This window comes from Drosophila teissieri, chromosome 2L (assembly GCF_016746235.2).
Source record: "Drosophila teissieri strain GT53w chromosome 2L, Prin_Dtei_1.1, whole genome shotgun sequence".
NCBI lineage: Eukaryota > Metazoa > Arthropoda > Insecta > Diptera > Drosophilidae > Drosophila > Drosophila teissieri.
In genome coordinates this window covers 13,584,573-13,723,364 of record NC_053029.1, presented here as the reverse complement: position 1 = coordinate 13,723,364, position 138,792 = coordinate 13,584,573, and the positions used below count along the sequence as shown (strand labels likewise).

Sequence of the window (138,792 nt, the reverse complement as noted above, 5' to 3'; positions counted from 1 at the left end):
CACATACGGACCATTTTTTATTCACAAAGCGGTTGCTGTCAACACATTTAGGGCGTAATTAATAGTGAAACTTGCATAAATAAGTTATCAAATTTAATTACCAGAATTTAAGTGGCTTTTAAGCAACTTATCAGATGTATTATTATTTTGTATTCTTAAATAATTTCGAATTAAAGTAATAATAGTAATTGCACTTACTCTGTTTGAAGTAAGCATTTAAAGCTGCTACAAAATCTGTTGGCTTCGTCCATTGTGCCTATTCGAATTGCTTGGCAAGCTTAGCGCGGACATGCCCCGACACCCGGCAAATCCTGCAGGGTATCCGCCACGTTGACAGCGGCAAAAGCCCCTCTGACAAGGACACGGCATCAAGCAGGCAGCCTATGGACTCGGTCTTGCCGCCCTGCAACTTGCATGTGGCACGCCAAAAACCGAAAAAAAACAACACAGGATAGGAAACGGTAAGGTAGGCAAAAGAAGAAAAAATGAAAAATAGAGAAGGAAGGCGGTGGTAAAACCACGACAAAACAGGACTGGCTGGTCTGGCCGGAGCTGGCACCTCAACTGACTGAAGACTGAAGACGGAAGACTGAAGTGTGTGTCACAAACATGACAAGCAATGTCGACGTCAAGCTGCCAACTGCCAACTGCCAACTGCTGCCAGCAGCTGCCAGTTTCCATTGCCAGGTTCCACTGGCCCGACCGACCACCTGCTCCTCCATCCTCCATCCTCCATCGTCCTTGCTGCGATCCCCCGCCTGATCATCCACATCTCCAGCCTGGCCCAGTTGCAGCAGCAGACCCACTAAGTGAATCATTGGGCCAACCGATGCGTAAGAAGGCGGTTCTTAATTTTCCGTTTCATACACTGGCGCAGCCTGTTTCCATTTTGGCATGTGTTGGCCACTTCCGCTGTCAACTGGAATTTGCCTGGTTGTTACACTTTTCTACGAGCTGCAAAAATTCAAAAAGTCTCTTATTTAATTATCTCTTCAAAATTGAAATTAATATCTAAGTATAGCGACTGCAAAACTCGACTTTTACAAATATACATATATTGGCATTTTAATTTGTACAAAAAAAATGATTAAATAGTGGCAAAATGAATCAAGATTTTATTTAAAAAAATAAATATTCAAAAATAAACTGCAGCCAAAATACATAAATTGGAGTTTCAAGAGTTTTTTTACAAAATCACATATAAATTGCTAGTCACTTTAAAAAAGTTGATAAGCCATTAAGGGTTATGTAGTAATAAAAAAGAGTTTCCTTGGATCTGTATCTGAAACTTTAAAATATCCACTGTTGCTTTGAACTTCTCCAATACGTAATGGAATTTGTGTGAATCCACATGTTCAAATCTGTGATATGTAACTTTAATGGCCGATTAACTCTGGGATATTAAATCATAGCCCCGTAACTGCCCGGGGCCTTGGAGCTCCCTTAAGTTGCCCTTCCTCAGTCAGTGTTTCAGTTTTCTTTCCTTTTTCACCCCCGGTCAGGATAACTAATTAAATTAGGCAATCCCTTCGCCGGCAAAGGTGACTCCGAGGCGAGGAAAGGGCTGCTGGATGGCTGCTGGGGATGCGATGGGGTCAGAAAACATAAATAAGCCGCGCCAAGTCAATGGCCCCCGTCCCGTGTTTTGACTTCCGCTTTCGTGCCGGAAACCATTTTGGCGTGAACTCACACCCGCCCCGCCCCCTGCCACGCCATGCAGCCTCCTCCTTTCTCATTTGCAACGCCTTTCGTTTGAATTTTGCATTAGCCCCACGCCGCCACCCCCCCGACTCCCCTGCAGCGGAGCGCTAAGTGCAGGCTCGTTTGAAATAAATATGCCGCAAAAGCAAACAAACAATCCGGAGGAGCAGCAGGAGCCGCAGGAACAGGAGGTGCCGGCGACGCAGCGGCAATCGCAGTCGGAATCCGAATCCGAATCAGAATCAGAGCCGGAGTCGCAGAGTCGCAGAGGCGGAGGAGTCGGAGGATCCGGCGCGGAGGAACCGCAGAGCAAACAACGCGTTAGGCGAACCGCAGGCCAAACAGAGCCCGCTCTACAGTGAGAAAAAGTTGTCTAACCTTAAATTAAAAAAAAAATGAGAATATGTAGGTGCTTAAAGTATTCTAATTAAATAAGATATTAATGTCTGACCAAAAAAACTATAAAAATTAAGAACAAGATACATTTGCACTTTTACTCTAAAAATATGATCATAATATTTTTTAAATTCGTGATTTTAAAGGGAAAATAATTATTAAAAATTAGAAGGAATGGATTTTATTCAATTGTAAACTTTTTAAACAATTAGTATTAGTATTATACGAAATGCTCTAGCTACTTTCGGTTTATTATACGAAAGAAGATGTTCAGTAATGATTTTTTCTTCATTTGAAACAAGAAATAAACATTTCTTGCAAACGTGGTTCCCATTTGTTGCAGTGTGTGCATCAGGATTCATCGCTCGCCTCCAGTAAGCCATTCAATGGTTGCCTCTGATGGCCTCGCTTCCGCCCTCGTTCCAGCCCCGCCCACCCCTTCTCCCACGGCTCCCCCTCCTCCTCATTGTCGTCCGCCAACATTTGCAATTCAATTGGTAGAGCGCCACCTTTCGGCCTGCGCCGGAAATCGCTTACTATGCCGTCAAGAGCAAGAAAGGTTTGCCAATACCATAAACCCCATCAAACCGCTTTCGGCCCCTTTCCCCCCACTCTTTCCCCTTTCACCACTTTTGCTCACAATGTCGCGAACTCCTCGTGATTGCACAATAAAATGGCAACATTGTGGCCAAGCGACGAGAACTAATATCGCACATAAATATATATATGTATGTATTTATACATTCTAAGTGGATAGCGGGCCACGGGAGGGGGGCGCGGAGGGGGATTATGCACTTAGCGGACATCATCAGGCTGCCAATAGAGATGACCTCGGTGCGATAGTCCTCTGGCAAAAGTGTGGAAAAACTGCAACACCATCCTTAGAGGTCCCCTTGATTCCCTGGCTTTCAAATATTTTCGAAATTTAAAAAGCCTATTTAAAAAAAATATATTTATTAAGTTTTGTGTAATAATAAACTATAAGAAATTTTGATACATTTGTGGAAATTAAATGTAAATGTAATGTAAAGTTTGTCATACATAAGATATAAATAGATGTAGAGTTTTCATAACAAAGAGTCATTAATTAATTTTTTCAAAGAAAAAACTTTTGTTGGTTTCGCCAATTCCAATAATAATATTATTATGAACTTAATAGCTCGAAATTAATTCCCTGAAAAAACAAATCAGTGTTGTTTGCACTTGAAAGGCTCACGCACTCATCGCAAGTGGGCCGCCATTACGGGAATCAGCTGCTGGGCAGAAATGCAAGTCAATTAAGTATCAAATTGTTCGGCTTGGGGCACTCAGGAGGCCATCAGTGCAAACAATCGCAGCGGAAAAGCATTTCGAGTATCTTCTGCATAAATCGAGAGCAAATTGAGCCAATTTCTGTATAAATACTACGCACTAACGAGATGAAAGATGAGCACGGACCAACAAAAAATGGAGTGTGTGGCTGGGGAGGGGAGGGGGCATCCTTTTGGCCGCGACAAGAGGCGGCGCATCAGCGGCAAAAGTGCCATAAAAATGTGTATTAAAATGAGTAAAAACATTTATTTGCATAAAGTCAACCAGGCGGAGTCGGAATGAGACAGCTATTGACTGTGAGCGCGTTGAAAGTGGGTTGCGGAAAACTATTTTCAAGTGGCAAAAGTTTTAGCTGCGTACACTTTTAGACCGGCTCTGAGCCCTCGAGTATGCACTTGAGTCACGCATAAGTTGCAAGCGAGGAGGAGGTCGAAGAAAGTGGGGTTTACACAGCCAGGATCCGAGCTGAACTGAGCTGAGTAAATTGCAAGCTGAGCCATAAGGACATAAGGACACGCACACACGCAAACACAAATACGCACTCGTCTGCTTACACAACACAAACACCAGTGCAGCATGTCAGGGATCCAGGACGAGAGATTTTTAATCAATTGACATTAATACGATAAGGTTGGATTGAAACTGCATCGACTCTCAAGAGGATCCTCAAATGTAATCGGAATTTTACTAAAAAAAAGACATTTAGTAGCATTTATTAAAAATAACTTCCCAGCTCTGGCACCAGTTTAAATATAATATATATATTCTAAGTAGGACTTTACATTCAACATATAGATTCTCAATTATATTTATTAAAATTTACCTATTTAATTAGTTATCTAAATAACCCATCAACTAACCAATAGTAATAACACAAAATATTAGTAACCACAAAGCACACAAAAAGCGACACTTAAGCAGATCGAACTAAATCAATTTATAAATATCTGTGGCCTTGTAGCCCTGGTTAATGTTTGTGAACGAACTGCATACTTCAAATGTTTCATATCGTAGTTAAGCAGAGTCGAGGACCAAGTAAAATCAAGTGCCAACTCGAAGCCGGGCAAACTATTCATCTGGCAAGCCGAAAATGAAATGGCACTGCGTCAATGCCCGCAAAATGAAAATACTCGCAATCAATTCTGTTTACGCCTGCAGCCCTCAAAATACGTGTGTGTCCCGAGATGTATGTGGGAGATCAAGTTTTGGTCTATAAGACACTAGTTTCAATATTCCATAAACCGTAAAAAAAGGTTAACTTAGGTAAGGAGTTTATGGTCGAAAATCAAGGCTAACATGGCAGTTTTTAGGTCGCTTGTTTGATTTGTTAGATTTTTATTGACTTGTCAGCCTAAATATTAAGTTTGACAATCTAGTTTTGATTTCTGAACATAACTATTATATAACTAACTATTATATATAACCGCGTTGTTTTCAGTGTATTCTTGCTCCAGTCGGAGTGGTCGATGAGGTGGTTTTCGAAGGCCAACGGCGATTAACTCAAGTCAAACAGTGAGTGATTGTTTTGCAGGGCCAAGTCTGGTCCTGATTACGCCACTGCATTTGTTATCACAGACACGCAGACTGATGGAAGCGGAGGTTCAAGTCCTGGAGCCAAGGAATCGGGGGGGGAGGAATGTGTGGGATGAGGTACTGGGATCTGGGATAAAAATCCTTCGATGCGGTGGCAGCAGCAGCAGAAACAGCAACAGAAGCAGAAGCAGCATCAGCAGCAGCAGCTACCCACGCAGAAACGCGTCAACATCGTTGAAAGGATTTCCGCGGCATTCGTACGGATAAAAATAAATTCAGAAATTGCTACCGTTTCGCTACCATCGACAAGGACAACTTTCCCTCAAGTGTCGATGCTGAAGGATGTTTCCATCTGCCCACCCAACCCACTTAATGCCAACTCGTTGGCTTGCTCGACGATTCGATTTGCGTCGCTTTAACTTTACTCTCGATTGAGATTCCGCCTTTTATTTTTAGTCACGCCAAAGCCGAGGCAACCAAATTGCTTTTGAAAAGCATTTTCCTAGCTAATCCCGGCCGTGGAAAGGCTTTAAGCCGGTACTTACAGCATCTGAAGGAAGATAGCTTTCCTCTTTTGTAAACGGCAACCATCCATCAAGGCATCATCCTGGAGCAAAACTAAAAACGAATAATTAACATCAATTAGTTGCCATGCGAAACGTTGTGTGTCAATCAAGCGAAAATCCAGTGCTCGTCTAATGACTTAATTTGCACCACGACAGAAGCCATAACTGCGTATCTGGATTGTAGTAAGCCATAGATACCCTCACAGGTGATCCTCAAATGAGGTAATCAATAGCTTTTATGCTAGGAAAAGGTATCTACAAATTATGCATAGCTTTCAATGGGGCAAAAAATGTTTATTTTATTTTTAAAGAGGCATAGTTGCTTTGAGACAGTCTAGTAACCTCACAATGCCCTTTTCCAGAAGCGTGAAACAAATGAAAATTTCGTGGACCATCTATTAGCGCCTGGACCAGTGTAATTATGACCCATGTTACGTGTGTTCCGCTGACAAAGTCAAAGTTTGCCAAAGAGCTAAGAGCCTGCCCCCGCAAATTGCCACTCAGAACTAACCGAAGATGTGTCTATGATAAATCGACTGCGCCATAATGAGGGGTCGCGTTTCGCATTTCGGATTTCGAGTGTACCTTTTACATTAATCATAGCTTACTTATGAGCGTCAAGTGTAATTGAAAGCCATTGCAAAACTTGCTCCATCCGGGCTTTTTCTGTACTCTGCTCCCGCTAATGGCCAAACATTTTTGTTATGGATTTATGACACTTCCCTTGGACGCCCCCAGGAATTTTCATTTGTTGCTCTATTGGTTTTGCGGCAAGTGTTCGATTGCTGGGGCGTGAGAAGTGGCAGATGAAGAAAACATAATTAAGATGCCAACTGGTGGCAACTATACCGCGAAATATATATATGCAAGGGAATAGGTATATAAATACGGGCGAAATGCTTTGTGGTTTCATAATTAATGCCCGTTTGCGGAGTTATGTAACTAGTGCCAAGACATGGTTCAATGGAATTTAACAGTAGTTAATTGGCACACAAAAAATTATAATCTAATTTGAATTGGAATATTAATGGTATTTTGCACACTTTGTGGCTATTTATTAAGTTAATTTATGCAAATCAATTAATAGTATAAATTAATGGTGTAAATATAGAATTAATTTAAATACGTTTTCCATGCGTGGCATTCCTTACGCCCATTATCAGTCTCATTATCGCCCAACCTTATTTGGCGCCCACCAATTAGCAGGGAAGGAAGTTGCCCCACTTGGCATGCTCAATCAACTCGCTTGCGATGAATTTTGCACACGTCAAAGCCAAAATCTGACTCATTAGACACCTAAACCCTCTAATATTTACCAAACGAAAACAGCGGCGAACGGGAGGAGGGAGCATGCAGGATATTTACGTTTCAGTTTCGGATTTTAGGCCTTTTAGGCTCACCTTTGATCATTTCTAGTTGGGCAAATTAAAATAAAAACCGCATTTCCATTAAATTGGCCCCGTGCAACTGTAATCGTGTGTGTGTGCGTGTGTGTGTGTTGGTGTAGATGTGTGGGTGTGGTGGTGCGGCTTCTGTGGCCAGGACCCTTGATTGACAGGCACAAGTGGCATAAATGTGTGCTCTATGCCATATTTACAGGATTCTTGGCGGTTGCCTCTTTAAAACGGACGTTAAGTCCGCCGATTCGCCGGGGGCACATTGCATACTTTGAGGCGCTTTAAAAGCTGCAGCCCAAGTGGGTGGAATGAAAACTTTCTCAAATTGCAAAATACGCACACAGTTAATAAAAGTTTATGCGTAGAATTCGTCCATAAACCTGCCCTCAACTTCAGATATAATGAAATTTTTCCGCTATCGCCTATTAAGTAACAGTGAAGCCTCGTCTAAAAGGACAATTGGCAGTGCAATCTTTCTGAAACATCCCAATAATAAGTAACATCACTTATATCACTATAACTAACCATTCCATAGTTAAAATTACCTTGTTACTTTTCTTTAGTTTTAATAAAATTCCTATGAAATATAATCATTATAGAAGTTAGCATAGCAACGAAATTTAAATGAGCTCGATTCAAATTTTTGATTTGAGGTGGAAAATAAGGAAACAACAACTTTTTGAAAACCAACTTCGGGTATTTTAGCGAAACTGGACTGTGGCATCATTTTCATGTATACATATATATCTAAATACATATATTTATGTGCCATTGCCAGCATAATTTGCTAAAGCTTGTGCTTCTTTTCTTCTGCTATTTTCCAGTTTTTCCTTCTTTTCTTTGTGTTTGCGGCTCCTGCGAAGCCGTCTACTGTTTAGCATAAGGGACAAAAGGCAACAACAAAGGGAGCGGCAAACTGTGAACAAGTCTAATATCTTTTTAAATCATAAGTTGGCTTATATACTCAAATCCAGACTCGGCGGGGCGGGTCGTGTAGGTGGTTGAACTTCTTCCGTCTTTCGTCTTTCGTTTTTGGCGTTTGAATAATTGTTTGACATTTTGAATAATTTAATTCGGCGACTGTTTTTAAGTGTTGCTCGAGTGGAAATGAAATTGAAAACGAGATTTAGTTAAAAACCATCCAGAGCCAACTGAAAGTTGTCCCCCGCCCACTCGCCGCCAACTTCCCCGAAGGGTAGCAAGTTCAAGATTATAGCTCTGGGAATTCCGGGGGCAAGTTGATGACTCCAGAGACAGGAACAGAGACGGACGATGACGCGCTTTTCATTTGTGCTGTGTGCAGCTGGAGCAGCAGGAAAAGCTGGTTGAGCAGCAAAAGGAGGCAAAGGAGGAAACGAAGGAAAAGCGATGACAAGCAGCACTATGGATGGCGACGGATGGAAAATGGGGGCGTCGCCTCGCCGTTCGTGTGGGCGTGGCATGACTGGGCCAAACAAAATGCTCGCTAATCGAGCAATTAAACACGTTTCGTAATTGGCACTTAGGCGCCCAAATGCGCTGCAGGAAACAGGTGCGTATTCAGGGCAGGACATGAAGGATGAAAGCATTTGTCAAGAGCTCAAAATTTCAAATAGGAAAGAGCACAGTCATCCAGCTACATTGAAAGTGGTAATTAAAACTTGTTCCATATCCACAGCCATGAAAATACACCACGAAAACTCAGGAGCATAAAGTGCAATTAGGCTATTCTGAAAATGTTAACATGTGTATGTATTTGTAATTAATTTCCAAACGATACATATTACTAAGAAATGTCGAAAATACTTTAATACTTAATTAAGTCAGACAGAAACCATTAGAGTACAAACAATTTTAACAAAAAACTCAACTAAAACGCAATCAAAGACAAGTTGGTATTCATGTCGGTTGTTAGTCATGTCTTTTGATGTATTTTTTTAACTATTCCTCTACCTAATCCAAATACAATCCCATTATTTTGGTCGAATTCATTGGTGAGGCACAACAATTACAGTAATTATTCGAAGCTACTTCTATTACTACACAATTTTCTTAGGACACAGATAAATATTTAGGTCATTACGCATGGTATTGAGTTTGAAAAAATGAAGAAGGAGTAAAAGGGCTGTATATGCTAGCTAGTTTAATGAACTTGGCATCAGGAACACTAACTTTGCATGAGCGATATTTAACTTTAAGATGTGATAATCTACATTATTCCAAAAAAACACATAATAAACTCTTTAAAAAATGTAAAAGTTTTGTTACTGTTTTCAGTATCCCTTTAAATTGGCAGAAACTCGCGAGCTAAGAACTCTATAACCAAATGGCTTCTGCACCTCCAGCAATTCGTGTATAAGCACATTAGTCTGGGCCAAGCCAACGCCCCCCAATTAGCCATTGGGGCCACTGCCACCTGCAACTGGATTGCGACAAAGGAAAACACTGGAGGAAAAACTAAACTAAAACAGTTTAAGTGTCACTTTAATGGCATTGGCGGCCAGGCTGAAGCGAACTGTGATAATTGCCGGCTTAAAGGGCGGGCAGAGCCAATCTAGACGGGCTTACAGTTCGGTACTAATATAAACAAAACAGCCGGGGCTCACAGTCAAATGCTAACCAATTAAGCAACTAAGGCTAAGGTGCTTATTAATTCGATGCTATTTTCAGCATTTTAATTTCTCAATTTGTCAGCCACCTTGAGCGCCAACAAAGCAAAACAGAAGCCAAGAAAACAACATATTTAGCCCGGCGCTTTCTTGTTCCTGGCCAATTGTGTGTGTGTGTGTCTGTATGTGTGTGTGTGTGTGTGTCTGTGTGAGCCCTAAATGAATGTCCTGCCTCGCTGAGTTCTCCCTGCTCGGCTTCAAATGCTTCTGGCTTCGCCATTTTCCAACTGTCGCACATTTGACTAATGCACAACAAAAGTGGAGTGTTACAGGATATGCATAATACATCGGCTACACTTGTAAGTGAGACAATAATAGAAAAGAAGGAGAGCTTCCTCTCTCTCTCTCTCTCTCTCTGTCTCACAAAGGAAATGGAGCCAGCTAGGCAGGCTGAGAGCTAAAAAAAAAACGTGGAAACGTGGAAAAGCACAGAAGGAAAGCTGCAAAAAGGATGACAATACAAACTGGCGCCACTTGCCTTGCAAGCAGCCGCTAGGCCAGCAATTTTTTAGAGAAGGACGAGCAGGACGACCAGGACGACACTGACAGTATGCCGCACGTCTCCTTGCTCAGATACTGTGGAATAGGCAGTTGGGAATGCCGTACACACGAAAAATTCATGGATTGTGCACTCATACTTTAGACATACAATAATCCGTTTGGTTGTAAAGAGTTTATGTTACTATATAAATAGAAATATTATATATTATATGTAACGTTCAAAACTCAGTCTTATCACCGCCAATCGTTTGAGTGCACTGAAATCCGACCACGTCGAGTACGGATAACAAAGACGGAATCGTGGCTGCTTTAAACCCGGCCAGGCCTGACCTGACTTGGCCCAGTCATCATAATTTCCAACTCCTCATGGCACGCACATCATTTTTTATGCAAAAGTCGCAAGGGAAGTGAGCCCGAGAGAGAGAGAGATGGCGATAACGAGCCAGACAGAGATAGCCAGCGAGGCGGATGAGCGGTGACCCATATCCGCAGGATGCACTCTTAACAAGCGGGCTGCACTTTGACCTTAGCCAGGATGCAAAACTAATTAAACCGCATTTGCCCGTTTGTTGGTGTAGATATACATAATTTCAGTTTTCTATTAAATCTAGATCTAATAATAACAGCAAAGTGTCAAAAAACGTTGTTTAAATATCACTGTTAAAATAAATCATACAATAATCGCATGAATCCATAATTAAGACAAATTTCAAAGATGTGTGAGATGATAATTATCCCGTTGACCCCATTTAACCAGATCTGAAAATAAACTTCTCGTGACAACCAACTGTATGCGACAATGACTTTAATGGCTTTCAAATACAGATTTCCAACTAATTTATGTATCCGAAGCCAACTTTATGGACATGCCAATTTGCATCTGCGGGAATATAAATTGGCAAATAACGAGGTAGAACATTTTTTCATTCGAATGCCCCTCAGATTTATTCAATTCATCTTTCTTCATTATTGCCAATTGCTTGTTAATGGCAGGGAAAATGCATTACTCTATCAGCGATATAATGTGCAATGACTGTTTTTTTTTTGTTTTGTGTTTTGTGCATCGAAATGCATTTTGCACTTCTGTTGAAAGTGCAGAGCTCTCTGAGAAAATTGTTTTGAAATTTCTTTAATTGCCTGTGACAGGAAAGTTGATGTGCAGATTAGTGCGGGCAAATATAGGACTTCAATTCAATTTGCGAGGCAACAAATTCCTTCTTTGACGCTAACTCGATTATGGTTATGTGTAAAGGTTGAACTTTAAATCCGATTTGGCTCGAATTATTTGACCAGACAGGTAGTTATTCTATGTGCTTTACCATTGAGCTTTAAGGGGATGGACAATGAAAATCTATTGGTTAAAGTCCTCAATGCAACAAATATAAATCCGCTAAGGCAATTCAAAGTTTGATATACTTTAAAACTATACTTAAAACTAAGTTAAAGTTAAAGGTATCCTCGTTTTCGAAGACAAAGGGTTCATTTGCTCACTAAAACAAGGAAAAATCTTGCAATTTGTATCATAGATCTAATTTGTGCCAAATAATACTTCAATTGTGGCTCCTTAAAATTGGCATAGAAAGCGCTTTCATCGTAATATCAACGGCAGCCGATCACATTAAGGAGTGTGGAAAGGGCACGTAATTCGATCGAAGGAATAAAGTACAATGAAGCGCAGTCAAACGCGATTTCCGTAGACGCTCCTTTTATTTGTACCTCAATCACAATACCCGTTTAGTTGTGCGTTTGAGCCTTTCAAGTCCTAAGCCCCAAAAGCGAAGCCTGGCAAGGTAAATGTCTCTTGTCAAGGGGAAGCAATGCAAAAGGTACGCCAAAGTTATGTGACTATAGCTACCCATTTCAGTACCACCACCCTTTCCTCGAAATCCTCCATGCTCCTGAGCTGCGTTCACTTGTCAGGCAGGTAGACCCTGCAAAAATGCAAATATTTGTAAAATATATGCGTGTAAAAATTGTTGTGCTCCATTATCCTTTTAACTGGATATGTAGGGGACTGCACAAAAACACTTACACATGGCCGGGCATTACTAGACCACGATGTACCCAGTACTCACCATTTCACTCAGTACAAAAGTGAAGGAAAAATATTGAAACTTATGAATAACTACAAATTACTATATTATAACTAGTTTCTGTAAGCTTTTTTATTATGTTATATATGCTTACCACTTAACATTGTACTGGAATTTATTTCAACACCCCATTGTAAATGTAATGTAAACAACTGCGATTTTTATAATAAAATGAATACTTTTTATTTAATGCAGGAACTTTTGAACTTCGCTCATATCCTTTTCCTGCTGTAGATGATAAAGCACCTCTTTTACCAAATTCCTAGGGTATAAATACACACAAATGGCAGGCAAATACCAAGAGCCATATAGCAGCAATAGCTAAGCAAGCAGATAACAACTTGAAGGGGCTTCCCACTCCCAACCCCCAACCAACCCCCCATAAAACCCCCAACTCCCAACCCCTTTGCTTGTTTGGTTTTTTGTGTTGTCAATGCGTGTGCAATTTGCTTGTCGAAAGGGGAAAAGCTGGCTGGGGGGTGGTGGTGTAGGAGGAGCACAGGTTTGTTGGCTCCATCTAGTTAAAGTGGCTTGTCAGAGCAAACATCACAACAACGAATAATAATAAAACGAAAACGGCAGCGAGGAGCGAGGAAAGGCAGTCGAATTATGGCCCCTCAACCCGTTGAAGGCACTTTAAGCGCCCCACTGATGGCAACCACCCACTTTGCTCTGATTTAAGTGGGTATTTTAATGCATTTCCGCACTGCCCGATCGGCTGGACACTTGATTAATCCCGCACGCGTAATCAATTGGAGTTATTGCATAATTTCGCCATTGATGGAGTACGAAAGTCATTTCGACTTGATTCAATACACACCCGCAAACGCACTGACAAATCGACGGACGGATGGAAAGACAGTTATACGCCTGGTCGCATAATGTGTCACATTTCATTTGTTACGCTCTGCCGACTGTGATCCCAAACACGACAATGCACCTTGTCTCCAAGTCGGTGGGAAATTACAATATACAAGATTTCATTTAGATAAGAACAGCCAGAATTATTAATAATGCAGATAATAGGATTTCGTTGAGAGCCTTTTTGAATTGATTGGTCCGAATTCGATTTTAGGAAGGAAACTAAGGCTACCAATTATTAATTTCATACCAAGCCAACACAGTTTGTCACACTGTTTTCATGCCACTGTGCATATGAATGGCGCAACATTTCCATCGAGCTTTCGACGTGAGGAATTTCAACCATACCAATCCGAACTCATCCAAGCCAGGCCAAAATCCCAGCGATTGCAGCAGAGACCTAGGACTCTCGCTTACAAGTGCACGCGATACAATATATACAGATATACATATATACTCGTATATATATATAAATATAAATAGATAGACAGGGGAGAAATTCGAGCAGTACATCATCATCATCATATGGCGTATTGTATTTTGTACGAACTACATGCAGCATAACAGCACATCGAAACAAACACATGTAGACGTTTGTGTGAGCAAGGATGTATTTGCCCCATTGGAGGAACAGCATCGGTGTAGGTTTTTCATAGCCTCTCCTGTTTGCGGGGGCTGCCCCGATGATTCCGTTCGCCCATCCGTTTGACAGTAGTCAATCAGATGCTGCGATTGCCAGTCGTCGTCATAGTCGACATCGATGTCGCGAATGATTTATGAGTCGCTTGCTCCGCTCCACCTCGCACCTCGCACTCCCCACTCCCCGTTGCCATTGTTATGGCTAAAATGGAACTGTCACACACTTGGCCCCATTGTCACGCGGCAATCCTGGTAATTTCTTTGACTGTCTCGACTTCAGATCCACGCCGAGATCAGCAATAAATGTACATTTCAGGCTGCTCTTTTCCAGAGGCATTTGTAGCTTCCTAACTTTAATTTATTCCTAAAAGGGGAAGAATTAATTCAGTTAAAGAACACTAAGTTTTCAACTGATTTGTGAAGAAGAATCAATGTGCGTATAAGGACTTCTCTATAATATCTACTGCCCACCACCAATTCAACTCATATCTTGGCTACAAAATATGTTTCTTAAGTTATTGACAGAAGCTACAGTTTCCGATGTTACATTTTCATGCTATTAAATCCCCTATTACAGATTTATTTAATTTAAAATGGCATTGATTTATAACAAATAGTTCTGGAAGTGCACTGAAGGTTAAATTCTAAACAAGAAATGAAAACTGCAAGTTTTCCAATTAATTGTATGTGTTATATTGAATTCAGTGCCCCATACTTTGTATTCCCACGATTGCCCGATAATTTCCACCTACATCCACCACATTTTTTGTAACTTTTGCTGACCCGTTCTACACGTATAGGTAACCGGTAACTTTCATTTCGGACAGAGGAAGCGCGTGCAGTCGTCATATTAGCCATTCACTGAGTGCGTTTATAGGGGCTTTTGTGCGTTTCCTCTACGCACACACACACACACATACAAGCACATACACAAGCACAAGCACAAAGGACACTCACACACACATGGGGAAAGGGAAAAAGAACTTTTGCATTCAAAGGAAAAGGTCCTTTGGCAGATTTACTGATTGATAGCTATTAATTTATTTGTCGAGTAGCGTTGGCCAATGAAAGCCAGAAAAATTGTGGGATCGCAGTGTTTGGGGCAGAAACTTACCACAAAATAGTCGAATTAATAAAGATTTAGATATTGTGAGCCTGAATTCATTGTTGCCACACCCACAGCCGCCATTTCCATTGAATTCACTCACAATAGCCCGATGTGAAACAGCAGAGATCTGCTATGGCATATCATAAGGAATAAACATAATTGATGCGGAGCATACTGTGCGGAAATATTTAATATTTCCTGTCCTCAGCACTGTCCGATTGATTGCCTTATTACTGAAGATGTACTCGAATTGATTTGCTTCTGTGAAAACTATGAAGCCTGGGAAGCCTTACATATTATTAAATATCTTTCGTTTAATGCCTTACATCTGCACAGAACAAAACATCTAGTTATCTAGTTCTTTCTCTGACTTCAGGTGATGATGACTCCATTTCCATTAGAGAATGTACGATTGGGTGTACGGTGGGCAAGCTTACTCATTTTCTCGAGATCAACTGCAAAATATTTAAATAAACTAATAGCCTGGTAAGCCTTTTATTTCACTATAACAATTTAAGAAATGGTTGCTAAAGTTGAGAATCTACTAAAGCATTTACATTTTCAATTACGTTCTAAGGTAACATCCAATTAAAAGCTTTTTAAACATAAATACATTTTAGCCAAATGGTTGCTTGTTATAAATGAATACCAAAAATCAACTAATCAAATTTACCACTTTAATCAGAACACGCTCGCTCCATTGATTTTCCATCGGAGTTTAAGTATCGCTCGAATGGCTTAAAGCAACACCTTTAATGCCCCACCATCAATGCCACACCATCAACATGATGAGTTGGCTAATTACAGCTTGGCATGTGGCTTATGACATTAAAATCTATGGATACACGTCTGAGTGGGCGTGGCCACAGCGCCCACACGCGCACAATCCTTTCGATGCTCTAAATGGGAAGATTAAATGAATTCGAGTGAAATTAAAAATCAAGTCAAACCTGCCAGGCAGATTTGAACTTTTCTGCGTAATGAACCAGGAAAATGAAAGAAAACTCATGCATTTCCCACTGATCAGGGAAATCAATTTAAGGTGGGCGTTCGCTTCCACAAATGCCACAACCAGGAGGAGGATAAAGGAGCACCGAACCCAAAGTGACTTGCTGTGAGGCGTGTTTCCCACGCTATTTGGGTTAATCCCCCTCATATTCCCCCATCCAAAAAGTATATACATATAACATACATAACCGGGTGGGTGTGGGCCACTATGTATGTGTGCAGTCATAGATAATCAAATTTGGCACTAATTCACAGCAGACACGCAAAGCATAAATAAACTTGCTATAGTCTGTCTCCATCATCGCTTTTGTCGATTTTCCTGTTAGTTTTTTAAGTTGTTTTTCAACCGCAAACCATCATTGGCACAAAAACTAGTTGCGACACTTCCTCACAACCTGACATTTGAATACTCTAGTTGAATATGGCCTCAGGTATTTATTTTGCTTATGCACATGCACATATGTAGGTGCCCAAACAAATACCTGCGATAAATCAGTACTTACATTATCTAATTAAACAGCTTTGGGCTTTTATAAATGATAAAATGAGTTTTAGATTTATTAAAGGCAATTAGTTACCTGAGCTGAATTAGGCGTTGACTTAACAAATAAGTTAAACAGTCATAAGCCATTTTATACAGAAATATTATTGCAACACGATAAAATAATACGATTTCGCGGATTACATTACTATTTATAAAGCACTAAAAACACAAGAATATATTTTTAGATGATTCAAAATGTAAACTACTAAGTACATTATTTTTAAAAACTTACTTGTAATTTTAAAAGCATATAAGAAGGAAATTGGGATATGCCATTTACTTTACGTCTCTTATTGGCTTATTTAGCCCGTATACGACAGTACGAAAATGAAGTCCTTTACATTATTTTAGCACTCCTTTCATGAAAAAAAATTTTTTTTAGCCCCCTTAACGTGTTTCCCGAATTTTCCACCCGCATCACAACAGACAGCCATGGCGGGCAACCTCTGTGTCCTTCTGCTCACTTTTGCCCAAATTCAAATAAAGAAGTTGGGTCGCACAAAAAAAAGAAGAGAAATGGCGGAAAACCCGGCGACAGCTAACTTCAACAGCACACCATCAACGAACCGAGCCAAAACAAATTGAAAATGGGTGAACAAAGCCACGCAAATATGAGTACGAAGGGGGCGAATAAAAATTGGTGCCATGTCTATGGCTATGGCTCATTTAAAAGTGCATGCTAAAGTGTAAAGCCAAAGTTGCCACAAGACCGGCAACGTGGCGTATGAGTAACATACTCCAAATAGAGAACGGAAGACTGCAGAATTATGCGCAAAAGCCAAAAGCATAACAATAATTTGCTGACAGGGCAAAAAAGAACATAGCTGCAGTGCAAAAACCCCACCTTTTTTTTAACCCCTCTTTGGGCCAGTCTGTCATTTTGGTTTATTGACTTTGGCGAATAGTTGTCGGCTCAGGTAATAACATCAATGCAGTTGCCATTTTTTTAGCCCCCGCCCACTTAACGGCCCGCCCTCTTCACTGTTTCAACCGCAGAAATTTATAATCCTTTGCCAACTTTTTTCTACGACATCGACATCGCTGCCCTGTCGATGGGCATTGCATTTTATTAGCAACTATTACACGTCCCCAAAGGAAACCTTCTGGGTGGAAAAACCAGCGACAGTCCACAGCGGACCACATAAAGCTGAGAATTATTATAATGTGATTATTATTATGATTATGCGATCGTTATCGTAAACAATTTTCAATGCTTCGCATGTGCTTGGACTACAATTTCCCTCCATCCTTCGCCATTTCCGCCTGCTTATGGAAATCCGCTTTGGCTTTTCCTCCTCCTTAGCCTTTTCCACGCTTTTCTTTCTTTCGGTTTGCGAAGGGACCTCGTTTATGACAAAAACATGAAAATGTAACTATCGGCCAGCGAAATTATCACATACTAAGTCAGCTACTTAGAGCATTTTGCTCTATGCAGCAGTTCATAAAGCAAAATGCAAAGTGAACAAAAGGAAAGTCCTCATCATTTTGGCCCCAACGCATAAGAAGTACGGGAAAGGTATACGTACGTATATAAAGATGATGGCCGGCAAAAAACAAAGTTTGCAAATGCAAATTAGATGAGAACGAGACGAAGAAATGCGGTTGAATAAGACGAAAATGTATCTATCCGGTTGGCAGACATTTATGGAGTAATAGAAAGTTTCGAGCTTGGAATTGACACCCTCAAGATTTTCTTAGAATACCTTTCATTTAATCATATTAAAGTGAAATGCAAATGAATCATCTTTAATCATTTATTACCTATTAGTTAAATAATACCATGGCACCACATTATTAAGAGTTACCATAAAATACAAATTAGAAACGATTATTATGAGCAATTTTATAAAGAAGTGAAATTACAAATTTCACGTAAATCGCTGCTAATAAAACAGCGTTTAACTTAATTTACTCTAATTGCTTATGATTAATAAATTGGAATTTTCATGCAGGATGAGTTGTTTTCCAAAATGACCATCGGAACAAATGTTATAATGATTTATCTGAATTCTGACTCCAATTCGAGCTGAGCTCAAATGATATTTTAGTTTTTGACCTAATTAGTGGGCGGCACTGACAACTGAAATGAACTGCTAATTACGGCTAATAACGTAATAAGCGAGTTATCAGCCACTAGATTCATTACCGTTCGCATTTAGTTATAGTTCACAGTTGCGGAAGTCATTATTCAAGCTATTGCGAATCTATTAGAACGGTTTAATTGAACATCAAACGCAATGCAGGTGTTATAAGTGTGATTACTTAGACAGGCAGTCTCCAAATTATTAAAGTGGTTTGTGTGCTTTTCTTAGCATTTGTTTAGCTTACCAACAATCTCCGATATTAAATATCAATAAAATGGTAAGCTACTGTAGTGGAACTCTTAAATTTAAAGTAAGGAGACTACAAAAACTAAATGAACGATTTCTTTGCTATGATTAATAAGAAAATCTCCGCCTGCCTGCTTGGTGGCCATGTAAAGCGATTATTTCGCCTTAACTTCAAGTTGCCCAGGAGCATGGCACTCGTTTCAGCTTCACATGAGGCGTTATATTAGCCAAGACACATTCGAAGTGAAATAAGAGTAAATAGAGAAACTAAAGGGGAACTAAAGGGGAACCGGGATCGGGACTCAAAGGACCGAAGTAAGCAGACAGGACGAAGCAGCGAGGCAGCATCAACTAATCGCCTAATGGTCACTTTGCAGATAATTACCAAGGCTTATAGTTGCTTGTAGGATTAGTGGCGCGCTAGAATGGAGAATGAAGTCCGGCGAATGGGGATGAACACGGAACTGTCCTGGCAGGACAACTCAAAATGCGGACAGGACAACTGAAGTCGGCCAGTGGGCGGGGCAGGTCGTGGGCGGGATGAACAGCTCTTGGCATTCGCGCGAATGCAACAAGCAGCCCTTGGACACCAGCACACAACTCAAAGGGTCATAACCATGAATGGGAGGAAGGACAAATACACTAAAAAACAAGGACTTCTCTTCTCCTTGAACTCTACTACTTCTATTAATTGGAATAAGTACTTTTGATAAACCATGTAGCTTTTACTATTAACATACATTTTCCGACCAAGTTTTAAAGCAGAGTTTTTCTTACCTACAGAAAAACTATGTACCTCACTTTTTTGCCCATGTGTAAGCGAATTGCTTAAAGAAAATCAGAGAAAATGAGGAAGGCAAAAACTCAACGCAGGACATAAAACCCAACCAGAAAGAATGTCCGAAATGAGTGTAAATGAGGATGAAGGAGCCCTCGAAGTGCGATGGAAGTGTTTAGGCCTGCTCCTCCCACTTCATTCCTATCCATACAATTCCATTCACTCCCTCTCCATTGGCAGCTGCCAATCCGTAGCGAACTAAACCCAATTAGGTCACATTAGGATTTGCGTGGTTTAATTAACTCAAATTGGTTGCACGGACTGCAAATACCCGGGACAGAGTGCCTTATCTTCGCCTTTGACCAAATCCATTTCCACGGCGCAAAAGGACCGCCAGGAAAATCGGGTTATCTTACGGCGGCTTGGTTGCAAATAGCTACGTAATATTGGCTAAGTAAGAGCCCTGTCAAGTAGTCAAAGTCGGCTTAAATGCAGTGATCATAAAAAGATTCTTTTAGAGTCTGAATTATTCTTCTATTAGAAATAGAAGACAGAGCAAATGTTCTATTTACCACTGAACAAACTATTATTTGGGTTTTCCTATTTAAAACTCAAAAGCTGAAAACAAATATGCATTTAAATTGTACAATTTTATTGGCCTATAAAGCGTTAAGCTACAACATTGTTCCCCCACTGAAGGCCAATTTCTTGAACCTCTCCCCTTAAATTATATATGTTCCAGCCATCGACTTTCGTTTACCGCTTTGGCCTATAATAAAAGGAGTTCTGCACGTGGCCAAAAGTTGGGTTGGGGCCTTGGTAACAACGGCAACAAAGGAGCCACCGAAAAACTACTCGAGAAACAACTGGGCAAAGTGGACTTGAAAAAGTTCGAGCACTCGAGCGTCGTCAGCATGTGTAATAAAGGTTATTTATGTATATTTTATCGCCACCCCCAATGCACCTGAAGACGCCAAGTAGCCAGCGAACAACCTTGCCACCCCCAACCACCACGCACTCGAGAGCCTGGAGATTGGTTGGTTGGCCAACTTGTTCGAGTGGTTTTAGGCAAGGTCCAAGATTTATTTCGGCCATCCAGCTTAGCAATTAGACGAATGAAAAGTTGCTCATATAAATGCTAATTCCCCGGCTCGCTCGAAATAGCAATTGCAATGGCTTGGCAATGGCAATGGCTATGGCAATTGCAGCTCATTAAGCGAGTGGAGGGAAATAAATTAAAATTCAAAAGGTGACACGGCATTAAGCTGAAGGAGCCAAGCACCTTGTGCCAAAGTGTCGAAACGGAAGTAATAAGTGATAAAACGGAAACACAAAGACAAGGAGCAGGCACCGGATGCGCATGCAGTGCCAGAACTATTGCCAAAGCTAATCGCAAAAAGGGCAGGGAAAACTAGGAGGGTGTGGGTGTGGATGTGGGCATAGGGATCCGGATGGAAAACTTTGGAGGGCGAGTTGAAGAGGTGGCAAATTGACATGCAGCAATCGACCTTTATTAAAAAGTTTTTTTTTCGCCAACCGCCAAACGAAGCGGAGCAAAAAAGAGCTAGTGGCCCCCAAGACGCAATATATATGGGAAAACTTCCACTCACTTCTGCCACACCCTCCTCCCGAAAATCCATCTGAGGGTGACCCTCGGGGCTCCGCTGGCAAACCAATAGAAAAATGTTTGTTTGTGGCAGCATCAGGAGCCGGAGCAGCAGTTGCCGATGTTGTCCTCCTCGCAAAAAGCCGGGAAGCCGGGAAGCCGGAACCCCAAGCGATGACAAAAGCTTATTGACAGATTATTCAACTGTTGGCACATATTGCCGCCATAGTTTGGCACCATCGGGCACAACAACATGGCCAACAAATCAACCAGCGGCGTCCAACAAATCGGCAAGCGTTTCAAGCAAATAATTAAAAAAGTTGCCATTATTAAAACTGAGCCAGGGCATCAGGCAGCTGCGGGAAAAGTACGAAGAGTAGAAGGCACGTGGCTGTGGGATATGAATGCTTTCCAAATATTTTCCTAATAAGTCTAATAAATTTGGGAAATTCCAACGGGTTAGCAACTTAAAGAAATTGTTTATTAAAGGAGTAAGGTACTTAGATCTTTTTATAATTATTTTAGACCAAAAAATGGCCATAAATATTTGTTGAATCGACTTAAAGTATTCCCGAGTCGAATAGAAATTCCCAAAAAAAGAGCTAAGAATCTAAAAAAGAATTTATTTTGCTACTCCTTGTTCGTTTTCTTGCTATAATCGGTCAAATTCATTGGTCTCAGTCATCAACTGTCGGTTGTTCAGCTGGCCCGAGGGAAAGTGTCTGCTTATTGAACCTTGTCTTAGCCAGGACTCGAGATACTGGTAGCAATCGTTAAGCCCACATTCCACATCCATTCCACCAAGGACCACCACATACCACATACACTCCAGGGCGCTGCATTCAACTGCTTTATTGCTTCGCAGAGCAAAAGTTTTTCTATAAAGCACAATATATATCTGCACATATAAGCAACTCATTTTTATATGAGGTATCCCCGTTTTTTGACATTATAGTCTCTTTTGTAATACTCTTATTTTGTGTTACCTATTCTTGCAAACTAATATGCAAAAGATTTAACAGCGCGTATGAAATTATCACAATTAGTCAATACCTGTATAAATCATCATTGCACATATTTGTAAAGTTGTTTATATTATTAATAAATATCATTTTTTGTAATTACTTATATATACAATACATATAACTCGATTGAGTTATGAGGGTATACCAGCATCATCAAGTCTCAGTTGTCATAAAATTTCACCAAGCGTTGTGGAAACTTATTTGTGTATGTGGGTGTGATGTACATTGTCGATTGTTTTGGCATACTGTGAGATATTGGGCGAGGCAACGTTGATGCAGCTGCTGCCGGTGAGTGCTTCATCTTTCCGACCACTTGGCGTATACTTAATATGCAGCTGCAAGTGCAACTGCAAGTCAAACACACATACACAATCGAAGGCGCCCAGATGCTCCAAGTGTAAGCTTACAGAAGGCTCCTTGCATTTCCATTTCTATTTCCACTCCCGACGCTCGCTTTGCAATTGGGTTGATTCATGAGCCAAATCTAATAAGCATTAGACAAGAGTAAATTTCCAGGTTTTTTCTTTTCATCTTGGTTTTGCATTTCCATGGACCGCAAAAGCCCAAAGAGCAAATGCACAAAACCAAAAACCAATGGACGCCAGCAACAACATGGGAAAATACGAAGCGAAAACCCAAAATGAATGAACGAAATTCAAACAGTTTTCCGAGAGTTGCCAAAAACCGTTTTCTTCTGACCAGCACACACACTCACAAAAAAAAATAAAGAAAATTGGTAAGAAGGGGTGGTGAGAGAAGTGAAGAAGTGAAAGAGAGTGGAGCGAAACGAACCGAGTGAACCAGTGAAAAACAAATCAAGTTGAAGTTTTCTCATTTCCATAACTAATGCAAAAATCCAATTTCTTATGCAAACATAAAATTTTCCACTCGCTATGGGCTGGTCGAATGAGGGGCTGGGGGGGTTTTGGGGGGCCATGCATGCATACTATAAAATTCAGGTCAAGCAAACCATAAAATCATTCATCATTTTCGTGTAAGTGTTGGGCCACACGTACAAACAAAACTCACACTCGCACACTTACACACACACACAATCGAGCTTAGAATCCTTGCCAGTCCCGTGTGGTGGTGTGTGCCTGTGGTGGCTTTAAAAAAAACGGCCGACGTTCGCATTTCCACAATAAAAATCAAGAAGCGAGAATGCCCCCAAAAAGCCCTACCCACATGCTAGATACACAAATATAAAACAAAATAAAAATAATAAAAATAATAACAATAATGAACAAACCCCGAGACTGTGCAAGCGAGACAGGTGACAAGGGGCCTAGATACACTCACACACGCGAATATTTGAATGCACTCAACGAAAAATGTGTCTAAATTTCAAGACAAAACAAGATTTCATTTAAATCTAAAACAGTTGGACAAAAGAAGTTTTATCTGTATGGCGTCAAGTTTCTTACCATATATTTAATAAAAAAGCTCTATTAATATGTTTTTGAATATATTTTAGATAGTGCAACAACTGAATAAGATGCTAAAATGCATTCTATTTTATTTGAAGTGTAGAACTGCTGAGTCGAAGGGAGACAAGGGATAAGTGTCAAAAGAATTTGGCAATGCCTCTACGGTATGCCCATTTTTTATGCATCGTGAGTTCTTGTTGTCTTGTGGGTGTGGGGGTGTGTGTGTATAGGTTTTAATGGTAAATAGGGTGCACCCCGGCCTTTAAATTTCCGCATCCCCTCCGTGCTTTTTGGTCTGTGCCTGCGTAGGCAATTTAAGCATTGCTGACTCGACCGCCAAGAAAATGGTCTCATCTCCGTCGCTCTCGGTTTATTTTTTATTTCCAAACCGAACCCACGCATTTATTTCTTAGAATTTATTGTTGGCTACCTAGGAGCGCAGATAAAATGGAAGAGAGCAAAAAGAAGGGCATAATAAAAGTTCAATTTAAATTCGTTTGGATGCTTTTTGTACATTTTTGCTATCTTAATTGCCGTCGATATTGCCCACAAATCAAATAAATTGTACTGGCACTGAGAAATCGTTTTCCTTACAAGCAAATTAAAATGTCAAAAGCGAATGTTATTCTGCATTGATGCTTTAATTTTGATCTCAGTTTTGTAAATTATACTTTTGCATTTTTTCACCAACTAGAAATCTAGAATTTCAAAATTCAAATGAAAGTTTGTAAAGCAAAAAATGTATATGACTGCTCCAGCCTGAAAAACTCCTGCCACTCACTTATCGATATCGAATTTTATACTCATAATAACGAAAAGCTCCAACTAATTACGAAATGAAAGACAAATAATTCGATAAATGGCTAAATTGCAGCCCAGCTTGTGTCGCACCACCCACAACACCACCCAGTTGCCATGAACTCTCGTTGGCTTTCAGCATAATTGTGTAACACAATGAACCAATTTGTGTTCGAGTCTTCTATATCTTTTTACACACACGCCAAAAGTTGATAACTTAATTTTTTAGCATCAACACTAGAGAGAAAGCGATGAATAATTTTTTCCGAACTCCATCTATAGTAGCATAGTAGTAGTATGGTGTGGCCACCAATTTGGTCGATTGGACCACCCACTCACTGAATGGCGCATTCAGGAAGACGCCCTGGCAAGTAATTTATTTTATTTCGGAATGGAGCTGCTGATGCCCATGCTAATCAAGGGCAAAAATGTCGTAGAATAATTTATTATAGTTTTGCTAACCGCTAACCACCGAACAAGACAACACACAACAATGTGCCCCAGTCGTCCCACAAGCAACCGAAAATACCCCCCGACTCCCACCCACCCAACAACGTTGTGTGTAGGGGCAAAAATTAATTGAATTTTTGTACCACAAATTCTTGAGCATTTTCTCTCGCCGGCATTTTCTGTTTAATTGCTACCATCAGCGTGGCGGTTAAATTTTAGAACCGAGAGGGCGCCAAGGACCTTTGTTGGTCCTTGTCCCTGCAGCGCACTGGCAAGTCCCGTCCACCACGTCTCATATTTAAAACGCATTTCTGCTATCACTCCACCATCCGCCCGAGCTTTTATCCTTATCATAGTTGTGGTTTCTGCTCGAGGGGGTGGCTCCTTCGGTGGGGGGGAGAGGGGTGGTGCTGGGGCGATCGGTGGAGCAGCTGCCTTGACTGCTCGCCTTGCGGTTAGTGCCGCCGGCAATCAAAGCAATTGCTTCTGCTTAGGCCCCTTTTTCTCTAATAAAATAATTGAATTGCGGCCATGTGGTAATATCTCCCCACTTCAAAGCCAATGAGCCAAATGCAATTAACCAACGGGATCGAATAGAATGAATCAACTAAGTTGCTTTAAACTCAATTTGCGAAGGAACTCGGGCAGCTAGTTCAAAGGAATGTTTATTAGATATTCATAACGGAAATGCGAAAGACATTCATGTTGTTCATTAGATTGTGAACCACTCTTCTGAGCAATACAATAAGACTTAAAGTGGTATTGATTATATATTCTAATCTTCCATCTATCTATCTACTATCTACAGCTTAAACATACTCATTGATCTGATTTTATCATGTGTGAATATTTTGTATGATTATAAACGGTAATGTTCTACAAATAATTGGTCTTTTAGCCAAGCCAATTGAATCGCAAACAAAGTATTCTATTAAAGTGATCAAGTACTCCTAACGAATACCTCACAGTCTCGGCATTTCCCCTTTTAATCGCTCCCTTTGAAGTTGCTTCGCCAAAATGCCTGCAATTACCCCAAACTCCATTGGCTGACTAACTACCAACGAACAAGGCAATCTTATGAGCTCCCTTTGAGCACTACAAATTGGTATAAGGAGTTTTGCAGCGGCGGTGAAAAAAAGAAAGAAATCCTGCCAGGTCCTGGCTGCAACAAAGTGTTTGCTGTCGTCATAGTCGCTGATGCTCCACTTTACGCATATGCAAAATATTTAAGTGCAGCCGGCAAAGAGCAAAGCAAAGCCTCAAAACACACTCGGCTGGAATCCAGGCAGGCCCGGCCCGCCCACAATTTCGCCCAACTGCCAGTGCCACCCACCCACCAAGCCACCCAGCAAGCAACCCGTCGTTTTCCGCATTTTCCGGCCCACATCAAACCATCTGAGGCAGCCCCAATTGCAACCACGCACTCAAAAATGTTAACCGTCTTATTTTTGCCACGTTGGTGTTGGTGCTGGTGATGGTGATGGCGACGTTTCCTGCCCAAAAACACCACCGCCTCCGAAAACTCCCACCTCCTGGCCCCGCTCCTGCTGCACTGCGTCTGCAACACACATTTCTAGTGCTGCACAAACATTTGCACAGCGAAACGAAGCGATGATGAACGTGGCGAGGCTGTAGGTGTGGGTGGCAAAAGCGGCGCCTAAATGTATGCAGCATATAATTATTGATGGAGTGCGAGTGTTGGATGGAGCAGGCCTGAAAATGATGAGTACACTTACAGGCTATGGGGATGGCTATATGTATGTATGTGTGTGGGTATGTGTGGACTCCCTGCTAGTTAATGTTGTTAGCAGGTGCTCGAGACATTTGCATATGTTTGTGGTTCATTGCAAGTGCGAATCCATTAACATCAAGTGAAGCATTAGATGGAGTGCACTCAGCGAAAGGCGGTGAGCATCCACATCAAAGTTTTTCATTTTCAAGGGTGCAAAAATCGAAATAGAATTTTAAAACACAATGATTTTATATGATTTTCGAGCTCTATAACCTTAATACTATTATTTGCAACAAAGAATAAAACTTCAGATGAAATCCTTACCCATTTGCGCAGTGTAAAGTATTCTTTTGCTGATAGGAGAAATCATGGCAAGGTTTTTGGGGAAGACTAAGATGAAGAGCTTTTGAGCATGTGGAGGGATTCTTAAGTACCCCAGTGCCTGGTTATAATTTTCTCATTAGTCAGCCTAAGAATTTCTATATACCACAAAGGCAATAAATCCAAGGAATCCCAAAAAAGCAGGAACGAAAAAATTCCAAAGAAATTCTACAGACAGCTGCGGAAATTGAGGGAGTGCACAAAGGGGAGAGGGAATGTGGGGGGCAGAAAGAAAAAAGTCAATATAAGGAAATTAATTTCCAAAGTCCAGACCGACTGGGGCAGTTGTCGGGAAAGTGGGGCGTATTTGGGGGGAAGACAATCTTAAGGATTGGCGACCAACACATAAAATTCAATTAACCCGCAAATACACACGGAGAAAAGGCAGAGGGAGGGTGGAGAGTTGGGAGGCAGTGCACCCTCTGGCACTTGTCAGCTCACTTGAAGGAGTTGCTTGGACTTGGACTGCACACTCCCACTCCCACTCACATACACACACACTCAACACTCCAACACCCTTAGTCACACACACACATAAAAGCAATTGAAAGAACATGCGAAAAACAATAAAAAGGAATTAAGGTAAAGTAGCAGGCAACGGAAGGATCAAGGGGGCGGGGAAAGAATCATTGAATCATTTAATTAGCGTTTAGATTGCACACACACACACTCACACACACGCACACTAACATACTATCAGGTTATTGAATATGTAAGCTCGGGTGGGTGACAGAGGGGCCGGACCATTTTCAATTAGTTTGCCAACCAATTTATGTGGCCACTACAAGAAACGAGCCAAAATAATGAAGGAAAGAGGATAACATGGCAATGAGTCTACTTACACACATGTGTGTTTCACTGAAATACAGTCAGTGCCTTCGTCACATTTTCGGTTAAAGAAAGGAGAGCATACCAGCCCAAGCCAAAAAGGACCAGAGCAACACAGAAGAGGCCAAGCCAGGACATTCTCCCGGCAGCCTGAAAAGGATGAAAACCACAAAACCGCTGCCAACAACAAATAGGCCCAGCGGGCCTCACTGAGAAAATTACAAAGGGTCCTTCCTAACGAATATTTTTCGATGTAGTTTGCGTCTTATATTGATCTTTTAATACTATAGGATATTTTAAAGAGCTTGAATATATATATAAAATATTCAAAAATATGCTAAATAATAAATATGATTATTATTTGAATTTCTTTCAGCCACATATATTCAGTAATGTCTTTAAATATGGCGTTAGTATTGCCAGTATTAGTATTGGTATAAAATAAAATATAGGTTCTGTAGAATATTGATATTATCTCATATATGTAGTAATAATATTTATGATAAATGAATGAGTTGTAAGGCTCAATTGAATGTTTTTTTAAGTGCTCAATCGGCTAACTAGAGCCATGGAAGTGAAGCCTTCGCTTCGTATCCGCTCGCAGCCAAAACCACAACAAGCCAAATAAAATGTGTTCTTCTTTCTTTGGCTCGCCTTTTTTATACGTAAAAAATATACATTATATATGTATGTTCTTTTTGTTCTCCAGGCAGAATAAAGAAGTGGAGCGAATGGGCGAAAAAAGAGACAAACTCAAAGTAGCCGCGGGCAGTTCACAAAAGAGTAAAAATTATTGATTTATTTGCTACGGTTTCATTATCCACCCACAGCTGAACCCGCTGCGAGATCATTTTATAATAAAATTACAACAACGACGGCAGGAACCGCAGGGAACAGAAAGCAGACATCCTTTAACAATTATTATTCAATATTTACAGACAGATGCGAACAAACCGTTGATTATCAAGATTAATGGCAGAGAAAATTTAAGTTTAATTTGTCGGAAAATGCTGCAAAATTATTTTCTGATTTGGATCTCACATCGAAGAAACTTTACTTTTTTGCAATTCAGAAAGATGAAATGTTTTGTGAGCATTGAATATATATTAAGTAGGGAGAGCTAAATTTACTGATGGATATTGTAGGTGAATTTAATTATTACATTTTCATCACTCACGGAAAATGCAGGACAATATTTGGAATCTATGGAAATCCTTTCCCACCGGATAAATAAATACAAACTCGCGATGATTATTATTTCGCATAAAAGAGGTAAAAAGTAAATAATGTACTTATGCACAGCTTCATGTGCAATAGACGCGAATATTTTACATACGCGCAGAGGCAGCGAATACAAAAAGCCAATCATATGCAACAGCTACATAATAAATAATGTCAACACTTACGCTCCGGACTCGGGAGTCCCTGGATGTTGGGAGGTGGTGGTGGTGGTGGTGGCAAATCATATATACACAGTATTATATATGCATTGGCCGGTCAATTGAAATGGAATTGGATTCTGTCAAGGCATATCGATAGTGGCCGGAATGAATCGCCGTGGAATAAGGGTGAAGTGGGTGGCTGGCTGGCTTATGGCTGCATGGGTTCGATTCATCGTTGTCATCGCAGTTGAATGACACAAATTTTTATTGCCTTTTCAACGTTCGACGGATGGGACGAGAGAATATTAATACGGATACCTCAACCAATCTGAAGTTGACCAGTACGTCAGGTCAAAGGACTCACTTCCAGGGATGGCAGAAATAGTGTGTGGTCAGGCAATACATGTATCTAAAAGATATAATTTTATTTAGATCTTACTTAAATACAATCTTTGGTACTAGGTTTCCTTAATATCCCAATATTATAGTTCCCATCGATATTTCATATCCGATATCTCTGATTTGTAAGCATCTCTACTGTGTATATATTGAGTGCGTGTGCAGCAGACCAAACCGCAGACAATAATGTACAATAATTATATAATAGAGCTATTACCTGAACACAAAATTGCCTTCGTCAAAGCACAATTTGACCCCTTCTCGCCGTACCTTCAAAAATATACTTGATGGGTTTTCGATGCGAATTATGGTCTGGAGATGCGGTAGGCCGAAATGCAACCCTCTAAACTGAAAAAAACGGGCGGAAAAAAGCGCAGAGGAGTGTTTTGGGGCCGAAAACTGTCACAGCAAATATTTTTCGACATCCCATCCGAAATGTGCCGGAATCAGTCAGACGTAGCTTAAGAGCTTCATCCCCACCCCACAAACACACACACACACACAGACACCCACACACACACTCATGAAGGAGGCAAAAAGGACTCGGGGCAGGACCCAGACCAGATGAAGGCAAAAGACCGCACTAAAGCTATTTTAACAAGGAAAGGGACTGGAAACAACAGCGGCGAGCTTCGAGAGCCAAAGAAAAGGGGAAAAACTCCATTTACGCTTGCTTAGTTCCTTTTAGTATAAAGTTTAAGCTTAATCCAGCATAAAATCAACTGGTAAATTTTTTATGTGCCCCTGCCCGGCGATTTGCCCATCAAAAAGATTAAAGAGTTAAATGTTATACCCGTTGTGAGCGACTGGGAATCGAGCCTAAAACTATGTATATACGTATATCATGGCATCGAATATGATTATAGGGGTTCATTCATGCAATCCCTTCTCTTCTTGTTTTTCTGCCTTTTTTTAGCTGCCTGTGCAACGTAAGCCAGTTATGATGGAAAGGACATGCGATCTAATCAATTGGCTTTCAATAAATCGGTCGAGTGTGCCACGCCCACTTTACAAATCTACGCTGTGGGTACTGAGAAAAAACAGCATCATAATATAATATGTGACTTTAATTGTAGAACAATGTGGTTTCTTCTCTTTAATTCTAAACAATTACCAACATACAGTCTACGTTAATGGGAATAACTTGATTTTTAAGTAAGTTAATAGTTCGTATTTTAATTTAAGCTAGTAATAAGCTTTCTTAAATAACTTAAGATAAATTTTCTTTGGCCGTGCTCTCCCTGTAGATGTGGATATGGATCCCTCACCAGTCCCGAGAACAGATTTCGGTCCAGGTTCTGGTACTGATTCTGATTCCGATTCTGATTCTGGTTCAGGTGCGGTGCGTGCAGCTGATGACGGAAGCACGTCTGCCGGCCATTTTGTTTGGAATGTGAAATCAAACCGGAAATGTTGAAATATGCAGCGTGCCCGGGACTCTTGACCCGACCACACCCTCCGTTCCGCCCGGTTCCGCCCAGTCCCGCCTTCCGGCTCATTTGCATTGTCCTGGATGGATGTGGATGTGTGGCTGGTGTCGACGGGAGCACAGAGGGCCACATTAAACGTCATCTGCCATATGTCGGAGTGCAGCCTATGGCCGACCTTAAATAAAATACAAAATTCGAGTGCTGTTGCAAGTGTGCTTCCGGTCAGTCTGTGTCTTGGTTATCCGGCCTTAAGGATTAGCAGTGAATCGGCTCAGGACAGAAACAATCGACTCACTCGAATGGCAAATGCCAACACCGAAATTGAATTATGAACCATGCTCGCCAACAGAAAACATTTTATCTAGCAAATTAATGCTGGGTGCAGAGCAAAGACATTTGAATTGAAAATCGTTTTCGGTTAGAAAATCAATTGGGCAAATGTGAACAAGTGAATAAACATCAATCTAAACTGAAATATCCATTGTTATATAAACTAGCAGAAAATGCATTTAAAGTGTGACAGTTGCATTTCGGTATTAAAGGAGATGTAAATAGAATTACGATATAGCCTGGTTATTTTGTTTAGCCACATTTTTATTGAGCCACAACCACATTTTTGATTTTTGATATAATTTCAGAACTTATGGTAATATTTTCATTAAAGGAACATGGTGCACACTTCATTAATGTTATATTCTTGATGTTCTTAGTTATCAGTTTTAAAATACTTTGTGACTTGTTATTACTTTTGCTATGATTGCCACTCTCTCTAATTATTTGCTTTACAATTTTTGTAATCTAATAAGATATTGCCTGGACTTTTCATATTCTGATTAACAACTAGGTAGGTAGCCTTTTCAGCTGACTCTTGCTTTATGAAACTCTATCCACCTGATTTCCGTTTCCTCGCCCTGCATTTTCCCTGACATTTTTATGTCCAACGCACAGGTAAATATGATTTCTTTGGGAAAAAGCACTTTCACCTTTCTCCCGGGGCCATTGATCTGCCCTGCATCAAAAGTTGCACCCGACTTCGATGCAGCTCTCCCACATTTTTTTCTTTTCTCTATTATAAACTGATTTATTGGTTCATTTCCAGGCACCTGGATCAAGGACTAATGCCAGCTCGGTAAAAGTTGATCGGGGCAGGGAGCTGAGTAGGGTTGAGGCAAAGGTAGACAAGGTAAATTAGATTTGGCACTGCCCTGATGATGATGCATGCGACAAGTGAGTTAAGGTTCCAGGTTGCAGGTTCCAGGAGCTGGAGACTCAGCCTGGTGCAGCAAGTGGAAACAATAAGAGCAGCAGACGGCGCGTAACGTAACTTTAAGCCGATATCAAATCTTTCAATAATTAATATGGCCCACAGCCACCCACAAGGTAGGGTGCACATTGGCGTCGAGCTGGCTGGGCAAACAAACGCCGGCTCATAAATAAACACACACAGAACGTTTCAGTTGGCAAAGTTTTCCATGCCGCGCACACACACTGCCCAAAAATCAACATCGCATGCAAATTCATAAGCTTACACCTCGCAAATACCACAGGCAATATTTTAAGCCCACTCAATAGCACTGCATTTACTTACTAGTGCTCTGTGTTTATGGCACAATTTAAATGGACCGCACTTTTCTGCTTTAACAGCAAGTAATGAAGTAATGAAGAGCAAGGCACTCTTCTAAAAATGTAAAAGAGTATATGAGTATAATAATTTCTTATCTTCATAATAATGATATTTTCATAATAGTAATGTAACTTGTAAACAAAATTGTAAGCTATTATACTATATTATAAATACTTTAACAATCTACATGGAAATATGTTTTGTTTTATAGTCTCACCGGCTTAGTTATTTCTCCGAGTGCTGTGCTAGCACACATCAGAACGTGTTCATTTCCGGCTACAGCATTTACCGTGCATATCCTGCCGTGTATCCTTGGCCAACTCTCCTTCGACTCCTGGCTGTTGGCTGTTGCGTTGTGTCCTGTTGCTGTTGCCTTTACCAACTGTGGCTGCCTAAGCCGTGCTCCATCGTCGATACAGAAAGCTTTCAGATTTAATTTTAATTAGGTGCTATTGAATTTATAAATTTTTCAGCTGCTGTCGCCGTCCTACGTCCTGCGTCCTGCGTCCTTCGCGCTGCGGCCGCCCCCTTTTGGCTGCTCCTCCACCGCACACGACGAACTTTGCCAGCCATTTGCAAAAGTTTGCAGGGGAATCCCATCGGAGAGGCCCTGCCTGTTGCCTGACACTAATAACAATAATCGCAAATTGTATTTTCATGAATTTTCAACTCGTAATTACTAATATTTCAATATACATACAAATACATAATCTATATACACAGCACCCCCATCGCGCGCCCAAATAAAAGCCAAAACAGGCGCATAATTAAAATTTGTTGTCCACGGCTGCTGTGAAAAGGGACTTTGGGATGGATGGGATGGTTGGATTTGGGGGGAGTTTGGGGATTTACCTTTAACAATGAACAATGTACATTAATTTTCCGTATTAATTGTTTATTTGCGCAGCCTGCATATTAAAATGTCTGCTAATCAATAATAAACCCCATTCGCAACAGATTATTTTTCGTGGGGATTTCGCTTTCATGTGGTGGGGGCCAGAAGCCTTTTGGGAAAGGTTGGCTTAATTGAGTTTTAAATGAATCTTTACGCATTCAATTAAAGAAAGCTTTAAGGTTTTTTCACCGTTTATAAATTCATATATATTTCTGTTAAAATCCAGTTCCATTTCAACACTGTGAATCGATTTATCGAGGAAGCACAGTTCATGCCCAAAAACAGTTTGTGGAAAACGCAAAAAGAAAATCGTAACAATATGTTTCGACTCTTTGGGCCTCTGATCTCTATCGTGGTTCTTTCCCTTGTACTGGGGGTCAGTTGCCTGGAGAATGGAACCATGGCCAAGCTGAAAAAGTTTGTGAACTGCGAGCCTAAGAACTACAAGCGGAGCACGTCCATCCACAGGGACTACTGGGTGCTGGAGAACTATGTGATGGCTGGTCACGGGGATATTCCGTGCTACGCAAATGTGACCTACACCACCCATGCGGACTATACGTATCTGGATAATGTGGTGCCCCTCCTGGAGCGCTGGCGATCGCCCCTCAGCCTGGCCATCTATGCTCCTGGCACGGATTTCGAGCCCACCATGCAGAGCATTCTGTACCTGCTGCAGTGCCATCCTGGCAAAGTCCTGGTTCGCGAGCTGTGCAGCTTCCACTTGTACTTCGAGGTGGAGCACCTGCCCCAGGTGGTGCTCCCTCCCAAAATGGCTCTAAGGAAGCAAGCCAACTGCAGTGGACCTCCGCCTTATGAGAAGGTCGTTAAGACGAACATGTACAGGGCGCGAAACTCGCTGGATTACCCCGTCAATTTGGGACGCAACATCGCACGCAGGGCTTCGCTGACGCACTACGTCCTGGCCTCGGACATCGAGCTCTATCCCTCGCCAGGATTGGTGCCCGACTACTTGCACTTCCTTGGCCACCGAGTAAGGTTTTTTATTGAACTTTTGGTTGGGATCAGGTTGCTTCTGGAGCCTCTACTTGTACTAAGTAGTGTGTTGCTTTCAATCCTGACTTCAGATTTAATGAACGGATCATATAAATGCATTAATGGTATAACCTTAATCACAGGTGATTGGAATCCCCGGACAGCAGCCCGATTCGCCGTTGGTCCATGTGCTGCGTATTTTCGAGGTGATGGCCAATGTTTCGGTGCCGAACACCAAGCCCGAGTTGCAAGAGTTGTTGAGATCGGGCGAAGCAGTGCCATTTCACATGGAGATCTGTGAGGCGTGCCACAAGGGACCAAAGCTGGAGGAGTGGATGAATGCGAGCGTCGTCTCGAAGGATCTGAATGTCTTCAATGTGGGCCATCGCACGGAAGATTACAACAGTTGGGAGCCGATATTTCTGGGCACCGTCGACGATCCTGCCTACGATGAGCGATTGACCTGGGAGGGTCAGCGGGACAAAATGACCCAGGCTTATGCCATGTGCGTTCTGGACTACCAGTTCCATATCCTGGACAACGCGTTCCTGGTCCACAAGCCCGGCATCAAACAGCCCGGCAAACGTAAGGCAATCTACTCTCAAACCCACCGGACGAACGGCCTGATCAATAAAAAGATCGTCAAGGAGTTGCGGATGAAGTACGGTTCCCGAAGTGGCTGTGTTATTTAGGAGTAGTTCCTCTATAGGAATTTTATATTTCAAATTCAATGTTAAGTGAAATACAAACTGTAATAAGTCTGGCTTAAGCTAATTTAATTTTGACTAGTAAAGTTTGCGCGGTAATTGTTTTATTGGAGTGTGTACAATACGAGTAAATATTATGGGTGGGATTTATATTTGAAGTCATAGCTAAACTCGAACACTCATAACTTTTTCAAAAGGGCACTTAAAATTCGCCATCGCTTTTCCGCTTCCGTCAATGTTTGCTTAACTTTTTCTGTTGTGCAGTTAACAAAAAAAATCAACAATCAATTGCAAACGCAACAGCATCAATAGTATAAAATATGAACTGCAAACCTAAATAAATATTTATTATTTGCTGCATTCTACTGGCTATGTGTGTTTTATATGCCAGCGAAATTTTTAGCTTAATTGAATATCAATTCGATTTAAAATGCGCACCATAAAATGGGGAATGCGGCAGCAAAAAGATATCGAGTCGCGGGGCGGGATTTTTAGAGGCTGATTGGAGAGGAGAGGAGACCAAAGGGATATGGAATATTTATAGCGCAAATTATTAGCATACAAAATGCAATTGATGCCCTCCAGTGATTAATTAAAATGCTTCCGAGCGCATATAAATTCATATTGTTTATTGCGGTTCATGCACAGACACAATGCACTCGTGTAAGTGCCAATTGCGAGGTCATGTGCCATTTTTGTGGTTCACAGCACTTTGCGGATGACCCAAGTGCCTCGTGCCTCGTGCCTCGTGCCCTGCCTGGTCATCACCTGGCAGCAGTCCGCAAGCTTTAAGGACCACATGTGGTTTAATAACATCGACTCAAGGGCCTAAACTTCAGCTGGCAACTACTTGAGTCTCTCTAAATTAATCAAGAAAAACTAATCATTTGTATCACTCAACAATTAAAGGCATTCCAGAAATGAGAGGGCAATTGTATTTATTAAAAATGAAATTTATAACCTCCTTACAAATTCTCTCTTAGCTTCGAGAGTCTATAAATTGGGTCCTACTTCCTGCTGGCCACCTTATAAGACCGAAAATATCCCACTACCAAAACATAAATATGCTCAACCCATAAAAAACTGACCACTGCGAGACACAGTGTCCTTCCCATACCCGTCACAATGACATGGCAACTTGGCGAAACAAAGTGAGACGAAAAGTTTTCCAAAAAGACAAATGACCCCCAAAGTTGAAACTAACAGTGACTAAATGGAGGCAAGAGCAAAAAATGTGTGTGTGTGCCCAGGGTGCATCAACTTATACAACCATACGAATGGGTGGTAGGTGGTCAATGGGGTGGAGCTGGCCAGGATTGGATGGATGGATGAAGGAGTACGGAAAACGAAAGCAGCTGAAGCTGCATGGAAATCTTTTAATTGCTGCCACCAGTAGTCGTAGCCAAGCAAGCGAAAGCCTTCCATTTGTCTTCCATCTTGCAGCCAACTGCCGACGTTGTTTGATTTACCCCAAATTGAGAAAGAGACAGCCTGTTCGATTATGTCCGCTGGGTATGAAGGAGACAGGTACACTGGGCCTGGGGCGGCGTGAAATTGCAAAACTGTTTCACCTGAACGAGGCTGAATGGTGAATGGTGCAGGTGGCCATTCTCAGAAAACATCTGAGACTTTTGCTCAATAAGACAATGACAAATATCCAAAACAACTACTAGTTGGTCAGTTAAAAGTAGTCGACAAGGAGCGTACTTAAAAACTAATTATCAGCAGAGCCCCAATCACAAAATGTAGTCCAACTTGATACAAAATATTGTTTAGATTTATGAATGCCCCTGTGTTCCTTAACATCATATTTTATATTGTAACTTTTCCTGTAATTGAACTATCGTTAGTGCCAGAGCTTATCATTGGATTTTAAGCGAGAAAATACACTAGAACAATATGCAAACAAATTTAAATGTCCCAAATGGCCTTATCGTTTAGGCCCAAACACTTGATAGTTTAAGGAAACCTATGAAAAGCCACCCGACCCAAGATGCCCCATCGACAGCCTTTAGCATTGACCACAATGAAGGACAAAACCAGAGCGGCATTCAATAAGTCCTTTGGCCCCAGAAGAAACACCCAATTTCCCAGCTACCTCTATTGTTGTAGAGTATGAAAAACTAGGGAAAGCGACGGGCAAAACAAACAAAACGAGGAAAATACAAAAGTACCCGGGGAGGAAAACTAAAAAAGTGAGCAACAGCGGCGAAAGAAATCCAAACAATAGGCAGCCCTCAAAGTGAGCGATTGTTGCAACGTGTCGGGGCATCAATAGAGGGTCCAAGTGGACAGCGGACCAGGGGCTAATTCCCCAAAAGTATAGCAACTCACCCAGTTTGCTAGCCTACTAAGCTAATAGTTTCTGAAAAACACTACAATCGTTTAAAAATCGTCTTTTTCATTACCAGAGTAACAGAGTAAATAATTTAATGAAATTCTACTTTTATCTACACATTGTTTTTAGGCGATTCTAAAGATAAAAAATGAATTTATCATGCAGTTGTAATATGCAACACACTCACGCTTTTTCAGGAAGTTTACTTGGCTAGATGGACAAACTCTGGGATTTTCCCCTAACCAAAACCATTGCGGCATCAATTTTTCTTTTGAATAAAAGATTGCAAAGATGCGTTGGGCTGGGAATCCTTTTGTGCCATAGAAATGGTTGCTTGAAAATGGCCAGAAACTTTCTTAAGATGCTGCCAGTTTTTTAACCCCTCTCAAAGGCGGAGCTTAGGCAAACATCTACCATTGAGTGCATATCCTTTCCATACAAATGCCATATAGATAGATAGATGGATGGAGCGTCTTAAGAAAATTGTAATTTTGATGTCAAACAACGATTAAAAGCAACGAGATTACCTGATGCATATTGCATGAATGCATTTATTGTGTTTGCCCAGAGTCTCAGCTCCTTCGTCCTGTTGGCATATCCATTCAGCAGAGGATTGGTGGAAAGGGGAGCCGGAGCAGACATCGTTGAGCTCATTTGCACTTTGACGCGTCCTCAGCTCACAATTCCATGGCACGGCATCGTATGGCAGGACGAAACAGGACGAAACTGCAACGTCAGACAGGTGCTAGTGCTGGTGCTGGTGCAGGTGCAGGTGCAGGTGCAACTGACGGCAATGACGATGTTAACGAGTCCACAAAACAGCACCAAAGAACTTGAGCCCCCCTCCCCCATACCCCATACCCCCTCCCCACACTCTTTGGACCACAAAACCAAAACCATCGCTGTGCCCCCATTGCCCCCATCGTTTGCCCCGCAAATCGATGCAAATAAGCAAAAGGCGACGCTATTGCCCAGTTTAGAAGTTGAGTCCCCGAAAGCCGATCGCGCTTTGATGCCCTTTCAAATGGTATTTTGATTGTGGGCAAAAGGATTGCGGGAATAAATGCAAAAAATATCATCCACTCAAATGCATAAAGATGGGATTTAACTCAATAATAACTAACTTTTTGGGGAATTCCAACTGTGTAAAGTGATTCTTAGTGAAAATAGTTGGATTATTTGGCAAAAAACATTTATTAACATTTTTAAAACATAAAATACGCTAGTGCTCTTTAGAGAATTATTCGTTCCAAAACCCATCCTTATATACACATGCTCCAATTTTGCCACTTGGTAGTTTCTATTTTTTGTTAGTGGAAATTTAAACCGCAATGTTCAAAACACCAGCGGAACTGGAGGAGAAAATCTGTTAAAATTTCAGCAGTGGCAATAGGCGCTTAAAAAACGCTAATGGAACATATGGCTGCCGGAGCAGGGCCAAGCGGATCTTAGCCCACTCAGGCCACGCCCACCACATATTCCCACAAAACTGGAGGGGTTTCGATTGCCCCTCCGCCTCCTAAATGTGCTGTGCACTGAAAGAAATGCAACTTGTATCCGAACTAATAAGGCAGCTTATGCAGGGATTGCCTTTTTAATGCATTTGTTACATTCAATAGGCAAATATTACTCATACGCACCGTGCTCATCAGAAAATACCAAAAATAGATAGATCATAGTTATTTTACAATTTAACTTTGTATCAATACATTGATAACAAAATTATATATTATTGTAAATGATTAATTTATTTAATATTCTATTTTCCAAAAAGTTGATGTGAAATTTCGAGCAGTGCATGCTCTCCACGTACAATTTCCGGCTGAACACATTTTGTGGTCGGGTGAAATGCATTTATATTTGAGCAGCAGCAGCAACAACAATTCCGGGGGGGTTAAGGGATCGGGGAAAACGGAGAAAGCGGAGAAAGGGACTCGAGGGGGAGAGGGGGCAAAAACAGAGTGAAGTTACCATCGGCGACGCTTTGGAAAGCTTAAGCCATTTCATTTTTGGTTCGTTGGCGTTTGTAGCATTTGCTATTTTGCACTATTTTTATGACTCACTGCGGGGGCAGCCGTGGCACAAGGACCGCTGGAGGGTTAAGACGCAAGGAAACGGGAGGCTGCAACTTGGAGCTGCCGCTCGACCAGCCACGGGGCACTCATATTTCTTGGAACTCATACACTCATACACTCAAACACTCACAAAAACTAATAGAGAAGGCCATCGAGTGCCGAGCAAAATAAACATTGGCAAGCTGGAGAACTAGCACACAAAAAAAAACCGATCAATATATGGTATATGGAGGGCTCATGCTGAAATTCCCTTATTGTAATTATTTCCAGAAAGGATACTTGGCAGGATACAAGGACTAATAGGTCCGGATAATCTTTATGGCTCTGTCAACATCTGGCTACCAAATAGAGTGGTTTGGGTCATTAAATGGGGGCTATAAATTAAATATTATGACAGAGGGCTAAATGTTATTATTTACTCTGCTATTGCTTATAATATCAAACTAATTTAGTTGTACTTTAATTGCAATTGCCTTTGTTTTGTAAAGTCCCTTTCATGTTTTACAGAAAAGTATGAATATTAATTCAACTTCTCATTAACAGGTTCACTCATCCCATTAGCTCATTACTCAGCCAGCAGTTTCCCATAACTTAGCTTTTCCTGTTCCTCGTGATTGTTCAGAGACTCGACCATCCCCCCCATTGCAAACATAAAACTCAGAAACAATGCAAATGCCTCTACTTCGATGGCTTATCATAGAAAAATCCACTTGAGGGGGTGGGGAGATGGAGCAAGGCTCCAAGTTCATTTGCAATTTATTAAACGCAGCTATAAACAAATCGAAAGCGAAATGCCCGCCATGGCCCCCCAATGACCGCATTTATGTCGGTTTAAGCCATATCGGCTGGACCGAGCCCATAAAGGAAGCCAGCAGGGCCGAGAGGATATATATAGGGGGGCTGTGGGGTATGTGGGGTGTGTGGGGTATGTGGGGAGTCACTAAGTCAGTTGGCTGTGCTTATGCCCGTCCATTGGAATTGTGGCACGGCGTATTTTGTGGACTGCAGACACGCACCGGCCTATGGAACATGCATGAGGTCTGATGAAAGAGGCGCAGATTGCACATAAATAGCAGTCAGAAGTCGGCCGAAATACACTGGGAGAAACAAAGGATCTTAATCTTATTACTGCTGTTCGTTGATATAGAAAGGACATTGTAGTTTTCCACAGATCTGGATTACTTTCGATGGATTTTGCTCCGTGCACCGAGAGGAGGCACTAAGCTAATTTACTTTCATATGAACCGAACTGAACCAAACTGAACTGAACTGAACTGAGCTGAGCTGAACTGAACGAGCTGGAATGGAATGGAACCGAAGCGAAGCGAAGCGGGCTGACTGCAATGAGCATCTACATAACGCCCAGGAGTGATTTTCTGTGTCATTTGGTTGTAATCGTGTCTGTTGTTTGTTACTTATTAGTATGTGTGCTGGCATTTGGGTGTGCGCGCGTGTGTGTATACATACATACACGTATATGGCATATTGCATGTCCTATGCCATATTGCGCCATTTGCATGGATGAGTGTCTCTATCGGAGGTCCTTTTTGGTGTGCCACTGTGTGTTAGTGTGTGTGAGTGTGTATGAGTGTGCACCGTGTGCGTTACCAGTTTGACTTGTCTTAATGGTCATGTTAAACAAATGTTTATCAGGGCATGCAGCTGCTGTTTCCATCCGTTGGCCCTTCCCCTCCCCCTCGCCCTCGTAGCCCTCTTAACCCACTAAGACCCACCTCCAGTCAAGGCCATTAGTCAATTCGATAGTGGTTGTTGCTGTTGCATTAGGGAGAACATGAGCTCCGGCTTTGTGCAGCAGAAGCCAAGCTGCAGCCCAGCAGCAGCAGCAGCAGCACATGAAATATGCATAACTCTGCAAAGAAATTGCTAAGGTTAAGGTTAAAGTTAAGTGTTTTGCCAAATGTGCATAAGGCCAAATGGCAAACGGACAAATTTCGTATGCAAACAACTAATAGATTCCAGACACACAAATACTCGTATATTCATACACTATACACACACAGGGGTTAACTTATGACAGCGATCTTGCAAACAAGCTGCTACTCGTACATTCAACCGGAATTAGTTATTAAATTATTATTATGTTTCCTAGCTTCGGGATTGCGGTATCATCTTAATTGGACTGCCAAGCAGGATATTATATTATTATGCTCCGTATCTAACTTGAGGCGTACTTCGGATACATTGGTATTCTATTTGATTGTGGATGTGTTATCAGATTAACCAAAAGTGTTTTCTAAAGGAAGTTTTCAAATGCTCATTGTGTTTGGATATAGATTTTAGTACATATACATTAAAGCAGATTGTTTTTTTTGTCAAAACAATCGTTTGATGATATTTAAATTAAATATTAAGAATATTTTAGCATACTCGTTGCTCGTATTTGTTTAAGATCGATGCCACTCACATAAAGCATTATTTTACCATTATCATCGATTTCGTGTGCCGTTAGACATTGTAAAACAGAAACGGGTTAAATAAATGACATAAATGAGCAATAAAATATATTCATCTGAATCAACATTAATGGGGCCAATTAAAATTTATTGTTTTTGCTTTCGGATACTCTGGAAACTACGTAAAATAAGTAATTAACTCGAATTGCAGCAGTTTTAAAGCATTTCAATGGCATCCTTAGTGCTTAAATCCAAACTGCCAGTTCAAGTTATTATACTGCCGCAAGCTCGTTTCGATGATTTACCATTGCATATGTTGATTTTAATGCATATATTTATTAACACTCGAAGCGCGTTTGAAGCCTCGTGCTGCTGGTCATTTCAAGTATTTGCACTGAAAATCGACAGTTTTTCAATGATGTTGTTCGCGCTATGTGAAAATTGGGGTTTCTTCTTGACTTAAATCAAGTTGAAATAACTCTGCTGCGGGAAAGTTAATAGCATATTCTTAATGTGCTTCGAATCGATGTGGAATGGCTATATTCACCACCTGGAAAATGGTGAATTGGTGCCAAGCAACAGGTGGAAAATGACTTTCCAGTTTTCCATTCCATTTCCTCCTGTTCGCATACTTAAGAGCAGAAATCAAACTCAATGCGCTTGTCAAATAAATATTACGCACACACACAAAGCGTAACATTTGCTTAGTCACACACACACACACTCACTCACACACTCGTACGCGGAAGCGGAAGCTAAATGCTATAAAAGCGCACTCCCACTTCCGCTTCCTCACTCCGCTGAATTTCCACTCCTCACTGTTTGCGCTACGTTTTCAGTTGAAAGGCAAAATTAACAATATGCAAAATTCATGTTAAAATATCGGAAAAATATATATTTCTTTCCTGCGCACAGGCAAGCAATCCCTTTTTCCTCCTTCCCTCCTTCACTCCTCTCTACGCCCCTTTCTCCCTTTTTTCTGCCGCCTTTGCGCTCTTTTCGTTTGGGTTGGCAGCAGAAATAAAACAGAATAAAAGCGAAATAACCAGGAAACTGGCGGAAAGGATAATGCGACAGTTCGAATATTATATATCCTATGATTTCGCAAGTATTTATTACAAATATTAATTATAACAAATTTGTAATCTGTCTATCTATCTATGAAAGTGCTTTAGGTATAGCCAATAATTTAACTAAGTTACGTTCAACATATGTTCCTTTTTCATAAACATTGTATAAATAAGCGTATTTAATAGCGGAAAAATGGTTAATTTCTAGTGATTTCTAGTGAAATATATCCCTGATATTTCACAACTATATAGTTGCCCAATTCCGGCACAGAGTATTCCGCACAAAAAGGCATTAAAGGGTTGTGGGTGTGTTTTTTTCTGCCGGAACGGAGGAGCGGGTTCGCTGGGCGGCTTTCATATGCTCCATGCCAAGCAATAAAATTGTAACTCCTGTTGTTGTTGCTCATGTAGATGTGTTGCTTTTGTTGTTCTCGCTGCCAATCCGATGCCATTGAATGAATGAATGAATGAAAGCGTCGACCCATCGACGACTCAACTTCCACGAGATGCAGCATCGAATCGAATCGAATCTCGAAATTCTTTTCGCCCAGCCAAGTGAGCGCCAATATATGTACATCAGAATATATATATTCATATATATATATATTCAGTGGGTGATGAGAAGTTGAGCGTGTGCATATGAAAATACTGTTATCTGTTCTATCTGACCATTTATAAATATTTGTTTGCCTCAGCCCTCGACATGCACATTAAACCAAAGGAACCAAAACGGACCAAACCGAACCAAACAAAACCAAAGCGAAACCATCCGCAGCCAACATTCTGCAGGATCGGAGACTCCTTTCCGTCTGAGTTATTGAATTGGGCTTTAGTCGAGTCGGTCGGGTTGGCAACCTTTTGGCCCCGCATCCAATCCAAGCCCTTCGAATCCCACTCCCTCCAGGAGCCATCCCTTTCAACCCGTGGGATGCTGCTGACACCCAAAAGATTCGGGCCAAAATCTCAACTCAACCTTTAGCACTGCTCTTTTGTTCGGCTCCGGTCTTTATTTGAATTGTTTGGGCATAAGTATGTCAAATTTCAAACCATTTACTGACTCCCGGCCAGTGCATAAAACCGAAAAAAAGAACCGAAAAAACCGAAAAAAAGCCAGAGGAAAGTATTGGGAGCTGATGGTTTTAAAGCGTCTTTGGGGGTTTCGATGGGCCAAGGTCAGGGGCTCAGTGCTTGCCGGTTGGAAAATTTAATAAATATTATATTTATGAAGAGATTATGAGGCGGAGTGAGATATTGTAATAAAATGGTTGTATTTTAAATATTCAAAGGGTCAGTCTGCACATTTCACATACGCTCATGCAGTCGTTACGTGTAATTTAAATTGCATATTTAATAATCGCAATATGGTAACATTAAATGCGAGGAGAGCGGTTTTTTTATATTGGATAGTATATTTTTTTCGCAATCAGAATAACAGATTTTCAACCAACGCCTATGTACAAATATATGTAGTATTATAATATAATATGTACATATAGTCTAATATGTAGTATTATGTCATGAAACGCACTGTCGTTGGGTAACATTTTTTTTTAGATACGTAAAATATGCTTATTGGAAAAATCAAATTGACTTTCACGGCATATACATGGCAAGTTACAAAAGTTTCAAAACTATCTCCAGCAAGGACACCCAGCCAACTCCCCTGCGGCCCAGCTCTCCACCTCCTCAAGGTCATCTGGCAGCAGAGCGTTACAAGAACGCTATGAAAAGCTCTGAAAAAAAAAACGTAAAATTTCATTTTCAAATTGCACCCCAGTGACACATTTAGCCGAACTCCTAACCTTTCACTTGCCAGCAAACGCAGCCTGCTTCCACAGATACGTACCCCCATCTTTCCATCCTACTCCCAGGACAATCGAAAAACTTTCAGACGAGTTTTCCGCTTCTCGTTTTCGTTTCTAGGAGTTTTTCATTGTTTTTCTTACGACTCATTTCACGTTTTAATTTCTAGGCGTTGCGCTGACTTTCTGCGTCATTTGACACCGACGACAAAAATTTGTCGAGCAGTTGGACTGGATGAAGTGGATGAGTCCACAGAAAGAAATAATGTGCCGAAATACTAAACTATACTTTCTATTCATATCGTTAATTCAACAAGTTATTATGGTCATTATTAAATGGAAATTCTTAATAAACAAGTAAGCCTTATATTACAATTTATTTAGACTCAATGAATTACTTGAACACGATTTTCTTCCAGTGCTGAGGGGATTTTAAATATTTGTCTTTGCCGCTACTTGCACTAGAAATCCACATTGCTTGCCCCACTAAGAGTTCAATTACGAGCAGCTCGTGGAGGATAATAATAGAGTGGGATAATGATTAGGATGATGGGCCAGATGATGGCCCACATTGATAGCAGCTGCGATTGATGAGCGGAGAGGGTGGGTGGGATTTTAACGGAAATGATCTGGGAGGTCTAGGTCCTGCGTCCGGCCAATGGTTTAAATTTTATTTATGAGCTGCCATCAAATCAGCATAAGTAGGTTAAACGCAAATGTCAATCGTAAATTCGCTGACTTCCAGCCACGCCCACCACTCAAGTGGTGCCCCGCCGCCCCAGTAAAGCGGCCAAATAAATTAAATTGTCGCCCTGTCGCCGCAGCTGAGCTGAAATGCTAACCAAAGTACGTGCCACCATCGATGTGCAGCATCTCCGTCAGGGAACCAGAGCTGACATCCCCCCATACTCCCCATACTGCCTGCCACGGAAATGCGAAAAAAGTGTTCCGCAATATTTCATAAAGCGGCGACGAAGGACGAAGGACGCAGGACTCAGGACGCATGACACGAGGGGCAGAAGCTGCTTTATAGAATTAGCTAATGCTGACATAGATACCCCGAAACGGAACCTAATCCCGGGGCATCGTTTGTTTAGCCTAAATAGGGAAAAACCACGCCAATTGTAACCAGCAAAGTGGGTGGCGTGGCCGGGTGGAAAATCAGAGGAAGGTAAGTGAGAACAGAGCTCCACAATAAGTGCCTACCAAGTCCAAATGGACACGCTAATTGGCGTTTTGGGCCAGTCCTTAGTGACGTACATTTTTGTATTTTCTCCTGATAATTGCCATCGATGGCAAAGTTACAGTAAAAAGTTTGAAGGATTTAATAAGGATTTTCGAATGAAAAAGTATCGGCATTGAATTACCCAAAATTAGATTATTCCATAAACTCACACTTACATCTATAGTAAAAAAAGTTAATTCGCTTTTCTGCTCTATTAACTGCATTAGTTAAGGGCAGTATTTAGGTTTTATTAATCAGCTGGCTTCGATAAACTATGCAATGGATGCATACATGTGGATCTAATTAGCTTTAAAGGTAAATTGTTTAATTCTAACCAGCACAAATACCCATAAGGTAAAGCCATCAGTCTAGGGAAACTCACTCCACTCCGGGAAAACTTCGCTTGTTCTCTAAAACAAAGGAAAATATATCAGGATATCAGATTTGCTAAACATTTAGCTACAATGCCATCCACATTAAAGTGAAGCCTTTCAGACCTTGGTTGGGAAATCTCACCGATGAAATCTTGTGCTTATCATGGGCGTATTCAAGGGGATTATGCTAGATATACAAATACGCAGTTTCTGAATATTTCAGAGACACTAAAGCTGTAACAATGCTGAACAATTTGCTGAAAAACATGCACGTGTTATTAGTCCATTTTTTATTGAGAAATACGAGTATGTGTCCCTCTCCGGGCACGCCTTTGATGGCCACCATGAACGCATACTCGCTGTGGGACACGTGTTCATCTAAATCTTTCAGTTAAAACTCAAGCATTTCTCACTAATGATGAGGGTGCCCCATCATCATCCACACCACAGTTGTGGGGCCGCCCATCCCCGTCCCTCCATCAGCTATTCCGGCCACTGTCTCCACACTTGTCCTTAGCCTGGTTAAACCTGTTAACGTTAACTTTTGCTCCATTCCCCTACGGGTGCCCACCTCCACACCTCCACGCCTCCAATCCTGCCATGCTCCATCTGGGGACAAATTGATGGAGCCTCCTTTGGGGCTCCCCCGTCTCCCCTGGCTCAGTCGTGCGCACTTGACCACACATTGGCGCATTGTCACGCGCCGGGCCCTCCATACCCCCTTTGGAACCCCTTCCCGTTGCCGTCGCCGTCCCTGTCCCTGTCACATGTGAGTGACCCACCAGCATATTCATCAATAGAGTAGCGAATGCTTCTAGCCCATCAGCCCCGCTTCCTCCTCCTCTTGGGTTAACAAAAAATCTGTTAAAATAAATCACAACAATTTGTACATTTTCGCCTCGTTGGAGACTCGGGTTTTCCGAGGGTTCCGGGGAGGTAGTTCCTCACAGCGACGAAGATGATGGCAGAGGCGACACATGGCAGCCAGCAGGAATCCTTGAGTCCCGGGAAGGACAATGTCTCCGCTTGGCTTGGTTTTTTGGGCGATTAAGCTGTCATTTGGCTGCGGGTGGGTTGGTTGTCCGCCAAGCCAGGGGCGTCGTTAACGGAGAATGGATTACAACCAAATACAAGGTGGCGTAACTAAAAAGTAATAGTTTCTAAGCCATTTGATTGCAGGACATGGTAGTGCGTTGTTTGAGGCTTTCGAAGCCTCGAAACCCTGGAGAATCCCTTTCAAGGACCTGCCCCTGCCTGCGCATACGAACGTGACCTCAGTTATTTGTCCTTCCGCAAAGGCTGCGTGGGCGTTGTCCGGCTCAACTTATGACAGCTTTGATTGCAGTCAATTTATTAGCAGCTTGCTGCCAAAAATAAATCTGTTTGCCAAAGGTGAGTCAAGTGCCTGGGCTGGTGGGGCGAGGGGCGAGGAGCGAGGAGCGAGGTGCGATTATGTGTGTTATACAAATGTCAGTCATAATTGCTTAATCCCGCTTTTTAATTAGCCGCCACCTGTGGCCGCCGCAACCGAAAATAAACAATGCAAAACAAACCGAAACCGAAACCGAAACCATGTGAAGCCGGGCGAGTTGAAAAAAATGTTTCACGCAAAAAAGCTGTGAATGTTTGCCAGGATATGCTTAAAACCCTATTACCATGGTAATCCTTTTGACAAATGAATTTTAGCACGGTCTCACACACTCACGTGCACCGGCAAAAAAATCTAAGCTATGGAATTCAGCTGGTGAATGTCCTTTGAAAGTAAGTGAGGTGGTATACAAAGGAGTTGTTATCGTGCTGCAAAGAAAGGGTTTTTTATTATTATGGAAATAAGGAATCAATGCAAAATGGAAATTATGATTAATTTGTGGAATAGTTTCTTTTATTTAATAAGTTTACTTTCTCACTATATGAACTTTAAAATTTCAGGAGTTTTTTCAAGTGCACGCATCGCGACCTCACGCACACCCGCATATCTCACACCTAGGCAGCTGGATGTCACTTGAATAGAAAGCGAAATAGACGGAGACTGACAGGGAAGGAGGCCCTGAAAAGCGTGCTATAAAATCCGTATGCTGGGTGTCACCTCTGCGGAAGTTGGCGTGCCATTTCCATATGCCTTGCATCGCAGACAGGACATGGAAACCGAATGAAAGCATTTGGGAGTTGGTGTCCGCCAGTGATTCGGTTTTTGGATAATTTGCCGCTTCTTGCCCACCCAACTCCCAGTGATCTGGATTTGTGTAAAACTCTTCAAACTGCTTTTGTTGGTAGACTGCACATAAAATTAAATGCCCTTTTGGCAATATTTAATTATTTACTTTTTTTAAAGGAAACGGAAAGAATTATAAATAATTATTTTAAAGTCTAGAAAATAGCATACATACCCTAACAAAGTTACTATCCGACTGTACACATATTGTAGGTTTTAAAATAAAAAACAAGAGAGAACGCTATAGTCGAGTTCCCCGACTATCTGATACCCGTTACTCAGATGGTGAAAGTGCGCAGGACACACAACATCACAGTTTTGCGGTTGTGGCGTTAAAGTGGCGTGGCAAAAAGTTTTTGCAAATCGATACAATTTACAAGACTAATACAAAAATGAAAAATATCAAAACAATTTCAAAGTGTGGCGTGGCAGCTTTTGGCGGTTTGTGGCGTTAGGGTGGCGTGGCAATATTTTTTGGCAAACCGATAGAAATTAAGGAGACTAACAAAAATGAAAAATATCGAAACATTTTCAAAGTGTGGCGTGGCAGTTTTAGCGGTTTGTGGCGTTAGAGTGGCGTGCAACATGAATCGACAAACTTGCGCTGCTTCTATGTCTCTGGAGTCTGCATGCTGAATCTCAACTTTGTAGCTTTGTAGTTCTGAGATTCGACGTTCATACGGACGGACAGACGGACAGACGGACAGACAGACGGACGGACAGACGGACATGGCCAGATCGACTCGGCTATTGATCCTGATCAAGAATATATATACTTTATATGGTCGGAAACGCTTTCTTCTGCCTGTTACATACTTTTCAACGAATCTAGTATACCCTTTTACTCTACGAGTAACGGGTATAAACACATTTAATACTTTAGTAAATTTATTTGAATGTGACATAAAATTTAAATCAGCTTCCTTTAATGGAGGACACGCACTTTCGCTCGCCTGCTTTTTTATTTTGCCTTACCCACACTTTCAATTACAGAAAATAAAATATGAAAATATTTATATGCGAGTTTATTTTCATACAACATTTTGATGCAGTACGCAACTGGAGAGCAATAGAAAATGAAGCGCCGCATGAGATCCACCATGGAGCTTTTGGCACATCCGAAATGGCTCCTTTGATGCGTGAGCCAGGCGAAGGACCTGCCCCCCAGGAGCTGGGGCAGGGTCCTCGAAATATATTTTGTTTAGTTCCGTGACACGCACAATCCCACGGCGACCATAGGAGATGCCCCTGAGCCAGGAGGGATCCGCACAGTGGGCCAAACAGTGATTTCCATGTATTAAAACATCAGCATGTAAGTTAAAATTCATACCCTAACATACTTATCGAGGGAACCATGAGGAATGGGTTTTGGAATAGAATTCGTTTCCTAGCCCAGTGGATTCCCCACTGCTCCCACTGTGCTCGGGAACTCAATGGGCTCCTATGACTGCTGCTGCACGGCGGGTGGCCAATTTCTGGGCACCAACTTGCCATACATCAAAAATCTTTCACTTGCTTTCGGCTGCCTCTGATGCGCGGGCAATAAAATATTCATTTGGCCCCTTTTTTGATGGGGTCGATGCAACTTTCAAAGGAGTTCGAGAAGGGGCGGTGCCGCGTCACGCCCACCCATTCCTGTCCTGAAATTGGGGATTGACACTCCAGGAGTCGGGAGCCGGGCACCCCTCATAAAAATGTAATTTCCAAACAGTGGAGAACAAAAACAAAATATATGCATTGATGTGGACGGGTGTTTCAGGGGCTGCAAAATAAGCAAAGCATTTGAAATTTTCAAATTGAATTTGCCGCACGCTTGAAGTTTGGTGCTCCCGGATCACCCGGTTCCCCAGCTCCCAAGCCCACGACAGGATATATGCAAAAGCCATTCTCAAGATTACCGAGTGAAAGACCAGCCGGCACACACATCGAAAGCCGGCGAAGGGGCTGGCTAAAAGGGGTGGCTAAAAGGGGCTTTGAAACGTGGCCAAAAGTGTAAGTGACATGAAAGCGGGCACACAAAGCACACACAAAACCTTTAATAACTTTACGCTTTTTGTTTTCAAGTGCACTCCGCAGCCACGCCCCCAATCCGCCCACAAAGGGGAAATACAAAGGCCTTGCAACTTTCACTTTGAAGTTCGTTTTGTCATGCTGAAAAACAATACAAAAGTAAGGCCTGGCCAAGGACTTTTAATTTTTTTTGTATTTTACTTGTATTTAGAAATTTGGGAAAGAACTCGCCCTCTAATGCTCAGACCATTCAATTCGTAATTTATGACCTGTTTATAGTCAATAAATGCAGCCTCCGAGCAACCATTTTGTGTCCGCGCCTAAATAAAGACAAATGGAATGCTCATTTTCAGTGGGTGGCTCCGGGCAAATACCTAAAATAAATACATATATCTCAAGTTGGATGGTAATAGGTGGCTGGAAATTGTCTCCAAACAGTTTAGACTGGTTTTCGGCGCTTATAAATATAATTTATGGCCCGTTCGCTGCCATATTAGTCAGGCAAAATGCGAGGCTAAAGCTTTAAGTTGTCAAAGGCCAGCAATAAGGTTCGAAGGATTTCTAAGATGACAACACATTTAAAGCTGAAGGCTATTTTATAAATGCACTTTTTATTTTATGCAAATGTCTGCAGAGTTCCAAGTGCTAGGTTATTAGCTAAGCTGCAATAAAAATCACACAAAGTCCGCTTTTATTTGTATAATAAAAAAACATCTAAATTTCATTGGGATTTCGTTTGGCCTATTCACTCCCGGCGTTTATTTTTGATTTAGGTATACATTCTACAAAAGTTTCAATAAATTGATTTAACTACGTTGACCATTTCTCTTACTGATTGTATCAGTTGAAGGCAAAAATTCTTGAGGGAGTTTAAGTAGTATCTCAATCTTCTGGTTTGTTAATTTAAGTACATAAATATGTGGCATACATTAGAGTTATTTTTCTTTCTGGGCTTATGCTCCATCTCGCCATCTCGCTTATACCGCTTCTTGTTGCATAGAAAACTAAGTACAATAGACAATAGAAAAATACACTTGACTATGTAAATACATATACATAATAAAAACGAACATAGCGTAACCGACGAAGGCGCAACTGGCTTGAACTATTTCGCTTAGTCTAATGAACATTTAGTTGGTATTTGCTAATTTCTTCCGCTTATTGTTCTTTTGTTGTGGTTGCCTGCTTTGTCTCATAGTTGCTTGTCCTAGCCATGAGGTAGAGCTGTCAGTGCCAATGGCTTAAAGCTACCGTTGAATGATTTTCTTTTCGTACATCTATATTCCTAGGGGTTTTTGTTGGGGCACACACTCTTCCGTTTGAGTTTCGTGGAGTTTCAAGTTGACATTCAGGGATCTTAAACTAGGTTGGCGTCCTTGGCCATGCTATAGAAGGCCGACTTGGGATTGTCTAGCAGCTCCGTGGGCGAGGCGAACTCGGTGATCTGGCCCTTGTCCAGCACGATTACCTTGTCCGAGTCCAAAATAGTGTTCAATCGATGGGCAATTGTGAGAACTGTGCATTCCTTGAACTCCGTTCGGATGGTTTTCTGTGAGAAAAGAATTATATCGATGTATTGAGATGGTAAAAATGTATTTATGTCAATAGCACCCACCTGAATCAAATCATCTGTTTCCAGATCCACAGCGGCGGTGGCTTCGTCCAGCACCAGAACCTTGGTCTTTCGCAGCAGAGCACGCGCCAAACAAACCAACTGGCGCTGGCCCACCGACAGATTCTCACCACCCTCGGAAATCTCGTGGTTCAGACCAGCGTTCAAACTTTTTACAAAGGACTTCAGATGGGACAGCTCCAGAGCCTTCCAGATTTCGTCATCGGTTTTGATTTCAAATGGATCCAAGTTGATGCGCAGCGAGCCAGAGAAGAGCACTGGATCCTGGGGGATAATTGTCAGGCGGGAACGCAACATGTGCAGACCCATTGAGGCAATGTCCACGCCATCGATGGAGATGCGACCACCGGCAGCTTCAATAATTCTGAAAGCAAATCAAGAATCAATGGTGACCTTAAAGCATTTCTTTATCTTTCTTACCTGAACAAGGCCAATGTGAGACTGGATTTACCGGCACCCGTGCGACCAACGATGCCGACCTTCTCGCCACCCTTGATATTGAAACTAACACCGCGCAGCACCAGGTCCAGACCTTCGCGATAGCGCACCTGGAAGTTCTGGAACTCAACGCGTCCCTCCTGGGGCCAGTTCTTGGGCTTGTTCTTGTCCTGCTCCAGCTCCCAGGGAGCCTCCTGCTTGGTCTCGCCGTACTCCTTGATGCGCTCCACGGACACGATGTTCGTCTCGATGTCGGATGACATGCGCACCAGCCAGTTGAGGGTTTGGGTCACCTGCAGGGCGTAGCTTACCGACAGACCCACCAGGCCGGGATTGGTTTGACCTCCCAGGACGGCGAAGAGCGATGCGAACAGAATAATCAGATTGCCAACCATCTCCAAACGAATGGCCAGCCAACGGTTGGCAATCACGGACGGGTACTTGCAGACCTGGTTCTTGTCCACCTTGGCATCAGATTCCTCAATAAAACTGAAGCAAAGTAATTTAGAGTCATTACACTTCACCTAATTAATTATACCCAAATACATACCGATCTCCCACATTGTAGGCACGAATAGTCGATGCTCCGGTGACAGTTTCGCTGAAGTGCGAGTAGATTGGCGACCGGGAGACGGATTCCAGACGCATCAGCTGCCGGGAAGTAGCCACGTAGAAGCGCTGGGCGAAGTAGTACAGGAAGGCGATGGGCACGATCACGGCCAGGAAAATTGGCGTGGACAAACTAATTACCACAATGGTGGCCAGAACCTAACCAATAGCAAAATGGCAATGTAAGTAAATGCTGTTCGGGTAGACAGAAAAGGTCATACGTGCGGGAAAATGCAGGTTGTTAATAGGAAAATCATGATGAATAGAATATTATTAATTTATAATGAATTGCCTTTGTTTTGGATCAAACGCTTTACTTAACTATGGGATATGGAGGACAAGCCATAAGGCGCCGCCTATGGGGATATTAATCTGGACTAGTTAGTCGTTTTATATGCACAGGGGTTAATGTCACTGGGATTACTTTCAATGTGTGGTTCACGTTTTGTAGCAATTTGAAGACGGTTCCTAGTGCATAGTGCTGTGAAATTACCTCGTATGCACACCAAATGCAATCATTAATGACCTGCGGCATATTCTGGTCAACCGTTTCAACGTCTTTCGAGAATCGGGACAAGATGCGACCCACCGGCGTCGTATCGAACATGGTCATTGGTGCTCTCAGCACATTTTCGAGGAGCATCGAGTGCAGGACTCTTGCGGCATGCAGGCTACCCAGCGCCGGAGCCAGGTCCGAAAAGAATGACGTGAAACCTGCGATTAGGCAATTCAGTAGGATGATGAGTTAAATTTCTCATCGATTGGCATAGCAATAGTCAACCAGCTGAATTCGATGCTCGAGAAGGGCTCTTCGAGTAGGAAAATCGTATTGAGTTTGGCCAGCCAATTTCCCAAGAGAGTACGGGAATGGCTTGCTCTACAACTAAAAAAATTCAACGAATTTAAATCATTTCACTTGGATCTTACATTTGATTAGTAGGAATATTTTAGTATTGAAAACTTAACGAACTTTTCTGCAGATTCAATTTTAAGAATTCATCTTTAATAGGGTAAAAGTGTCAATCTAAAATTGTTGGTTTGCAAATAAAACTTTAAAATTGCAGTAATTTTTTTAGTTGTTCGAGTCTCTTGGCCCTCAAGATACGATTCCCAAGAAAGAGGAGACAACCACAGGAAACGTAATCTTAAGTTAAATTATCAAAAGTGAACGTGATTACAACATGCGCCCACCCGTGGATTCTATACTAATTTACAAACTAAGCTCTAGGGATGTGGAATGCCGGGGGGCTCCAAATTGCTACGGGCTGAGAGTTTGTACAATGATGGCTATACCATTTGTTAGTTGGGATTAGTTAGTGCTTTGATTGTCGGTTAGTCACAGCGAACGTACCCGGAATACTTGCGAGTTAAACACGCGTATTAGTTCTGGCAATACCACATCCAACTTGTATACATCGTTTGCCAAACGATCGAGAATTCGTGCCCGGGGCTTTAAGTCGAAAAAGGCTTGTGGGGCATGCAGAATGTGGCCGAATAGCTGGATGAATATTTTCCGGGTCCCGATCAGGGCACCCAGGTAAACGATAACCACACTGCCTATATAGCTGAAGACTTGGGATATGAAAGGGCATTTATCCTTATAAGATCGGAACGTAACTCATATAGATTTGGTACGTAACTCATATATGTAGATTTGGTACGTAACTCATATAGATTTGGTAGTCTATTTTGAACGACTGAATGTACAAGATTTGGGACAAGGGTTAGGAGACAAACTATTAAGCCTAGGTTAGGGTTTCTTTTTGGGACAATACAAATGAAACAGTGCTTCTGCTAAGAAACAACTTTAACGACATATTTGAACTTGAAATGAAAACTCAAATTATAATAACATTCATAACACACTACAGATCATTGAATGCTTTAATTCATATTTAGAACTTTCGATGCTTTAAAATATCAATTTTATAACAAATTGAATATATATTTTGGTAGAAAATATTTCAAAGTATAAGACATGCTCGTCGAACTATGCATAAAGAGTTTACCTGAAATGCCGTGCTCAAGACCATTCTTATATTGAGCGGCATTACCAAGTCCAAGCAATTGACATCGCTTGAGCAGCGATCCAAAATCCGACCCTTGGGCGTAGTATCGAAAAACTCGGAGGGACAATGCATGATGTTGTTAAAGAGTCGATGGAAAACTCTGGATGAGGCGTGTAGGGTGGCTGTGAAAAGTGATATGGCGGCGCCGTAATTGCAAAGACCTGGCTTGATTCGATGCGGTTTGGAGAAATAGAGAGAGAGATCAAATGAGATATAGAGAGATATTTCAAGTGCTAGAGATGTGTATGAAAACGGGGGCAAAATCTTTCTACAACGAAAGTTTTGCTAGTACAAACCGTAACTCTTTAAGGGCTACAAATCAAAAGTTATCAGTCAATAATAACAATAATAAAGGGGGAGGAGAAAATATACTGAAAAAATGGGCGAAATCAATTATGCAAATACCATAAAGATAAAGGTCATAAAGGAATCCATGGTGGCGGGCAACTCTTCGTCGACAACATCCATATCGCCGCTGAAGCTGTTCAAGAGTCGCCCGATGGGAGTGATGTCGAAGAAGCGGCACACGGAGCCTCGGATTATGACGGCCAGCAGCTCATTGTGGATGGTCTTTGCCGCCTGGAAGCCGCCCAGGTAGACGATGACCACCGCAAAGTAGGCTAGCACACCTGGGACAATCGGAAATGTGGAAGAGCGGAACAGGTGTGCCCGGGAGCACTCGGTGAATGTCTGGGATACTCGATTTGAATGGATGGCTGACTGAATGAGGCGATCGTCTACGTTATCATTTATCTGGTAGGTCGTTCAACCAAAGCGTAATAGCAGCTCCCACTTATAAAGAAACCTTAACACTTAGGGCTCTGAGACCAGTACATCTGCAGAGTGTTTTTTGTGACCATAGTTCCTGATTAAGAATGGGCTTAAGCCTAAGTGGTTTGAGTTCCCCTTTCGGGCTTTCGCACACACAACTCGCACATCCAAAACATGGGTTTTCTGTTTAATATGCATATAGTAATGAGTCTTATATTAAGTAAAGGCGTCTTTGATCCAAAATAAAAGGCAATACATTTTGCAAGGCACTAGTGAAGTCTAGCATATCGTTAAAATGATAGTTTGTTGGAAAATGAAACTTGGGAAAATAATGGGATAAAGTGGGAGTTATAGGTGTGCCAGGGATGGAAAAGAATGCAGGTTGAAAGATAATTGATAAATTTAAGGAAATTTGCGAAAGTGCAGTTTTCATTGTTAGTAGTATGCAGCTTTTGTTAGGTTTTGGGCTTGGGATCTAAGCGTCTCCCCATTCCAACGGGCAGTGAGGGAGGTTGGGGGTTAAGGGTCAATCTTTACCCCGAAACATGTGTTTAAGAACTGTGCGGTTATCGCGGGCAGTACACTGTCAACCGTGTCGACATCTTTCGAGTAGCGACTCAGAATGCGACCTAATGGCGTCGTGTCGAACAGTTCCATTGGCCATTTGAGGCCTGTGTTCAGCAGCTGGTTGAATACATTCATAGAGCAATGGAGTCCTCCGATGGCCAAGGCGAGACCAGATAAATATTTGGATAGCACTGCATGTAACGTAAATCGGTTTAGGTGCTTTGCATTACATTTGGGTGTTAGGGAAAACTAACTTTCTAAAAAGAACTTAAGACTCAACTGATCATGCTTCTAAACTTGGTTTTTTGTGTAAGCCCCCTTTAAAGGTTAGTGTTCATATTTACATATAAATACACAACATAGATCTTTGGAGTTAGTGCCACATAGCATTAGGATAGGACTTCTTGTTGGGAGTGCCAATTGAAACCAGTTAGTGTGTATCATTAATATAGTCTAAGGGGAAGGGTGCAAGGAAATACTGCAATAGATTCTAAACAAAAAGTGCAACAAACTATCACATTCCTCATCATTTTACTCCAACCTTATCTTACAAATAGCTTGAGATTCATATTCTTGCAGGGACACATTAAGTTTAAAAAAGACTTGGTTCCTTAATTGTACTATTTTGCTGATTCGAAAATCTGCCCTTGAAACTAATGCGTCTTATATTTTTCATGAAGGAAATAATGATACTAAACTATTGTAGCTATGAAACGTCCTCCTTAATAGACATTTACCGCAAACGCTTGACTGATGACCATGCGCCAAAGCATCGGCAGGACATTGTCGATGGTATCGACGTCCTTTGAGAAGCGATTGACAACGCGGCCGAGCGGCGTGGTATCGAACAGTTCCATGGGCCATCGGAATACATATGACAGGAGCGTCTCGTGCAGCACCTTGGAGCAGTAGATGCATCCAAGGGCCAGCGTGAGAGAGCAAAAGAAGTACGTGGCAACTGGAAAGTTAAATTATATACATATGTACTTTACATCTTGTTTTTATTAATTTAAATTGAATTGCTAGGCAAAAGCGTGGACAAAACATTCTAAGAAGCTTCGACAACCTACAGAGAAGAACTGCACTCAGAACTCAGCTGAGTATGGGCGTTGGCGATTTGTTTGGGACAAGTATTTTCTTGGTTTATTTACCGCAAACAATTGCAACATGACGACCCGTAAATTTAGTGGCAGAGTATTGTCAATTGTATCTACGTCCTTGGAAAAACGGTTCACAATGCGACCCAGAGGTGTGATGTCGAACATCTCCATGGTCCAACGCAAAGTGTCATGGAGCAGCACGTTGTGCAGGTAGCGGGCGCTATAAACGCAGCCCAATGAAAGGATCAGGGTGGATATATACCCTGTAACAACTTCGAAGAGTGCGACAGCACGGGTATACCGATTAGTGACCAGAACCTCTTGCCCACCGACGACGAAGAATACTCAGTCGTGCTCTCATTTTAACTGCCTCATACTTTGAATATCAAATTACAAATTAATTACTTCTGATTGATAAATGTATCAATTAAATGAATCTAGTTCTTGTGAAGCGTAAAAAAACCTTCAACAAAATATGGCTTCATTAAAATAAAGAGCACAAACGAATATTATAACGGATTATGTTATTATAATTTATGTATGGTGCATGATAAGCCAAGCCGATCCATGATATATAGAATGATCCGATTATCTGATAGATTAGATTTTGTCGTGCATGGATCCACTCCAATCATTTACCATATACGCCTGACCAATGACGACACGAATGTTGAATGGCAGCACATTATCGATTGTGTCGATATCTTTCGAGAAGCGATTGACAATCCTTCCCAGTGGTGTAGTGTCGAAGAGCTCCATTGGCCAGCGGAGATTGTAGTATAGTAAGGTCTGATGTAACAACTGCGAGCACTTGAGACAACCCAATGAGATGGCGAGGGATGAGAAGAAGTTCGTCGCGACTAGAATTCGATATGTAATCGATTTTTTCGATTTTTTCGATCATTATAGTTTTTTCTTTGATTAGGTAGGGCCGGAAGGTATTCACAGATTATTGGTGAATGCATTTATTTACTTTGCAACACATTTACGCACACAAACATACGCACACAAAAGGAGAACCGTTAGTAAAGTGATTTTTACAATGTTCCGATTTACGAAATTATCAATCAAAATAGATCGATAAACAAAAATCGATTTCGATAACATTTTTGTGTAGGAATAATATTAATAGCATTTATTAATAAGAAAAGCCTTTTGTGTTCAGTTTGCCAAGCGTGCAGCCATATTAAAACGTATTTGTTTTGAGGTGTTGTTAGTGCTTTAGGATTTGTGTGCATTTTATCAATTTTGTGTAGAAAGCCGAAAATGGTGTTAGCATGTTAGATACTCTAATCGGGACTGAAGGTTATTCAAACCGCCTACTGGTAGCTGAGCAGCATGTGTTCTCTTGGCGCCAAAATAGAAAAGCATTTAAGCAAGCAATACATAAATGAAGACCCCCAACCAAACATAGAATACATAAATGTAATAAATATGGTTTCATAACATTAAAACATTAGTAAGTAAGTACACTGTTACTTTTAAAGTTCCACTTAATATTCTCTTTTTGGTTAAGGTTTTTTCTTACTCCACTTGGTTTAATTTTTTGAAACCATTTTTCTTACGAAATTAGCAAAAAAAACGAAAATAGAAAATAACATAAATATAAATAAAAAAGGCACAAAAAAGCAACAAAACGCATGCAATACAGTTAAAATTAAAAAACTATATCAAAACAAACTTAAAATAAAACAACCAAATGGACAAAACGAACATGAAACAAGGATAACTTCAAACGAAGCATTTCAAAAGTAAATCGAATCACAATGGACTTACCTTGACCGAATCCGAAGGCACCATAAACACCCAGATACATGTCCCTGAGGCCAGTGTCGTTGGCGACCTTTTCATCGTTCGCCCATTGAGTGAGCCACAGATTCGAGCCGATTTGGAAAGCTTGGAATACAAAGTTGAGTACCAATGTGGCAACCGATAGGAAGATGCCAACACTCTTGATGTAATGCTTGTACACTGCGAACTCCACGCCACCAGTCTGTGATTTCTCAGTTTCAATAAGTTTGCCCTGAACCTCCTGCTTCTTTTTCAGGGAAGCGGCGGAGGCAACGGAATCGTGGGAGTCTTGTCGCTTGGCTCGCCGGCGGAGACTTCCTCCTCCGCCCATCAAACTATCAGCGGATGTAACGGAGCTAAAAAAGAGAGTTAGAGAATTAGAGAATTAGTCAAATGGTTGCAAATAAATCATTTTGAATTTGTAGTTCTTTACTTACATGGAATCGGACAAGCTTTCCGTGCGCGCCAACTTAATGGCCTTTTCGACAGTGCCTAACAGCTCAGGGACATCTCCGGTGCTGGAGATCTGGCGCTTGATCTGATTAAGCTCCTCCTCCTCTTCGTTGCCCTCCTGCAGATGCTGGATAATGAAGTCGGCGAAGGCGCCCTTGTTCTTGACCAGTTGATCGAATGTACCGCTCTCGCTGATTTCGCCCATTTTTATCACATAGATGCTGTCCACCTGGGGCAGGAAAGTGACGCCGTGGGTGACCAGCACGCGGGATTTTCGTGCCAGTATACCCTTGGGTCCGATAACCTCCTCAAAGATGTGCTTGCCCACATGGGCGTCCACGGCGCTCAGAGGATCATCCAGCAGATACAGATCGGCATCGCTGTACACAGCACGGGCCAACGAGATGCGCTGCTTCTGGCCACCTGATAAATTAATGCCTTTCTCACCGATTTCCGTGAGATCTCCAGCCGACAGGATGTCGATATCGGCGCGCAGGGCACAGGCGTCGATCACCTTGTTGTAGCGCTTTCGGTCGTAGGTCTGCCCAAAGAGGATGTTGTCCCTCACCGTCGCATTCTGAATCCACGCCTGCTGCGGTACATAGGCCAACTTGCCCACAGTGTTGACAACGCCCGCAAGTTTTTCCATTTCACCGAGGAAAGCCTGCACCACCGACGACTTGCCGGAACCGACCGTGCCAACCAGGGCCACCAGGCTGCTCTTCTTCACCTCGATGTTAATGTTGCGCAGCGTGATCTCATCACCCCAAGAGAACTCGCCATTCTCAATGCTCATTGGGTGGGCTGTTTGTATACAGAATATATTAACTAAGATCTTCACAACTTTCTTGAATGTCCTTACGTTTGGAGGAATCGTGGAGAACGCTGTTGGGATCCAGTTCCTCACTGTTCAGGAACTTATTGATACGGTTCACAGAAACTTGCGTCTATTCGTGCGCACATGCAATATGGGATATCAGTTAATATTGTTTCGCAATATACGTGGTTTTCATACACAAAATATGTTAGTAATAGGTTGGGGAAAGAAAAATAATGTGGAAATTGGGAAAATGTATGAATCGAGTGAATAATAATCGGGTCTTCCGAGGATTTTATATACCCCTGCAGAAGGAACAGAACATGAAGCGGCCAAGGAATTGGATACGCGCTGAGTTAATCATGTTTTAAAAAGTTCGTTTAAAAAAATCCTTATAAATGTAATGCATTCATATATCAACAACAAACTGATTATTGATCCCATTGTTCTTTCAGACAAATTTCCATAACATCGTTAAACCTTAAACCTCTAATTAAATCCCCCTTAAATGCCCTCTGCAAGGGCATATTGGAAAGCCAAACAAATGGTTGCTATTGAAACGGATGAAGTAGGTACCCCACCACCAGATAAATGACAAATCGGAACTGGTTTGGTTCGGACAACTTTCAATCCCACATTAATGAGACCATAAGTGTATAATTTTGAGTAAATGAGTGCAAGGACTTAGTGCAGGGTAGGGGAACTTGGGTTTGTGAGTAAATTCGGTGTAAATTCGATTTGGCTAAAAAAGAATTCAAATTAAGTAAATAAACATAAATCACAATCACAAAACGGCACAAAATCGACGATCACAATGGGGCCGGGGATCGGCATAGGTTGTAAGGAAAGTATAATCCCTCAGCCCCACTGTGATCGACTAGAGTGGTAGTATTTGGTATTGCAATCGGGCGTAACTTACTTGCACCAGGTTGGTGATCAGCATGGGCAACATTGTTAGCGGAAACCGTAGAATGTTGAATAATGATAATGATACAAAGGTTTTGGTGGCATCAAGCACGTTATTTTCATCGATTAAAACGTAAGTGGCGAATGTGACTAATGAAACCTAAAAGATAATACACAATTTCGTTTAAGGCGTTGATAAAATGGTTGTTCTTGATCCTTGATCTGGAGTTGATGGATAAAGGAGAGGCGGAGGTGCACTATAGCCGAAGAGGTTGTTAATCCATCGCCATTGTGGGAGCCGTACCTCGGCTATGTCAACACTCAGCATGGGCAGGATGGTCAGCGGGAGTTTCATGAGGTCGAAGAGGTTGATTGAGACTAACACCTTCTCGACGCTCAGCTGATTCGCCTCGCTGGTCAGCACGTAAGTGGCAAACGTGACCAAGGAAACCTTTGTTTGTTCGGACACGAAGTACATATATTTGCCAGATTAGTCCAATGCTACACGTCCAACTCATCGCAGTCAGCTGTAAAGAAATCTCGGAGGACTCAGAGCCCTGCAGGGCTGGCATATCTTACCAGGAAGGGGGCGCAGGACCACAAGAACGAAGTTCCCGCGTTCAAATAGGCAGTGGATCGCAGCGTCGCAATCTCCTTGTCACGGATGTCCAACACTTGCTTCTCGAAACTCGGTTCCCAGGCGTACAACTTGAGCACCTGTGCGGATTATAAAAACGTTACTTTTTGGGGGACAAAGAATCCAGCATCGATTTCTGACAACAGTCAGCATGACAGACGATAATTGTTGTACTTAAGAGATTAGGCGGCTACCTAATCCCTAGTCCCAGGACCACTTACCTTAATGCCACTCAGTACTTCGTTCATCAACTTAACACGCTCATCTTTGTACTTCATCTGTCTGATCTGGTAGGTCTTGATCCGACTGGCAATCACTCCGTTCACAGGTATCAGGATAATCATCACAGCCAAACCGGCCAGCACAGACGGTCCCAGTTGCTGCCAGAGGAAATACAGAGCTAGGGCGATCTGCAGGGGCGCCGACCAGATCATGTTCAGGTAGGTTGTCAGTTCCATGAATCGCTGGGCATCCACGGCCATCAGGTTGACAATCTCGCCCACGGTGGACTCCTTTTTGGTGGAGTTCGAAATGCGCAGAGCCTTGCGGTAGATGGCGTTGATTAAAGCTGTCCTGATTCGCAGGCCCACAATGAACATGCGGTGGAAGTACTGACCCAGAATAAAGGTCTGGGCAGCGGCCAAAACGAAAAGTAGGACTGCGTACATAATACCCTTCCACTCGGGCTGGTCTTGTTTTGCCTCAACGAAGCCGATGATCAAGCTCAGGACTTGGGGCTGGGCAAATGTCAGGACGTCGGTGAACAACTTCATCAGGGCGCCGAACAAAAAGACGCCGCCAAAGGACTTGTAAATTGGCGGCATAATACTGGCCATGCCTTTCTTGCGGCCATTCTTCTCTCCGTGGGGATTCTCAAAAGTCACGTTGCCATTGCTAAACTGGGCCTTGGGTTCTACGCGGGCCTTGTTCTTGTAGTTCTTGCGCACGTTCTGGTTCCAGTGGTGGGCGAAGATGGGCATGACCTCGGAGCAGCTGTCCTGGGGCCTCAGATCCCACAGATCCTTCTCTTCCAGTGGATTGCGATAGCCCTTGAGGGCCATTTTATCGAACCACGTATAGGTGATCCTGGAAAGGAAACTTGCTGACAGCTCGGGAATCTCGTTCTCACCCCTCTGGTACTTGGTCTGCCTGGGCAATCCGTCGGCAAAGCAGTTCAGGATCAGCATGATGCTGGTGAAGGTGAAGAAGATAAAGAAGCTAGCGAACTGGTACTCCTCCCAGGAAAAGTCCTGCTCGGAGGGCTGCTGCGAATCCAGAATATTCTTTCGCTCCGAGTCCAGGCGAACTTCTGTGCGACAGCGGGGAATCGACAGCACGGTGAGCAGGAACCAGAAGATGAACTGACACCCCGTGGTCTGCACGCCGTACTTCCGGTTCAGCGGTATGAATATGAAGACCAGCAGGAAGGTGGCGAACTTGATGATGGGGCCCCAGACATCCAGGTCGTAGAGGGGCAGCTCGGAGTCGCCGCCCTTCTTGATCAGGGCCATAATCAGGTCCAGGGCAGTGATTACCAGCAGACCAAGATTCACCAGCGCTTTGCTCAAGTTCAGCTTGTTCCAGGGTATATTCCTGTCCAGACTCGCCTTCAGGTAGTAGAAGTCAAAGATCACGAACACCCAGTAGAAGGCGCAGGGTGTCCAGACCAGGGCCGTCTGCTCAAAGCACGGCGTGAAGTCCGGATCGTTGGTCCACCATGTTTCCGTCGCGTTCTGTTCATTGGGCACACGGAAACCATACATTTACACATGCTTTCGGATCGAACACCATGCCCATCCACTGATGGTGCACTCACCCAGAATGTGGATCCGCAGAATCTGTCCATCGGCGAACTTGTGTCCTCCGCCATGGTCACTCGTCTGCTCGGCAACCTCCTCCTCGTGCAACTGGGCTTTATATGCTATATCGGGTGATGTGGTAACTGTAAAGCGGCAGGAAACAAACGGATCTATATTTTCTGGCCAACAGCTGTTTCTTCCCAAGCCGCACAACTACAACAACCGCTAGTCGCGACAGTGGGAAGTTGTGTGCACCAAGCACTAGTACTTTCTGGTATTTCGCGGCACAGTGGGTGTCGGATGGAATGGAATGTGTCTGTGCTTCTGAACTGCGTTTTATTTTATTCTATTCTATTTTATTACTATTTTTCACATAGGCTTATAATTAATTGCTTGAGCATTTGCTTGGCAAACGTCTAAAAAGGCCACACTCAAATGGGGTTTTAAAATTTTCATTAAGGTATATTATAAAACTACATACAAATTATGCTCGTAAATTCTTCTCCTTTACTTTTTATTACTAAGCACCCTGTACAGGGAAACCCTCGTTTCTAGTATTTTTAGAATATTCATTGGCATAGTTGTCTTTCCAGGAAGGGTCACACTATCACATCGGTTCTTATTTCAACCGAGTTGACAGCTCCGTTCTGGCAAATAAAAATTGTGTTTTTTGCTCGTCGCAAAGCGCAAAAAAAGCATACGGATTCGATTAACTCACAACTAGCTATTGATAACGTGAAGCAAAATGTCGCGTCGTTCCAATTTCATTGAGGGCAACGACAATTTTCGCGACCAGAACTTGCGATTTGTGCGGGTAAGCAAAGCTTGTGGAACGCGACGTGAGGAACTATCTTCGCCACTAAAGATGAACTTGTTTTATTTTAATCTCAGAACGAGTTCGAAGACAACATTAACCAGTTCTTTGGAGGCGCAAATCCGGAGGGCGGTGGCCCCCAGCAGAAGCCGCCGCCGCGGGACTCGCTAATTGTCCAGCCGACCGCAGGTGAGTGGCGTCCATTGCAGCAACCGGAGTTTTGCATGACCCGGAAATCGCTGCCGGTGGCGCGGAGAATCCCGAAGATTCTAGCCGGCTAGTAGGCATGACTCTGAGTTTATGGTCTACTTAGCACTTGTGTGCACAGTAATCTCTGCGAGTGCGGAACCATGTCAACCTGATAAACATCTCACGTCGACTCGATTACGCGTAATCGTTGAGAATAGTACAGTGAACCCGCGATAAGGCGAACGCATGCAATCGGAGCACAGATAAACCCATGCTAACAACAGCCGTAGATACGGTCAAAAGTGTTTTGCCATCATAACCATTCTTATACAAAAAATTAAAACCATTTACAAATACTAAAACATTAAAATAATTAAGCGAATATTATTATTTAAAATTTAATTAATTGCTCCAAATTTGTTAAATACCTTGAGGTAACTATAGTTTGTGCATACTGTTTCTGTATATTCAATTTCAGAATATCTATTCAACTAATTCTTTTGGTTATTAGTTTATATTTAATTAATGGATAATTTGGTCAAAACAACACCATTATATTCGGCTTTACCCTTGTTTTTATGCATGTACTCTTCAGTTCAAACATTGATCTATCTGTTCAGCTTAATTCCTATGCACATTATTATTTGGCGAACTATCTTATTATATGAAAAGTGGGTGTGAGGGTAGTTAGTACTGAGTTTGTAATCAGCCCTCGTTATTGTGTGCCGCGGCAGATAAGTGTTTACATGTCCAGGGCCACTTGGAGGAAGGTCTAATCTCGCCCACTTCAAACGATAGTTTATTGTCCGGCGATTGTTCATTGCCAATGACAAATATGCGACGAAACGGGTTTTCCCGCCTCAAACAAGAACTAATTTACACAAAAATACAAAAAGAAAGACAAACTTCGAGCTAATCTTGACCGTAGCCGCAAAATTTCGTTTAAGGCGTTGGGCTAGTCACATTTTATGGGCGCCAAAAACTTGTTTGCCCGGTACACGCATGTGTTTTAAGCATTCGGCTTTAGATAAAATTCTAACACATCTGAAACGAGTATTTTCAGTTCGACATAATTAACGGCGAAACCTGTTCGCGCAGCGATTATATAAGCACAACACAACGGGCCGACGAAAACCCCCTTACAAAACTATTTTTCAATTGTACAAAAAGTGTGTCTTGCCCTTCCACCAACGCGAAATTTCTCTTTAAAAACAAAAACGTCAAGTCACGATGAGATGCTAAGCGAAATGGAATGGAGATCTCTTGGCTGCCTCAGAAAATCAAGGGAAAATCTTGACTTTCTCGTGCAAAATGCCTCTCTCTTCACAAACTGATACACTAATTGTTTGTTCTGGATCATGCCAGCCGGCATTAATTGTTTACATCGCCAAAGAACAGTGATTTGTTTACGGAATATCAACCACACTCGACACTTGATGTCTTTATTAATAGGGAAACGCGGAGATAATGCTGACTGGTTGCACTTTGCCAAGAGCAAACTCTAAAAAAAAACAAATTATCCGTAGCGAGAAGGCAGCTCTTGATATCAGCTCCTTATCGGGGACCCCACAGCTGAACCTTATCGCGTGGCCCCTACTAGATTCTTCTATTGTGTTTGTCGTTACTCCAGTTATGAATTGCACATCGTAATCCCTATATTGCTTCTTATCGCCCACTGATTTGCTCTACTTGCTGCTGCTGCTGCTCCACAGCCTTAGACCGAGCTGATTGCTATCGGGCTGGCAGAGAAGCTGTCGAAACTATTGGCCGTAGACCATCTCTGAAGGCCTCTGACGTCAGTGGAGCCCACGCGGCAATTAACTTCTGTCGCCGTGTAAATCGTATTCGTATGAGCAGAGAGACAACCTTGCGCACTCCAATTTTACATTTTTTCTGTTATCAATTAAATATTCGCGCTACGAGCATGACAGAACAATTATTGTTATTATCAAACAATTTTCAATGTGAATCATCAATTTCTCGTGTATTTTTTGTTTTCTTCGTTTTTTTGAGGAATGTTTGCGCGCGATTTTCTGGAGCCTTTCGGAAATTTCACAATTTCAGGCAAAGAATCTAGACACACATACACATCACATAGATACGAACGCACACTGGCACACTTGTTCCGCTTTGGCGGAATCCAACAACTACATATCGGCATGGGAATCAAAAATGGACGGTGGTGGTGGTGTTGCTGGTGGTATCGATGCCACTGAAATGTCACTTATAATTACCTCTACGTAGAGAAAAACTCGCTGCGATTCAAACGAATCGACTCTCGATTGGAGTGAATAGAATCGAAACGAGCCGTAGCGGTTGGGATCGGATCGTTTTTTGGATGGAGGTCAGCGGTAAAACACTTCAAATCGACGGACAACCGGCTCGCTACGAGCAAAAAAGGCAACTGAATGCGAAGCGAGCGCTGCGAACAAACTTATTTGTTTTCCCTTTCCGTGCTCAAAACAAAAATGAGATAATAGCGCCACCGCAGAGAGCGTTTGACTTGGCTCTTTTTGTGTCGGCGGCCGCCCGATCAATTAAAACCCCATGCCATCAAGGCGCGACTCTCCTATAATGCCGATGATTTTGGTCAGAACGAAAACCCAGCTGAAAGATACTGAGAGATAACGCGACTCTCTTCCGCGGCTTTAAGTGCCAAATAAGGCATATTTTCCTACTCTGGTGAAATTATTGTGAACCCATCTGGATACACGACGACACTCTTAAACGTTTGGTTGCCGCAAGAGCAACAGAAGTTGGCCCAAATGATAACGATATCAACAGTTGTCATACACATTTGAGAGGATTTAATGGGTGTTTGGCTGCGAATGCTTCCCGATTTTGGTATAAGCATGACCATACCTATTCGGTTTGTACGTGGTTCTTGGCTTGATTATCAGTTTATTGTGTTTTGAAGCCATAAATACATTTGTTATATGCATACTTGTGTTAATGCAGTGCTCAGTAGTTTCTAACCAGCCGACAGGATTTGCTATGAGTATCGAAATTATATACAAATACTGATTGAATAGCGAATCTAATCAATCTAAGCAAATGTTTAAATTAAACTATGAGATAGTGGCAGTGATTACTGTATAGATTGACAAAAAACATCAGGCTTAGTCAGCATTTTGAAAACGACTGAAAAGGCCGTCATCAAGTTTTCATGCAATTGAAATTAACTTTTTTTTCAATTTGTTTAACCAATTCATTTTTTTTAGATAATAGAAAGCCATAATGGTGGGAAGAATTGCAAAATACAGCAAATCTATTTTACATTTCTAATAAAGTTTGTGTACATATTTTTAGTGAGCCCTGCATAATATGTCTATACTGTCATGAGTAGATTAGATTGGAATTGGTGTGCGAAACGTGACGATAGCTCTAACCCAAAACGTGTCTGCTTTTCTAAATTTCAAATTTCATGTGTGGTACCATGAAATTAGGAAACAGCGACCTGGACAATCGGCGCCAATTTCTCCGCGACCTCGGCGCCAGTCGGGTGTTGGCCAACGCCCTGGCGCAGCGCACCTTCAGCGTGCCCAAGTTCAACCTGCGCCAGTTCCAGCGCCAGAGGTTCCGCCTCAGCGTCGAGCTGGGCGACAGTCACCAGGATGTGGTGGACAAGGAGGTGCTTCGGGCCATCCAGGATGCGGTGGAGGGCCACGACGATGACGAGTCGCGTCCACGCACTCCATCGCCGCCGCGGAACATTGATTGGCACTGTGCCAGGCGGGATAATTCGCCGGCGAGGAACGACCGATCGCGTCCTAGGAATCGGCAAAGGGAGCATAACTTCGCAGACCGGAGGGACAACAATCGCGGACATGTGGAACAGCAGAACCCAGGACGGGAGCCAATCAATCGAAATCGGAATTTTAATCGCAATAATCCTAGCGTGAATCCTGCAGTCGAATTCACTCGTAACAACCGCGGTGCAATCCAGCAGGAACCCAATCGCAATGCAAATGCGCAGGACATTAATCGAAATAATCGGAATATGGACAGAAGTGAATTTAATCGAAATAATCGCAATGCAAACGACCTAGAACCCAACCGGGATAATCGAAATGCAAGTTTCAACCGAAATGAGAGTTCACGTCCTAATCCACAGGAATTCCGTGGTCCTAATAGAAATGCGAATCCCCAGGAACTCCGTGGTCCTAATAGAAATACCCAGGAATTCAGTCAGCCTAATAGAAATGCAAATGCCCAGAACTTCAATCGCTCTATTAAAAATCAAAATCCCCAGGATTTCAATCGCCCTATTAGAAATCAAAACCCCCAGGAGTTTAATCGCAATAATCGTAATGCCAATCCACAGGATTTTAATCGTAATATCCGTAATGCTAATGAGCAGGGATTTAATCACAGTCGTAACGCAAGCAATGATGAATTCAATCGCAATAATCGTAATCGAAACAATGATGATTTCAATCGAAATAATCGTAATGTTAACAACAATGCATTCCCACAAGGACCTAACCGTAACAATCGTAATGCGAATGCACAATTCAATCGCAATACTTTTGAAGAGGAACCCCACTTCAATAACCAACATTTTCAAGGACCAAATCACCACACCAACATTCGTGGTCAGGTGACGAACAGAGGTCAACCCTCAAACTATGATAATTCCCAAGTAAACAAAAATCGCAGGGCTGGTAATCCGAACTTTGTTCCCATTCAACAAACCAAAATGGATCGAAATGCGATAATCGATGACGGCATTCAGCTGCCCAGAGATCGATTCCGTTCGCCTGAAGGCCGCCCAAAACAACATGGGTCATATGTTAATCAGGATCCAAGTAATATGGACGCCAGCATTGGCGGAAACCGTAGACCTCAAACGGGTCGCAATTATCAGCGTATAGTGAATGACAATCAAATAATACTATGTCGCACCGACTGGATTAACTCAAACGAAGAGAATCCAGATCACTACGGTCGAGACGACTATGTTCCCGTTGAACGCGACCTACTGGAAGATGCACACTTCACCGACGACTCAGATGGTGCACTTATGGATGATGATCATGTTCGTGGACAGCAGTACGAAGCTTTTGGTAGCCCAGAGGAGCGCGAGTTCAATCGCCACTCCAGGGGTAACCAAGCCAACCCCCGAGATCATAACATCGATGATCGTAATTCATATGGACGCAATCGCAACGATCGTAACTTGGAGGGTACTAGGCGCCAGTTCGATCGAGAACTCGATCGCCGCAACTTAAACGACGACTTCAATCAGCGAAACACCTCTTCGCGTGGCGGTGACACCCAGCGTTTTCCCCGAAGGGAGGATGACACATTCCTAGGCTCAAATAGCCCTGATTTTCCACCGAACTATCAACAAACTAATCGCCGTGGATCGGGTTCTAACAGACCCATGGATCCCAATCAAACCAGACGAAACGTACCAAATGCCGATGAAACTGCACCCAGAGTGGGCCATTCTGGAGGTCCCCCACCGAACAGAACTAACTTAAATAATAAAATGACCAAAAATATAAATCCTGGTAGGAAGCCACAAATCAGTTCTGGCGCTCCTAGTCAACCCAGGTCAAGTTCAATCACATCTCAAAATCGATTGGCAAGTCAAGATCGCAGTGCGACCTCACGGAATGTGAAGTCTGGTGCTCCCAGCCAAGGACGTGCAAGTCCAAACCAAAATATCAAGAAGTCAGCAGTCGCACCAAACAAACCTATGAACACCAATCCTGGTGCATCCAAGCCTGGTCAGCCAATCAAACCTAAACCACAGGCAACTAAGAACAACGCGGCCATGGCGAAACCACGCGCTGGTAAGGGATAAGCTTTTAAAATTTTTAATAAACTCCACATTTTATGCAAACCAATTACAAGCTGGCTAAAGCTTTTGAGTTGGTTTTAAAGTGAAGAAATTGTTGCCTAATTAATTTAAAGCAACATTTGGAAGAACCTTGGAATGCAAACCGTTAAAAAATATTTTTTTTTTGCAATTATGACCTTAAAAGGATCTTCCCGATTTCTAAATCAAACTACCTTAACGGAACCACCTTTCTTAAGCTAAAAGAATTTTTAAAAGAAACTTGTTTTCTTGGATTCAAACCCGATTCAAAGTTACCAACAGCACCTGGTATAAAACTTTACTTTATTCTTCGAGAAGCTGGTTACAAAAGTCCTTTTGTTTGGTTTGCATTCCTAAATTATCGGATATTCCCACCACAAAATACATGTTTAATTTTGCAGGGCAAAAAAGAAAAGCCGAGGCCACAAATTTAGGGGCCTCGAACCGGGCTAACAAAGCCGAGCCAAAACGCCAGAGAGCGGAAACAGATCGCAGCTTCATTATAGCCGGAATCAGCCTGCCCTACATCAACAGCAATAGCAAGGAGCTGCCACAACCGGAGGCGGAGTCGTACGCGGTGACCTTCTTCGAGCAAACGCCCATCTACAACACAAACATATATGCCGACGACGATGGCCATGTCGATGAAGACTCGGATGGGGACGAGGAGGACATGTCCGATGCTGAATCCCTGGACTCGAACCGGTCTGGTGTTCAGTCAAAAGTTAAAGGACGCAGTTCCAAGAAGAAGGTGCGCGCCCAGCTGCGCAAGGAATGGACCAAAATCTATAGAACCAATAACTACAAGGACTGGCACGCCTGGTGGAGCGATTACAAGTGGTGCGGCAGCGAGATCAACAAAAAGCTGGACAAGTACGGCGACCGCAGTCTGCGCCACCGCTTTGCTCCCATCGGCCGGAAAGGGTTGACCGAACAGACGATCAATCAGATCTTCAAAGCGGGCCACATGGGTCTGGAGAAGAACACCTTCAGCCATTACCGCAACATGCGTTCGATTTTCCTGCTGATGAACGAAACGTTCCTTCAGAGTTTGTCTGATGAACAATTGGAAAAGTTGCAGGACCTGATTCGTGGCATTCCAAATCACTTGTGGCTCTACAAGATCCGCAGCATGGTCTACCTTTGGGAAAGGTACCATGGCACTCTTAAAACCCATACACCCAAAAATATCACTAGTACTAAGGAAATACAATCCATTGCGCGAGCATGGAAAAATCCTGTCTTTCACTGGCTAGCCAAGCAGGCCTTCGATGAGCTTAAGGTGAGAACCACAATTCCCAAAGCTAAAAGTATCTGAAAAACTTCAGAAAACGCATGTTCTTTTATCTTCAGCAATAATTATTCAACTGACCACGAACCTTATCTTTATTTATAGGCAATCAGCGAGATCGCGTGGCCGGATCATAAAAAAATCTATCCCGGCTTGAAATCTTAATTAAATGCAAAACGAATTGCCCAAATGATTGTAGCTTGATGTGTATTAGATTGTATACGGAATAAAAGCCAAATAAAACAAGGGTTTTGCTTCTGCAATGGCCAATACGCTTGAATCACCTTCATATTTATCAGCAGCCAGATACTTTGCAAATAACAAACACATATAATCTTACCCACTTTTCTTTTTTCCCATTAGGAATCTGCGTGAAAAGCTTCAAGACAAACAGTGATGAAAAGTTCTTCATCAACGTGTGCCAGGCTCCGGAAGTTCCAGCTCCGCAAGATGTCACCGAGGAGGAACTGATTGGCATACTGGAATCCACTACTCCTGGCTCATTTCGAGTGCCCATGAGTATCTCAGAACCAAGGCATACTAAGGATCGTTCCGATAAAACCGTCGATGTGTGCGACATCGCCGTCAACCCAAAGTTTCTGGTGAAGATTCAAAAGTCGCAGCTCTTCAATAATTTCTTTTTGCAAATTGTCGCTGAGGCAATGAGCGAAAAGTATAATGTGCAGCTCAACATGGAAAAGACCATTATTCTGAACAATCGCAAGTTCATCGGCACTTTGGTTACTCATCGTGTGCGCAACGATGATGTGAAAAGGGCCCAGCCTGTGTCTGACGATCCTGCTGCTATCACCAACCAGGAGGGGCGTGTGGCACCAGACAGCTCCGGGAAACTGGTGCAGGAGATCAACGAGAAGGATGCAGCAGCCATAAGGAGGAGTCGACAACCAGCAGGCGTTAGTGAGGAGTTGCAGTACAAACTTAGCGCTCGAGTTCGTCATGAGTCCGTTGATGAAATCCATGCTGAGATCTATTTACCGAACTTCGTAAGATTGAAGCGGATGCACACTAAAAGAAATTCGATTAATGGAGAAAAATCTGTTTTACTCCGCAGGTTTCTTCACAGGAGTTCAGCCTCGTTGTTGGCGAGGATCGTATCGCAGTGGAATCCCACAAACAGGGCTATGTGTTCGACAAATTCGTCAACTACCGTCTGCAGCAAGATCGGGCTCAAGCTCTGTTCGATAAGACCACCAAGGTGATGCACTAAACCAACTGTAGAGGATCCAAATTTTTAATTTCTGTTTCTTCCCATTTTTTAGATGCTTCAGGTTCGCATTCCTGTGTTCAGTAACTAAAAGCACAAATTTGAATCACTTCTTATGTTTGTCATAATGAAACATCGCCGCTGTGATAATGTTAATAAAGGCACAAGTTTGAAAATTTTTTGTATTATTTTATTTTATTCAAAAATACCCAAGCTGCTGGTTGATAAAGATAGGAAACGGGTTTAATAGATTTTCTACTTTCAATTTACACTTTTATAAACTAGTAAATACTTGATATTTCAAAATCATTAGTAAAACAATTTGTTAAAATACTTCATAAAATAAGATGGCTAAAAAAATAATAGCTAGTTCTTTTGCTAACGGTATTTTTTTTTTTTGGGAAAGAGTGACCGATCAAAATAGAACCGAAAATCTGTGAATATAAACTAAAACAGTCATTCGGTGAAAAATCTATTCGCTGAAATTATTAATTAACTAATTAAATAAATATTCATTTCTATTTAATTTAATGGCGGTATTTTTCTTTTACTGTTGGTATATTTCGGTAAAAAATACCAACGTCAAATCGGACTTATTACCATTTTGTGTAGCCGGCTTTCATTGCGTTGCAACCCTGGCTGTCAGACAGAGAAAAAATCGGGGAAAGGAAAGCATTTTTTGGGGCGCGCTTGTTGTGTTGGAAAAAATCGCAAAGAAGCCAGTTAATTGGAAGTAGCGGCGAGTGCTCGACGAAAAGGTAACTCCGGGTAAGCACTATTCGGAATGGACTACCGCCAAATGAAGAACGACGCTTACGGCATTGGCCAGCGGCGCGGAATGGGGAGCTCCAGCGTCGGTGGTGGAGGAGGAGGCGGGATGTATTCCTCAAACTTCGGCGGTGGCGGTGGCGGCGGCGGTGGTAGTGGCGCCAATTTCGGCGGAGGCGGCAATAACAGTGGCGGAGGCTACGGCGGCAATAACAGTGGCGGAGGCTACGGCGGCAATCCAGGTGGCGGAGGCTACAGCGGCAACCGGAATTCCAGTCCAGATGGTGGCAACTTCAGTCGCGGTGGCGGTGGCGGTGGCTACAACAACATCAACAGTGGCGGCAACAACAGCTACCAACGTTCCGGAGACGGAGATCGGACCGGATTCAATCCAAGCAACCAGCGTTTCGGCGATAATTACCAGGACAACTTCCGTGGCGGACAGTCCTCCAATTTCGGACAAGCGAACCGGGGCTCATCCAATTCGGGCAACGTAGCCCGCTTGCTGGAACTGGAAAACCGCCTGCCCGGTAACTCTGGTAATTTTAACATGGACCGCAATCTGGACAACTATCGAGGACCCCAGTCGCAGGGAAGCGGCGATAGATTTTTCAACGATGAACCTAGAAATCAGGGATCTTTTGGTAACTTCGGTCCCAACGATGGAGTCCCATTTGGCGGCAACAGTGGTTCCTCCTTTAGCGGCAACAATGGCCCCTCTTTTGGTGGAAACAATGGCGCCACTTTTGGAGGCAATAATGGACCTTCCTTTGGAGGAAGCGATGTCCCTTTTGCTGGAAACACTGGCCCCTCATTCGGAGGAAACAATCAACGCAACTTCAACAATGACAATTTCTCAAACAGAGGTCCTAACTTTGATGACCAGCGTTCTGGCTTCAATGATTCCTACGGACGCGGTGGAAATCAGGGCAACTTTAGCCAGAACACTGGAAACTTTGGGGAGAACAATAGGGATTCAGGAAACTTCAACAACCGCGGACCGGCTATCGGAGGATCCGGAGGCCCAGGCTATAACCAAAATTCTGGTGGCAACTTTGGCAACAGCAACTCCGGAGGCGGCTTTAGCAACAACATTAGTCGCACCTTCCAAGACTCTCGCAACAACTGGAATAAATCGCAAACATCCTCGTTCCAGAACGCTGGCTATCAATCCAGCAGTAGGGGTGGTGGTGCCAGCGGAGGAGGAGGAGGCGGCGGCGTCGGAGGTGGAGGTGGTGGCGGCGGAGGAGCAGGAGGAGTTTGTGCCGGTGGCTCTGGATGGGAAGCTAGTCAGCGCGCCTTTAACTCGAAGCGCAATCAGCTGCAGAAGATGAATCTAAACAATGGTGGATCTGTCCGCAAGCCAGGTCCACAGCCTGCCGCCAGGGCGGTCCAGAACTTGCGCAACAATCCTCAGAAGGCTGCAGCAATCGTTAAAACCGCGGGCACGCCCATTGTGGCCAACAACAGGAACAACCAGCCTAACAAGCCCGCCAACCAGCGACCGGGCAATGCGGCTGGAGTACAAAAGAAACTACCCGTTGCAGCACCAACTCAGTATAAAGTCAACAACTTAGTTCCCAAGGCGAGTACGGCTGCAGTCGCCAACAAGAAGCCACCGGTGGCTGGACAAGCCGTGAGGAGCGGACCCCAAGCAGCCAGGACGGGACCACAGGGATTGAGAACTGGACCACAGGGATTGAAAACTGGACAACAGCTGCAGAAGACGGGACCACTGGCACCTAGGACTGGCCAGCAGGCAGTGAAAGGTGGACCACAAGTAGGCAAGCCAGCAGGAGTGCCTAATAGGCCACCAAATGCTCCTGGATACCCCGTCCAAGTTGGTAAGATGAAGTTTCTTTTTCTTAAACCTTTGTTTTAATAAGCTTAAAAACAAACGCTGTAAACAAGTTTAGTTAAGCAGATATTATTATGCAAATAAGTATATTCCGAGATGCTACAAAACTCTTCCAACTGAAGGACTGTTTCAATACCTTTGGTAGAGATTTCTGGAGCAACTAAGGAATAGTTTTACCACTCTTAAGTCCCTAATATATGATGCATTGCAGGCCAGAAGCGTGTAGCCCCAGCTCCACCGCTGGAAACTGAGGCTGCCTCCAAGTCGGTCAAGAAATGGCGACGCGTGGCACGCAAGCGCGGATTCCTAATTGGCGGATTCAGGATTCCCTATCTCAACGATCAGCCGAAAAAGCTCCCACAACCCGAGGCGGACTCATATGCCTTGACCTTCTTCGAACAAACCTTCAATTACAGTACAAACCAGGACGCCACCGAGGAGGACTTCCTAGAGGCAGCCGTAGTGCTCAACGAGGATTCGGAAGACGAATCGGTTGCCGACGACGCCAAGTCGGCTCGCAAGCTTTCGAAGCGCAACAGGAAGCGCATAAGGTCCGAATGGGCCCCGCTGAACGAATCGAAGAAATATAATGATTGGGGCAACTGGTGGAAGGACTACAAGAATGTGGGCGAGGAGATCGACCAACAGCTGTTGGAGTGCGGGAACCTGAACCTGGAGCATTGCTTCCTACCCAATCTGCCCAAGCTCACCACAGAGCAGGTGGTTTACGCCATCATAAAATCGGCACACTTCGGTCTCGAGAAGAATGCCGATGTGCCGTACGACACTATGAAGACCATCTTTACGTTGATGAACCGCACCCTTCTGGATAACCTTACGGATCTGAACATGGTGGAGATCCAGGACATCATTCGCGGCATACCCAACGACCTCTGGGTATACAAGTTGCGCAGCATGGTCTTCCTGTGGGCCAAATACAAGAGCATTACTAATTCCAAGTCCACCGCCGAGGACGACGTCAAGGATCAGCAGGCAATCGCCCGCGAATGGAAGAGTCCATGCTTCCACTGGCTGGCCAAACAGGCTTTCGACGAGCTAGTGGTGAGTTGATCAAATATTCTGCAACCTTTTTATAATCAACTAACACTAAACTCACTTCTTATAGGCAATCAGCGAAACCGAATGGAAAGACCACCGCACCGTCTTTCCCTCTATAGAGTAAATCAATTTGGAAATTAGACATACCCTCCTTCTCAACACCCAAACATACATTGGTCCCAACATTGGACCGAACAGAAAGTAGGTTCTTCTTCAGCATTATTTTATCGATTGTATGATTTTGCATCTAGTTGTATTAGAGACCTTTATTATTGCACACATGAAGAACCATCTCCTGACTTTAAGAAGTGGTCTGTAATTAAATCAGAATGCTTTTACAAATAAAAAAAAATTTACCCAGAACGGTGTATTATGCGCTCTGGGAAATTACTATAATACTGATCAGAAACGTTCTTCCTACTAGGAAGGTCGATTGCAATTATGTCTTGTATCTTCAAAACATGTATTTGGGTAAGATATATTAATTCAAGTTCATAAAATTGTATATGACGCTAGAAGAATCCTATTGATAAAGAAGTAGATTGTAATTGGAACGAATAAAAAATATATATCCAGCTCAAAAACAATTTTCTCATTAGACGGTGCCAAAATGTAAATTAAAATTAATTCAGCGTTTGAATATTTAAAGGATTATTTAAAGTTCGAATGTATATTAGATAAGATAAAATTGAATACGTGTAAAACTCATATCTTGGCTGAACTGCGAGATAAGATACACTGACTTAAGATGTCTTTAACAATTTTATTGCCAGCAACACAGTGTTTCACAAAGTGTTTATTGGTGTCTTTAATTTCTAGGTTACAATAGATTTGAGGATCGAATCCAATTCAAACTGGCTTATATAAGCATGGTTCATGGCGTGCAAATTAAGCGCCCAGCTGCTTGTAGAGGATGGGCACATAGTCGTCGTACTCCGCCTGGTAGAGGTTACCGGCAATGGGATTGCCGAGAGCGTACTTCCTAGCGAACTCCGCGATCTTGAAGCCGCCGCGTCCATCTGCGCTGTTGTTGGGCAGCTTCTTCTCGTCGAAGGTGAGCTTGCACCTCTGCTCGTAGATCAGGAAAACGTAGCGATGGAGTCCGGTGTCTGGTGGTGGACCGGATCCCACGTAGGCGGAGAGAACCTCGCCCTTGGCGACATCTGCACCGGGTATGTTGCCCACCAGCCAGTGGTGCCACTCCCTGAACTTGGGATCCTTGCGACTCGGCGCATCCGGATCGGTCATGCAGAGGGTGTACAGCTTATTGGCGTCCGCCTCCCACTTCACGCACGGCTCATCCTTCACCTGGGTGGGGGTCAGCACCTGACCCGGCTTCACGACAATATCGCCGGCATATTCCACCACAGCCGTCTGCGCCGGGGCCTTGGCGATCACATCCGGAACTACGCAGTGCTCCTCCATGGTTTTGTCTATTTTTTCGCAAGAATAGTGCCGCTGAGATGCGCTAAATGCAGAGATTGGTTCCCTGGTTAGGAAAGACTGGCTAAAAGTTTTCAGCGTTCTAATGGCGGCCGGAAAGTTGACAGCTGCATAGTTGACATTCACAGCGGTTGATCGGGATAAATCTTTTCTAAGTCCACTTAGAGCGCTGCGGTTGAGATTACGCAACACCCTGAACCGCGTAGAAATCATCCCTATTGCTTAAGTAAACCAAATTGGATTAATTAAGAAAACGGTTTACTGTTTTCTTTGCTGGCTGTATATCGATAAGCTGCGATTCACCTGGAAGCGATTAACTTGGCTATCGGTATCGATAGAAATGTAGTGTTTTTGAATTTCTATTTTTCTTCGAAAATATATGCGCAGTCTACTTGAAAAGGGCTTTCCGGGATGTGAAAATTAAGTTGTGAATACTTGAAGCAACTGAAAGCATCATGGCATGGGTGCCCAAGACGCGGTTCGAGCACGACCTGGTGCAATTGGAGCCGGGCTTTAATCTGGTTCATGGACAGATCGCCTACGAGCTGATGAAGAAACAGGAGTTCTCAAAAGTCGTCCCCATGAATACCTACGAGTACTTGGCAGCCCGTGAAGATCTACTTGGATATGGGACGCCAGGCGGAAAGGGGCGGGAAATCCGTCAAAGTCTGCAAATGATGGAGAAGATTCAGAGAGTAGCTGGCACCAAGCCGCTGGGCGAGCACGCCACAATGGAGGACTGGGAGGACACCACAACGGTGGAGAAAGAGGCGTTGGCCATCATCCGGAACTTCGGAAGAATGCCAATTAGACAGGATCCACTACCCCTCCATCCACAGACTCGCTTACCTAAGGCAGTTCAAAATAAAAGCCAGCGATTTCCTCTGATCACAGATCCCGAATTCTTCACACCACGTAAGATTCGCAGACCAAAGGAGCTACCGCCAGAGGAATACAGTCCTAATAGCTCAGCAGATGACTCATTCCACACCGCTGAAAGTCTGAGCAGCTGCATTTGGCTGTACGGATCAAAATATCCAGAAAAGAGTAGCAAAGAGAGTAGGATGGACAACTTTATTGAATTATATTAAGACAATCCCAGTTGAGCTGGGTAAGAACAAGGAGATAGAAGACTTATATTACAAATTTGATAAGGAATTAGTTAAATGCGACCATAATCGAGCTAAGAGCATGTACTGAATAATTTGAAATAAATATTGTTTAAAGTTCAATTTGCAACGGTCTACACTTGTCTATGTAAGTCGCATTTTGAAGAGGAAGTTATAACAGTTTTTTCTTTACTTTTTTTAATCACAAATGTATGGTATTATTAAACCAGTCATATTTGCTGTATCTAATCACTTCAAAACGCTTAACTTGTATTACTGTGCAATTTATTCAGTTAATACCATGTATATCCTATGAAAAACCAACGAAAACCATTTTGGGTTTATATCAAAAATAAAAATACAATTACAAATCATTTTCGTAAAGTAAGTCGTGTTTAATATAAGTGTAACCTAAACCTACGGTCTTATACTAGCGAATGTATGAATAACAAGAGTGATGGAACAATAGATGGCGATGAGATGAAGGTGAATGCAGGTGATATGCACAGATATTTGGACCAATGCTTCGTTTACGGAGTAAAACCAACCTTGTCTTCAGGTCAACCGCTGCAAGGGATGCAACTAGACCTGGTAGCGCTGCTTGTGTCAGGCCTTCCGGAAGATGTCGCTGGATCCGTAGGACAGGCGGCGTTCCTTGGTATTGCTGGTGACCAGCACCTCCTCGTCGAACTGCGACACTCGCTGCATTTTCGGTCGCATCAGACCTCGTACATCGTTTAGCGATATATCAATATCTCTGAAAGCGTTGAGCAGGAACACAGCTGTGATAACGATGAGGAAGCCGCACACATCGCCGAGGATATCGTCGAACCGCATGTGGGTGAACTCCTTGAACAGGATGGCAGAGGCAGCTATCACCAGGGTGGTGAACATCACATAGTACACTGGAGTCACTATACTAGTATTGAATATATCCAGCGCCTTGTTCAGATAGTTCATCTGGATGGCTATGAAAGTGACGGTGACCACGATCAAGAACCATGGCATCCATGTGAGGAACACGTTTCCTCCGTTATTCAGCGTCTGCCGAATGGCTAGGCCCAATGCCTTGCAAGACATCACAGTCAGAGAACCGATTCCGGAGCACAAGAAGATATAAACCACCACGTTGGTGTGGCCATGGCGTGGGGCAATAAAGCAGGCCACAAACACCGAGGAGCCAACGATGCAGATCACGTACAGGATGAACACCGGGTCCAACAGCATGTCAAATAGAAGCTGCAGATCCTCGACCTCCTTCTCTTTGGGCGAGTGAATCACAATGATGGTGGATCCCAGTATGCACAGAAAGCAGCCTATCTTTCCCAGCAGGTTAAGCTTCTCGTTCAGGAATCTGGAGGCCATCACGGCTGAGATGATTACACTCAGAGCGCCCAACGGGGTGACCAACGAAGCGGGGGCAAAGGCGTAGGCCGCAAAGTTGGCCGCTTCTCCCACACCCACTGAAAGAAATAAGCATAGCCAGTGAGTCATAAGGTCAGTGTGATAAGGGGTTCTGTTTTCCTGATAATATACCCTTGCAGGCGGTATTCAAATTTCCGGAGAAGGTTCGCTACTAATATTCGATTTTATAGATTAACCAAGCTTCTAAGCACATATGCACGTAACTGTTATCAGTCTGTTTTAAAGATTGTTTGTTAAATGTTTATAAATGCTCTAATTTGCGTTGTGCGACGTAGGTAATCGAAAACTATTAAACTCTGACTTCTGTGCTATTTCTTATGTTCCAAAAACCGATCCATCTTAATCAGATTATTTCTTGGAATTTGGAAATATTCAAATGACATATATCAGGAACGCAAGTTTGCGATAGCATGAAACATTTTATGAAAAACAAATATTTACTAATCACTCTGAATATGGAATATACGGAAAAGGGTTATCCTCACTAAGTTATCATAGCTTTTGAATTTCACAGTATCTTAACACCATTACTCATAGAACATATAAACACTAGAATATTCACACTGCAAGGGTATTCCGGAAACCAAGTGTTCATTGATTCGTTCTTCACTCACTTGTTAGAAGACCCGCCCACCAGATCCACTCCCTCAGATATCCAAATCCTCCGGCTGACGCCCGCACCTCGCCGTACCTGCTCAGTCGAATGAGCGCCTTCTTCTTGATGATGAAGCTGGAGCCGATGAAGAAGCAGGAGGAGATCGCCAGGCCAACGCCGATGTAGAAGTCCGTATTGGACACTGCCTCCGCCACCGAAAGGGGAGCGGTGTCAGGCGATTGGTTGGCTTCTCCCGGGAGCATGCCCCCCACCGTCATCTGGGGCATCTGCAGTGATGAGGCTTCGCCGTCGCTGTTCATGGCTAATCCGCTATGTGATCCGCTCCTGCTTTTTGCACTAGGAAGTCTGAGTCACAAGCCAACAACGAATCTCAGAGTGGCTGCATGCGGACAGCGGGAAAATACCACACTCAGTGATGGCAGCTGGACTTACTGCAATTACTAGCCAAGTTAGCTATTTTTCTAGCCATAACTCCACAGGCTTACTTTACCGAAACTGTGAAATTGTAAAGGTTATTTTTACTTTTCTTTGCTTAAAGATTACAGTTGCTAATTTTTTTGATTAAACGCTAAATATGTGCCAGGAAAGTTGATGAATATATACATATTAATATACAATATAAAAAATAAAATTTATTATTATATAGCATTCCGTTCGCCGTAACTTTGTTTTCTGTTTAGCTATACTAATATCTAGCTATTTTTGGCCAGAGCTGGCACTTAGTTGCCATTCACAGCGAACGATTCCACCCACAATGAAAACAAAACGTGCAACCGGCCAACGAAATGCCGCCAAAGTCGAGCAGCAAGAAAAACCAGGTTACTTGGTACCACTGCGAGTCCTGCGGCGTCCACATTCCTTCGAAAGCGAGAGAGAACCACGAGGGCTTGTGCTCTTCAATCAGCCAGGACGATGTTGGCCCTGATTCCGAGGCGGAGTACGTCCGGAGTGGGGCAATCTATACGAGAAGCCTTCAGCAGCGAAACTTTGAGGTGGAGTCCCTAAAGGATCTGCCCGCCAAGTATGCCAATATGATAGTCTTCGTCTCCGAGGGTGCGATGCAATTGGCACAGCTGCACATCGGACAACATGTGGTGCTGGAAGCTCCTTCGACGTCGGAGCAGCCGCTGGTTAGGATTGTATGGCCCACAACGGAGCAATTCCTCACCACAGTATTTGTCAGTGAAGGGGGTAGGTTACTCGAACTTTAAAAAGTGTTTTGAGCACTAAATATTTTAGTTTTTACCAGATTTTAAACTCCATTGTACGCAATTAAGAGGAAAGCTACTCAAGATCTCTGCCCTGCCTCCCAGTCGCCTCACTGCGGCTGCCAGCATTTCCATGAAGCATATAAACGGCACAGAGACTTCCCTGAAGTTAGGACAACTACAGGACGCCATTGCCCTTCTCAAAAGAGACATGGTTAACAGGGTATTCTGCAAGGACAGTCTGATATACATGAATTTCTTTAACAAATCGCTAACTTTTCGCCTGGAGCGATGGCAGAGTACAGTGGAAGAGGCTCTTGCTGGTCTCAGCCTAGATTCCAAAGCGTTGCAGTTCATCCAGGTTACTAACGTTACCAAGGTTCAACTAATAGAAAATGCAAATCAGCAGCAGGTGGAGCAGAAGATAAGTCACAGGATCATCAAATCCCAAATAGGCGGGCTCGATAGGCAATTGCAACTAGTGGAGGAGAGCATGGAGTACGCTTTGGGCTTCCGAGCATTGCCTGCAGGTAAGTTGAACCTAAGATTCACATGTAACCTATTTATTGTTTTATATTTAAGGCCTCAGGGTTTCCCGCGGACTGCTCCTGTACGGCGCCACTGGCTGTGGCAAGTCCATGGTTCTGGAGGCCATGTGTGCAGTGGCAGAGGAGCGTAGTCAGGAACGTGTCCAGCTGATACGCATTAACAGCGGCGAAGTCTACAGCAAATTCCTGGGTGAAACGGAACAGAAACTAAGTGCTATTTTTGAGCGTGCCTACAATCACTATCCGCACCCAACGTTGCTGCTGATTGAGGATGTCCATAACTTGTGTCCCAAGCAGGAAAGCAGCGATCTTGTCAAGCGAGTCTCATTGGCCTTTCTATCCCTACTGGATCAGCTAAGTAGTCCCAGCCAGCTAAAGGGAAGCAAAACTTTCGTCCTGGCCACTAGTTCTCAGATCGATGCCCTGCATCCGAGCATTCGGCGAGCTGGTCGATTGGACAGCGAAGTGGAGTTGGGTGCTCCCAGCTCTCAGGCAAGGCTGGAAATTCTGAAATGCCTCATCCAGTCGGTGGAGCATCAGCTGAGTGATGAGGAAGTGGAGCACGTTGCATCTATTACCCATGGCTACGTGGGAGCAGACCTAGCAAATCTCGTTTATGCAGCCATGCTTCAGGCGCAACCGAATCCCCTACAAATGCTGCACCTACAAGCTGCTCTGACCCGCATCAAACCATCGGCGATGCGTGAGGTGCTCATCGAATGCCCCAATGTGCAGTGGTCAGACATTGGCGGTCAATCCGAGCTCCGTTTGGCGATGCAGCAGGCCATCGAGTGGCCACTGCTGCATGCGGATAAGTTCCAACGCCTGGGCATCAAGCCGCCAAGGGGTATCCTCATGTTTGGACCGCCAGGAAACTCAAAAACCATGATTGCCAAGGCCCTTGCCACCGAAAGCAAGCTTAATTTCCTGTCCATCAAGGGACCAGAGCTCTTTTCCATGTGGGTTGGCGAATCGGAGCGAGCGGTGCGAGAGGTCTTCCGAAAAGCTCGTCAGGTGGCACCCGCCATAGTTTTCTTCGACGAAATCGACGCCATCGGTGGTGAGCGTTCGGAGGGCGATGGTTCCTGCTCTGGTTCTTCCGTAAAAGAGCGAGTTCTCACGCAACTGCTCACCGAACTGGATGGCGTGGAGGCCCTGCAAAATGTCACCATAGTGGCTGCCACCAATCGTCCAGATATGATCGATAAGGCGCTGCTTCGTCCGGGCAGAATTGACCGAATTCTCTACGTAGGACTACCACAATGCGAAGCACGCAAGGAAATCCTAAAGATCAAACTTCGTGCCATGCCGATATCGAATGATGTGGACATGGAGAAGTTGGTGCAGCTGACGGAGGGATATTCCGGAGCAGAAATACAAGCCGTGTGCCATGAGGCTGCCCTGAGAGCCTTGGAGCAAAGCTTTGAAGCGGAGGATGTAAAGTGGACGGACTTTGAGCACGCTTTGAAGACGGTGCCTCCGCGGACTAGCCCTGAATTGCTAAAACTCTATGAAGATTACCTCAAACGAAAGTAGATTTAGTGATCGGGTGACTATATCAACGACATGGGCAAATGCTTTAGCTGCTTATAACTATTTTAAGATTGATTGTGATGACTGTTGAGGCAGAATCTGCCAAACAATGACGATAAGATTACAGAAAACAAATCTGCTTAATTGGCTAAAAGAAATTACCTTGTTATTACCTCTTTAAACCTCTTTACTGGATCTGCCTTTAAACCAAACTGCTTATTGTAAAGTAAAACCGATTAGAGATATATGGTCGACTTTGGTGCTTAGCCCGTTAAAATTATAATTTAGTGTCTACAGATTAGACTATCAAGATAAGATGGCGAAAACAGACTTATCGGTGATAACTTCAATGCTCTGTTTTTACCCTCTAAAAATGAAGAGTATCATTCTCTTGATTGAGAACATCAAGAGCCAACGTTAAGATCTAAACAAATTTCCAATTAATGCGTCACTTAATTGCCAATAAACTGATGTGGAACAACCTAAGAATCTTGATTTTTGTTGGTGTGTGATAAATTGGCTTACTTTGCAATCATGCGAAGGGAGAGCTGGGTGTCACCAAAATACAACTTATTTTAAATGTATCACTTTCAGTGCTCTGTGATCTATAACCCAATCCATAAGCGCGTCAAGTTATTGTTTTTGAAATGCTCCCAGTTAATTGAATGTAGATAAATGAATATTTCACGGTCTTTTGAGGTCATACAGTAGTTGCCAAAAATATATGAATGTTGTACATTTTAATCTCATGATGAGTTACCAAAACATATATTCATTTTTGGGTTTTTTTATGTCTTATCATTAACATTAGCTGTCATTGAACTTTCGCACATGGGTTAAACATACGCCCAAATACATACATATGTGGGAATATTTCGCAATGTACGAATTTTATGGTTAAACAGTAGCTACAATAATTTTTATTGGACAATAAGTCGTTCTAGAATTTGCAATATATCGGATATATTTATTTTTTCAAGCGTATTTTTAGAACCAATTATTTAATGCAAATTATGATTCATATAGCTAAGCATATTCCCCTTAAAAATAGAACTATAAGTTGATTCGTACCCAAATATACACATGATAGTTTTTTATTTATAAATTAAATAGAAAATATGTTTTTTGTGGTAATATATTTATATAAATCTCTGTCACAACACTAAATAAAGTGTATCTTTTTAAAATCCTTTCTTATGATGTAATACTGGACTCTGGGATGATAGATCTTGGACCCCTTAAAGCTCATCAGGTTCTAGTTGTCCGGTTGTTGTGTGTGGATACTGCTGGCCACCACTGTAGTCGCTTTTGCGGAGAGCGCTGGGACATCATGCGCTCTTAATTCGCGCGATCAGTTGCCGGCTGGCGTTCGTCGCGTTGGTTACGACACTTATCAATTGGCGAAACGTCTATCGCCGGAGAAGCTTGGTGCTTGGTGCTTGGAGCGTCCATACGAGTAGCCCACCTGGTGTCGCGATTTACGACATGAAGAACTGGCTGAAGATCTCGCTGCTGCTGTGCACGTTCGGCTTTTTCCGGGAGTTTCGACCTTCGGAGCCGTACGTCACGGAGTACCTGTCCACGGATTATGGCAACCTGACCACGGATCAGATCTACCAGGATGTGTATCCCTTCGGCACCTACTCGGTGCTGGCCCAGCTGGTCGTTGTGTTCCTCATCACAGATCTGGTGAGGTACAAACCGGTTATCGTACTGTCGGCACTGGCTGGGATTACCCTGTTTTCAATGCTTATCTGGACGGAGACCGTGGGAATGCTGCAGGTGGCCCAAGTGTTTTTTGGCACCTTCACGGCCGCGGAGGTGGCCTACTACACATACATGTACGCCAAGGTCAACAAGGAGCAGTATCAGGTGGTCACCGGCCACACGAGAGCTGCCATCTTGAGCGGCAAGTTCCTCGGCGGCCTCTTTGCCCAGATTTTGGTGTCCACCAGCAGCATGGACTACCGGCAGCTGCACTACCTCTCGCTGGCCACGCAGTTGATCTCCCTGGCCGTGTCCCTGTTCCTGCCCAGTGTGCCGCGGAGCCTCTACTTCTACGCGGATGTCGAAAAGAATCCCACTCCCGACGGAGACGTGGCTGCACCAAAGTTCTCCTTCGTCAATGCCTGCCGCCTGCTGTGGTACCACCTCGTCTCTTCCTACTCGAATCCCGTGGTGCTGCAGTGGAGTATATGGTGGGCACTGGCCACGTGCGGTCAAGTTCAAGTAAGTGGGGGGTTGAACTTTTCCAAAAGAAGTCAACCATGTAATGTACTGATTCTGTTTTATCCACCAGGTGATCTCCTACATCCAGTTCCTGTGGAAGGAAGTGGCCCCGAATCACCTTAGCGTGTACAATGGCGGAGTGGAGGCCGTGGCCACACTCCTTGGAGCGATCGGAGCCATTCTGGCGGGCCTGCTGAACTCCAACAAGCGACGCAGATCCTACATGACGGGCATATCCATCTGTGCCGCTGTCCTGGGCGCCCTGCTCATCTATGCTGCCAAGACGCAGGAGATCTGGGTGGCCTATATAAACTATGTGCTCTTCTGCGCCGTATTCTTCTTCATCATCACGGTGGCGGGCGCCGTGGTGGCCGAGAATCTGGTGGAGGACAGTTTTGGCTTGATCTTCGGTATTAACACGTTGGTGGGTCTAGTGCTGCAGACCATTCTGACCATTGCGGTTGTGGAGCGAGTTGGTTTCGCTCTGGAGCCCCGGGATCAGTACGTGGTTTACGGCAGCTATTTTTTGGTTTTGGGTGGAGTATCTATAATTGGGTCTATATGCATGAAATTGTTTTGCACGAATAACAAGTCAAGTGCGGGGAATGTGGTTCCTTTAACGTAAGCTAATATGAGATTTTAGGCAACAAAAACAAGGCAAAATGTGCAATTTTGTAAGTACAGGATTTCTTATAGGGCATACTGAATGTGTAGTTAATAATTGAAAATAGGAAACTAGCTTATTTATTCTAACTTCAACAAAACATAGCCAATAAGAAATTACATTCTGTACAATAAAATCAATTAAAGTAAATAGGACAAATAAACAAATTATAAGTAAAATATTTGGAACAAAGAATTTGGTTTCCATAAATCCATACATACATAAAAATTCAAAGACTATTCATATTTTTTGATATCTTCACCAAATACTGAAACATTTAATATTTATCTAACGCAATTCTTAATATTTGTACTAAGGAGCTTATTGCAGGAGTAGATCCATCTCCTCCGCATTCGAGGACATCAGATCGCGCTCCAAACTCGTGGTAGCTGCAGTCGCCTGGTTTAAAAATAAGTCGAAGTCGTAGCCATCATTCTGGGCAGCAATGGAGTCCTTTTGATTGCTAATGGTCTGCGGATTGGAGAGCAGGTCCACGTCGTACAGGCCCAGTTCCTTGAGCAGCGTCTCGTTCTCGCTGGGGGATTGGAAGGTGGACGAATCATCGGTTGGCTTGGGCTCAACATTTATAATTGCCGCCGGCTGCTCCACAGCCTCAAAACCGCAATCGACTTGCGAAGGAGTGGAATGGGGATGATTGTTGGCCTCGATTTCATCATCGTCCAGCTCTTGCGGCTTCAGAGTGCTCGACTTGTACTGAAAGTCCGTCTCCTTAAAGTCCACTTCGATGGGAAAGAGCGGCGGTAGGGATTCCAGTCGATCGACCAAACTCCTGTGAAGTTCGGCCAAGCTTTCCAGCAAGCTTCGCAGCTGCTTGTTCAGATCCATGGCATGCTTGCATTCCAGCAGCTCCATCTTTTCCAGAACATCGGTACGGAGTTTGGCGAATTTGCTGCGTGCATCCTGGCGACATCTCAGGATCAAGCGGTACTCATAGTTGCCCGTTTCGACGCGATAAAGTGGCTCCTGCAGGGCAGCAAAGCCATGCTCCTCATCATCCATCTCCTTGACCTTCAGGCAGTACGACAGATATGTGAACTTGGCATCCGCATAGCGACGTACCGTGAGCTTTGTGTCCGGAATGGCTTTATTCAGATACGTTCCCAGATCGGCCAGTACTGGCTTTATCTGTTTGATGATGCCCAAGCCATCCTTTTCCAGAGTACGATGGAACTCGCCGAACGTGCGAAACGCTTCCGATGCCCGCTGTTGCGGTTCATGGACCGATATTTGGGTGAAGCAATCCCCGAAGGACTTGTATGTCTGCAGGAGATCGTAGTAGGCCTTGAGCATCCGGCGGGCATGCTCTACGAGACCCTTGTACATCAATTCAGTGCCCTCCAGCTCCTCTAGTCGCTTGACCAGCGAATCGTTACATAGTATCGCGCGGGAGAGACCCAGAGTATCCGCCGTATTGCTCGACAAATTGTCCACAATCCGATGCTTCAGCTTCTTAAGGATGATGTCCAGTGTCTTGCCCTGTTCGGGATCAGCGTGCAGCTTGTTGTAATGGATCACCACTTCGTCGGTGGCCGTCTGGATCATCTTGGCCACCTCCACCTTCGTCTTGCCCTTCACGCTCACCGAGTTCACAGCCAGCAATTCATCTCCGGATTGCAGGGATCCCTCCCGAGCAGCGGGTGTTCCATCGAAGATCTAGAGATAAAAACATATGGCGTTGTAGCATTGTATATTTCGGGGATCGTGTGATCTTAGTTTGTAAATCATACTTGGTTAGAACAGTAAACTGTTTTATAAAACCAAGCTAATAGTAGTCATAACATTAAGATTCAAAATTATCGTTAAAGGTTAGTCCCTAGCAACTGAAACCGATTTGGTTAGCCAAATTATGACCATCACCAACTGGTATAATTGGTCCGTTAAGGATTTTAGCAATGAGTCCCATGCCAGACCCAAGTTGATTCCGGGATTCGACCAGTTGGATGGGAGGCTGAAGGCGGCGCTTCAGGAGCAGGACTTGGTTAAGGATCAGCGTAAGCGAAAACAGGCGGGTGGTGGCCAACTCCAGGGAAAGCCCAAGAAGCTGAAGAGGACCAGGGGGCAGACACCACGCGTATGCGAGTTCCAGCAGGTTTACACCGAGAAACGCAAGGAGCTAAAGCGGTTGGCCAACACGCAAAGAAATGCATTCCAGTTCCGGAGCAGACCTGTGCCCGATTTTGAGCGATCTCATCGACAATTGGAAAGGCGCCGGCTGTACCTGAACTCTCTGCAAAAGCTGACGAAGCCCCGGGGTCCTGGCACCCTGAAGCCGCTAAACAGCCGCCGAAAGAAGCAAATGCCGTGCCAAAAGACATCCGACTTTGTGCCCCGAATCAATCCAGGATCTTCCATGGACTACCTCAACCGTCAGCCCTTCACCCCGCGTGTCAACTCCTCCTATACCCATCCAAAACCTTTTCGTCTCCATACGTCGGATCGCGCTCTGAGTCGCCAACTGTATGACGAGAGGAAAAGGATAAGGATGGACCGGCGCTTGGATCAGCTGGCTAGCGATTGGTTTGCGCGCGAAAGGAGGGAGTATTTGAAGCTACGCAAAATGACAAATTTCCAGGCTACTCCGAATCCCTGGAAGCGATCAAGGCTCACAACTAAAACAGGTTCTCAGGGAGCCTAGAAACAATACATTAAATAATATATCAAATTTGAAAAAAAAACTTGTGGGAGCTGAAAGATATTTATGGTTTTGAATTTATGATTTTCAGACTCACCTGAACAATATATAGACATGGACACATGGGTGCTCCCCCACCAATGCTAATTCCAATCAGGTTGCTCTGATCCTTTGTGATGACGACAGCATTCGTGCTGACAGTCATGCCCCTAAATTGAGGTTAGTAAACAGTTAAGACATTAGTTTATAAAGTTTAAATTTAGTTTGAAGCGTGATCTACGCGTGCTATATGATTTGAAGTATATATGGTTATGTGTGGGTGATTTCATATCAGTTTTCCAACGTACTCACATCGATCGGTGCACTTTTCTAATTAGCCATGTTACCAGTTCTAGCAAGGTCATTGGACTATATCAAGTTTACCTAAGGCTGTTTGGGAAAACTGTTGATCGGGGCAGTTTATTCTAAGACTTTGTGATACTATCGATTTCGAAGGACGGGACTTGGACAGCCAAAGGACACCTCGAATTCAATTTAGTTTGTATACTAGCTAGCCTAGCTTAAGTACGACATTGTTTAGTATAAGCATCTAAAGCTCTACAAAGGAAATTCATTTCTGTCCTCTTTTGGTGGAACTAATAAACTAAATAAATAAATATTTCGTTAGTTCTAATTCTGGAGGGCTTACTGTACAACAAAAGGCTATAGTACTGTGGTCGCTCTTTAAAAGGAAAATAATAGTAAGAAAAAAAATTAATTGAAATAATTTCAAATGTAAAATAGTTAATTACAGAAAGGTGTCAAAATAAAGTTTTAAAAAATGGCTACTTAAATGTAATACTTTAAAAAGGATATACATATGTTATAATTCTAGAAATACACCAATTTCTAAACATGAAAAATTAGAGAATAAAAGAAAAATTAAAGTGTAAGCAAATTTTGTGGAAACTACAGGATATGGACTATAAAAGCCATAAATTAGAAAACAGAGCTTCCACAGGATATACATATGTAGTATTGCAACGATTCCGGGTCAACGGAGTTGACTTACAAACGGTCTAACTCATACTTCTGCCTACTGGCGGACTCGATGCCGAACCTGTCCCCGGATGCGGAATCGCAGGAGAAGCCCGCCGGGGAGCAGAGCATAACGGTGGCCTCGTTGGGAGCGGCGGAGGCGGAGGGATGCTCCAGCTGCTCCGGGCGATCTTTGTGCCGCCGGACAACCTGAGCACCATCCCCATCCAACTGGATGAGCAGCGGTTCTGGCCTGATTCCAACAATATGTTTCAGTTGTGGCGATTATTGATTTTTAACAGATACTTTTCGGCACATCGCAACAGATTGTTGTGCGCAAATAAAGCTGGGCGAAAGTATTTCAGCAACGAATTGGTTTCAATGGCTACTTACATCTTATCCTCCTCGAAAAAGAAGTCATCCTCCGTGTCCGTCAGCATTTTCCGTTATTAAAAAATAAATATTTGTTTATTTTGGCAACTTGAAGCTCCTCCAACTGTCATTGGCGATAGGTAAGAAATTTGAAAACTATCGCATCGCGGGGCGAATGGCAAACTCCGGGAGTAAACTTGGACATTCCCACGGAGTAACCATGACCACTTGTTGCCTAGGAAACGGTGAGGAAAAACGTAAACAAAAGATGATGGACTGGGCCGAAGAACTCAAGATGACCATAAGAAAGGTGAGAAACCGTGTTTAAATGGGTGTATATTGAAGATTCTATGTATTTTCCATCCTAGACGACGGCCAGGAAAGGTCGGCGCTCCAAGAGTCGCGATGTTCTGAAGGAGGAGGATTCCCAGGCGGCCGGTGGCTCCAAGGACATTTCCATCGACATCACTCTGAATGTCCAGGCGGGTACCCCACCCACCACCTCGGACACGGCCACCACGTCCACATATAACAATGAATTCGAGTCCCATCGACCACCCATTCGTCGCATTTCGGGTGGCTGGGCGGATTCCGGATTCAAGGGACTAAAGTGGGTATGATTCCATTATATAGGCACTTTACTGATTGCCCTATATCATTATAGGTCCAAGAAAAACTCATTCGACGAGTAAGTATAGGAAAGCTTAAAGTTCTCCGACACTTGCCACGTATTCTATGAAAATAATTTTTTACTCTTGTAATAATCCTTTTTGTTTAGTGAGCGTTTTAAGCAAACAAAGTCGGCTACAAACTCCATACCAACGGATGACATTCCCGTCATTCCAGACATGGATGATGTCAAGGACGAAATAATGCTCAATGAGATTGTTGAGCCGCCTACGTAAGCCTAAACCTGGTTAATTCACTTCTGACGATAATAAGGCATAATTTCAGTATCGGCACCTCGCGATCCGCCGTCTTGAAGGAGGCCAATTCCGACTTGCTCTCCCAGTACGCATTTTCGGCTGTGGATGGCTTTGATCTCTCAATCCTAACCGATTGCCTGGTTCCACAGGAGAGCCTCAACGAGAAGGATGATCTCTGGCAGTGGGACAAACTGTTCACCGAGGTCACGGCTGAAATCCATTCGGATAAAGTGCCCAATATTGGCATGAAGATAGGACCCGATGTGGTTCCACCCACACAATATACTTAAGTGTGCTTAAGCCCATTATATCAGTGCAATACAAATGCTCAATATGTTAAGCGATTACAAATACATTTCTTGCCTTAAATGATCACAAAATATACATTACAGAGATACTCAATTAAATTGCGCATTTTTTTCTCTATAACCTTACTGGCTTATTGGATGGCTCTGCCCACTCCATCGAATGCCTTTTCCTTGTGATCTGCTGCATTGGCACGAGCTTCGTAGTTGCATATGGTTACGCCATGATAATGAGCTTCTGTGAACTCTCCTCGAAGACCTTCGGATAGCGACCTGCTGTTAGATGGTAACTAAACAAAGATTGTGATGTCCTTACCTATATAGTAAATTCGTGTGCTGTCTTCGCCAAAGTTGCTGGGGAAGTACAGGGAGAGATGGTGCACGGAGGAGAAGGTGACCACTTTGGGCGAGTACTCGATTTCTCCACGGGCATCGCGGGTCAGGTGGAACTCCTGGTCGGGTTTGGCTTTGGCATCGTCGAAGGTCATCCTGGGTCTGTTCTTAAAGCTGAAAAATAAGGCATATGAACAGAAAATGGACGTCCTATGAAATCAATCGTCTTACTTAGACAAAAATATTTACATTATTAAGCTGTTATCTTTCCTAGATCTTAATATTATTACAGTAGCATATTGTATATTGTTATAGTAATATAAAAGTATTTATTTTCAAGGAGCCTTGACTGCTGTTCCTTACATTTTGACCATGTTTGGGTGGGAGTCATCGTTGGCCCCACTTATGATGATTCCCTTGAGCTTGATGTTGCCGGTGAAGGGAATGTTGAAGAGGAGCTCCTCGTCCGCATCGCTCTCCACGTACTTGGACAGATCCTGGCGCTTCTCGTAGGGCTTGAAGACACTTTTGCCCTGGCCATCCGTCTCCTCGTTCAGGCACTCCACATTGTCCAGATCGATTTTCGTGTACAGGCTGTACTCAATGCCCATCTCCAGGGCGTGGTCCACGTCTGAAGCCTCATGGCTGCAGCCGCCGTGATCGTGCGAGTGTCCGTGCGGCATTACTTCAATTTTAAATTCAAAAACCAAACAAAACTTGAATGTAAATAAACCAGCCGAGTCACTACGGAAAATATGGTCACCCGGATTTGCCATTCACTGGTAAGGATGTAATCGATAGGCAGCGGCTCTGATCGATTAAGCAAGTTGGCGGTACATTTGCGCTCACCGAGTGCGGCCACACTTTCCTTAACATTTCGCAGCAACGTGTTCTGTGTAAATCGCTGTGAATTTATTGTAGAATAACTGTGTTTTGTTGAAAACCATAACTTAACCCTACAATGGCGCCCAAGGCAAAATCGGTCAACATCAAGCCAACGGCCAAGGCCTTCAAGGACAAGTCGAAGCCCACCGATGTCCGTTTGTCCAACATCCAGGCGGCTAAAGGTGAGAAAAAACCAGGAATTTAATAAAACTAAGCACTTTTGTGTGGAAAATTATTGGCGGATATGCTATTTATTAAGCTACGACCCACGTTGATTCATTTCGGAGCAATGCTGCACCAGAATTTCTGGCCAAATGGCCTGTTGAAAAATCAGTTGGATGCCGGCTGTCTGGAAACTTCTTGGGCGGAAGAAGAAGAAGAAGCGAGCATTACTCATGTGATGAATTGATTCAACCTAAAAATTGAGGTTTTCTTAATACCCTATTTTGAGAGGTCTTTTGGCTGCTATAAGGATTTTAATGATTACCCTTTAATATTAGTCCCCTTGAAGATTGCTGAATAAGCACACCAAACACCATCTGTCTGTTTTTGTATGTATGTAAATACATACATATGTGTATGTAAATTAGTCATGCCGTTTTGGAGTTTTTTATGTGGAACTGAGCACATGAACTCTACTAAGCTTAGTCTCTCCTTTAGTTGTATCATAATCAAAATACTAAATAACTAATCGACTAACTTGTGCCTTGCAGCCGTTTCCGATGCCATCCGCACCAGTCTGGGCCCCCGAGGCATGGACAAGATGATCCAGGCCGGCAACGGCGAGGTGTCCATCACCAACGATGGAGCCACCATCCTGAAGCAGATGAACGTGCTGCACCCGGCCGCCAAGATGCTGGTGGAGCTGTCCCGCGCCCAGGATGTGGCCGCTGGTGACGGTACCACCTCCGTGGTTGTCATTGCTGGCGCTCTGCTGGAGGCCTGCGAGAAGTTGCTGCAGAAGGGTCTGCACCCCACGGCCATCTCGGACTCGTTCCAGCGCTGCTCGAACAAGGCCGTAGAGATCCTGAAACAGATGTCCACACCCATCGAGCTGGACGACCGCGAGACGCTGATCAAGAGCGCCTCCACCTCGCTCAACTCCAAGGTGGTGTCCCAGCAGAGCAGCCTGCTGGCCCCCATTGCCGTGGATGCCGTGCTTAAGGTCACGGAGCCCAGCAAGGAGGTCTCTGTGGATCTCAAGAACATCAAGGTCATCTCCAGCCTGGGTGGCACCGTTGAGGACACCGAGCTGGTCGATGGATTGGTCTTCACCTGCCGCTCCGCCGGTTCCAACGCTCCCAAGCGCATCGAGAAGGCCAAGATCGGTCTTATCCAGTTCTGCATTTCGGCCCCCAAGACCGATGTGAGTACTACGCAATGAGCCTTACAATTGTTTCATTGTTTTTAATAATTTAAACTTGGACTTACAGATGGATCACAATGTGATTGTGTCGGACTACGCAGCCATGGATCGTGTGCTTAAGGAGGAGCGCTCATACATCCTGAACATTGTCAAGCAGATCAAGAAGTCCGGATGCAATGTTCTTCTAGTTCAGAAGTCTATCCTGCGGTAGGTTTGGCTCACTTGTTCTTTATCCACTTATTGCTGATAGGTCTCCATATATTTAGCGATGCCGTCTCTGATCTGGCTCAGCACTTCCTGGACAAGATCAAGTGCTTGGTGGTCAAGGATGTGGAGCGCGAGGACATTGAGTTTGTGTGCAAGACCCTCCACTGCCGTCCGATCGCTTCGCTGGATCACTTCACAGCCGAGAACCTGTCCAGTGCCGATCTGGTCGAGGAGGTGGCCAGTGGCACCAACAAGTTTGTGAAGATCACAGGCATTCAGAACATGGGACGCACGGTCTCGATCATCTGCCGCGGATCCAACAAGCTGGTGCTCGAGGAGGCTGCTCGCTCCCTGCACGACGCCCTCTGTGTCGTGCGTTGCCTGGTCAAGCTGCGCGCCCAGATTGTGGGCGGTGGTGCGCCGGAGATTGAGATGGCCCTGCAGCTGGCGGCTTTGGCTCAAACAGTTGAGGGCGTGGACGCGTATTGCTTCCGCGCATTTGCAGATGCTTTGGAGGTGATCCCCTCGACGCTGGCTGAGAACGCCGGCTTGAACCCCATTGCCACGGTCACGGAGCTGCGCAACCGCCACGCTCAGGGTGAGAAGAACGCCGGTATTAATGTGCGCAAGGGCGCCATCACAGACATTTTTGCGGAGAACGTGGTGCAGCCGCTGCTGGTCAGTATTTCGTCGATCACCCTGGCCACCGAGACGATTCGATCGATCTTGAAGATCGACGATATTGTAAGTATTATACGATTGATTGATTGATTAAATTGATTGCTAATCACTGCCCTAAATTGTTTTCAGGTCAACACCTTCAGTTAAGCAGTGTGACCCGGATTTTTCGGTTGTCTGTCTCTGATCAAGATCAATCTTCACGCAATTTCATCTAAAGCCTCACATCTTATACCCATTATGCGGTTGCGCATTAAATTTTGAATAAAATTCACTATACACTACGCCTCACCAGCTTAACATGTATTTAAAAATAAAACTAAATGATTAAATACTTCGCTAACACAACCCACTTAAAAACTTTATTTTGATTTTGCATATACATATGGGTATATTGTCTATTGTCCTGAGTTAAAAAACGTGTTTAAACTTAGTTAAGAACCAATTGGAGTTGGAAGCATAGTTTATTTGCTTAGGAAGTATAATGGCCTGGTTCGGAAAGTTATAAGAAATTGTAGAAGTTCTTGTTTGTAATTATTATCCTTCATTTTTTTTCAAATTTATGACTTCAATCTTATGCAGTATTTAAAAAAATGGTATATCTAACCAACCAATATCTAGGTTAATAACTTTCTAGAACTCCAGTACAACCCAAGAGATTATCAACTAACCGAATCCCTATCTAGTGTGCCAGCTCATTTTTCTCGGTTTCAGAAACCACCCTGGATTTCAAAGGGATATCTGAACCCCAACCATTTCGCACCCCGCCCCAATCATTGTTTTCCGTTTAGTTTTGGGGCTCCTTTTTGTCCTGGGCGTGTAAATAAAAATCACTTGATGCGATTTTTATGATGTGCGTTAAATGATTAAACCACTTGAACTGGTTTCAAATTGTCAAAAAGAAAGACCTAGGGGTTGGGTTGCGAAAGGGTCTTTATCCTTTTGTTTTCTTAGCCCCATTTTGGAAGTTCATGCGGGTGGGGTTCTCGCTTGGGTGTGATTAGACGGGGACTATCTATCGTGTCCGGAAACTTTCGGCGCGTGTAAGTTAATTAAATGTGTAAACATGTCAAAGGGATCAAGTTTTCCAGCCCACTATCTTCCACCACCCATCTAGGTGATGGCCCAGATGGTGTTGATTTCGGATCACGCCCTTGATTGGCTTTGATTTTTTAGCCCTCAAATAAAAGCTATTCCGCTAATTGGCTGTTGAAAAGTTTTCGGGGGTGGTTTTTCATCTGTTTTCCGGGGGTCGCATGCAAATTTTCCATTTTAAAGTTTATTTCCCCAGCAGCCATTGATTTGCGTTTCCATTTTGACTTGCAGAGGGTGGAAAAGTTAGCACTCCCTTCCTTGGATTTATTTTTAAGGAGAAGCATATTCTATATCTTTTATGAACTGATGATAGGATCATAGGATCCTTGTAAGCTCATTTTTGTAATCCGAACTGTGAGAATTCTTATTAAATGGTAAATACATTATTTTGAGGTATTTAATGTACCAATCTTAACCATACATTTTACCCACATAAAGGAATGAAGGGTACTAACTCATTCGATTTGAGCAACTCCCATTTTAGTTATTTATTCTTTTTTCGCTACTTTTATATTTTTTAGCTGTTTGCTCGACTGTCTTGGGGCATTGTCGTTTTCGTTCTCGTTCTCGTCCTCGTTCCCATTTCTTTCTTGAGCAAATATTGAATTTGCGCTTTTTTCCCGAGCTATTTGCCGGGGCCAGTGGCCCACACTTTTGAAACTTTTTATTTCGGGGGTTTTTCCTTTGTTTCGCCTGTTTGCTTAATTTCTGTATGCGATTTTCTTCATCTGCTTTTTGCTCATTTCATATTTTCATTGTAATTCAATTGTGTTTTCCCCCGCGCGCTGCTGTTGTTTTCGGCCAAATGTTTGCACAAGTCTTATGTTCTCCACTCGGGCGAAAAGGGCGCAAAGGGGTGTGTCCTGTCCTCGTATGTCCTTGTTACATTTCTTTTAGCTAGACGAATTGAAATTCAAAGCACCAAATTGTCAGCCAGTCACGCAGAAATTTAACATATGTTCGCCATATAATTTGCGAGCACTTTTCATTTCGCCAAACTCAGCTGAAATTGCCAATGTCTGCTATATCTAAAATCTAAAGTATCTAGCAGATTGAAAAGTAACAAAGGAAACTAAAATATGTGCAATAAATCAAATATATAAAAAAATAGGTTGGAAAATGTCAAGTTTAATTTATTAGTATTTAACTTAACTTCTTTTAACTTGCATAACTTGTATCTCCATGTACCAATTCTTTTTATTTCAGGAACCTAATAATCTATTTCCATTTAAAATAAAATTTCAAGTGTTTATTTAATGGTCCAAGCATTTAACAGTTCAGCTCAACGAAATACTTTCATCTAGTGCCTGCCACTCAAGGAGGCAACACCGAAGTGAGCATCAAGAATAGAAATGCTGGAGCGAAAGCATAAAGGAAACTTAATTTTCGTTAGTCCTGCCAAGTGGCGAGTGATTAATGATGGCAGGACCACGACAATATTATGAAAACGCATTCGAAAATTTTATTAAATTGTTATAAATGAATCGGGCGAAATAAGAACGAAACATATTCCGGCGAGGAAATTCAATTTGCAAATGCAGCAAATGTTTGCGAAAATGTCCGTCGAACAACGGAAAGGAAATCGATCAAACGAAACCCGAATGAAATCTCGACCGGACGATCTGCAACCACTGGGAATCAGGGAATCCCCTGAATAATAGCCCACGGGGCTTATCAACCCACTTGGACCTGCTCAGGCTTAGGGCACTTTGAATATGACCAATGCAATTGAAGTTTCCGTCCCCCCACTGAAAACCGAAATTGCTCAAAGCCATTTTGCGTCCGTGGCCATTCTTTACATTTTGGCCATGTGGAATGGACGCACGTCGTCTGCACTGGACTGATAACATTCAAAGAGTCCCATGCCCCCGAGCTTCCCGAGACTCGAGTGCTCGCCAATTAAGTGTGAGTGCTGGAATCGATGGGCTTTTCCGTTGGCCTCCGTTTGATGTGTGCACGAGTTCGAATCTGGGGGCGAATGGCCTGCAAATTAAATAGGGTAAGCATTCTGGTCGAGATTTCACTTCTGGCCAGATTAAAAATTTATTCGCAGCTCTGGTCAGCTGCAGGCAAGTAAGTCGTCAGGTTTTAAATAAATATCGGCGAGGCATAAGAGTTGCCTGAATGCGAAATAATTTATTAAAACATTGAACACTTTATTAAAATAGAGTTTGGAGTACCACTATAAAATCAATATGTTTTCTTGAGGATCAGGATATTTTAAAGGTTTCTTAAGCATATGTGACCTTTCCACTCCTTTTCGCAATCATTTACCTAATTTATTGGCACACTTCCATTAAGATATCTCCATCGAGGAGTGAGGACTGAGGACTTGACTCGCCTAAGCGATTTCCAAAGGATACAACTGGGACAACATAAAATACTTCCACTGCCCACATCGGATTCCCAGAACAGCAAACAACAGGAGCTGTAGCCAGTACAAGACCAGAATCAACCACCGAGGCCAGGAGCATATGACATAACTATGTGTGAATTGATGGCATGAACCCTTTGCCAACTTCCCCAACTCTATCATTTTTTAGAGATTCGTGCCCTAAACGAATCAGAACCCGGCAAACTTTTGGCAGCAGGGGCAATCCGGGCTGAGGGCTCGGAATCGGGATCGGGGTTGGGGGTTGATAAAAAAGGATTTACACGCTTGCCTCGATATACAAATAAGGGTTCTGTCTGGGCTGCCATATTGACTGTCGCCGGGCCCAAAAAGATGAAGTGATTTCTTATCCAGCAAATCCACACTCGACAACCAACTGAACATAAAAAAGGGGTTGCTGGTGTGGGTCCTTCGCATCCTTCGCATCCTTTGCTGTGCTGGCCCGCGTTTGCCAGGAAGTTTATTAAAAAATGGTCTTGTTTGCCTTTGTCGCGTGGCTGGAAAACGCTTTTGGAGCGGGCCAAGGAAATCAGTTAACTAAATACCTCGTTCAATATTTATTTAGGCGGTGCCTAATGAGATTCGAGTGCGTTTTTATACGGCACACGCAGCCCAAATCCTAAAGCGCTGGCTAATTGAATAATAAGCTAGGGTGTTTCAAAAACATACATTTGGTAGATATGTGTGGTGGATTAAATTGAACTCAATTTTCAAGGACTTTTTAAAATATAATATGATAGAATATATAAATATATATGATAGAAATTAAATTAAAAGAAACTAAATATTTTTTAAAAACAAATTTAGATTAGATATTGCATTCTTAATATCAATATACATAGAATGTATATCTAGACTTGTATCTATGTTTCATCATAGTTTTCACCCAACAATAAAAGACAGTTTGTTTTTATAAATTATTTTATCGGAATAATTTTATTGAAATTTTCGAATGTTACGATCTAAGTGTGTTCAAGATCAATTTACAATTGGACATCGTACAACAACATCGGTACATCGGTACATCGTACATACACATCTAGGTCAATACACATAAAGTACAACTAGGGGATTGATTTGTGGCATAGTGGATATGGGGCACAACAGATACACGTATGGCATTTGGGGGAATAGTTAGAACTAGGAACTTTATATGCATACAGATACGAATAGGTAGTGTAGTGTAGTGGAGCTATATGTACTCATAAATTCGTAATGGATTTTCTGATACGACTGGCTATCACCTAGTTTACTAAATACATCCATGGCATTCATTGTTTGCATTTGATATGGAGAGAGTGGCTTGTGGAATGTTGTGGAAGAATTTGGAGTATAAGCTGACTATGTACAAGATTGGATGGATGGATTTCCACGGTGATTCCGCATCTCCTATTCCCCGGAACTGATGGAGCTGCCGCAGAAGGAGCCCGATCCGGCCTCCATTTGCATGTGGGACATGTTCAGAGCCTGCGGTGGATACCCAAAGCCGTGACTGCTCAGTGGAGTGCCCGTGGGACTGTCCAGATCCAGCGAGGGATTGATGCGCTTCTCCTTCTGGCGGCGATTGCAGAACCACACCCGGATCACCTCCTTGTCCATGTTCAGGCGCTCGGACAGCTGGCTGATCTCCTCCGACGTGGGCTTGCAGTTCATCAGGAAGGCCTTCTCCAGCGTGGTGCGCACCGTGGTCTCGATGGAGGTGCGCTTCTTCCGCCTGCGTCCCAGGATGCTTTCCGGAGTGCTGCTCAGGGTGCTGGTCATGGTGTTGATGTTGAAGACTCCGCCGCCCGACTTGGCCACTGTGCTGTCCGCGTCCTCCAACCATTTCTGGAGCAGCGGCTTCAGCTTGCACATGTTCTTGAAGCTCAGATTGAGGGCCTCGAAGCGGGAAATCGTGGTCTGCGAGAAGTCATTGCCATACAGCTTGCCCATGGCCAGACCCACATCGCCCTGGGTGAAGCCCAGCTTGATTCTCCGCTGCTTGAAGGTCTTGGCGAACTGCTCCAGCTCCTCCAGATCGGTGGTTTCCTCCGGCGACTGCTCCAGCTTGGCCATGGCGGATGCCACAGTTAGTCCACTCGTGGGCTTCGGAGTGCTCTGCTGCAGCTGCGGATGCTGTTGCATGCTGGGCGTGTTTGGAGTCATCACGGCACTGCTCAGTCCCAGCGAATTGGCGGTCATCGAGTTGGGAGGAGTTCGCTGCTGGGACTTGCTGTGCCTGGGCACCGGACTCAGGGAGGGACTTCTCAGAGGTGATTTGGCCAGGGGGGTGGAGTAACTGGGCAGAGGATCCTCCCTTTGCTGCTGCTTGATCTGCTGCAGGGCCTGAAACTGCGCCAGGGCTTGCAGGGAGTTCTGCAGCAGGAACTGCGTGGCCAGGTTGGGATTGGGAAAGGCCTCCGGCGCCAGTTGGCGCACCATTTCGATGTAGCTGTGCAGCTGCAGTTGCAGGGCCTGGTGCATTTCCTCCGGCGCAAATCCCACGGGCTGTGGTGGATTGGCGCTGGCTGCCCTTTCCTCCTCGCGCTCCTCCTTCAACTGGGCTTCGGCCAATCTCTTTGGTGGCGGAGCCAAGTCCAGGACCTCGTTCTCCAGCTCAGAATCCAGTTCTCTGGCCTGGCGCTTGCTGCTCAGGTTCTGTGGCATCTCGCAGTTCTCGCCCAGCTCCAGTTCCTCCTCCTCGAAGCTCTTGCCGCAGTCTGTAAGTAGGGAAAAAGGATATTTTTATAGTAGATGATTGTGGGTAGTTTGCTTTTCAATTTTCCAACTCAATGAAGTTCAAGTAGCCGGACTGGTCAACGCACGCGTAGCATAATTTGATTTTAACTAAAGGACTCGGCAAGTTTTTCAATATTTCTGCAGCTATTTTAAAGGGTATCTCAAGGGTATCGTGAATTTAAAAGGAAGTTTGAATGATAGGAAAATAAATAAAGAAATAAAAGGACTAGCTGGCTAAACAAATTAATTATAGTTTTCATATAAATAAGAGTTTTTAGAGAAATAATGTATCCTAGATTTCAACAGTCCTTTTTAAGGCCTTTTCTATTCATGCACAAAGTGTATTCATTCTCCGTCTTTCAGTGAACATTTTCTCTTCGGCCTTTTTAAGTCAAATTTTATTCAATCTTCCAATCGAATGCCCATCCTTTCCCAGCTATCCTGTCCAATGTCTGCGTCCTGCGGTTAGCTACGATAGACGCTCAAGCGGAAGGGTTCCCTTTGTGGCCTCCACTCCCCCATTAACCTCCGACATACCCCAACATCCTTGTTGAAAACCCAGCCATGCATAATAATTGAAAAATAGCCATACATCAGAGGCCACGGCGGAGTCAAACAGGATGCTTGCTCCTTTGTCTCCGATAAATGCGCAGTAGAGCAGCGAAAGGAGCTCAGATTTCATAATTTCTTAATAGAAAATTATTGATTTTGATGGCTAAATATAATAATGAGTATACAACTTCCGACTGGGGAAATATGATCAAGGGTCTTTCTAGTATAAATATCTTCTCCTCCATATTTATAGCCCAACCAACTTCCCCGCTTTCGATCCACCATTAAAAATCAACTTTCCAACATTTGTCTAAGCTGTAAAAAATGTTAAACCGATTTGGAAATAAAGAGAATTGATAGTTTTAAGCGGATTCCACCCCATGTTAAACTCGATTCAGCGGATTAGGAAATGTTTCAAAAAATATATACTCGTATATCCAATGCGGGCGTTTGAACTTTGCAAAATAAATTGCATGTGGGCAGCTGTTTTTATGACTCCCTTTATGTAGAACGGCGAAAGTTGAATACGCCGTAATAAAATTAGCCATTGAAAATGTATCGGAACCAGTCAGAAAGGAAAATCATCCAAGGGTTAGGCATAGTCAAAAATTTGTCACCCTTTTTGGTATGATTTTCCAACCCTCCGCACGCAGCGCAGTTGCGAATTTAAAATTCGTTACAATTTCGAATGCACGAGTTGCGGATTAGAACCGAATGCATCTTGCCATTGGGTGGAGACCTGAACCAGCTACGAAAAAAGGGTTCAAAGTTGCATTGTTTGGCTTTAGAAAAAAATAAAAGAAAGGAGGAAAGTCAAGAAGCCTCGCGAGCAAGTTCAAGCCAAGGCGAAGAAACACTGTTGTGATCCTTTGTGAGTGGAATGCGCCTGCAGCGAGCGATCCACGAGCATCGAAACTCGATTTTTTCGAAACCCAAAACCAGGTGATGTCGCTTTGTCTGTCTCCGTGGCAGATGTGTTATCCTGCTGATGAGGACTACATGGTGAATGCAAGTTCCTCGTCCAGCCACAATGGCAATGTGTGAATGTTTCCACTGACAAATGAAGTGTTGCCTCTATTGGAAAACTCCAAATTCTGGGTACTCCTTTTGCGTGCAGTTTTTAGGGGTTGATTTTCCCTCTATGCCATCCCATAAAAGGGAATGTAAAGTGCGTTTCGATTTATCGGAAAGATACAGCCAAACATTTGGAAAGTGCACTGAAAGATGGGCGAAGGGTGATTGAGGGGCAGACTATGGCAATCCAATTATCCTTGCATATCTCAAGCTGTTTATCTATGAGTAAAAACCACTTTCAGAAATAAAATGGGATTTCTTGAATAGTATTTAAATATTATATTTTAACATTTGTAGCTAGAAGTAAATCTCTTGAAATAAACGCTACCCTTTAAATCGATCTCCTAAGTTCCCCATTACTTCAAATTGGTTCTTAACCACCTTCATTAAGCACTTTCATTGACTACTTAACCCTTCATCAGGAACTCGTCACGCCCATCGACTCCTTTAAACTTGTTTGCATGCCACCAAAACGCCCTTGAAACGCCCTCCAAACAAAGTTTTTTAGAAGTACGAATAAATAAAGAGCACCCAATCAGAGCCTCTGATTGTAATATCCTTTTCGCGCTTCCTCTCCCGAATTACCCCTCAATTAACTTCACGCAACCGAAATCCTTTCAATTTGAATAACCAGAACGAGGGGAGATCGTTCAACAAGTGGCACTTTAAAAAATGAGGTGGCAAGGGTAACCCTTCGCCCAGGGTTACCCCCTCAATCGACTTCACACCTCGACGCTATTCAAATGATATGTTAAACAGGGTTGAGCCGGATCAACAGTTTGCCTTTTTTGTGTGCGATGCTAATGTTACGGCACTTGAGTTTTTTAGCGGTTGAGCAACCCTTTATTTGAAAAAAGGGTTCCCCCCTTCCCGATTATTTTGACAACATTTGAATATGCATAATGCGACAAGGAAGGGTGTGAGAGGGGCTAGGGGCACCCTTGGCCCGATTGACTCAGCTAATTTGTGTAAACCAATAAAAATGCAAGTTTAATTGCCAACTACTATCGGATGGCATTGGCAACCCTGTTAATGCGCCGCATTTATTCAAATGGGGTGGATTTTCATGCATGTTTTTGCATAGATTAGTTGCACTTCGTTAGGGGTTGTTGGCCTTGCATTCGGGGCACTTACATAATTGCTCGGCCCATCATTTAAATGCGCCAATGCAGAAATTTACATTTTGACAAATTGTTATTTCTGTTTGTTTGCGAACAGAAGAGGGTCGTGTTAGGGTCACCGGGGGAGGTGGAGGTGTAGGTCAAAAGAGCATATAGGGGTCTCACAAGGATGATCTCTGGTTTAAGCTTGTTGCCATGCGGGGGTTGTTTTCTCGGGGGAGTTTCTGGTGGGAGTGGTAGAGCAGATTTTGGGTGGCATTCCATGGAAATGGCTGAATGGCCGTTAAGGTTTGAATAATTTATGCAAAGGCACATAACGAATGCGTGTTTATACCAATTATTTACAATGTGGCGACCAAAAATACTCAAATGTAAAATACATAAATAAATCTTGAAAAGATTATACAACCAGAATTTTCGAGAGTCCCACCAAAAAAAATTTTTTACTAAGATAAGTTCCTGCAAATTGTTCATATTTGTAGTTAATTAGGTTTTCAGGATATTTTCTATTATTTTATACATTTTCGAACGAAGAAGCTAAACATGTAGCCTTCGTCCTCCTAGAGCCCTCGGATTTCTTATTTCAAACCCAAAGGCTTCTAGCCCATCCTGGGTCACACTTCAGTCACGTGCTGGTTGCCTAACAGCACCTATAAATATTATAGGTGCCCTAACCTAATGCCTCATTACCTATAACAGAACCAGGAACTTGTGAAGGAACAAGGACGCCAGTCCTTGGCCGCACTTCTGAGTTACTACCTAGGCCAAACCCTGAAACAGAGCCCAACGTGGATAGGGGATGCGGAAAGGGGATGCGTGGCTTATTGCATATTGCAAAAAGAGGAAAACTGAAAACTATAAAAATTGTCTGTCGTGTGAGTAATCAATTTAGCCACAAAGTAGCCACGTTCCGCCACGAGTCGGGCGAGTCGGGAGCAGGATAAAAAGGACATGACGGTTGAATGTTGGCCAAGGATTAGCCATATTATATGAACATTTATTTACCTGATAGCGAACGCAGTGGCGAGGGTGGTGTGGGTGAGTTGGACATGTGCCGCATAACTGCAAAGAGAAAAAAAATATGTTTTTAATTTTTAATAATGTCTAACAGCAGCAGACAACTCAAATGCAAATGACACGTACTCGTCATCCTAAACAGATATGGACAAGACAAACAGTTCTTAAACAAGAAGTGGGAATGGTGTCTTGGTGTCAGGGTGTTTTCATTTCGTGTCTGGCTCGTAAAATGTCCATTAGGAGTTCGGACATAACACATTTCTTATGGCGTATATAACATGCAAAAATGTTTCCAGCTCTCAGCTGAGTGCTCGGCGGTGTAAAGTTTTTAAGAGTCAATTTCCGAGTGCAAATGGTTGGCATTATACTAAAAGTAGTTTTCACGCTAAGAAAAGCGCACTGCACGTAATGCCAAGGAATCGAAATGTATTTTAAATGATTATAACAATAGTATCATGCGACTTTACGTTTTTGACTTAAGTGAATTCCTCGCAGTTAAAGCCCCTTCAAAAGACTGGGCCCCAAATCCTAAGCATCTTCTAGCCATTTCCCACCGTCCGGACTCATCCTCCCTCAGCTCTTTTTTGTGCCATTTGGTTTTTTGTTTTGCAAAGTAGATATTAAATTTATAGCTCCCTCGGGGCGTAAGCAAAGTAGTAGCCTGGCCCGAGAAGGACAACGGGCAGCAGGGAAAAAGTAACATATTTTTACGACAATATATTGTGTGAGGACGCTCTGACTTGGGGAATCCTCGTGCATAATGTCCAGTGCAGAACAATATAAATATACAGATTACCAGTGGCCATTGGACATTGGCCATTGGAATGGCGTTGTCCTTGTGGTTGGGTATTGGTTTGGCCCGATGGGATTGGGGTCGGCTTAGTTGGAGGCGGTGGTTGACCTCACACCTCACTTGTTGGTTGTTGGCAGGATAACAAGTGGCATTAGTCAAAGGATCTTTGGGATTTTAGCTGTGCACATGATCTGCATGCTGGAATTGCTCTTCCTTTTTATACCCACACACACCTTCGGCTTAAATGTAATTACAGAAAATTTGCCTTTTGTGGCTAATTTGGTTTCTTTCCTTTGTTCCATGTAAGTTTCCCTAGGCTGGCAGATAGTTTTCGCCCTAAAAAACTAAGGAAATGCCAGGAATGAGAAGAAAAAACAGCGTTTCCTTTCTCCTTTGTTTTAATGCAAAATACCCTCATGGAAGAAAGACAGCGTCTGGGGCACAGGTAAAAAGGACACTGCCAGGATGCAAATGCAAACACAAGAAATCTAAAAACTACGATCACACGCTCGCACAGTGGGACACTCAAGGACAGCAGCTGCCCAAAAAAGGACACCGTCAGCAGCAGGACATCGCATCAAATCTATTGCAAAACGCCATGAAATCGTTCATCTGATATGGAAATTGTGTGTGCCTCTTCTATATTCTATTCCATCTGATCTGGACCTGGGATAATGTGTGGGCGTGTAATGATAATCGGTGGCCTTTGTGTGTCCTGGACTGGCCTCGTTCTTAGTCCCTTTCTGACCAAATTTATTGCTCGAGAAAGTGAAAAGTTTTGTAACAGGTACGGGGCACTATAAATCTTGGTTTTCATTCGGTAAGTTGTTTTGGCTGACTTCTTGGCTATGTTTTATTTCAAAGTCAGATTTAAAGGACTTAAAATATTTTTAAATATTAAAATCCTGTTTTGTGGGTTGTTCTAAAATGATCTAATCTTGCTATAATTTGTATTAAATATTCAAATCATACTCATGCTTAATAAACTTCACAATATTTTCTCCAAAATCCGTTTGCATTTGACAACCCTATCGAAAAGCTTCCACGGCTGGTTGTGGGGTGGCAACCCTGGAAAACTCACATGTGTGTGCCGCTGCTGTTGCATTTTCCTGATGGCAAACTTTAGTTGGCGTGCTTTCCACATTCGCCGACTGCTGTGCTGCTTGTGTGTTTGTGTTACTGGTTGTGTTGGCATCCCACAGATGCTGTTGTTGTTGCTGAAGCACCATCATTTTCGCAGTTTTGTGTTTAACAAATGTTCATAAAATTTAAATAATCCGTTGGTCACTTGAACATTCACCACTGAGGCAGTCTACGATTTTCTAATTTCCCGGTCTGCTCTGTTCGATTTCAATAGTTGTCACGAGTTAGGAAACCGGACCGTCTAGCTTCAACTTCTTCGCTCGAATGCAACTTAGAAACTGAATTGAGGAATCGTATTTTGCTGCATTCTCTGCTATGTGCATGCCACCTCTCGCTCGCACTCGCTGCCCTCTCTCTCACTCTCTCTTCTGGTGGCTAGTGGCTGTGTCAGTGCTCGTGTGTGTGTGATATGCTTTATGATTTGCAGCCGTATACGGCTATAGTTTTCCTCACTTCCTCTCCGCTCTCTCGCTCATTTCCCCAGCTATCAACCCCTGCACCGTTAGCCGAGTTTCAGTGTGTGCGTGTGTGTGTGGTGTGGTGTGGAACGTATCCTTTGTCGCCGTGCATTCTGATCAGAATATGCTGGGACTTCATTGTGTTGGCCCTCTCCTGCAGTCTCACATTTTCCTGCATTTCCACATTTTCCTGCATTAGCATAGGCCACAAGTTGACTTCTCCTGCGAAATGGGTGTGGCCTATGTATTATGCATTCTCCGACCTTCTGCGCAGTATGCAGCATTTCTTTGCATATCCCGATTTTCCCCCAGTTGCAACTTGCAAGTAAATCATAATTAAGTGGGGGGTTTTATGTGCTCCTGGGAAGGTGTCGTCTGGCTTCTATATACCATTGGGGCTTATGGTTATGTATAGTTCGGATTGAATGGATAGTTTTTTGGAGAAACTTCAGTCTGCTAAGATTCACTTGTTACCTTCAGACTACATTGAATGCATCACTCTAACTCTTATGATAATAATGGCATTTTAAAACCACGCCTATTAGTTGAATTATATAATATTTTGGGAGATAAAAGTTTTTACCATGTAAATCTGTTGTGTTTGTAAAACAACTTTGCGCGACTATATTACTTTAATGGTTAAATAGTATATGTTTTAAAGTGAAGTAAGGAACAAAAGGTATTTAAAGATATATTTATATTATTTAATCTTTTAAATATTATTTATATATCTTTTAGAATATAAAATATATTGGTTCAACTCCAAATTAACAGTGCCAGTTCATCCCTAGCTTTTCACCACCTTTTATTGTTATTCTATGAATCTCAATCCAGTTTTTCCCGAATCCTGCAATACTGCAGACCTGCAGTCCTGCCATCCAGTCCAACCATCAAGTTGAGCATTTGGTGTGATTATATAAACACAAAGCTCATTCATATAAACATCACCGCAGCCATTGAACCGAGACTTGCTCGAGTAATTACAACAAGTGTTGTTGCGCTCTCTCGCTTTCTACGCTGCTTCCGCCCCTTTTCCTTTTTCCGCCTCCCACCCATTCGATTTTCCTGCTTTTTTGCGAAGGAAAGCGGGAGAAAAGGACCTTTGCAGCCCTGGCGACAGCGCATACACTTTATGATTATGACTGTGACTGCACTTGCCCTGGCTTTCTTTCTCTTTTCGCCAAAGTTCGTGGGAGTTGCAGGAGAAAATGCTTTCTTGAGGGAAATTCATTCCCAGTCCCCTCCTCTTCCCCTTCCCCTGACCTGGGCCCATTTCCCGTTTCGTCTGAAGCATTTTAATTAAAACTGCAAAATTAATGTTTCTGCCTTCAGGACTCGATTTCCTCTTGTCTCCTCTTGGACGAAAACAATTAAAGAATGTTGAAAGCAGCAATAAAAGCAAGCGAAATATAAACGAGCATTTATGAATATAAACCGTCTGATTATTTTTATATATTAATTTATTAAATAATTTAATGTTTAATGTTGAAAAACGTTTATTGTTAGTTTAAACTGATGTTGCTTTTATATGTGCAATATATAATTATTGTAGAATTAAACTGAAATATTTTACCCACAAATAACTAATCTCTAACTATTTCCGCATTACTGCACATTAAAGTGCCAAAATGATTTAAGGAACCAAGCAAAAATTCAGGAAAATCAATAACAATCGTTCGATTCTCCCCCAAACTAATTTCAATAGTTATCCTTTTTGGTCCTGGCGTTGCCGATGCTGCTGCTGCTGATTAAACTTGTCACAGGGAGACAAAAGATAAACAGTTCCTCACTTTGGATAGTTTTCCCTGTGCGTTATTTTGCCTAGTTCTTGGGCGGTGTCTAGGCAATTTGATTATTTGCCAGGAGCAGACGGCACAGACAACCAGGACATCACTGGACACAACAGACAGGACCAACAAAAATAAAGGGGGGGACCAACACCCAAATACGCACACATGTGCATAGCAACATGGAGGTTTTTGGGCATTGAAATTAATCAAGAAAATAAACGCTTCGCAGCATCGCCGGCAAATCGAAAGGAAAAGGGAGTTTTGCATGACGAAAACAGACGGGACAAGGACAAGGACATCGCCAGAATCGCCGGCGGAGGAGGAAAGTGGAAAGTGGTTGTGGGGGCAGCACTAACCCGGAACCAAACAATGTCGGGTGGTTGTGAAAACTACGACATTTCCCTGTCGCTTCTTGTTGTTGCAACGCATTAAAATGACATACCAATTTGCGTTAAGCAAATAAGACGAGACTAGCATTCCGTCCTCAAGTTGATTGTACATTTCGGATAGGGAAATTGGGGGGAGATGAAGTTGAGGCTGGGGCAGTGGTTACAGTTGGGGTTCACATCTTTCGTTCTTTGTGTGGCTTCTGCAGGGGTTTATGGGCATTAGTTGACGTTTTAGTGGAGGAACTAAAGCGTAGTTCAACTTAGGCTACAGCTAAGTTTTTTAAAGATTCATTTAAATAATATATCAATTTTTTCAATATCAGAAGCAAAAGTTTCATATACAACCCGAAAGTAACGGTTTTCTTGACAAACATGCAATTTTCTCTATCCAAAATTGGTTAAAAGCAGGCACATAAATCAATAGTTCTTTGCCCAAAAAATTGTGAGAAAATTTTGCGAAAATTCCGTTAGATATCCCGTACTTAATCAGAGTCCTGGCACCCAAAAAAAGTAAAAAAGGAACCGCAATTTTGCCGTGCCTTTTTCTCACCCTCCCCGAAGACACAGAAATCGCACAAAAAATCACCCAAAAATTGGTCTTTGTTCAATTTGAATTTCTTTCAATTTCGAGCTGTTTTTACCTTAAAAAATTACGCATTATTGGGGTACATTCACCCTTAGGTAGCCCGAAGCCAAGGGGTTGCAACCCCTCGTGAGTTTACCTTAGAGCTAAGCCGTGGAAGATCTCGGGTAATCCTCGACAGTGATCCTCAATTTTTACCCTTGAGTCCTCTGCTCTGCAGTTTTCTTCGGTTTTCTGTCCCAAAAAAACGGACTGAAAAAACGGCGCGCAATTTTCTTCGGCATTGTGCGGCGAAAAAATGTGAAGAAAATTCATTATTTTCTGTTGAAATATCAGACTATGTTCTTCTCCTTCGGCGAAGGGTTGCAGCGCCGATTGACAGCGATTTTCTGTGGCAGATTGCCGCTGGGCAAGTCGGAATCAATAAACGTTAATAAATAATCCTGGAAGGGCAGAAGATGCGGCGCTACAAATGCGGAAGTAAAAGGACATTTAGAGGATGCTTTGTGCTCTTCCTCTATTGATTTCCGTTGCTGAGGTTTCCTCATCGATTTGCACTCGCTTTAATCGCGCTCCTTTCTACTACTTTGGCGCGCTATTTTCCTATTTTTGTGGGTTTTTTGTACAAGATGTACTCGGTTTCTGTTTTTTGGGTCAGCAGATGGAAGGAGTTGAAAAGTTTTGGAGGGAACGATTCGAGAGGGTTCCTTTTCTTCCAGCGATTGACAGCTTGGAAAACTTTCAAAGGCATAAATACTTATAGTATCGATTTATCGTGCTGGTTATTGAATTAAATCCTTTTCAAAATAATAATTAAAATAATATAATATATACATATATAATAAATATAATATTTAAAATTATTTTTTTTTAAGTATGGACTTTTATATTACTTTTTTATGGATATGACTGATTTACTGCAAAATGTAATACCGTTTTATTAACTTCTTTAGATCTCAACCAAATATTTAGATATATTTTTAAATTATTTTATAGCAAACTTTATACTTTTATTATATAACATACAAGTTATTCCAAAAATACTACCTAATATATATATTTTTGTTAAGAACTGAATGGCAAATATAGCTAAATCAACTGAAATAGTAAGAAGCCTTCCATTTGACACCATTTTTTGTCAATCTAAACTTTCTAAATAGAAATCAATCTATGCAAATCTAACCCTTATGGCGAAGCGCAACCATTTTAGAGTCGGTGGAAAAATGTAAATCGCATTTAAATGGAGGTGCGGTGGTGGGTGAAAAACAAAAATGGATTTATGATCTTTGCTTTACAGCTTGTAAAGCGTTTTTATTGGATTTACGGCCACCCCCGGAGTGGAGTTTGGTCCCCGAGGCGGGGCTCAATTGGCCATAAGCTGCTCAGGGTACCGGGGCGCAGTTGGTAGTGACACCAGTTTTGGAGGGCAGCAGTTTTCAGAGCTTTTCACTTTGGATTTTCCCATTTCGCCCATTGTTGGTGCGGGGTGGGTGCTGTTTTCGCTTTTTGTTGTGTCCCTGTCAAAGGTTACCTCATGCAATTGTGGTTCGGTTTTTTTAGAATGCCGCAAGCAACCTTTTCGGGCAGCCCGACAACCACCCACCAAATGACCCCAGTCTGACACACCCACCCAGTGGGTCGTACAAAGTGGTTTTAAATTCCATTAAATAAAGTTGTAAAGGTTGCGCTGGTGTACTTGAGAATTTTCACGCATATTTTGTTCGCACTTTTGTAAAATTTATTAATATTTTAGTGATTTTAAATGGAGTTTGTATGTTGGCAATTCCGAGGGGTACTTTCCCCACTTTCTTTTCTTTCCGCCGCACTTTGCTTGGGGTGGCTGACGATGTGGGAGAGGTATTGTATTAGGTTGAGAGCTTGTAATTGAGTTGAATTCGGTTTTATTTTGAACTTTCTGAGTGGTTGGGTTTGGGTTACCTTGAATTAGATTCGAAATGTGGTATGATTGTGATAGCTCCCATTTTGAGAGTACAAAAGAAATGGTAGAAAGTTATTTACTAAAATTATAATTCAAAATATAAATATTTTGATTAAGCTATACTTTTTATGCCATAAAATATACTATTAATTTGAACTTTAGATTGAACTATGTATGTTTTAGCCAAGCAAATGTGTATATTGAACACATTATCCGCAGTTACTTAACTATTACTTTTCCTCTTTCTCGTCCCTAACAAACAATTAATTCGAGCATTAAACTTACCTTTGTTGGCAGGACGACAATGTCGACCATTTGGTGTTTTCTGCTCGTAAATGCTGGGCTCCTTGGGCGGATCCACAATGGTCGAAAAGGACGTGGGGTTCGGGGGCAGGACCTCTCTGACTGGCGGCTGCTGATGGGATGGCAGTGGTGTAGGTCCAGCCCTTGGTGCGGCGATGTGGAGCAGCCTCGTGGCATGGCCATTGGCAGCGCAAACGACGCCATGCCAATGATGGTTGTGCTCCAGCTCCAGCTCAGATGGAACGTCGTGGGGTTTCCCCAGCGTTTCGTGCCTCTGCTCCTCGTCCTGCTCCTGTTCCTGTTCCTGCTCCTGAAGGACTTCCTCCTCGTCACGCAATTGCTGGTGCTTGAGCTGGTGCTCCCGAATGAGGCGATCTCGTTCGTGAAAGTGCCGGACGAAGGAGTGGTCACCGGTGTGATTCTGGTGATTTTGGTTGTGCTGGTGATTGTGGTGATTTTGGTGGTGCTGCAGTGCTTTCGGCGGGGTTAACGACTTGAACGTCTCCGCTTTTTGTGGGGGATACCCGACCAAGCCCAGGCCGGGCGGCAGACTATTAATTAATGTGCCCATTGTCCTTTGCTGGTAATGATGTTGTTGCTGGAACATAATTTCGTGCAGCGGTATTAGAAAGTCTGGCAGGGATTTCTGTCTCTGTTTGACAGATGCCAGCGTCTCCATGCCAAAATACGAGACTGGCAGACATGTCTGGCCATCGCCACATGCGGAAGTCATCTGCTGGCCAACATCCTTGTTGATTTCCCCGCTTCCCGTGTTGTTGCTATTATAATTATGATATCCAATGCCGTCGGCGGGCCTTAGATACCAGGGATTTAATATTGTTTTGCCACGACAGCTTGTAGCCAGCGCTATAAATCACAGGAAAGTAAGTGGAAGAGCGGAAAAAAAGGGTTAAACAATTGCATTTTTATAGACTAAACGAAATGAAGTGAGAATTTGGCGGAAAAAAGTGCTGATAAAATGGGCTAAAAAAGGGTAAAAAAAGGGGTTTCAATATCATTATCAACACTTGCCGGCTTTTCACCCCTCCGATGGTAAACAGCCCTCTCTCTCTTAGCGCCTCCAACCCCTTTCCCAAAGCATATTGCCAATGGAAACCGTTTATGTCACTATCAATTACTCATCATTATGGAACTTTGATACGCCTTTCCACCTCGTAACCCCCTCGATCCTGCACCCTTAGCCCATTTGGTTACGCTGCTGTTTTTGCTTTTTATCGGGGGTTGTACGCCATACTCGCCATATCCACTTTTCAATCAGTTTTTTGTTCTACGGCGCTCTGTTCATTTATGACTTTGATTGATTATGAAATCTGTACATAATTTTGATTTTATAGTTTTCGCATAAGCAGCGCAGGGAGTGAAATCCGAACATTTGTTCATCGAAGTGTGGGCGTTGTACGCCATCATTCTGAGTGACACGCCCTTCGCTGGGCGGTGGGGTAACTCTATTAGTTGGATTTTAGGACTGCTAATGGCGTAAAATTGAATCGAACGGGAAACAAGTACATTTTAAACATTTGTTACTTTCGATGAGTACTTTTATTTTGCAGTTGTAGGGGAATATGGGAAGAATACATTCCATTCCTACCTAATACTTATCACGTACTATAGAGATTTACTAGAAATGTCATTGAAATTCCTATAATACGCTCAAATTAAATAATTAAGCATAAGCGCCGTAATTTACAGAACTTCTCTTTACATTTTTCCGATGCTTCATTTACTTTCCCGCCGACAATTGCTACTGTATGGCCTATGATCACTTCATTGTGGATCATTTAGGTGCCAGTACCAGCACGGAAAAACACAGAACACTTTATGAATGAAACTCTGACCTACGGCTAATGATGCACAAAAATAGAAAAGCACCGAAAACCAAAAACCAAAAACACAATTGCCTGCGCTTCAAGTCCAACCGAGGCAACCACAAAATGTTCATTAGAGCGCCAAAAACCGTCTGAATAATGAGTGAAGTTCACGAAACACGAGTTCGAGTTAATTGTGATTGGAGGCAGTAGTCAGATCGGATCTGAGCCGATGTTATGGGTATTAATTTGATTTATGGCCGGGGGTCAGGTAGAACAAAGCCGCCAAAGCCGCAGGAAAGCCATTTCCCCTTCTGTTTGCTTGCCGCTGCAGACTGAACCGGATTCTTTAGCATAACGATAGGGAAAATATTAGTTAACGCTTAACCCCTTGTCACCCCTGCGCTGCGGCGGATCGTGTTGGCCACGCGACATCTTGAAGATGCAAAAAGGGTTGGCACACCGGAAATGGCGAAATACATCTGATGCCAACTGTGCTGGCAGATCTAGCTGCTTTCCAGCTAAGTTATTTAAATGTAGCTAGAAATAGGATTCTATATATAATTTAATATTTGCTTGCTAAAATATCTGATGGCAAATATCTAGCCAGTGTAAATTCTCTAGAATAGGGAGTTTATTTATAGATAACCATCTGTACATTTCTTTTTATCTACAAGATACCTTCGCAATTATAGATCTATGTATGTGTATATTGTAGTTTTATTGCAAATATCAATCAAATATCAATACCATATATATAAATATTTTTAAAAATGTAAATTTTCAATACTAGTTCATATTAGTAATTTTGTGAGTTGGCTTTTTTGCTGAGCATATGTGTCACCACTGGCACTGTGAAGCGTGCCGGGGATTATGAAAATGAAATGAGGGCGGTACGGCACAGAAAGCTGACTTTCAATAATTGGAAAGGCTTCCTGATTTCTATAAGCGATTCCTGTGTCGTTGCTGCTGTCAATGTGCCTGAATGCGCGTGCCAGTCAAGGTCCTTTTGGAAATGCAATCTGTCGTTGGGGGAAAACTCTCGCTGACAGATGAAGATCCAAAGGTGAAAGTTTCAATCAAATGAGGGGACGAAGAAAGGATTCCTTGCTTGCACAGTTGCCATCGGAGGAGCAGCTGCTCTAGCCGCACAAGCCGCAATTGTTAAAAAACTGAACATTAAATCCTTTTTTCAGGCTCAATTTGCTACTGATGCCGTGCATCCTTTGGCCCCGTGCACCCTAAGCCTGGCAAGCTGTTTCAACTAACGCGAAGGCGCTCCAAGGATCCTCCTGCCATTCCCGACCAGTTTCCCCGCTTTTTTTCATTTTTTGGCATTGTTACTTTGTGCGATTATATTTACCTGCAACATGGCGATTAACGCGCATCCTGCTCACTACCTGGTACCTGGTCCCTCTTTATTGCTATCCTATGCGCTTTGATTTCCCATTGCGGCAATATCCTTTATCCTTTGTGCCCCTTTGTTGCATGCACCGGCTGGCAAACACATTAGAAAAAGTGAAACGCGGGGCAAGGAAAGGGGCAGCCACGCAAAAGTGTCAGGAGCTCAATGCATTCGCAGTTGGCTTGTTCCTTCGATCCTTTGAGGATTTCCAATTACGCAATGCCTGCGAAGGAAATTCGCTGAATATCTCTGTTTTCAGTCGATCGAAATGCGTTTTTTTTAATGATTTTTCTTTGGAAGTATTTTTAATTGAGAAATCGGACCACCCAACAGCCACTTGGCTGATTGTGTGAAGTATTAAAGGTTATTAAAATTTGTGGATGACAGCAGATGTGTAAAAAAGTGGTCATAAAAGGCAGATTTTTATTGGGCAGTAAATCGAGGAAATAAATTAATTATTTTCTTTTGTTTAAAAATTAATATACATTAATATATAGCCATATTTTCCAGTGTAGCATTTAAAATGAAACGTGCCAGTAAAATGCTATCAAAAAACTCCCAAATTGATTTGCCTGTATTAAATTGAAATGTAGCACTATTTTAAAACCATCATTCTGTGTGGCTCCGTTTTAATCGCCAAAATTGGTATTATTCCAAGCGCTTTTTCCAAGGCCCCCTCTCCACCAATTTCTCTCCGTCTGCTGACTGATGTAACGAGTCTATTCGCAGACAAATACGTAACACATGAATATATCAAAAATAAAAAACCCAGATGAGAGAGTTAAAAACCATTTAGAAATGTTTGCAATATAATTGCGGTGATTATTTCGGAACGGGGTCATTAACATGTGACATTCACAAACAAAAAAGAGACTGAAAAACCCCAAAACAAATAAACAAATTCAAAGAGAAGAGAAACAGTCTGGGATGAGATGCCCGAAGAGCGATAAAATAGTAAAATCAGCTTTCTACAGTGATAAGAACTGTTTTGGGGAATCGCGGTTAATTGAAGAATGCCAAGATTTGTGCGGAAGATTCAGCTGCTCGAAGGTAGAACCATAAATTGTGCCACTAATGTGATTTCTGTGGTGAATCCGAGTGTGTTGTATTACCTAACCCACTGAAGCGTGTGCTCAGCCCCCTTTTAGCCCGAATGCCCCCTTTTTGGTTTTGGTTTTGGCCCGATCATGATTGTATAAATTGCCAAAGCGCGTTGCCAAAAAAGTTTAGAACTTTTCTGTCTGCTGCCGGGCGCGCAACTCGAATTTAATTATTGCTCTCACCTGAATCGTGTGTGTGTGTGTGTATTCGTATTCGAGTGTTGTTTGGACCATGGTCAACGCTTTGTGGGCCACGTTAATATCGCTCACTTTAGTCGGCCGTGTTCTAGCCAACGATCTGTTTTCCCTGCCACCCGCCACGAATCACAGAGAGGAGTTACTCGAGGACTATGGCCGATTCGTGCTGTCCGCCATGAACAGGAGCATCGATCCCTGCGAGAACTTCTACGAGTTCAGCTGTGGCGGCTGGAAGAAGGCGGACTTGCTACCGGAACAGGCCAGGAACACCAGTTTCCTGCACGCCATCCAGCACAAGATCGATGAGCAGATCCAGGCATTCCTGCAGAATGCCACCAAGAGAGAGCTGGAGGATCTGGGAGTCAATGGCACCAAATCGGCGGAGATTAAGGCCAAGCAATTCTATGCCAGCTGTGTGGATATGAAGGCCAACTTGTCGCTGGCCTACCAGTATTTTCTGGAACTCGATGAGGATCGTTTGAGGGAGCGCAATGCGACTTACGACTGGATGTACATCAACTTTATGTCCAAATACGACATATATCCTTTACTGACCCTCAAAGTGCACTACAGCACTTCGTCCAGGAAGTTTGATATACTTATAACACTGCCCAGCAAGGTTTTAGCTGGTCATAGTGAGGAGCAGTTGAAGAATATGACCACAGAGTTGGGCTTGGACTCGAGTGGCGAGAAAGCCAAGCAATTTATCGAGAACTTTAACAACCTCACGAAGTTCGAAATAAATTTCCTCTCCTTAGCCAAAACTCGCAATGAAACAGAGCAGTTAAGTTACAGGGAATTCCTGGTGAAACATAAACACGATCGTTTGAATTGGACGCGATACTTTGACCTGGCCTTCAATGGCAGCCAGGAGTCCCAGTGGCCGGTGATCAATCAATTGGATAATATCAACGATTTGGTTTTCTTTCTGGAACAAACCAGGCTGGAAACGTTAAGAGGTTATATAAAAATGCGAGAGCTGCTCAAGTTTTATGGCTTGTGGAAAACTCAAACTAAAACAGGCGGAGTTCAAAGTGAATGTCGCTCCCTGACGGAGACGTATTTCAATTACGCTCTGCTGCCCTGGTTTATTGGCAAGGTTTTCGACAAGGAGAGGCGTGCAGATATCCTGAGTGTTGCCAGGGACATCAAGGACACGTTCTATGATCTGCTGGACCATCACACCTGGCTGGATGAAGATACGCGTTCGCAGGCTAAGACCAAGCTGGCCTCCATGGACATTTTGGTGGGCTACACGGACGATCTGCAGCATCGCGAAGTGATTGATGGTGTGTACAACGATATTAATATGACCGGAAATTGGTTCGAGAACCTGTGCATCCTGGAGGGCAGTAGAGCCAGGATACGCCTGCGATCGGTGGACAAGGCCCTGATTCCCCTCCTCATGCCCACGAGAACCGTGAATGCGTACTATGCAGATTTCCTCAACCTGGCCTTCATCACCATCGGCATGGCCCAGTGGCCCTTCTACCACATAGACTTCCCCGATGTCCTTAAATACGCCGGGGTGGGCAATATTATAGGCCATGAGATGGCCCACGGATTCGATAGCTATTGCTATCAGTACAATTATGATGGCAAGAAGGCCAACTGGTGGTCCTCAGCTTCACTGAGGAACTTTAAGGAGCGATATCGCTGCCTGGAATCGCAGTACAATAAGTTTATTCTGATGGGCGTCCAAACTAATGGCACTCTCACCTCTGGCGATAATATAGCCGACAATGTCGGCACTCGAATGGCATATTATGCATTCAAGCGGAAAACTGGCGACAAGGCTTGGTTGGAAAAACCACTGAGAGGTGTAAGTTTCAACAACAAACAGCTGTTCTTCGTCAAGTTTGCCCAGACCTGGTGCAACGGCAAGGACAATGGCGATAAGCTGCGGAGACTGAAGACTGATGTCCACGCCTACGACGAGTTCCGGGTGCAGGGCACCTTGAGCAACATGCCCGAGTTCAGCGAGGCTTTCAACTGTAAACTGGGCACCGAGATGAATCCGCTCAAGAAGTGCGTGGTTTGGTGAAATAAAATTGATTTTCCATCGAATGGAATGGGGGCTGTTGTTTATTATAATTGGGTTCAACGAGGCAAAGGGTTGGGAATATTTTTAGAAGGACAAATGTGGTACAAATACTTCGCCAAAAGGTGCAGGAGATTATACCTCTTTTATTCATGTCACCATGAAAAGTGCATTAATCTCGGAGTTTGAAACCCGAATAAATATTGTTTTGCCTGCCCCGATGACGTCTTCATTTAGCCAGGCCAAGTATTTTCTGCTTGAAAAGAATCAGCGACTTTATAGTTCTTCCGCTGGCAGAAAATCGATATTTCATGGACTAACTAACGCCCCCCACTTGGAACAGCTGATGGCAATCGAAGAGAGCCGAACTACTAATTGATTTGATGCAGAACCTGCCGGAGGCACCACCCATTGGGTAGGGGAACCCGAACTGTGGGCGGGTCCTGGCAATATTTGTCTTTGACTTTGCAGCGATGACACCTTTCTCATTACGAATTAATGGCATTTTCGGCCGGCGAACAAAAGGTGCAACAAAGGAGCGAAAAGAAAGTCACCGGCTACGAGAAAAGGTGCAGAATACGTGAGGATTCAGTTGGGAAACCGTTGCCGTGTTCTGTTTTTCCCAAAAAGAAAAACAGTTTTCACCATCATTAGTCGTCACTTGAGAGTCAGATACGGAGAACAAAACCCAAATGTGTTAGCCCTGCCAATGTGTAGCCAAGGGCTAGGAGTCAAAAAGGAAGCCAAGCCGCTGGATCGAGCCTGCCGTCTGCATACGAAATAAGGATATGTACGATATGTATTTGCTTAAGGATATTCGGGCTTATCTCGGCCGTCCCAGCGACGGCATAACGGATTTTCGTGCATTTGTTATGGATTTTCGGCGCCAGGTCTCTTATTAGCTGGCCAGGTAAGTGATCCTGCTGCCTTTCGCATCCTCGCAGCGGGGCATCCTGACTCCTGGCAGGTCGCAACAATCTGGCTCATGCATTGCATGAGATAGATCATTAATTTAATGGCTTTTGTGCACGAGGAAATGCAAAGTGCAATCCTGCACATACACTACCCACATCAAACAACTGATCGTGGAGGTGGTCTTCGAGCCGGCCAAATTGCAAAATCTCCTCGACTAGGAAATTCGAGACGGCAGTGCTCTATCTCATAATTGCATTTGCCCAGCACAATGGACCAGTCAAATTAGCCTTCATTTGTAATCTTCTGGCCCAGCTTCTTGGGTCTACGCCCCCCTCCCCCCACTGTTCGACCATCTAGATGCCCCATCTTGATCGCATTAATTCCGTTTATGTAAACCATTTCGAAGAGGGCTTGTCGCTAGTAATTCGAAAGGCGTAGTCGTTGTAATAAAAAATCAACTTGCTTTGGGTAGATCTTGGTGGGCAGAGGGGGTGGAGTCCACACTGGGTGGGTGAGTTGCGGGATTGGCACTTAAAGAGTTGCCGGGCATTACAAAACTAGTTTCAAGACAATTCAATGTGTAATTAAAAATCAGTTCGTTTAATAGTCCCTCCAAGAAGAATGAAGATCTTTACAGATTAATGCAGCTCTTTGATTTACTCAATGAGGCGTTTTACACATTGACTTGGCAACCCTAGGACATTGCGACCTGTGCAAACAACTTGCCAAAACCATGTTTCCATAATTACATGCAGAATGCCTTCTGCGCCACAGCAGCCTGCTTCCGCCGCTTAGCCAATAATGCCTCATCCAACCTTCACCCATCACCCCTTTCCACAGTAACCCAACTGGCTGACCCACCATCACCATCATCCTCATCCTCATGCTCATCATCGTCATCGTCCTCGTCCTGGCCATCATCTCCATCTGCCTCCACCATCGCAGCCGAAATTGAACGAAAGGGGCGTCGTCGCAGGCCAAGTTAAAAGTTAAGCTTACCCCGGCCAACAGTCAGGTAGAAACTACCAAAACAGTTGCACTTGCCGGCCACTTTCGGGGTGGGGTTTCTGGGGGGATGGGGGCAGGGACTAGGATCGGCAGGAATCCATCGGTGCACTAGCTGCCAAGTCGGGTGTTCATGGTGAATTATGAAAATCGTTGCGAAATTAAGTTAAGAACTTTTCCCCAGCTTAGCAGGAAGCAAAAAGGCAGCCGCAGTGGAAGTGGCAAGTGGATGTGGCAGCGTGAGAGCATCGTGAGTTGCATATCATATATTGATGATTTCAAAGTGATTTTAAAAAAGGGTGTTTCATATTATATATTGAAGATTTCAATAAAAAGCAGAAACTGATTTCAAATTCAGGTGTTTCAAAGGTTCTAATGACACATTTAATTCCACTAAAAAACGTGTTAATAATTATTCACTTGATACATAGTATTAGTGAAGAGCAGGGAAGCTACTATAATGTATTGCTGTGTATTGATTTTTGTATTGTATTTTGTATTGATTGTTGTATATTGATTTAGTATACTAAATAAAATTGAAATGTTAATATTCTATTATTACTATTGATTTTCTAGCTTTCTTTTCGTACCCTAAAGCACTGATGATGGATTTCGATTTATTTTTTTAGTTAGCTCACGCTGCCACCTCTGGCGTCCTGCAACCATTGAACCCGTAAGTTTATTAAATGGAGATGATCAATTTAAATATTTCGCAATTGTTGTGGCCGGTGGTGCGTGAGCGTCCTGACCCTCAGCTGTGGAGGAGCTCCTCCACAAGAAGTCAGAGCCACCGCAGCTGGGGAGGCAGGAGGAGCACCTTTGGAGCGGGGCAAATGCATGCGGATCTTGATGCAACCTGCTGCTGCTGCTGTTGTTGCAGATGCTGCCGATGCTGCCGCCTCCTCTCGATTTGTATAAAAAATGTGCTTCATTTTATTTGGCCGCGACCGGCGTCCGCCTCCATGGGTTAACGCCCCAACTGCCAAGCTCCGAAACTCGGAAACTCTGAATGCTCTCAGCTCCAAAAACGCGGGCCAGCCAAAAATGCAGCCAAACAAATCGCATATGGATCGCATGGATCGCTGGGGATTCTGCCTCGCCATGGCTTCTGCTTGGCTTTCTGTTGGGTTTTTTTCTGTTTTTCGCCAACGATTATCTAAATTGCATACGAAATTATTTTAATTAAAAATCTAATTTTCTTAGCCGCCTTACGCGGCACAAGGCAACCTCTTTTTTTCCACTTCGTTTTTGGATCAATGGTGTTTCTGCTTCTCAGCCATAAACTTTTGTTTACCATGCATTGATCTTAGGGCGATGGGAATTTTGAGTGGAGTTGACTTGTTTGTTCATTGAACCTTTAATTTGACGCGATTAAAACGATATTAGCGTTGCACGTAGTCACATCTGTTGCAAGGGTTTTCCATCGGCGATTCCTTGAACATTCCCTGCCGAAGGTGTGAAGATGTGACGGCGTCAGCTGGGGCATCACATCTCCTAACGCGACCATTTATTGATTAATGATGCATAATTTGGTGGGGAATATTAGTCGGTTCTGGCCTAATTGACGCCTTTCCGGTTTGGTTTCTTTGAAATGGATTCAGCCTGGGTTCATGAAGTCAGAAGGGTCAGAATGGTTAAAAGTACGTGAACCAATTGTTTTGGGCGGATTAACCAATATGTTGCAAGTAAAACACAATTTTCAACATGGTTTAAAGTTATCATAAAGAATTCGAAACTAAAAATTCTGCTTGAGAATGAGTAGAAAATGCTGATGATGGTATTTAAGCTGTGGCATGTTCACTTCAATGAAGTGCTTTGTAGCTCTTTCTTACACCATTAAACTATATTGCAACCATCTCGAATCGCACTCATCTTCAGTAGCTGCAGGAAAGTCCCAGTTCAATGCAATTCAATCAACCACCAACCGATGCATAAAATTTAAATAAATGTTTGATTTGAATTTAATTGCTGCGGCTGGAGCAGGCAGAACCTGTCTGCTTTCCGTCAGAGAATCAGAGAACCACCTCAATTGAATATAAATCAAATGCAACCGACAGCCGCACATCAGCGTGGATCAAAGGGGCGCGCTAATCACACGCTGGGCCAAATAGGATCTAATTTCCACACAAGAAAACCCCGTTTTTGATGTGAATATATACGGCTATAGAATATAATATGTAGGGAAAAGAGCATATGGAGATGCGTTTATAGAGAGATCAGGTGCAGTCGTTGAGCATTCAAATTTCGCGCATCTCGGGAAGATAAATGATGTGGCAGGTAAGACAGGTAGAGAAGGTAGAGGCACGGCAGGTAACCCAACCATTTCAATTTGAATTTCGACAATAATTAAGCGCACAATGGATTTATTGGGTTTTCCGCATCTGAATCGAACCATCGCAATGCCGCTGCGGTTCCCGCTGCCAGTGATCCTACAATTAGTCGGTGAACCGAGGAACCCATAACCATAGTATAGCTAGACCAACCCATCCGATCTCGTGGCAGTTGCAATTATCATAATTATTTTCATTCATGCGGCGCTGCATTGAGCATCTCTCGTCTCGTCTGACAGTTCATCTTGGTTCTGGCGGAGATTGGCGAGATAAATCGGAGACCAGATTCTGAATGAAATCTTTGAGTTCTTAACGCCGTTTCCCTTTTGTTAACCCGGACCTCATGTTCTCACACAGCCCAGTAGCAGCAACTGGGAAAAGAGGATGCATTCGAATGTTTTCTTTTCCTTGCATTTCCGGCACTTGCTGCATGCACAGCACTTATTTTGAATACCCTTTGCATATGTGTTTGTGTTACTTCCTAAGATCTTGATGGAAAATTCGTGCCTGGAAATTGTCGAGTAGGCTGCACTCTTTCATTCATATATTGCTTTATAAAGACTATACTTGTGTGCAGCATTTGTTTGATTCTTAACAAGCCAAGAAACGTATAATTTTATAAGAATGGTAGTTTTACTTGAAATTTACATAGAACTATAGTAATCTAAACAGTGGGAACGTATTACTTGTAGTGCAACTTTCTTTCTTCTTTCTAGTTTCTAATGTATTAGAATGTCTCTACCTTTGGATTGCATCTAACAGCTAGTCAGACCATTTCCCATCACTTATCGGCCACAGATGTGCCATTGTATGGATGGAGTTGGCTCATTTATGGCAAATTATTGTTCAGATCGTAATGGGAAGCTGGCTGCTGACTCGGGTGATGGATAGCCTCAAATGCTAACGATCTTGGAACTGGACTGGGACTGAAAATCACGAATATCTAACAGAAAATCTAATCAAAGAAACGAACTTCGGTGAGTTACATTTGCTTAAATCGACCTTAATTTCCGGTCGCGTGTTGGACTTATTCGTTTTAGGGCTGCCTGCCTTTGTTTTACATTAAATTTTTGATAATTGCGCACTTAAGGAGGTTTGTGTTTTTGTGGGTTTTGCATGTCAGGCGAGCATTTCCGAGTTGGACCAGAGGAAATGGATTTACATATGAAGATGAATGGTAATGAGTCCTATTTAAATCGGGTATTGGGTAAATTGGGGTCTCGCTTTGGTTGGCTTTAAATAACAATTGAGGTCACGAGAAGTGTTTTCCAGTCCCCCGAGTGAGATCATCAAACGGCAAAATGGCAATTTCAATAATCGAAAGAAAACAAGATGTTGCAACCCCCTTTTTTTCGGGTTGAGCAGGAGCAACAGGATGTGCGGCACCCTCTTGAACCCCTTGTGGTTCTCCTTGTCCTCGTCCTCGTCCTTGTCCTTGTCCCTTAAGACGGATGAAGTGTTTGACAACCCTTTCAATCTTCATAAATGTTCGCACTCGTGGCGCCGCACCACACTCTGTTGCAATATTAGCCCGCTTCTGGGTCTAGGTCCCTTGTGTCGCATCCTTTTTCTTGGCTCTATCAAGATGACGACGACCCCTTCCGTGCCTTGCCAATAGAAAATGAAATCTGTTTCGATGCATAAAAAATTGAAAATCCCATAAGCATGCGTTTGGCACGAGTTTTTCTTTGACATTCGGGTCTTTTCCCCCACTTCGTGAGGCCATGAAAAATGGCCGTGCTCTTGTTAACACGTTGTAAATACCTCATTTTTCACTTAACGGGTTTTTAAATACACATATGCATTTGAGTGGATGCTTTTGGGCGGGGAAACTGGGCGGTAGGCGGAAAAGGGTTAACTTTTTTATGGGTTTTATGGACTCAGATGAGCTTGCAAGGTGGCTAACTTACAGTTGTTTAAATAAAGATTGAGAATACAAAATATTTTGATATATTTAAACACTAAAGTGTATTCCCTTGACTTAAGGCAACACTTTAAGAGGGCGAACTTATGGCAACGCATTGATAATGATTAAAATTATTTTAGATTTCATAAGAAAGGGTCACAAGGAATTATCTATAATATATAAAATGAAAGGAGATAATTGGCTCTCAAAAAGTTGTATTTAAACATGAGCTATTCCACTTTTTGTGGTATAAAACTGTATAGTTATTAAAAATGCTTACTTAGAAGTCACTAACACTTTGTTTTCCAATAATAAAGCTTTTCAGATAAAATAACTTTCAACTATTGGCATGTACCGTCTAATAGTCTAATATAGGCTTTAGCTACTCGTGTAAAATATTTAAAATGTTTTTGTAATAATGTAATCCCTGCGAATTGCTCCTTAGCCTAATGATATATATTTTTCGTGGGAATGAGAAAAAGGTCAACTCACCTGAATTGGCTGGAGCTTGCTGGTGGCTCATGGGATGGCAAGTGGGCCCCTCTGGTGGCGACTCCATGAATTCCTGCTTGACTTGTATCTGCGGCAGGCGCAGCAATCCCTCAAAAGCCTGCTCGCTGGTGGGTGGAACTGGTGGGCAGTTGTCTTTAGAGTTAAAGCCATTCAAATGGCCAACGTTGGCGGCATAATTAGCCGGCAGTTGCAGTTGATCGTCGACCAAAGTGGCTGAAACGCCTTGGCCAGTAATTTGAACATTAACACCTGCTGCCGATGCTGCTGCAGCCAGGCAATGAGTTGCTGCTGTCGGCGAAGTCAGCAACATGGTTGCTGTTGCTGCTGCAGTTGCTGCTTTTGCTGTTGCTGCTTTTGCTGTTGCAGTTGCAGTTGCTGCTGCTGCGGCTGCGGCTGTCTCTGCTGCTGTTGCGCTCAAGTGTTGATGATGGGAATTGTTGGCAAGTGTTGTTGTCAGCAGTAATGGCATAGTTGTTGTTCCTGCTGCTGCTGCTTGTGATGTTGCTCTTGCTGCTGCTGTTGCTGTTGCGTTGCAGTTCGTCAGCAGCAAATTGCGTCGCTTTGATTTATGGCCAACTCAAGTGCTCCTTGCTGCCTGTGGCGACTTGTTTGCCGCTCCGGTTGCTGCCTCAGATTATGATATTGACCCATGGACCGCCGGCGATATATATTCCTGCCTCCTCTGCTGCCTGCAAATGGTTGGTAATTAAAAGTGTCTTCTTCTGCTGAAAGCCTAATTTGCTGTTAAGTGCACTTTAAAAAGCTGTTATTAAATACATATAGCGCAGTGATCTCAACGACTCGATAGCGGAAGTAATTGATTTTCCCTTAAAGTAACTGGCCAATCCACATTCTTTCACACGTGACTTTTCACTTTGCAGGTGCCAACAGTGGATTTGCTTGAAATCAAACGGATGTTTGCATACTTTATAACTGAGATTAATTAGTTTAGTTTATTAACTGGCTCATGAGTATAATGCTTTGTCTGCCAATTACACGTTTGAATTTTGATAAATGATAACATGGGGGTACGTCATCCAGTAGGGAAGTTAATAATCAAGGATTCTCAGAAGTCTTATTAAAAATAAGTAACTGATTAACAGCTTTTTCGTACTAAGCATTACATGAAAATTTTAAATTGTAATTTGTAATTTGTGTTTACATATTGTGTTGATGTAAACACAATATACACACAAAAATAAACAAGTCATAAAGGTACATATCGCAATTTAAATAGTTACATGTTTGCTCTCCTAAATTTGTTTATGAGCAGTGCACACATTTCTTTAAAATTTCCCATGGCCTGCCAAATCAGCTCCCACAAGTGAAAAGTGGTTGTATAAAACTTTACAGCAGTAGACACCATAAAAGGCACTAAAACCTAAACTTTGTATTATTATGCAAACAAATGTTGGGGAATGGAAATGGGCACATTCACCAAATGTGGCTTGAAACGAAATTGTTGTAAATTGAAAGCAAATTGAAGTCAAATGAGATAAGGAGCGAGTAGGTGGGTGGGTGGTAGTCGAAAAATCACGGCAAAAGGCGATGAAATCAAAGGAAATATAAATGAGAAATTAAACTACAACCGCCACGATCAAACAAGTGAACTCGGCCAGATAAGATACGGTGCTGCAAAGTGCATCGCGTTTATGGAAATGGTTATTTACATACATAACCGAACGGGTATGTGGGCTATAGGAGAGGGGCGGGGCAACTAACATTAATGGCACGTGTAAACAAATCAATTGAGTTGTCAGTATCGACGGCAAATTGGCCGCAACCAAAGTGCCACACGAAGATTGTTTATCAATTTTGCCAGTCGGTAAATTATGTTCTTTGCATGTCAGCAACCAATTGCCATGAATCCACATACATGTATATCTACCTATCTGCCGGCAAGATCAAAGTCGCCGACTAAATGCAGTCACTTATTCCTCGGTGCTACTTTCAATAATTCCCAATCGGCACGGTAATTCCTTATTGGGCCTGCGATATCGGGGCTTTCGCTATTTTTGTTTAACTTTATCTTGTTTTAAATTTAAACACTATTGCTTACGCTTACTCGAATTGGAATCGTATCGCCTGTCGTATAATACCGAACATTGCGATTGTTTGTCTTCAATTTGGAATTTGTGTTTTCATAATTTCCCATTGGGTGTACACAGTTCGGTTGTAAAGATACGAGGTAACTTAGTTCGATGATGTGATTTGCCTGACACTAACTCGGTTGAGAAATTGTTTGTCGTGATTATCGAATCATTGCCAGAAGTGGAACTGTAAAAGGCCCATAAAAATATATGTGGCACATCTAAGATAGTGTTTCCCAATCACAAGATGTTTACGGAAAATATTCAGAAAGAGTTTGTAAAGTGTTCTTTAAATCAAATAATATATCGGTATTATTTAGTTATATTATATTTGTCAATTAAAAGATGGTTTTTTCTTGCATATAATCAAAAGTTTGGTCTCATCTTTAAGAAACTTCCCTTTTTAGATTTTTAAGATAGAGATAAATTTTGCTAAGGTTTTTAGGAGAGTCATATATTTTTCTAAAAATATTTGTCTGCTTTTCCTTATCTGATTGAATGTTTAGAATTTCCGTTGCTAAGGATTTGGATGTACTGGTCACCATTTGGTGGAGATTAGCTAAATTCCAACCAAGATCTCTATAATGGATTCAGTTCGCCCGTCCAACTGCCACAGTCGGCCATATCGGGACACTTGTTGGCCCTCAAACACATATGGCCAATTAAGGACGCAGAAAGTCGCGCAGACACTTGGGAAAGCTCATTAGGAATCTGACAAGCCAGAAGATGCAGTTTCCCCCCATCTCCTCGACGGCATCTTCCGCATCCATCTGGCTGATCCATCGATCCCATGATGAGTGTGGGCGTTACAAGACAAGCTCCTTGACACACTCAGTGGGTCCTAAAAAGAGGCAAACTCACTTGGGCTGGAAGATGGCGCACCTCCTTACTGGTTTTCCTCCACTCGTTTTTGCCTCCTGTCACGAATTATAATTTAATTGTTTATTTTGTCACACTTTTATAAATTGTAATTGCCAACGAGAATCGCGACAGCTTCACGCCTTGCTGCTGGCTGCTTGCTGCATTCTCTGTGGGCCGTCGAGGTGAGGCGAGGTGATCTCTGTCTTTTGGGACAATTCTCCGAGACACGCTTTTTGATTGACTTCCGACAAACGACTGACTTAAAAAAACGCGCAAGGAGATATGGGCAAAAAGTAAAAAGTGGAAAAAAAAACAGACTAAAGAAAAGAGAAAGAGCAAAAAGAAGCAAAGTTCGCGACGACTTCCGACGACGTCCGACGTATCCACAAAATGTCAAGCGAGTACAAAAAATACTTTTTTATAGAAGATGTTGGAGAGAGTGAGTGTGTGTGAGTGTGAGTGTGCCAGTGTATTGGTCTGCCTGCGATGTGTCCGTGTGTGTGTGTGTTTGTGTGTGTGCCTGTGGGGGGTGGGGAATGTGGAAGGGAGCCATAAAACAGGTGAAGGGGGTGGTGCGTGGGTGTTTTGGGGCGTTTGACTCCGTTTTTCTTTCTTCTTTCTCTTGCCTCTTCTTTTTTTTTGCAGGAGGTTTTAAAATGAAAAGCGTGTATTGTGTGGGTGGAATATGCTGCTCTATGTGTGTGTGTGTGTGTGTGTTCTATATATATATGGGTGGGTGGCTCTTATCGGATTCCGAATTATGTATGTATTGACTGCCGCTGCTTCTGTTCGCTGAGGGAAGAATTAATATGGGGGCTCCTAAGTTGATTTGTAGTTTAGAGCGGCATGAAAATTTCCTTTTGGATGGAGTAGGAAAGGGAAGGAGGAGAAAAGTCGACATGCACATACGGGCAATTGAAGGGTATACAAATAATTCAGTTGCTAATATATAATATTATATATTAAAACTGTTATCCATACAAGTACTATTTTTCATCACATGGTATGATCCAATATTTATTGGACTTACACTTTTTTTTTTACCTAACTGTTATAGATATCATTGCTTTCTTTGTCATATAGAATGTTCTTTATACTTTTCAGAAATAAAAAACTATTTGTGCTACATAAAAATATGGCAAAAACATACGAATACGCCTTTGATTTTATGGGCAAAACTGATCTTATTTCTTTCAAAAAACAGTGTTCCGTCGGCATTGCACTTGTCAGAAATCACAACACAGCTCGCGTTACGCATACGCCCCGTGGACAAGTCGTAATACCAGCAAAATACAAAAAAAATTGACATTGCAATGATGGCAGAACCGGGAATTATTCGCCGGGCTGTCAAAATGCGAATGTCAAGGCAAAAAAAGAAGCAAATGCAGCAAGATAGCCAACAGAATGCGCTGAAACGGCGGCAAGAGGCAAAAAGCGATAAACGCATAAATTAAAATAATTACAAGAGGCGTCCTCAGATTATTGTTGTTGCTGTCACGCACACACAGCTAGTTGAAAAGTCGGGGAAAAAATAAACAAGAAAAGTCGCGAGGACGACAACCGACAAACGGCCAACGGAGTGGCAACTGAAAAACTGCAATTGAATGCAACTTGACCAGGCCAAAGCGGCTAGAAGAAGAGCAGTACTAGCTGAATAAATGTAAGAAGAAGCACCACAACCAACTGCTGTAACCATACACTTAAAGTAATATGGCCTTAGTTCTAGGATTTTAAAATTGCATCATTATTTACCGCAAATAAAACCCTTCTTCCTTTTATTTTCCAACCAAATATTTTCATTGAAAATATTATTATTTATAGAGAGGATTTGGCAAACCAATTTTAGTTTACTAGGTTGTAAGAGTATTTGGTGCTCACATATAAGTGCACTTATAATATAGATTATCAAAATTATATTATAACAATTTTCCTATATATACAACTTTTCCGAGTGTAGAATCAGTTGATTTTTTCTCGGCAACTTGGGATCCACATTGTTGCAACAACGCAGTTGTTGCCGTTGTTGTTGCTGTTGATTTTATTCAAAATGGTTTGTTTATGCCCGAACAGAAAGAGAACGCGAGAGAGAGAAAGTGCGGAGGGAGAGGCAGAAAATCTTGGGGAAATATATCCAACGAGCGCGCTCTCTCCCACACACCCACACTTACTCAAAGTGGGCAGCCGGCAGCCAATGGGCTTGGAGCTTTGGCGCTCTCTTCTGGCGCATGCTCGCTCTTTGTGGGGAGCTCTCTCTCTTTCGCCGCTGTGGCCATTGTGTGTGCATGTGTGCGAATTCGCCGCGGCGTCCAGATGCTGCGGGGGAAAAAAAGAGAGCGAGAGGGCTTTTACCTTTTGACTGCTAATTTCCGTTCATTAAAGTTGGCAGTAGCGCGCCTCGCTCACTATTCTATATGTGCCACTCCCCCTCATCCCCCGCATGCCACCACCCCGCTCAGTAGTGAGTCCTTAAAGATATTTCTCTGTGGCCGCAACTTTAATTTCATTGATTAGCGCCGAGGAAATTCCCTCCTTGGCCCTTTTATTTTTGGTTTGTCACTTCTATTCACTTGTCTGCCCGTCTGCTTGTGTTTTGGTTTTCTCGGCAGTCGCCTTTACATCCTCTTCTCCACTATTCTTGTTTTGTAAGCATTTAAGTTGTCGCTGTTTCGAGATGCTTAAGTCCAACTAATCGATGGGCTGCGTCTGAAAATGGTATAGTTTGTGGTGGTAGGTTCTGGGAAGTGTGACCCAACTATTCACGGGCTAACTATTTGGTAGTTAGAAGACAGTTATGAAATAAGGAAGTTGGGGAACAATAAAACTGATGCGAGGCTACTTTTTCAAGATTTTACTTACTGCTTACAAGTTTTGTGTACAAACTATTCATATCATATCAATAAAAAGCTATAAAAAATACATAATTAATCATAATAAATATTAATAATACAGACTGGAAACAAAAAGACTATTAACTTATATTAATTGATTAACAAGTAAGAATGGAATTTCCTTTGGTGAAATGAAGAGAAACATTTGTTGTCTATTTTCGAAGCTTATGAATTTTAAATCTAAGCGGTTAACTTGGATAATTTTTATTATATTTATTGAACAAAAAAGCAATTTAATTACTTTAGAAATATTATTGTTACCATATGCAGAACACGCTCTAAAAATTAGGCACCCACCCCAGGAATTCTGCCCTTACATTTTCCATTTGCTATTCCACATTTCGTATACGCCCCATAAAACTTGAAAACATCGCCCAGCCCCGAAATTTCAGCTGCCTTCCCTGGCTCATTTTTCATATTGAAGGGCGAGCACCTAAGGACCAACCAACAAAGCTAAGCTGACGAGTGCCTAAGTTATGGTTCCTGCCATATCATCCACACTCCCCGCATTCTGTGGAAACTTTTTAGAATTTTGCACTTTTCCTTTTTTTTTAGCTGGTTGGTTGTGTCGTGTGCTCTTACATATCGCAAACATTTCCTGTCTCTTTTTATTTACATTACCCACCGAGGACGAGGCGACATAAAAGTTGAAAGTTTCCCATGATGTTTATGTGTATATAAGTGCTGGCGGGTGGTATTTGCTGTATATAGGGAAACAAAGAGGAGAAATATTTTTTTTCCTTTCCTAAGGCTGTATTTCAGCGGTATTCTTTTCTTATTTTCCGTTTCGCAGTTGTGACTTTTCATTTTTCATATGCTGACTGCCTCACAAGCACACTCACACACACCCACAGCACACACGTACACTAACACGCAAACGGTCCTTTTTCTCTTTCTCTCTGGGGCTCTTCGCCTTCCATCTCCCATCTCCCTTGGCTTTCCTACGCTGCACTATGGGGCGAACGACCACTTTTGGTGGAATAAACCCATTTTTTAAAAGTCGTTAAAAAAATTTGTTGTAAATTGAAATGTATTCAAAAAACATCAATCTATCATGTTGCGTACTTGAAATTTTAAAAGAGGGCGCCACTGTTCAGTGAACAGCTGTTTAGTCAGCTGTTTCGTTTGCGCTGCCACACCGATAACCGAATTTTTGTTAATCGCTGAAAAATCTTTCAACTTTGAAGGGACAAAAAGTGCATAAACAAATATCAAAATTGTTACTTATAACATGAAATCCAATCCTTGTGGTTTGTAATATGTGTTTGTGATCGTCAAATGTTGAAATTAATTGTGGTGTCCCAATAATCTTCTGTAAGTTCTAACCCTAATAAAACACAACTTTTGTAGTGTATTCTAATTTTTAAATAGAGCTACAAAGTGAGTCCGGCTCTCTCCGGCTCTAAAACCGGTTATATGTTGTAGAGTTATCAATTCTTAGTATATGCTATAAGTATAAATGCACACTTTTGCACACTTTCTCCAAAATTTAACTTTTAAGGGACTAACCTCAAAGTGAAAAACAGCAAATTGTTCGAGAAATAGAAAGAAAAGACGACGAGTAATGCAAAAAATAACGCCCCTTTTAGTTGTTTTAAAGCTTTAATTCGTGGATGGCGATGAACGATAGGTGTGAAACATAAATATATTTATTACAATAAAATTCTAGTTCCGTAAATTTTAGGTTTTTTGGGAAACATTAGTTTTACAAACATATTTATGCTATTTTAAAGAAAAAAAACTGTGAAGCAAGAAGAAAAACTTCAATATTTTTTAAAAACAAGATAGGCAACCCCTAATTGTTACTTTATTGGTTTATTTAAAGATTATATTTTAAATTTTTTAGATCAAAAAATTTTTTTCTGTACACTGATAAAAAATTTGGGTTGTTTTTTTTTTGTTTGAAGGCAAAACCACGCCCATTTTTCCTCAATTATATTACTATTTTTATCATGAACATAAATAAAAAAACAGAACTTAAATATGTTGCTTCGTTCTCGAGTTATTAATTAATTCATCAAAAAGTGGTCGTTCGCCCCATAGTGCGCTGCCCAAGTAAATGGCTTTTGCATTGTAAAATGTTGCATACATTTTCCTCTACTTTGCCTTCGCTGTGTACATATGTATGTTGTGCAAATATATAACCACGTATGGCTGCCATTTACCGTTATACACGGATGGAGCAGGACAAAAGAAGCACACACACAAGGCTCGCTCTCTCTCTCTCACTCGCTCACCCAGCGCTGCCCATGGTATATTTTAAAATTTATGAAAAATAATATTTTTCCATCTCTCCACGCTCGCACACACACACAGACACACACTGGTGTATATGTATATAGGAGCCCTGAAGGAGTCCTGGGCCATAAGGCGCACAATCAGAATACAATGGCTGCCTAGGGCGCCCAGAGGGGGTGGTGCTGTATATACCACCGCCACGAAGGGGCGGGTAGGTGGTGCAGGGCAATATGGCACAGTTGGCTTCGCTTGCATTTACGTACAGAGTTGCAGGATAGAGGTGCTTAAGCCAGGGTTGCCGCCGTTAGAGAAAAGAGTAATGGTGTCGGAGGGATCCAATCATAAGATATTGTAAAGTTTGCTATCTAACATATGATATGATATCCAACGGATTTATATTGGTCTTTATAACATAAATTTGCATGATCATAGGTAATGTAACTACAGCTAAATCTTTAGTTCCAAAAAACGGTTAAAGAATGGAATTTATTGCTAAATAGAACGATTTTGTTATCAATTAAAAGTGAATCATTAGTTCTTATTGGGCAATTTACAGATTTGTATAAAGATATGCAAATGTAAGCAGGGATCAACTAGTTAAATCTGAATGTATTAAAATAAAATAAAATAAACCTAATTTGTTTTTAGACAGAGTATGAATGTAATACTTTAGTAAATTACAATTAATGAAAGAAAGAAATAAAACCGATATAAGATTCAATAAAATGACCGAATTATTTGCTCGCTGGCAACCCTGGTCACTCAAGTCAAAAGCATTTCCATTATGATAATGTAAGTGCACAATTTTCCCAACTTGAATGCGCACACAGATGCACACAGTCTGTCTCTCTTCCTGCGCCGTGCCTCTCTTTCGCACGCGCACTCACAGTCCGCAGGACTCGTTCATTGCGCTTGGAAAATTTTCATATCCTGGCTGGTGCACATGAGAGCAGGGAACATGAAAAACTGCACAAATGTGCAGAAAATGTTGCAAAGCTACATGACCTGTGGGGGTGGTAAAAATGGGGGCTGTGTGCATGGCAAACCGAAAAATAAAGGTCCTGCTAGCAGGACAACGAAGCACTTGCACATAAAATACGATAACGTTGGACCAAAGTGCTACATATGAAAGGTAGTTCCTGGGAGTGCTCCCCATCTACGGCTCCCCTTTTCCGCCCTGATTTTACCACCCTGCAGTCACTCTACATACACAAGTTTTAGAGTATAAAAGGCGTTTCCCTGTCCTGAAGTGGGAGGTCGTATATAATTACGCTTGCTCCCTCTTTTGCACCTTCGAGAACCTCCGCAGCACTGCATATACGAACCCAAATGGAACTATAAAACATGATGGCAGCTTATATAAGCCAAATATTTCCTCTTTCCTTGCCATCCTCACTGAAACTTTGGCATTTATGCCATAAAATGAAGTATGAAATTGAAAAATCGCTCACAGACAAGTACACACACCAGCGCAGGCCCCTCAATATATTGTGAAATTAATTTTTAAATATTTATGAGCCCCAACCAAACTGTAGCAAAGGCCACACGAGCGGTGGAAACTTTTCTATATTTGTTTACGTTGGCATGAGAGTGGCCGAAAATACGAAATAAGCTCGAAGGAGGGGAATTGGGAGGAGGTCAAAGCTATTGCTCATTTTCAATTTTGATCAATTTCTTCCTTTTTTTTATTGAATTTTCAAGTGGAGTGTGCTACAGTTCATTTTGTAGTTTCCTTTACATGAAATGTGGGAGTGAAATTTCATTTCTGTTCGCCGAACAGAAGGCCGCCACAGGGCGTATGAGTAATGTGCTTTTCGTGTTTCACGTTGGCTGGAATTGAAATCGAATTTAATAGGAAAATTACACTTATTGGCAGGGGAAGGTAACAAAAAGTGTGTATATATACTTTTCTCACTGGTAAGAATAGGAACCGCAATCAATTGTATAATGGATCCAACAAATATTTATGCATAAGCTATACATTTAAATTTGGTGTCCAATTTCTTCACTATCCATTTATGTTTGAAATGTTTTTCATTTTGTAAAGTATCATCTGTAGAACGTAAGTATATCTCAGAGTGTCGTCTAAAAACTCTTCATCGTATGATAGTTTGATAGCGATAATGATAATGACGCTCCGAGTGCAACTCCGCCTTGACCAAACTGATTATGATAATAGTGCGTGATCGCGTTAAGCGCGGAAATTGCTACCTTTTTATAAGCCATTCTCTTGGCCTCTTTTTTAAGCTGTGCTTAATAAGCCCAAAGAACTGGGGTCTTAAGAGGTCCACAAGCCAAAAGTCGGGCACACAATGTGGGACCTTGGTGCTGCCTTTGTTTTTGTTGCAGGCACAAGTGCTTAACAAGCTGTTTTGCATGGGGCCAGATCTCTCAGGTGCCCTACGAACCACCGAACCACCAGACCTCCGAACCACCGAACCACATTCAAGCCCGGTAGCCCAGAAACAATGCACTTAATGTGGGAAAAAACGTCAAGAATTTGCACGCCAGCCCAGGGACCACAAGAGGATTCGCCAGTTTCCCTCGGTTCCTCGTCCCTGCGGCCTCAGTTCCTTCATATGCAAAAAGCCTGCACTGCGGCAGCTGCAAGTTCAGCCAAAACTTTGTACCCTTCCAAGATTAGGGAATACTAAAAAATATTCTTTTCAATTTAAATAACTTTAATAAAGTCTTAAAAATAAAGACAAAGCCTTTTTGAAAGAAAGCAAAGAAAGGATCCTTTAAGTTTGCGCTTTGGTAAATGTTTTATTTGGCTTAGGATATAAGGTGACTTATATAACACTGATTTTATATTCAAGTGATTTTTACAGGTTTATATTTACTTACTTTTTGGAATAATAAGATATTTGCACCTTATTTGTAAAATGAACTGAAAACTTCTTTATTGGTTTTGAGAATATAAAACAGAATATATGAAAAAGAGGGTATTTGAAAGTGTGGTCACTAGAAACCAACTTTTTGGCCTTACCTGCATCTCGAACTTATCTGGCCAACTTAGCTCTGGGCACGAAACAATTCACACTTGGCCAAGAACTCGTGGGGAGCGCGGGAGGAGCGGGGGAAGACGGGCGCGTTGCGTGTCGGCTGCTCTGCGGCTGCTGATCATTTGCTTAAATAGCCCAAAGGGGACAACGGACGATCCGATTCATTGCGGAATATGGGTGGCTCGGCTCAGATCTCATTTGGCCACAAGGAACAGGACCATGGACCAGAACAAAAACAAAAAGGTGTTGAGTGTGCGGAGCGGATTTTGCGTGTTTATCGCGATGCACAAGCCAAGAAAATTATTAGGGTTTTTAATGGTTCAATGGAGTGGGTAGCACTGGCTAAGTATGA

The 138,792-nt window shown here is 42.8% G+C and overlaps 16 protein-coding genes and 1 long non-coding RNA gene across 28 annotated transcripts; 10 read left to right on the top strand and 7 right to left on the bottom strand.

The window, feature by feature from the left end:
- Window positions 1–13,630: 13,630 nt before the first annotated feature.
- LOC122626761 lies at window positions 13,631–15,248 on the bottom strand. The gene is made up of 3 exons (XR_006326732.1): window positions 15,081–15,248; window positions 14,761–15,024; window positions 13,631–14,010 (listed from the first exon to the last, which is right to left on the bottom strand). It is a non-coding gene; the product is annotated as an uncharacterized LOC122626761 (long non-coding RNA).
- An 18,381-nt stretch (window positions 15,249–33,629) lies between these two features.
- On the top strand, window positions 33,630–35,201 carry LOC122626242 (beta-1,4-glucuronyltransferase 1). Its single transcript, XM_043806430.1, has 2 exons — window positions 33,630–34,385; window positions 34,531–35,201. Exons 1-2 carry the CDS (start codon window positions 33,663–33,665, stop codon window positions 35,077–35,079), a joined length of 1,272 nt encoding a protein of 423 aa, XP_043662365.1. The 5' UTR covers window positions 33,630–33,662; the 3' UTR covers window positions 35,080–35,201.
- Window positions 35,202–51,329: 16,128 nt separating this feature from the next.
- Window positions 51,330–67,604, bottom strand: LOC122625864 (multidrug resistance-associated protein 1). 8 transcript variants are annotated; one of them, XM_043805908.1, is made up of 13 exons: window positions 67,442–67,604; window positions 64,222–64,347; window positions 62,627–64,138; window positions 62,348–62,485; window positions 62,073–62,219; window positions 60,908–60,992; window positions 60,030–60,849; window positions 59,578–59,948; window positions 55,769–55,992; window positions 53,236–53,453; window positions 52,668–53,174; window positions 52,230–52,611; window positions 51,330–52,163 (listed from the first exon to the last, which is right to left on the bottom strand). In XM_043805908.1, exons 2-13 carry the CDS (start codon window positions 64,273–64,275, stop codon window positions 51,972–51,974), a joined length of 4,650 nt encoding a protein of 1,549 aa, XP_043661843.1. In that variant the 5' UTR covers window positions 64,276–64,347; window positions 67,442–67,604; the 3' UTR covers window positions 51,330–51,971. The 8 variants fall into 8 exon arrangements, with proteins under 8 accessions (XP_043661843.1, XP_043661840.1, XP_043661839.1 ...); XM_043805905.1 differs by lacking the exons at window positions 55,769–55,992; window positions 62,073–62,219 and adding exons at window positions 58,441–58,661; window positions 61,782–61,928 and having other exon boundaries at window positions 67,442–67,602; XM_043805904.1 differs by lacking the exons at window positions 55,769–55,992; window positions 62,073–62,219 and adding exons at window positions 57,439–57,659; window positions 61,782–61,928 and having other exon boundaries at window positions 67,442–67,602.
- On the top strand, window positions 64,807–73,726 carry LOC122625865 (PIH1 domain-containing protein 1). 2 transcript variants are annotated; one of them, XM_043805910.1, is made up of 5 exons: window positions 64,807–65,018; window positions 65,096–65,207; window positions 72,689–73,329; window positions 73,398–73,541; window positions 73,606–73,726. In XM_043805910.1, exons 1-5 carry the CDS (start codon window positions 64,950–64,952, stop codon window positions 73,639–73,641), a joined length of 1,002 nt encoding a protein of 333 aa, XP_043661845.1. In that variant the 5' UTR covers window positions 64,807–64,949; the 3' UTR covers window positions 73,642–73,726. The 2 variants fall into 2 exon arrangements, with proteins under 2 accessions (XP_043661845.1, XP_043661844.1); XM_043805909.1 differs by lacking the exons at window positions 72,689–73,329; window positions 73,398–73,541; window positions 73,606–73,726 and adding exons at window positions 68,654–71,008; window positions 71,436–72,316; window positions 72,431–72,595.
- A 458-nt stretch (window positions 73,727–74,184) lies between these two features.
- Window positions 74,185–77,785, top strand: LOC122615165 (uncharacterized transmembrane protein DDB_G0289901). The gene is made up of 3 exons (XM_043790090.1): window positions 74,185–76,162; window positions 76,388–77,238; window positions 77,303–77,785. Exons 1-3 carry the CDS (start codon window positions 74,335–74,337, stop codon window positions 77,357–77,359), a joined length of 2,736 nt encoding a protein of 911 aa, XP_043646025.1. The 5' UTR covers window positions 74,185–74,334; the 3' UTR covers window positions 77,360–77,785.
- A 193-nt stretch (window positions 77,786–77,978) lies between these two features.
- LOC122625968 (protein D3) lies at window positions 77,979–79,008 on the bottom strand. Its single transcript, XM_043806048.1, has one exon. The coding sequence runs from the start codon at window positions 78,889–78,891 to the stop codon at window positions 78,124–78,126; it is 768 nt and encodes a 255-aa protein (XP_043661983.1). The 5' UTR covers window positions 78,892–79,008; the 3' UTR covers window positions 77,979–78,123.
- Window positions 79,009–79,107: 99 nt separating this feature from the next.
- On the top strand, window positions 79,108–80,026 carry LOC122625976. Its single transcript, XM_043806060.1, has one exon. The coding sequence runs from the start codon at window positions 79,134–79,136 to the stop codon at window positions 79,767–79,769; it is 636 nt and encodes a 211-aa protein (XP_043661995.1). The 5' UTR covers window positions 79,108–79,133; the 3' UTR covers window positions 79,770–80,026.
- A 132-nt stretch (window positions 80,027–80,158) lies between these two features.
- LOC122625959 (magnesium transporter NIPA2) lies at window positions 80,159–82,251 on the bottom strand. The gene is made up of 2 exons (XM_043806036.1): window positions 81,827–82,251; window positions 80,159–81,250 (listed from the first exon to the last, which is right to left on the bottom strand). The coding sequence occupies exons 1-2, from the start codon at window positions 82,125–82,127 to the stop codon at window positions 80,394–80,396; spliced, it is 1,158 nt and encodes a 385-aa protein (XP_043661971.1). The 5' UTR covers window positions 82,128–82,251; the 3' UTR covers window positions 80,159–80,393.
- Window positions 82,252–82,574: 323 nt separating this feature from the next.
- Window positions 82,575–85,882, top strand: LOC122618966 (ATPase family protein 2 homolog). Its single transcript, XM_043795570.1, has 3 exons — window positions 82,575–83,019; window positions 83,078–83,566; window positions 83,619–85,882. Exons 1-3 carry the CDS (start codon window positions 82,614–82,616, stop codon window positions 85,118–85,120), a joined length of 2,397 nt encoding a protein of 798 aa, XP_043651505.1. The 5' UTR covers window positions 82,575–82,613; the 3' UTR covers window positions 85,121–85,882.
- A 603-nt stretch (window positions 85,883–86,485) lies between these two features.
- LOC122626021 (thiamine transporter 1) lies at window positions 86,486–88,160 on the top strand. Its single transcript, XM_043806121.1, has 2 exons — window positions 86,486–87,346; window positions 87,417–88,160. Exons 1-2 carry the CDS (start codon window positions 86,603–86,605, stop codon window positions 87,969–87,971), a joined length of 1,299 nt encoding a protein of 432 aa, XP_043662056.1. The 5' UTR covers window positions 86,486–86,602; the 3' UTR covers window positions 87,972–88,160.
- A 78-nt stretch (window positions 88,161–88,238) lies between these two features.
- On the bottom strand, window positions 88,239–92,182 carry LOC122624993 (PRKCA-binding protein). 3 transcript variants are annotated; one of them, XM_043804804.1, is made up of 3 exons: window positions 91,715–91,827; window positions 90,761–90,872; window positions 88,239–89,684 (listed from the first exon to the last, which is right to left on the bottom strand). In XM_043804804.1, exons 1-3 carry the CDS (start codon window positions 91,810–91,812, stop codon window positions 88,332–88,334), a joined length of 1,563 nt encoding a protein of 520 aa, XP_043660739.1. In that variant the 5' UTR covers window positions 91,813–91,827; the 3' UTR covers window positions 88,239–88,331. The 3 variants fall into 3 exon arrangements, with proteins under 3 accessions (XP_043660739.1, XP_043660741.1, XP_043660742.1); XM_043804806.1 differs by lacking the exon at window positions 91,715–91,827 and adding an exon at window positions 91,015–91,347; XM_043804807.1 differs by lacking the exon at window positions 91,715–91,827 and adding an exon at window positions 92,074–92,182 and having other exon boundaries at window positions 88,240–89,684.
- LOC122624996 lies at window positions 89,779–90,686 on the top strand. The gene has a single exon (XM_043804810.1). The coding sequence runs from the start codon at window positions 89,878–89,880 to the stop codon at window positions 90,664–90,666; it is 789 nt and encodes a 262-aa protein (XP_043660745.1). The 5' UTR covers window positions 89,779–89,877; the 3' UTR covers window positions 90,667–90,686.
- A 55-nt stretch (window positions 92,183–92,237) lies between the features above and the next one.
- LOC122625002 (intraflagellar transport protein 43 homolog) lies at window positions 92,238–93,385 on the top strand. The gene is made up of 5 exons (XM_043804812.1): window positions 92,238–92,362; window positions 92,421–92,662; window positions 92,717–92,740; window positions 92,831–92,953; window positions 93,007–93,385. Exons 1-5 carry the CDS (start codon window positions 92,273–92,275, stop codon window positions 93,266–93,268), a joined length of 741 nt encoding a protein of 246 aa, XP_043660747.1. The 5' UTR covers window positions 92,238–92,272; the 3' UTR covers window positions 93,269–93,385.
- On the bottom strand, window positions 93,315–94,405 carry LOC122625005 (PITH domain-containing protein CG6153-like). Its single transcript, XM_043804815.1, has 3 exons — window positions 93,980–94,405; window positions 93,600–93,790; window positions 93,315–93,542 (listed from the first exon to the last, which is right to left on the bottom strand). Exons 1-3 carry the CDS (start codon window positions 94,390–94,392, stop codon window positions 93,418–93,420), a joined length of 729 nt encoding a protein of 242 aa, XP_043660750.1. The 5' UTR covers window positions 94,393–94,405; the 3' UTR covers window positions 93,315–93,417.
- A 44-nt stretch (window positions 94,406–94,449) lies between these two features.
- LOC122624990 (T-complex protein 1 subunit delta-like) lies at window positions 94,450–97,104 on the top strand. The gene is made up of 5 exons (XM_043804800.1): window positions 94,450–94,683; window positions 95,215–95,867; window positions 95,935–96,074; window positions 96,134–96,818; window positions 96,885–97,104. Exons 1-5 carry the CDS (start codon window positions 94,578–94,580, stop codon window positions 96,900–96,902), a joined length of 1,602 nt encoding a protein of 533 aa, XP_043660735.1. The 5' UTR covers window positions 94,450–94,577; the 3' UTR covers window positions 96,903–97,104.
- Window positions 97,105–101,212: 4,108 nt separating this feature from the next.
- On the bottom strand, window positions 101,213–127,827 carry LOC122625912 (POU domain protein 2). 2 transcript variants are annotated; one of them, XM_043805971.1, is made up of 4 exons: window positions 127,338–127,827; window positions 114,102–114,986; window positions 106,710–106,766; window positions 101,213–102,938 (listed from the first exon to the last, which is right to left on the bottom strand). In XM_043805971.1, the coding sequence occupies exons 1-4, from the start codon at window positions 127,825–127,827 to the stop codon at window positions 101,629–101,631; spliced, it is 2,742 nt and encodes a 913-aa protein (XP_043661906.1). In that variant the 3' UTR covers window positions 101,213–101,628. The 2 variants fall into 2 exon arrangements, with proteins under 2 accessions (XP_043661906.1, XP_043661907.1); XM_043805972.1 differs by lacking the exons at window positions 114,102–114,986; window positions 127,338–127,827 and adding an exon at window positions 108,596–108,746.
- Window positions 118,683–120,692, top strand: LOC122625913 (neprilysin-like). The gene has a single exon (XM_043805973.1). It carries the CDS (start codon window positions 118,683–118,685, stop codon window positions 120,690–120,692), a length of 2,010 nt encoding a protein of 669 aa, XP_043661908.1.
- Window positions 127,828–138,792: the final 10,965 nt, after the last annotated feature.

What these genes read in the sequence shown, in the direction of transcription:
- LOC122626242 (XM_043806430.1), top strand. Translation starts at nt 33,663, where the DNA reads ATGCCCAAAAACAGTTTGTGGAAAACGCAAAAAGAAAATCGTAACAAT. An exon ending in TGCACTTCCTTGGCCACCGA is followed by an intron (nt 34,386 to 34,530) that starts GTAAGGTTTTTT and finishes CCTTAATCACAG; the next exon opens with GTGATTGGAATCCCCGGACA.
- LOC122625864 (XM_043805908.1), bottom strand. Translation starts at nt 64,275, where the DNA reads ATGGCGGAGGACACAAGTTCGCCGATGGACAGATTCTGCGGATCCACA. An exon ending in TCTCCACGATTCCTCCAAAC is followed by an intron (nt 60,850 to 60,907) that starts GTAAGGACATTC and finishes GTATACAAACAG; the next exon opens with CCCACCCAATGAGCATTGAG. An exon ending in AAACAGATGATTTGATTCAG is followed by an intron (nt 52,164 to 52,229) that starts GTGGGTGCTATT and finishes CTTTTCTCACAG; the next exon opens with AAAACCATCCGAACGGAGTT.
- LOC122625865 (XM_043805909.1), top strand. Translation starts at nt 64,950, where the DNA reads ATGTCGCGTCGTTCCAATTTCATTGAGGGCAACGACAATTTTCGCGAC. An exon ending in AGAACTTGCGATTTGTGCGG is followed by an intron (nt 65,019 to 65,095) that starts GTAAGCAAAGCT and finishes TTTTAATCTCAG; the next exon opens with AACGAGTTCGAAGACAACAT. An exon ending in CATGGCGAAACCACGCGCTG is followed by an intron (nt 71,009 to 71,435) that starts GTAAGGGATAAG and finishes TTAATTTTGCAG; the next exon opens with GGCAAAAAAGAAAAGCCGAG.
- LOC122615165 (XM_043790090.1), top strand. Translation starts at nt 74,335, where the DNA reads ATGGACTACCGCCAAATGAAGAACGACGCTTACGGCATTGGCCAGCGG. An exon ending in TGGATACCCCGTCCAAGTTG is followed by an intron (nt 76,163 to 76,387) that starts GTAAGATGAAGT and finishes GATGCATTGCAG; the next exon opens with GCCAGAAGCGTGTAGCCCCA. An exon ending in AGGCTTTCGACGAGCTAGTG is followed by an intron (nt 77,239 to 77,302) that starts GTGAGTTGATCA and finishes CACTTCTTATAG; the next exon opens with GCAATCAGCGAAACCGAATG.
- LOC122625968 (XM_043806048.1), bottom strand. Translation starts at nt 78,891, where the DNA reads ATGATTTCTACGCGGTTCAGGGTGTTGCGTAATCTCAACCGCAGCGCT.
- LOC122625976 (XM_043806060.1), top strand. Translation starts at nt 79,134, where the DNA reads ATGGCATGGGTGCCCAAGACGCGGTTCGAGCACGACCTGGTGCAATTG.
- LOC122625959 (XM_043806036.1), bottom strand. Translation starts at nt 82,127, where the DNA reads ATGAACAGCGACGGCGAAGCCTCATCACTGCAGATGCCCCAGATGACG. An exon ending in GTGGGCGGGTCTTCTAACAA is followed by an intron (nt 81,251 to 81,826) that starts GTGAGTGAAGAA and finishes TATTTCTTTCAG; the next exon opens with TGGGTGTGGGAGAAGCGGCC.
- LOC122618966 (XM_043795570.1), top strand. Translation starts at nt 82,614, where the DNA reads ATGCCGCCAAAGTCGAGCAGCAAGAAAAACCAGGTTACTTGGTACCAC. An exon ending in AGTATTTGTCAGTGAAGGGG is followed by an intron (nt 83,020 to 83,077) that starts GTAGGTTACTCG and finishes AGTTTTTACCAG; the next exon opens with ATTTTAAACTCCATTGTACG. An exon ending in CTTCCGAGCATTGCCTGCAG is followed by an intron (nt 83,567 to 83,618) that starts GTAAGTTGAACC and finishes TTTATATTTAAG; the next exon opens with GCCTCAGGGTTTCCCGCGGA.
- LOC122626021 (XM_043806121.1), top strand. Translation starts at nt 86,603, where the DNA reads ATGAAGAACTGGCTGAAGATCTCGCTGCTGCTGTGCACGTTCGGCTTT. An exon ending in CCACGTGCGGTCAAGTTCAA is followed by an intron (nt 87,347 to 87,416) that starts GTAAGTGGGGGG and finishes TTTATCCACCAG; the next exon opens with GTGATCTCCTACATCCAGTT.
- LOC122624996 (XM_043804810.1), top strand. Translation starts at nt 89,878, where the DNA reads ATGACCATCACCAACTGGTATAATTGGTCCGTTAAGGATTTTAGCAAT.
- LOC122624993 (XM_043804804.1), bottom strand. Translation starts at nt 91,812, where the DNA reads ATGCTCTGCTCCCCGGCGGGCTTCTCCTGCGATTCCGCATCCGGGGAC. An exon ending in AAGTATGAGTTAGACCGTTT is followed by an intron (nt 90,873 to 91,714) that starts GTAAGTCAACTC and finishes ACCTCAATTTAG; the next exon opens with GGGCATGACTGTCAGCACGA. An exon ending in CATGTCTATATATTGTTCAG is followed by an intron (nt 89,685 to 90,760) that starts GTGAGTCTGAAA and finishes TTTTATCTCTAG; the next exon opens with ATCTTCGATGGAACACCCGC.
- LOC122625002 (XM_043804812.1), top strand. Translation starts at nt 92,273, where the DNA reads ATGACCACTTGTTGCCTAGGAAACGGTGAGGAAAAACGTAAACAAAAG. An exon ending in TCAAGATGACCATAAGAAAG is followed by an intron (nt 92,363 to 92,420) that starts GTGAGAAACCGT and finishes TTTCCATCCTAG; the next exon opens with ACGACGGCCAGGAAAGGTCG. An exon ending in AAGAAAAACTCATTCGACGA is followed by an intron (nt 92,741 to 92,830) that starts GTAAGTATAGGA and finishes CTTTTTGTTTAG; the next exon opens with TGAGCGTTTTAAGCAAACAA.
- LOC122625005 (XM_043804815.1), bottom strand. Translation starts at nt 94,392, where the DNA reads ATGGCAAATCCGGGTGACCATATTTTCCGTAGTGACTCGGCTGGTTTA. An exon ending in CACCCAAACATGGTCAAAAT is followed by an intron (nt 93,791 to 93,979) that starts GTAAGGAACAGC and finishes CTTATTTTTCAG; the next exon opens with CTTTAAGAACAGACCCAGGA. An exon ending in CACACGAATTTACTATATAG is followed by an intron (nt 93,543 to 93,599) that starts GTAAGGACATCA and finishes CGCTATCCGAAG; the next exon opens with GTCTTCGAGGAGAGTTCACA.
- LOC122624990 (XM_043804800.1), top strand. Translation starts at nt 94,578, where the DNA reads ATGGCGCCCAAGGCAAAATCGGTCAACATCAAGCCAACGGCCAAGGCC. An exon ending in CAACATCCAGGCGGCTAAAG is followed by an intron (nt 94,684 to 95,214) that starts GTGAGAAAAAAC and finishes TGTGCCTTGCAG; the next exon opens with CCGTTTCCGATGCCATCCGC. An exon ending in TTTCGGCCCCCAAGACCGAT is followed by an intron (nt 95,868 to 95,934) that starts GTGAGTACTACG and finishes TTGGACTTACAG; the next exon opens with ATGGATCACAATGTGATTGT.
- LOC122625913 (XM_043805973.1), top strand. Translation starts at nt 118,683, where the DNA reads ATGGTCAACGCTTTGTGGGCCACGTTAATATCGCTCACTTTAGTCGGC.
- LOC122625912 (XM_043805971.1), bottom strand. Translation starts at nt 127,827, where the DNA reads ATGCCATTACTGCTGACAACAACACTTGCCAACAATTCCCATCATCAA. An exon ending in GCAAGCTCCAGCCAATTCAG is followed by an intron (nt 114,987 to 127,337) that starts GTGAGTTGACCT and finishes TGTGATTTATAG; the next exon opens with CGCTGGCTACAAGCTGTCGT. An exon ending in GCCACTGCGTTCGCTATCAG is followed by an intron (nt 102,939 to 106,709) that starts GTAAATAAATGT and finishes CCCTACTTACAG; the next exon opens with ACTGCGGCAAGAGCTTCGAG.